Here is a 121,643-nt window from a genome sequence, read left to right as displayed (position 1 = left end):
GTCGCTAGCGGTAGCCAAGACTAGCTAGTTAGTGTTGAAGAATTAACGGAATGTGTTAAACTAGCAAAATACAATCAAATGGTTTTCAGATTGTACCCTTCAAAATAAAATATTCTTGTCACAAAAATGATGGAATGCACGAGAGAGTAATAGTAATGTAAGTCAATTTATCGAAAACTATCTATTAACAATATATAAACTGATTACTAGGATGTAGAGCAATATTGTATTATCTATTATTTTATGCATTATATATGTATACTTCACTTTCTCTGTATATCCTTACATATTTCATATATACATACATTTAATTCTCCATATCTCCAATGTACAATTATTCTGTGCACTAAAACGGTGTAATTATAGTTATACTGTGCAATCATCACATGCAATAATACACATCCTACAATAAAATATCATTATACTTTTGACCAAATACCTTGATATCAATTATAGATAAAAAGCTAGGGCAATAACAATCAATAATCAGTTTTATAAAGCAATACTATTTATATTTTTCCTTCTAGTAAAATGCTAGACACCAGCTGTATACTGCAACACGCGTACGTGTCCTGCACAAACATCCACATCAAGTTAAAGATGTATATAGTGTACATAGTAATGTACATAATTTTCTATTTTATATATATTTTTCTATTATAAAGTTTATTCTATTTATTTATTTATTTATTTGCATTGTGGTTTATGACTGGTTCCTCTTCTACATTTTCTGCTTCTTCACCGCTTTTTTTGATCCTTGAGCTGTTACAACGAGTTAATTTATCCGGTGTGGGGTCAACAAAAGTTACCTTCATTTTTATGCTGGCACAATGTACTATTAATGTGAAGGCAAAAACACCGGTTTCGTTTCGCCAAGTAGTTAGATTGGTTGGCTTGACATGGCCACCGGAGAAAACAATAGAATGGTCGTGGCTAGAAGGGAACCCTTGATTTGCGAAACTCTCGTGACACTTGTAGGCGTTATTTCCTTATTGTGCACCTTGTACAGTCTAATTATGTTTTATAATGTGATAACGCTGTGGTTAAGACCTGGGAAGGTTTAAGGCCCAGGGACCACTCGGTAAGAGTTAGGAAAACATCAGGGTCTTGGTGAAACTGATCACTCTCGCGAGATACTTTGCATATTTGGGGTTACATTCTAGACACGACTCTTGGTAGTTAGCTGTTTGTTTCTAGACGGGACCAAATACTGTTGCACCGGGTGTAACCAACGAGCTAACGTTAGGCTAGTTAGATGTAGCTAGCTAGCTTTAGATTCTTGTCGGCGTACGCAGCTGTAGAATGAACATTATACACACGATTATTGAAGGATACTAACGTAACTCATTGGTATCACTTTATTTTACAATCACACTGCTGTTGTCGTCGACGTCTTCGGTTTTGTGGTTTTCATCATTAGCTGTCCCGTGTTGGTCAGCTAGCTAGTTAGCCTATCCAGCTAGCTAGGTACAGTAGCGTATGGGTGTCAAAGTTAGCCGTGACTTCACCGGGTGTCTGGTTGCCTGATCTCACATTTCGGACACGTCAAGGTAAACATTTAGCTATCAGTGAATTCGGAAGCTAGCTAGTAAGCTAATTATTGTTTAGCGGTGGGTCTTGCTCGCACCGTGTTGTAAATATGCACATGTCAGCTGGTTAACTTCGAGCAAACATGACAATTGGTGTTTCTTTACTTTAGCTGCTGTTTCAGCAATGAGCTGTTATAACCGTTAGTCTTACTAGCATAACTGGAGCTAACGCTGGTTAGCTTCTGCTGTCAAGCTCGTCATTATGTTGGAGCTTTGTCATTTTAATGGTTATCATATGTATATTTCTTTGTTGCAATGGTTGCACAGCTGTTACATTTCTCTCAAAAGATCATTTCGATCAGAGTTTATAAAATCTGGTATCTCTGTCAATTATCTGCACTCGGTTAATAGGTATTTAAGAATACAGCGAATCGCAGTGAGGTGTTTTACATGTCTGCTCCTCTTTTATGCACGTCTAATGCCGTCGTAAAGACGAAATTTGTTAGTTAAATGTGCCGTCAGTGAATGTGTATTGATTCTGTAGTTAACCTTTGACCTGTCATCACACTGAAAGATCAATATTAACCACTAGTAACGTCGAATACAATGTTGATAGAGTTCAGGGCTATGACTAACAAATTAATTTTTATTGTTATTCTGTAAATTATTTTCTTGATCAGTATTTGAGCCATGCAATGTCAGAAAATAGGGAACCATGCCTATGGCCATTTCACAAAGCCCAAGCCCAAGATGTCTTGCCTCATATGATCAACAGTCAGTTTCATATCACAGAAGACTAAGAAAACTAGCTGAAATTCAATATAATATGATCTATATGAGGATATTGTGATCTGATTATTTATTATACGTTTTACTTACACCTGATTTTACTATTGAAACATTAGTTTGATTTTACCAGGTAACCTTTGCCTTATTTATCATTTCTCTTATTTTAAGGAACTAATATTGTACACTGAGTGTGAATGTAAGCACATTTATGCAAGTCTATGTATTGTTTGTAAGATCTATGTTTTTATGTGATGTTGTGTTACGCAGCAGCCAGCAGTCTAAAACAAATTTACCTATGCACATATGAGAAGCTTGAATCAGTGAATTTGTGTAGTTTTTGCTTTAAGATACAATAAATCAGTTACCAAAATATAGTAGCTGCTGATTAATTTTGTGTCACCCTACAAACTGATTAATAATAACCCTTAACCCTATATGAAAGCACAAGCCTTGTTGTGTAAATTCTAAGATCTCTAACTTTCATTTTCCCATTCAGGTTCCTCAAGTCTGTGTCTTGATTTTGGGGGCTGTGATGTCGGAGCCCAAGACCCCCACTCCCACTCCTGCTGGTGACACATACAAAGGATGGGTGTTCAAGTGGACAAATTACATTAAGGGATATCAGCGGAGGTGGTTTGTCCTCAGCAATGGACTCTTGTCATACTACAGGTACACAAGCCTTCTTGTTAAATGCACCAAACTAAGGAAGGATGTAGCCTTGATCATATCAGCAGAGAAACCCCCCAGCACTGATCTTCTGTAACTACTGTTTAATTACAGCAGACGGTCAACCTCACCTTATCAATATATCTGGCCTTTTTTTTAGCTGAATTTCCTTGTTAGTTTGTTTTTTTACTGTCTGACAGAGTAGTTTGCTTTTTAGATACCAGAACTTCTGTCTTACTGCTATATAATCTTTTGGAACTACTTTTCTCCATGAAACTGCTCACAACAAGGTGTGTGTGTTATCTTGAGTAACTGGGTTAAGATTTCTGGAAAACGCCAGTGGTGTTGAGTTCAAATTTTCTTTTTTGGCGCTTTGAGCACCACAAGAAGAGTGCCATGTAGTTTCATTATATTTGAGAGGAAACAGACATTTCTACAACTGATATCTCCAAAACTTTGCAACTCACACCAAAACTATTTAGATGGATAAATAGCACTACAGGCAAGAGGAGAAATTATGTATTTTTGATTGAGGGGTGAACTATCCCTTAAAAGCAAATAGCCACTGTTGTAGCCAAGACAACATGTTTTTCTGTGTAGTTACATTTTTGTGTTAAACGCCTCTGATTAATAGGACCCAGGCAGAAATGGGCCACACGTGTCGAGGCACAATCAACTTGGCCACAGCAACGATCACCGTGGATGACGCCTGTAACTTTGTCATCTCCAATGGCGGGGCACAGACGTACCACCTGAAGGCGAGCTGTGAGGTGGAACGCCAGCGTTGGATTACCGCCCTGGAACTGGCCAAAGCCAAAGCAGCCCGCATGCAGGCTGAGTCAGGTAAAACATACAAACAAGCACAAGCAGAGGAAGAAAATGTCTGTGAATCTTTTCTTCATTAAGCTGTTCTTAAATATGTTTAATCATATAGAGGCAATGGACCTCATGCAAGAACATTTTTGTATTCTTGTCTTAAATTTCTCTTAAGATTTTTTTAGGACGAGGGCCTTGTATGAACACAGCAAGTCGTAACTTCAGAAAACTGTGTAAATTATCCACCTGTGTGTATTTGAGTGCACATGCATGAGAAATTAGCATAGTTAATGCTGAAATAATACTATATATGGCTCTGCTTCCTGCTCCATGTGACAGGAAGTGTTCATTCATGAAAGTGGCATTAAAGAGAAAAAAGAATTTTACGAGTTTGGAGGTTGACGTTCTGTGTTCAGAGATCCATAAAGGAAAATCTGTTATTTTATCAGTGTCAGCAGTGGAATTAAAAGACCTGCTAAAGCAAAGAAACGGGAAAAGCGAGTGCTGCTAATTCCGTGTTACCAGAGGGTCGGACAGTCACTGAAATGAAGAAGAAGCTCTACAACAGGTCTGGACATTGTGGACACATTACTGGAAATTGTGTTCATATCTGAAAGAAAATTAAAAATACGAGAAAATTGGTGAATGGGACAAGTTCACTTAAATCACTTATACGCACCACTGAAGAACAAAGCTGTTTGTACGAGTGGTTCTTGTATGAGGCCCATTGCGAACAAGAGATGTGAATGAAGCTTATGTTTTTCCCCCGTTTCTTTGATTATTAACAGATGACTCAGGGGATGACTTCTCCCCATCATCCCCGCCGGCGGCACCTGGACAAGGTGGCGGCTCGCAGAATTCAGAGGTCCAGTCTGCTCTCAGAACACTAGGCAGCAAAGTGGAGGATCTCAGCACGTGCAACGACCTGATCTCAAAGCACGGCTCTGCCCTGCAGAGGTCAGGCTTTTACAATCTATTGCTCTCTTTCTGCTCCACTCTTAAGTCCTCAGGCCACAGTTGATGACACTCCTTATGTTATGCTGAATGACATTACCTTATCATTATACATTGAAACATTCTCATTTTTCAAGTCTCAGGAAGCATCTTGATTGGTGACTTTCAAGTTATTTAATAAATTGTTCCCATATTTCAAACCAATCAAGCAGTTTCAGTGTAGGGTTTAGTATGAGGTGGGCTTAAAATGCTGCTAATATGATCTTTTTATATGGACTTGACAGGTTTTAATTTAGGTGGAAGTAGTCCAAGGATAAATGCTTATGTTTCTTCTTTACTGACAAATAAAGAATACAACATTCAAATATACACATACTAAAAGTTTGCAGTAAAAAAGATAATAACTCAATTTCAAAATGTTTTTGTTGTCCTTATGATGGAAAATATCATATCAAGATACTGTTGCTGATACTGACATGTTAAGTTTAAGGGGTAGATAAGCCTTTGCCTTTTACACTGTAGATTGACGGTGGTGATATATCTTCCCAACTGTTAATCCAGTTTGTACATTTTAATATTTATTTCAGGTCTTTATCAGAACTGGACAGTTTGCGTCTGACCGGAGAGGCTGGAGATAAGATCCGTCAGGTGACAGAGAGGGCCACGCTGTTCCGCATCACCTCTAACGCCATGATTAACGTACGTGTCTCTCAGTATGCCTATTTCTGCCTTGTTGTTGATGTGCAATGAGAGTGGGCTTTCTGAATCTGCGCTCCATGGATCTTGAGTTTCAATGTTTCTTGTTGACCCCGTTTGTCGTTGTTGCCCCTCAGGCGTGCCGAGACTTTCTCGCGCTGGCTCAGGCTCACAGCAAGCGGTGGCAGAAGGCCCTTCAGGCAGAACGGGACCAGCGGGTGAGGTTGGAGGAGACTTTAGAGCAGCTCGCCAAACAGCACAACCACCTGGAGCGAGCGTTCAGAGGGGCTGCACAGGCTAACGCTACTGCTGACAATAAAAGTAAGACGTGGCCCCTGACCACTTCCCAACTTACAGTTGTCTGTCTCTGTCTTCCTTGTTCCACTTCCTTCTCCTCTTCTTCTCTTGTGCTCAAAAAAATCTGCACTTGTTACTCTACTATGTTAATGTTACTGAGTTTATTTTGTTAACACCTCTCTCTTCAACATAAGGTGATGCGTGCCACTCAAATATACAACGCTGTTAGTGCATGAAATTCCAAATTATCAGAGCTTCTACAGTAGTTTGCTTGAGCCATGAACAGCAGCAAGTTCTGTACTTCGAAAACCACCCAGAAAGGTGTTTGAATAGTTGCTAATCAGCCCAAAATCAGACACAACTGTCATCAGTTATTAAAAAAAAAAAAAAGTGATCACTACTGCTCAGGATGAGTCAGTTAATCTGCTGGTCTTGTGGTTGCCAACCTCTTTTGCCTTGTGACCCTTAAATCAAGGCAGTAATAACTGGTGACCCCTCAAGGGTAATTGCATCTGCCAGTTGTGACCAGCAAGACAAAGAAGACTTTCTCCTTTTTTTTCCCCTTAATTTTTTCTTGTCTTGATGGTGCTGCTCAGCATTATTTCCCAGAGCCCAGAACGACATCTTTAAATTGCTTTTTTGGTCCTAAACCCAGAGGCTCTTCATTTACAGTCACAGATGACAAAGAAAATTGGCAAATTCTCTGATTGAAGAAGCTGGAAAGAGCAAATGTTTGACATTTTTGCTTGAAATGATATGTCAGGAAAGAGGGGAGAGAGAGAGGGGGGATGATATGCAGCAAATGGGCCACAGGTGGGACTTGAACCAGCGGCTGTTGCAGAGGCCCAACAGCCTCTGTACACGGGGAACACGCTCTACCAGCCTCAATGAATCTATAATTGATAAAGAAATAATTTCTAGTTGCAGCAGGTGTTTTCCTTCCTGGTACTGCGTGTCTGTGGCATGTCAGATATGTGTTTATTATTTCATGTCCTATTTAAAAGACAGATCTTTTAAATGCCTGATCAGAAAAAACTGGACTTCAAATTCTTTGAATAAATGTCATTTAATAACTAATCACTGTCAATATGAAGTAAGATGATCACTGGCAGTGAATTTTTGCATCAGTGTGGGGCAAAGAAAAATACTTTTTATCATCTTTCTGCCAACTGAAATGAATTACAGACAGTCTTGTGAAAGTCAGTGAAAAGTGTTTGAAGTTCACTTTGGGAAATTTGTAGGAATCCTGAATTTGTGTCACAGTTGCCCCAGCTGCAAAGAGAATTTCCCAAAAGGATAATTAACTAAAGTAACAGATAAAGAAGATAATTGGTAGTTCCAAGCGATAATTAAAATGATTTCTGTCTGTAGATCTAATGATAAAACACATGTCACGGAAAAGTATAAATAGAAAGTGTTTAATGATAACTGGCACATCTATTTTCATTTTCTTTCTCAGAAGCACTGACCTTAGCTGCTTGTTTGTTTTTGTTAAGGTGCTGCAGGGCCGGGAAAGGGTGAGGCCAGCGATGAGGATGATGACAATGAGTTCTTTGATGCCATGGAAGAGGCGCCTGAGTTTATCACTGTACCCGCAGACCCTCAGTTCCACAAGTCAGTGCACTCTCATTCACCCTTACACAAATATGCACACACACACACACACACACACACACACACACACACAGGCACACACACACACACACACACACAGGCACACACACATTTAATGTTTAGGAAGTCATACAGAGAAAAGCCTTTGAAATTGTTGACTCTCTTAAGTCCTACATTTAATTATTCAAACCACTTTCTTGTATGAGATGCAGATGCACAAGATGTCATGTGGGTGGATACCCCCGTGATTAACTTATTTGTGCAGTCAGTGTTTAATTGAATTAGTTAGTATCAGTCAAACCAGTTCATGCTCCATTTCCTTGTATAATAGACTGGCTGTGTATTTCACAGACACTGACAGAATCTCTTTGTGTTTTTTTCTCTCTTACAGAAGGTCAAGCAGTAATATCAGCGGTTTCAACAGTGAAATGTGTCCAGATGATCAATCGGTAGGTTTCATACTGACTGTTAAAAGAACTGGTTTTTCATTGTCGATTTATCTTGAGACATTTTGACTTTTGGTTTCTTTTTTAATTTTGTTACTATTTTTGGTAGGGGTTCCAGTAAGCACTCTCTCCTGGGATTTAAGATCAGTCAGTAGGTTTTTTCTTTAGTTTGTAGTTAAAATCAAACCAGAAAATGTAAATTAATCAAAATCTACACCCTGCACATTGCATGAACACACAGTTCACACAAGATCAGCACAAAAGTTCAGTGCACAACCAGAATAAATGCATTTCAAGTCTTTTTCAAAACACCCCCAAATCCCACAAAATCAATCCAAAATATTCATATATTCACAACCAAACTCCACAAAGCAAAGAAATATGAAACTCAAAATTCCACTCTTGTCATTATTTTGATTAGGCTTGCCAGCCAGGTCTGTCTCCTGGCATTTAAGATCAGTCAGTCAGTCAGGTTTTGTACTATGTCGTTTTGTGGTTTCTTTGTTTAGGTTTAAAGCAAACTGCACAAAGTATGCCAACATGTCGACTGTTTTCTGGATTAAGGGATTAGTTGTTATCAGTGAGTTGTTGTGAAAAATGCTGATCAGTGGATTTTTCCCACAGCTCAAGATGACATCCTGACTTGTCTTGTTTTGTCCACAACACAAATATACTCAAATTACTGTCATAAAGTACTGAATAAACAGAAAAATATTCATATTTATGAAGCTGAAATCAGAGAATTTTCACTTTTCTTTCATAAAGGATTACTTTAACTGATTAAATTAAAGGCACAGATTAAATGCAGTTTTACTGTAAAGCAGTAGTAGTGGTAGATTTTCGTGCTACAGACATGATAAGTCAGATCAGAAACATGTTATCAGTGACTCAGCAAATCTTGTTTTCCCATGCTGTTTTGTGACCACCTTTTCTGCCTTTTCAGCTCAATGAGGAGCCTCTAGCAATGAACCAGGAGTCTCCCTCTCAGGAGTTAGTGCCCCTGAAGAAGAGGCGGACACGCATTCCAGACAAACCAAACTACTCCCTCAACCTGTGGAGTATCATGAAGAACTGTATTGGCAAAGAGCTGTCCAAGATCCCGATGCCTGTGAGTATATGCTGCAGAGGTTATCATCAACACCCTGTGTGGCTTGACAAGAAGCTTGTCAGGGCCTCAGGCAGTTTCACCTCCTCTTCTGCTGCTCTTTTCATTTCTTTGTGTGGTTACAACAAAAAATGCATTCACTCTTAACAAACTAACCACAATATGCCAAGTTCATTCCAGTGCATCATCACTTGTGCCAGCAGCATGCCTCTGTGACGTTGGTCTAACCGAAACATTGATCATGTTCATATCTGCTGTACCAGGTCAACAACATTCTGTGAGAGTCATCTGAGGTTACAGTGGCTGTATTGACATTATCTACAGATATAGTTTTCATCTTATCAGTGATGAAGTTGTGTTTGTTTATTTGAAAAACTTCAGAGACATACTGTAGATATACATCTGTGATCTTAAATTTAGGTTCTCAAAGGTCAAGACAGATAAATACAATACGGAAAGTTGTTATTATGCATAAAATTGGTGAATCATGATGCTGGATCAAACCAGTGTGTATATATGTATGCTGATTCAATATAGTGAACAGTACAATACTCATTATACAATCACTCACACCATTCTTTATACAAGACTTGCAATATGTAAATGCAAAATTAGGTTTGAGGTTATTTGGATATGTTGATGCCTTTACATGGTATGTCCACCAAAGAACCGTAACAAGTAGATTTTTACACTGTCACTTTCTTTGCGTTACAATAAAGAGATTAAGTTCATAGAAGCACAGAGATAACATCTCAATCAGGACTTAAGAGCAAGAGGAAACAAAATATACATATATAGAAACCTTTATTTATTCAGGGTAGGTTCACTGAGAATGATGCTTTTTTTTTTTTGCAGAAATGCCCTGATCACATTCTCATAGTTACACATCTCACCTACAACCACAGTCTTATCTGCCGTCATTGAGCAGCTCCACTGGAGCATCTCAGCGGTGTTAATGAGGGAGGAGAGCCACCTTTCACTTCCCCCTCACCTAGATTTATCCAGTCAGGGGACTGAACCAGCAACCTTCCGGTCACAAGCTTGCTTCTCTATCCTTTAGGCCACCACTGCCCACATTACATTTACTGGCATTCTAATCAAGTTTCAGCTCGTGTGTTTTTAGCTGCATCATTGAACACAGAGCAATGCAACAATATGGCAAAACCTGACACACTGCATCTCAAAATCACCACAAAACTCACAGTGACGGAACCAGAAAAGAGTGGCAGATACAGAGTGCAGGTGATACCAGAGAGCGGCTGACAGTGCTGTCAGCAGGCAGGCAGCAGAGGTGCTCTATAATCTGAATATATATACAATATAATATAATGTAGTATAATAATGAATGAAGCAAAGTGGAAAATCTCCACGTCTAAGAGGCTAAAAACAGCCTTTTCTACCATTTTTCCATGAAAACTTGCTTCAGCGATTAATCGATTATCAAAATAGTTTCATTCTTTTTTACCATTTGGTATTTTACTTGCACTGGGCAAGCGGGCAGTCCTTTCTGTTGAGCCCTGCACATTCAAGGGTATAAGGACCAAATGAGCTATATGTAGAATTTTTGAATGAAATGGTCTTGTGCCTGGCCTCTTAGGCATTTTTACACGTAAAGTGCTGCTTGACACTTCTGAGCAGTGTCTATATTTAAATGTGTTCTCTTAATGTGATTTTTTTCCCCATCAAATGTTATGGACACTTAAATAATGAGTCCAAACATGAATTCACATCTGAATGATTCTGCTCTGTGCAGGTCAACTTCAACGAGCCCATTTCCATGCTGCAGCGGTTGTCAGAGGACCTTGAGTACCACGAGCTGCTGGACAAGGCCTCCAAGTGCCAGAGCTCACTGGAGCAAATGTGCTATGTGGCCGCCTTCTCCGTGTCCTCTTACTCGACCACCGTCCACCGCACGGGCAAGCCCTTCAACCCTCTGCTGGGAGAGACATACGAGCTGGACCGGCGGAGAGAGAGCGGTTACCGCTCCCTTTGTGAGCAGGTGAGAAGGAAAAGAAAAACAGACAGACAAAGGTTTTCAAAGAAGGAAGTGAAACTGAATGTCAGGAAGGATGACTTGAAAAAAACTATTGACTCAGCAGTTCAAGAGTGTCTTGCTTCCTTTATATATATGTTTGGGATGCACATGTTAAGGGGAACTTGCATTCAGTAGTTTAAAGGAGGTGGTCACACATTGAGTGAAATTGAGTGTGATGATATTGATACATTGATTGATATGAAAGTCATAGTTATTTTGACATAAAAATGCAAAGAAAGTAAGTTTAAAGCACCAACAGGAAAGGATTTGTGGAGGAAATTGCAGGATGTAATGCTTGAAAAAAGATAAACAGAAAGGTTTCTGTTCCTAAAGAACAAGAAAATATATCCAGTCCAATAAATAATCCAATAAATTGTGCTTTCAGGCAGCAAATCCAGCGTGAGCTTTATATATAGACCGGTTTAATTCAGTTGCAGTCAGGCCTTAAATGAGATTGGGCAAGTGGGAGTGTAGATGAGTAATGTAATTGGATTTTGAGATTTATAATGTGGATTTTCCTGCACAGGAGAATAATAACGGGATTTTTTCATACCTGACAGGTCTGTCAATGTGTCTGTGTGTTTATAAGATGACATCTGAGTCATAACTATAAGGGAGGATTGAAATCTGCAAAGCCATACTGCTCAAAGACACATTACATTTACTTTAGATCCCAAACTTAGGGTTTTGCATTTGCACCACTCTTTTGATTCATCCTCCACACAACTGCATGTCCTATCAACAGTGATTTGTCTGCCTGATTATTGACTTTCTCAGGTTTTTTGTCTGTTTTTATGATTGCGAGTCCGCAAGGGGTCTTTTATTTTGAAAACTGACTGGATTTTCTGTTTTTCTGTGTCTGACTTCCTGCCTTTTCAATTTGCTTTGTGGTGATTGGAGCGACATCCATCAGAAATAGACTCTGCATGTATTTGAGTCAGAGAGCAGCCTCTGGGACGTACTATGGTACTGCTGGTGGAATCACAAGCACTGTGTAGTTTGGCAACGATCAGTTCCTGCAGACATGGCACAACAGCCCTAAAACAACACAGCCACGCCTGGTGATGTCAAGCTGTTAGGTTACAAACATAAACCACCATGTTCTGTTCAGATAATGGTGCTAACTGGGCTGTACCAAAGGCTTTGACAACTGTTCGTTGTCGTGATATTTGAATGGAAAAAATAGTATTCAGCTATTGGTATAGATGTATATTTTCTCAGCTCGCCACCTCAATGTCACTTGTGCTGCCGGTGTTTTGACGGTCTGCGTCAAGCTCACACTGAAATTGCTGCTGCCACTTCCTCCAGCAGTAATTCGGTGCTGCGCGCCTGCTTGCTTCTCTCTCCTTCTCTCTCTCTCACTGCCCACTGGTGACATGCTACACCACCCAGACTGTTTCTCCCCCGCTGCCTCCGTCTCTTGGACCATCGCCTCTCTGGCAGAGAGATAGCAGTTTCGGTGCGAGTGTGACACAGACCGACTAAACACTGGCAGCACAGGCGACACCGAGGCAGCCATTGGGTCAGAGAAGAGCAGGAGAAGGCACATGCAGCCTCTCTTGTGTCACACCCCCATTCTTACACAGTGCAGAAAAAAATTTAATAATCACTGCTGAAGCTTTGAAAACACAAACAAAAAAGTAGCATTTGCATTTTGGAACCTAAAACAGCAGACTTAACAGACAACTCAGACCATGGATGATGTGGGCTGACTTGTTTTGATCTGCTCCCGTTTACCTTGTTAAAGTTACTGCATTATGCTGATAATATGAACTTAACACTTCCTGAATCCATTATAAATTCAAAGCCCTCTGGCGTGTCTTTGGACAGTCTAATGTTTGTTGAGAGGTGATGACAAAAACCCACTAAATTAGATTTTTACTGTGATGTAGTTTTATGATACATAGGATATACATTTTAAATTCATGGTTTGTTGTGATCTCTATCGGTTTACAAATGTAGATGTTACGGCAATTCATAATGTGTTTTTATCTGTACACTTCACTTTGTCACAGGTGAGTCACCACCCACCTGCAGCAGCACATCATGTGATCTCTGATCGTGGCTGGACACTGAGACAGGAAATCACTGTTGCCAGCAAGTTTAGGGGAAAATATCTGTCCATCATGCCTTTGGGTAAGAACATACTAAGCATACCTTGTCTGATAATGACGTAGGTTGAGGGTGTGATACAAACAAATGAAGAGGAATACAAAGGAGACATCATTTATAAGTGTCCTAATGAAAGATCAGTGAATAAAGCTTAAGGAATGTGTCAGTCACACCTTGGCTTTATAGAAGATCATTAATGACAAGATTCAGGTGTACAAGCAACAATGGCTGGTTTTGTTAAATGATGCTGATTTATTTCCCTCGCTTCCTCTTTCCTTTCAGGCACAATTCACGCAATCTTTGAAAAGGGCAACAATCACTACACATGGAAGAAAGTTACCACCACAGTACACAACATCATTGTGGGAAAGCTATGGATCGATCAGGTGAGACTGCAGTGACGGTCAAGGATTTGTGGAGGCTTTTGTGGGACTTCATGCTGGAAAAAAAGAATAACAGAAAGGTTTCTTTTCCTTAACAATAAGGAAATAAACCCCTAATAAATGAAATTGTTCCATTACATTTGTACAATCCGAGATATTAAGGGGATGGCTGCCAGTGGTTATGGTATCAGATCATTTCTTCTCATTTCACTTATAGACTTGATAGCAGTCGTGTAGGTGACAAATACAACTCCTTTGAAAATGGGGGCAGACTCACATGTGTATTTATTGTCATATTTCCAAGTCAAATTTTCTCCACGGTGTCAGGGGTTTCCTCAAAACATTTTTTTTTCTTTCTCTTGCAGTCAGGAGAGATAGACGTAGTGAACCACACCACCGGAGACCGCTGCCACTTGAAGTTTGCTCCTTACAGTTACTTTTCCAGAGATGTGGCCAGAAAGGTGAGGAAAATCCAAACGCCTTTGACTTTTCCACATGTACCTGTATGTGTTTAGTGTAGTTTTTATGTGTGATGCAAAAAGAAAAAAAACTCTTGTTGAATAATGAAGATCTACACTGAACTGTTTTGATTTCAACTGCCTTCGTTTTCTCCTCCTCTGACCCTCTCTCCTTCATTCAGGTGACAGGTGTGGTGATGGACAAGGATGGCAAGGCCCACTATGTGCTGTCGGGCACGTGGGATGAGAAGATGGAGTTTTCCCGGGTGATGCAAAGCAGCCGAGGAGGAGAGAACGGCACGGAGGGCAAACAGAAGACCGTATATCAAACTCTCAAAGCCAGAGAGGTGTGGAGGAGGAACCCTCTACCGTAAGTATATTATCTGAATGTTTTAATCTTAACTTTGATGTTGCTCTTTTAGGCAAGGCAAGTTTATCATTCAGACACGGGACCTCTCAGGGTGCTTTACAAGACCATATAAATACATTAAAAAAAACATTAAAATTGCACTTGAGATCATAAAAAACAATACCTAAAAGTAAGCATGTAAATGGTCGAAACACAACAGAAATTGCATTTAAAAAAAAACAAAAGCAAACAAATATGAAGACATTAGCTACAGATTATCTTAACGAGAAGCTAGATATGTACTTCACTGGAAAGCCCTGATTAGAAGAGCTGATAGTTACAGCTGACTTCAGGTATTCAGGAAGTTTGTTCCACAGTTGGGGAGCGTAGGAACTTAAGGCTGCTTCATCTTGCTTGGTATTGATCCTGGGAACACTGAGTTCTGTTTTTTCTCTCTCTGTTTGATTAGCTGTCTTTGCACCTATGATTTATAGTATTTTATTTTTGGTGCACATTCTAACTTTGGTTTTGAAAGGCTATTATTACTATAACAAATACTACTACTGCATGACTAGGTGTGTCCATAGACCTTTACAGTCTATAATTAAAGGTTATTTTTTATTGTCCATCCTTGGCACGAGAGCCAAATCTTCTGACCTTGTTTGACTCTGAGTAATGAATGAAGATCTTCTTTCCTGTTGTGCCACCAAGAACCAGTTTTTTTATTTCTCATTGCAACCATCAACACACACTTTGTCTTGTGACAGACTGAAACACACTCCAGAGACAACAACCATTTGTCACTTAGTGTACAAGATGCTTGAATTTTTATTTATTTTTATCTCTTACCGGGAACTATAAAAGCAGCCTCTTTGCCACATGATACATCTGTAAATCATCTCCATTCAGCCAAATGATGTGTTGGTATCCATGGCAACAAGTGTCATCGGGTCCTTTCACAAGAATCTGTGGAATAAGGTGCTTATTTCCTGTCCTCATTAATCTATGGGCTGTAAGTAAAGCCAGCAAGAAGGTCTAAGAAGGCTAATTGCATGTCAAACACAAAGTGCTCCCAGCTAGACAATGTCATATGTGCTGCAATGACAAATTAGTTTTTTCACACAAATGCCGTCATATACCGCATATCCCAGTGAAATGTCAAGAAGGTATGGAAAAATAGATAGCGTCCAAGCCTAGTACAGATTTAGTTATTTCAGGCACACAATAAAACACTGTTGGAAACCCTCAGTTAAAATTAGTAAATTCAACATGACAGCAAAGTGCAGCAGCTACGCTTCAGATCCCTGTCGCTGCCGATGCCTATCACATGTACTTCAGTGATGACTAAGGCTTAGTGATGACTAAAAACATAAGTTATTTCATGGAGCCATCAGTAACGACAGAATTGTGTGTTGATTATAGGTCTGTTTACTTTTTTGAGGTAGAAAATTAACATTAGCATCACCAAACAAAGCACAGTGTGTTCTATGGTTAGTGATAGTTTTGCGTGTTGTAAACCCAGCAAGTTGTAGCTTTCAGTACTGTTCTTCCTCTTTGCTCCACCACAGCGAGGGGGCAGAGACCATGTATTACTTCACTGCCTTGGCGCTGACCCTCAACGAGCCTGAGGACGGCGTGGCGCCCACAGACAGCCGGCGCCGGCCCGACCAGCGCCTGATGGAGGATGGCCGCTGGGACGAGGCCAACGCCGAGAAGCAGCGGCTGGAGGAGAAGCAGCGCAGCGCTCGGCGGGAGAGAGAAAGGGAAGCTGCCAGCCAACGCACCTCAAGCCAGTCAGAAGAAGGTGAGAATCGAGTGTTTGTGAATGCGTTACATCTTCTTGTGTATTCCTCTCTACCTTTCTTGGGCCAAATCTTGGAATCAAGGGGCAAAAAAAAATCTCAGTGATCCCCCTTTTCTCTTCCAAAAGCTGTCGATGAGGACTCTCTTACTGATCCCTCCTTAAAAAGCAAGTATTCCTCTTTTTTATCTCTTTTACTTCCACTTTTCATTCTTTGATTTTTGATCTAATCTGCTACAACTGTGATTCCAAAATAGTTGGGACAGTGCATGAAACAGAAATAAAAACAGAATGTACTGATTTGCAAATCCTTTTCGACCTATATTAAATCAAGTACAGAACAACGACAAGATACTTAACGTTTAAATTGATGAACTTTCTTGATTTTTGGAAATGTACACTCATTCTGAATTTGATACGTGCAACACACTCCAAAAAAAATGGTGACGGGGCAACAAAAGTGTAGGAAAGTTGTGGAACGGTCAAATAACACCTGCTTTTAACATTCCATGGGTAAACAGGTTAGTTAATTGTAGGTAAATATAATATTTTTTGTATGAAAGGGGCATCCTTGGTAAGGATGGGGTAATGGTCATCTCTTTGTGGAGAGACTTTTTTGGCAACTGCAAGGCATTTAGGGATTTTCACCATCTCTCCATGGGGTAACTGTCACATATGTGAAGAAACCATTAATGCTGAAAAGTACATGCAGGTTTTGGTGCAACATATGCTGCCATCTAGACGTTCAGGGACTTCCATTGAAAGGCTCCCATTTCAGCATGAATATGACACAACAGTGTGGGTTTGTAGTAAAAGAGTTGGGTACTAGACTAACAGTTTAATACGTACGGCGCATTTAATCAAAAAATATAAGAATGGATGCGTGTATATTTACATAAAAAACAGTAAAATTGATCCGTTTGACCATTAAATATCTTGTCTTTGAACTGCATTCAATTGAATACAGGTTGAAAATAATTTGCAAATCATTACATTCTGTTTTTATTGTTTTATTTTGATGTTCCAACATTTTTTGAATCAGGGTTTGTGTCTTGATTGTTGTCTTTCATCTTTTTTGGTAACACAGTTCTTCTCTTTTTCAGGCACACCTCATGAGAACTACCAGGCACTTTGGTTTGAGCGCTGCGAGGACCGGATCACAGGCGAGCCGGTCCATATCTATAAGGGAGGCTACTGGGAAGCAAAGGATCGCGGCAGCTGGGAAGGATGCCCGGACATATTTTGACCTCGGCATTGACTGCAAAGTGCCCTGAAGAGACTGATCCATCGAAGCTGCCTGGTAGACAGCTACCACAAAGGCCGGCTTGTCCCCCCTCCCCACACTTGGACGGCTGCCTCCCTCCAGTGGCTCTCTGTTCTAAGAGATCTCCAGGATGACAGGTACTGCTGTCCGATCCAGAGGGGGAGCAGGGAATTTCCTCTGGCCTCCCTCATCCCATTTTGGTTCCTGTCATCTTGAGTCCCCCTTGTTGCTGTCACACATCTGAGAGGGCTGGAATGAAAATGTTTGCTTTGACTCCGGTCAGGCTGAGCATTAAGGGGGGAGGAAGTGAAATGGGCAGTGCTTCCAAATCTACAGTAGATCATTGTTTTAGTCTCTCTGCTCGCATCTGTTCAGTCTCTCAGATGAAGAGCAGAAGAGGTTTTTGTGCTGATAACACCCTGTGAGATAATGTAGTGTACCTATTGTCATCCACAGCATTGTGTGCTTTGGTAATAACTCTAAAAAAAAGGGGTAAGACCTGGTTAATATATACATTTATATATAAATATGATTTAAAAAATAATTTCATTAAAATGTCGACTGGTGGCCTTCAACACGTTAGCAAGGATTTCTTGTTTATCTCTCTGATTTAGTGTCTTAATGTAATGAAGTGAAGGTTCTAGTGTGCTTGTGTGTATGACTGCATATCTGCTCTTCCATCACCTTAAAACACTGCCACCGTGCAGTATACTGTGTTTAAAAAAAAAAAAAAAAAGAAAGACATGATTGTCCAAAATATTGGTTGAACCTCCACACTGTCATGTTATATAGGTAGAATTTTTTTTTCCTTTACAAAGGCCTGATGGAAATTATGAAGGTGAAAATTTTGAAGACCTAAACACTTTTTTTTTCTCTTCGCCTTAGAAACGAGCAACCTGCTCTCACCTGTATTTACATCGCACCTGAGTGGATATGATGCTGACATTCGTAGCTGGTTTCATGTACACACATTAAAACTTTGAGGAAAGCTGCAAAATGGCAAAACACCTGTTCCAGCACTGCGAAAATCTCAAGTTAGTACAGTTTTATTCAGTCACACTTAATTAAATGATTTTCACAGGACTGGAATCATGTGTAGCTGTTTTGCACATAAAGTGAATGACAGTAGAAGTGGTTTAAAAAAGCGTGGGTGTGATTTTTGTCAACGCAGTATACAGAGCAAAGACAACAAACAAAAGTAAATGCAGTGATGAAAATGAAAATCACACCCTCATGTATCTGCTGAAGAGTTCATACATATGCAAGTACATTTTGACACCAAAAACATGGGATATGTGTGTGTGTGTGTGTGTGTGCGCGTGTGAATTTCATAATTTTGTTTGTAAGTGTACTTAAAAATGAAGAATAAAGAAACAAAGAAGCATTGCAAATAACTATGATTTTATAAATGTATAGAAATTCATATTATAGTATTGATAACTGTAAGGTAGTTTCTTTTTTTTTCTTGTATTTTTGGTTCCTCTCATATTATTGGAAGAGGACCGTCTTCACTTTCAGAAAAAAAAGGGAGTTTCCATACTTACCTGAGGAGACATGACATTGTTCAGTATTTTGTATTAACAAAGAAAAAGAATCTGTAATAAACAAATGCTGTGATGTCAAACAAATAGCTTTTCATCCTGTTCTTTAATTTAATTTGGGTCCAACTCTACCGTTAGTTATTGATTAGGTAACGCGATTAAAGATTTGCCAAATCAGTTCTTTGGGAATTTCTGTCCTTATGTTCAGTAGGAGCTTTGGATGGGATGACAAATGTTGTCAATAAAAAATAAAAACCAATGAAAACAACTTGTCATTAGTTTGTTCCAGTTCATTTTTTAAAAATATTCATAGTTGGTCTTAACTCCATGAATAGTGTATTTGCAAATTGTGTACTGGTGATTTGATTTGGGCGTAAGCTCTTTGTTAAATTGTTAAAGCTACCATAAAAAAAATAATACATTTAGTATAAACTTAAGGGCAACTTTAAAGCAAAACAGGTGCCTGTAGAGAGCCCAAAGGATGCTAAAGGACTGTAACTGATTATTATCTATTCAACCATTCTACTTAATTTTAGTTTATACATTTTATATATTCTGTAGCAAAGAAGAGGAAAATACACTTACTGTTATACAACTTTGCTGTAAAATAATAAGGAGATCTATCTTGTACTTTGTGCTCGGTGCTAATTAGCAAATGTTTACACTAAACTATGATGGCGAACATGTTAAATCTTATACCTGTTGAACATTAACATGTTAGCATGCTGAGATTAACATTTAACTCAAACTTCTGCTGTGTGTAAGCATAGCTGTATGCTTTTGTTCAACTGTCAGATGTCCTGCTCTGCATATCGTGGTTGCAACTCCTCTGAAAGCAAAATTAAGACATTTTCTTAAAGACATTTGTACATGTTAAAAAAATAATAAAGTAGGAAAAGAATTTAATGAACACATATCAATGATAGTAAACATTGTACCTGATAAACATCAAAATGCTAGCATGCTAATATTACCATTTAGCTCAAAGTGCTGTTGTTCATGAGCATTTAAAATCTCTTGCTAAGCATGTATCTCGGTCACAACTCCTTAAAAAATGAATGTAAGTTATCTCCATTAAAACTCTTTTTATATGTTAAAAAAAAGGAATAATAATATTAGTTGATAAACATGTATCATAGCTAATATTTGCCTTTAAAATCCAGTATAGACCTTTTTCACAGCAGCCATATTGATGTCAAATAGAGAAAACACAGGTGTTACTAATGACACCGAGGTGTCATGCAAAAGAGCAGCGCCCTGACTCTTTTGGTAGGAACACAATTTTAATCAATATCATTGCAACACCTGTTGACCCACTACTTCATGTCAAAATGGTTATTGCCATTAAAAGGTCTATTGCTCAGGCTATATAGTTAAAGGCAGCAAACAAACACACATTATAGTAGAAATTTTAAACAACAAAGTAAATGTAAAAATACAATAAAAGATAAAACATGCTAAATATAGAAATTATATATTTAAAAGGCCATTTGTCAATAAAATAAAGAAAATGTACTTGCCAGACAGACACATGGACATTAAGACAAGATTTAACCTGCTATTTTTTTTATCTTTTTCTTTTGCAGTCAACCTCCTTGTATTTACAGGGACGGACTGAATCTGTGTTCTCTTTAAATCAGCTGGTTCTCTTGTTATTTTTCCTGCGAGAAGAGCTGTTTCTTTCACTGTACACACCACAGGCGCCTCTCCTGCTGTGTCATGCCAGCAGATTTATTTTCAGCCAATTTTGTGAAAGGCAGACTGGAACCTACCATCCTATACATGGGGCAGAGAGAGAAACGGGGAGTTGGGGAAAGTTGGGGAGGGGCTTGCAGCTCGGTGGACCTCACAGCTGTCAGGACCAAAAGGGAGCGACCAATACGCCGCGTCACACTCAGGACACACCCTGCCTATGATACAGTGTAGTACAGTGCAGTGCAGTGGACAAGAGGTGGTAGAGAGACGGTGAGAGTTTGCATAACAGGCAGCTACAGCCTGTACAGAGGGAGGGATGGGAATGCTGAATCAGTAAAACTGCATGAAAGCCTGGGAGAGGGTGGAAGAGGGTAAACGGCAGGGGGAGAGGGAAGAGAAAGGTAACGGCTTGGGTAAGATGTACAGTATGATGCTTCGTCATTCATTTCATCTCTTATTTGTGAATGCGGAGCTGACAGTTCGCCCTGTTTTACCTCAAGATATGCTCAGTTGAGAGACTTTATACAGACTTAATCTCAGTGCTGCTTCAGGGCAGAGTACATTTGAAGGGTTTAAAGTCGGAACTGCCCCTTTACAGTTTTCAGCAAGCCAGAAAAAATGAGGTAAGGTTTCACAAATCAGTATCTCTGCTTTGTGTTGCAGTGTTGTCTTCAATGTACCCAGTCACATCAACACTGGGGAAACTGATACCTCCCACTGAGTGAAATACTGAATAAAAAGAGATATAAGTTGTGTATGAACAGAGGAAATGCAACTCAGTCTGTGCATGTGCTGCTCAAATCTGGATGCATAATATACAGTAACATGTGAAGATGATATTTTGGTTGCATACGCTTTCAAATTCTTGCACTTTTTCCCCACTGTGTCTGTGCCTGCTCCCAGTCAGATGGAGGTAGACAAGGTGGTGTGCTTGCCAAGGTTGTCCCGGGTCGCTGTGTGCGGCGGTACCCATGGCAACGAGCTGTCTGGGGTGTACTTGGTGAGAGAGCTTCTGAAGGCGGACAAGAAAGTGATGGAGAAGGAGGAAGAGGAGAAGAAGGGGGAGGTGGAGGAAAAGCCCGTGACAGTGCTGAAGGTGCTGTCAAACCCATGGGCCATGCAGCAGTGTCGCAGATACATCAAGACAGACCTGAACCGCTGCTTCACCCATGCCACCCTCAAGTAAGATGGCACTGAGTAGGCGATGATGCTGATGTTAACAGTTCTTGGGCTGCATTACAGAAACTTCCTATCACAAGTGTCAAGTTAAGATAGGAAGAGTCTAAAATAAGAATTTTCCTAATTTGGTTTTACAAAAGCAAACCCTGACTAACTTGAGGAATCCTCTCATATTTTGCCTCATCAAATCTCAGGTTGCCCAGCAACCAACACTATATTTCTCATCTCGCCGAGCTCAACAACTGTGTAATTGTTGTTTTTTATCATTGAGGAACATTTAAACACAAAACATGGAGCAAAAACAACAAGAGCGTTTTGGTAACATCTGTGGAGAAATCCAAAGATGCTGTTTTTGGTAAATTTACAACAAAGCTAACATGTTGTATGTCTGTTGTATCCAGCATCCATTGTGAAAAAGCACTAAAAGAGCAGCCATATGGATTAATCAAGTTAGCAAACACTACCGTTAGCTACCGTTAGCTACCGCTACAAGTGGATCATTGAAAGTCAGGACAGCTTAACGGTTATCATAAAGTTGGTAGATTTTAAGATTTTAAGATCATTACAGGAAAATTTCCTAAGTGCTAGTCCTACCTTGACCTAAGTTTCCAGGATAGGAAAAATCCTATCACAGAAGCATTTCTTAAACTCATGGCTGTGTCCTATCCTATCTCTCATCCTAACTAACTTTTTTTGTTTTCTCTATTTGTCAGCTAAAAATATGACATCATCGTAGGGTTTGAGTAGCCTTTCAATCATAATATTTTGTGGCCCTGGATGATGCTGAGTTGTAATCAGATTGTTTCTCTGTCTCCCAGCGGTCCCATATCAGATGCGACCCCCTATGAGATTCTCAGATCGCGGGAACTGAACGCCATGCTGGGTCCCAAAGGGAGTCCCGATGCGGTGGATCTTATCTGCGACCTCCACAACACCACGGCCAACATGGGCCTGTGCTTCATTGCGTACTCTGACAGCGACTGGATCTGCCTGCACACATTCAGACACCTGCAGGCAAGCACAAAGTTTCCTACGCGCACTGTAAAAATAGATTAAGTGTTCAACTTACTAATTCATGTCACAGTGGCTGCTGTGAAAACGGTCTGTTCAGGTTGATAATGCAAGAAAACTAAAGTTAAGTCTGACCTGTCACTTTCAGAGGAATATGCCAGATGTACCGATGAGGTACATCCATTTTGACGTCAGCAAAAAAGAATCATATTCTCTGGATTCAGTGGGAAAACATGGCTTTGGTAAGATTTTTTTTTTAGTTACTATTTTAACATCATCTTATCAAAAGCATTTGAATACTTGATATTGTGTAATATTTAAATATTTGTCATCTCAAATATGCTTTCTGCAGCCATGGAGGTCGGCCCCCAACCCCACGGCGTGGTGAGGTCAAACATCTACACAGCAATGAAATTTGGTGTGCAGCACATGCTCGACTGGGTCCGTTTATTCAACTCAGGTGCAATTAAGCGCAGGTTACCAATTGAGTATTTCTGCTTTGCGTCCAAAAACGTCTTGAAAACGTTGCATCTTTTAAGCCCTTTGTCATTTTGTTTTAAGACCTCTTCTGCTTGCTCTGCTTTTGTTTTCAGGTACTATTTTTGAAGGAGGATTTGTGGATGTGTTCACCTTGGTTAAACACATAGACTACCCAAGAGACAGTGAGACTCGCAACATAACAGCAGCCATTCATCCTCAACTCCAGGTACAGACTGAAACGTTTTTGCCTTTTGTTCAACTTAAATACTGCTAAGCTGATTTAAATGCTTCTGAGCTCAGCCATTTAAGATTGAATAAACAAGACTAACTTTTGTGATACAATTAAAGGCAGACGAAAAAGCATTAACCTTTGTTTAAAGGTGCGTTTTCTCTGCAAGGATGAATCATGTGTGTGTGAGCTTGATGTAAAGGATGTACAAGATTAGTGTTCACAACACAGGGTGGGGCCTCTTACTGTAAAATGGCTTCATACCACAATGCAGTCTGAAACTAAATGACGTCCACGGCGTGATTTACACTCTATTTTAAACCTAGCATACTATTATTAACAGCTGAGAGTTTAAAATGTGAGTTGATAGTAAATCTTAACGACACTCCGCTGCGTGACTCATCAAATCTTTTTTCAGCAACACCATTTTACATCTATTATATCTGGACAATAATACAGAGTACACAAGTAATTAGAATTACAATAAATTACATTTAGAATAAAATAAGCCTGTAATTTGGTTAACTGCAGAGAAAACAGTGTTCAGTTTCTACACTTTCAGTTAATTAATTCCAATGTATCTGACTGAGTCTTTCAGTCATTGCACAGCAGGTCAGCTGCATATGCAAAAATGTGAAATTTATTTACAGACTAGCATACTATTAAACATATATGGAGAGTTTCTAATGTTTGCAATAATAAATTAAAATTTACTGGGGTTTAAAGTGGGCTTTCTAGAAAAGTCAATTACATTACATAGTCAAATTAAAGTCTTGCTCTCTTGTCCAAAATTCAAATGACAGTGCAACATGTTACTGGAAGTGTAGGGCAGCCACTTTGCAGAAACTTCGACCACCGTAGCTCAAGAAAATCTGACATGACTCAGGCAGAAATCTTGTAACAGAATGGAATAAGAAAAATAATGTGACGGAGTGAAAACACGATGGGTAGCAAATATGATAATGTCAGTAGTAAACAGGAATAACAACTGCACTGAGTTAGAAGTATTCAATAATAGCTTCTGATAATTGCTTTGACTTCCGTGAACAGCAGCCTTTCCACAATTAACTGGCATTGTGAATTTCATACTGTAGTTCTTACAGGAACTGCTGGCAAACTGGAAAGGCCCTGCTGCACTAAATGGAATGGGACCTTAATTAGTATCACTGGTAAAACCATGTTTGCTGTACTGTGTCTTCATCTTGGTCAAACTTGTCAACAATCCAAGAGGAAATGAGACTCAACTCCAGGCACAGCATGAAATATATTTGCCTTTTGTCCGATTTAAATGCTACTTCAGTTTGGACGAACAAGGCACTGAATCAACAAGACAAATTAGATATATGATGACAAACTACTGAACAATAAAGAGCAGACAATTTTTGTTATATAATCAAAGGCCATTTGTCCAAATAAAAAAATCAGCTTTTGTGTCAAGGTGTTGTGCGCTCTGGAAGGATGAATCATGTCTGTGTGAGTGAGCGCCGTGACATATTAATTGCAGCATATTAAACTACATTCATGTTCACACACACAGGGTGGGGCCGCCTCCTGTAAAATGCCTTCATACCACAATGCAGTTATGAAACCCAGTAAAGACTGTTGATGAACCAGAAACTCCACTGCAAAGACATATGGGAAATAGACTTAAATTAGAATAGAATTACAGTCATCTGAATTAGAAGTGATGAGAGTAAGTTTGTATTAATTACAAAGAAGATACAGTGTTCAGTCTACACTTTTAATTAATTAATTCCAATTAAGTGCTGACATCATCCAGTCATCGCACAGCAGGTCAGCTGAACATACAAAACTGTGAAATGTATTTTATCTGAGACACTGTCTTTTACCTGAGTAAGTCTTGTAAATAGTGTTTACTTGTCTATAGATTTTACCAACAGAAAAATAGGTGCTGTTGCAAGGTAACAGAAATAAAAGTTTCCTAACCTAAAATAAGATAGGCTGAAGAGTAAAACAATAACAAAAGACGTGTTGGTTTTTTTTTCTTTTAGCCAACCATCATAGCTCATGAATATCTGACATGTCTCAGGCAGAAGTGATGAGCAGGGATGAGGTCGTATTCTAGTTATATTTACGCTATGTTTGGTCACATTCGCCAACTTCCCTCCTCACTCTTTGACATATTCAATGTGTGGCAGCAAACACTGTCACTGTTGAATAAATTACGTGTTCCTCTGTTTGAATATTTTGTGTGTGTGTTTATACTCTGTCTAGCATTCTGAGACATCTTAATGCATAAATGTTATATATTACAGCTTTAACTTAAGATTTAAGATAGAAAGTTTCTATAATACAGTATGATAGTACAAATTACCAGCACTCAGTAAAGTATGAAGATGGTGCATTCATGTTACTTTGTGAAAACCTGTATATTTTGTTATAAATAGAAATTTAAAGGATGAATGGAATAAGGAAAATGTTGTGACGGGGTGATCATGCAGCATGTTATATCAACAGTGAACAGGAAGCAACCGCACCGAGTAAAATCCGATAACAGAGCATTGTGAATTCCACCATGCAGTTCCTGTTCTACCACTGATTGAGGTCTGTGGCTATTTTGTGGTTGTTTTTGTTATTTGACTAATCATAACTACGGTCTTCGTAATGCATCATGAGTGCAGCACAAGGACTCCAGGAAGTTACTACGCTTTAGGAGAAATGCAGTATCATGTAACTCCAAACCACAGTATTGTTGTTTTTGATATGAGAACGTATCACATTTCTACAACTTTCTACAACTTTCCTTTCTCTTTTGAATCCCTGAGCAGTTTTTGTGATGACAGCTCCAACAACTACAGTATACAGTTTCTGGACCTATTTATTGCTGCCCAGCTGCTTTAAATCTTCACACATACAGTATGGACATAGACCTTTTCACAGCAGCCGTTTGGATATGAAACAGTAGTGTAAACACAGGTGTTACCAGTGATACTAGTTAAGGTACCTGTCCATTCAGGTCAAACAGAGTCAGGGTGCTGCTACTGTGCATGTTGGCTAAATGGAAAGGTTCAGCCTACACTAAATGGAACGTGACTTTATTTAGCATCATTATTTCAACACATAGACTCATGGTGCAGTCTGAAACGTCTTTGCCTTTTGTCCAACTAAGCTCAGTCATTTAAGTTTGAATAAACAAGGGACCAAACCAAGAATTATAAGACCAATTAACCATATGACTACAAATTACCTAACAATAATGTACAAGACAGTTAACTATAGGCCTTTTCTCTGAAGAAAATCAGCCTTTGTATAAAGGTGCTTTATATTCTGCTGGGATGAATCATATGTTATGTGTGAGTGTGGCAACTTATTCACTGTAGGATATTAAGACATATTAGTGTTCACAGCACAGGGTGGGGCCTCCTCCTGTAAAATGGCTTCATACCAAAGTGCATTCATGACGCCAACTGGCATCCATGGCATGGTTTTCATACTAGACTGAGTTGATAGCGTCTGATAAAACCTCTGCATCCAGAAGCTCCACTGGACGGAAATAGAGAAATTAGAATTATATTAAATTTGAATAGAATTAATTAGAATTACAAAAAATGAGAGAGTAATTTTGTATTAATTACAGAGAAACACACTTTCACTTTCACAATTAGCTACTAGTGTGTTTTAGTCATTGCACAGCAAAAAAAAAAAAAATCAATAAATAAACTCTGCTAACTTTAGGATAACCATTAAGCAGCCCTAACTTTCACTTTTTCACCGGTGGTACTAGCTAATTTACTAACTAGCTAACGGTAGTGTTAGCTAATTTGCTTACTCCACATTGATCCTCTTTTATTGCTTTTACACAACGGATGCCAGAAACAGTGGAGATTTTGTCCATCGTAGCCCATCTTCTTTCTTTTATCTTGCAAGTTAACGTTGCTCTAAAATTCCCAAAACAAACATCTTTGGATTTCTCTACAGATGTTGCTAACCGAAAAAGGTCGGTTGCTGGGTAACAGACATGTTGGATTGATTACATGGGATTTCCTAAACTGAGGTAGGACAGGATGAAGTGAGCTAATGGGGATTATTAAAGCTAGTTAGGATTTGCTTCTGTAATGTCATTTTGGGAAAAATCCTGTTTGATATGGAGAGTGTCTGTATGGCCCAATACGTGATGGTAGGAATCACACTGCAGGTACCGAATGTGTTAACATCGATCGTAAACCGGAATAACATTCTCATAACTCATAACTGAGATGAAAGTATTTGATAACACAACCTTGTCAGTCACCATGACTATCATGAAAAGCATCCTCTCCATAAATACCTGCCATGTGCTAATTAAGGTTCAGTCTGTACTGTTTTTGCAACAGCTCACAATGTGAGTATGCGTGAGTCAACAAGACTCCACCGACGTCAATTCAAATGCAAGAAAAATACAGTAGCATGTGACATGTGACTGTATTATTAGTAGTATTACAGCAGTTTCAGTAACCCCTGCTCCAACAACTACTGCTTTCTCACAGCAGCCATTTTGATATAACAATATATCATCGAGTATCGCAATGAAATAATGTCTGCTGTGATATTTCGTGCTTCATTTAATTTATTATTTTCATTTTATACAAGGACTGATACTGATTGCTGCATTGTTTTTGCAGTTGTACATGATTTAAGTTGAAAAGAAAAACTAATTTTTCATGGATAAAATAAAAGCAACACTTCTGATTTATTATTTGGACATTTTTTCAAGTTGTCGTATTTCTTTGCATCTTAATATTAAATAACGCACCGTGTACTTTTATTGGGGCATTATTGGACCTTAAGTTTTTGTCTGTCCGTCCCCACAGGATCGAGACTTCTGCCTGCTCTACCCAGAAGACCCGCTGTTCCAGACTTTCTCAGGTGAAACACTGCGGTACAAAGGCAAAGAACCTATTTATCCTTTCTTCATCAATGAATGTGCTTATTACGAGAAGGCCATCGCTCTCTCGCTGGCAAGAAAAAGACGTGTGATGGTTCCTGCAGTCCGAGTGCAGACAGCGGAGGAGCAACAAGCCAACGAAGAAGATTTTGGATCAGAAGAGGAAGAGGAGGAAGAGGAGGAGGAGTGAGGATGGACTTTTTAAAATATCTGACATGATGAGACTGATGTGACTACGTAATAAATTTTACAAAAATGTTACTTTTATTGGAATGACGACAGTTGCTTGGAATAAGCATGTGTACACTCGCATACACACGCACACACAATATTTAAGTGTACAGTTATTAACTGTTTAAGCTCACAACTGGAGAATGAACATCACATTCATTGCAGAGTCACAAAAGCACAGTCATACAGTGACATTTGCTGTTATATGCACGCTACAGTGGCTTCAGGGATATAACCATTTCTTGAATTAAAAGGCTGAATATGCAAAATACAATCTGATTTATCATGAGACCTATCACACATAGTGCATCATTTCACAGACATTCTTTAGTTTTATGAAATCGTGTTACTGGTGGTCATTTTTATATTACTGGACACACAGTATAGCATGAGCTTTAGGATAATAATGGTATTTTTTCTTTTTTAAATGTATTTTTGGGACATTTACATCATCAAAAATAGAAATTCACTACTCACCACTACAGCAATATTCAGGATATGTCTGACAATAATTTAAGTGCAAAGGAATACCGTAGCTTATCACAATATGGCCTTTAAATTACATTCATAATGCCTAACAGGGAAACACAGTTTCCCTTAAATCCTGTTGAATTGAAATGGTGATAACAAATTAATACAAAAACAAAGGAGCAAATATAAATTAAATAAATAAAAACAAGCACAACTGAAGTCACAAAAACAATTTATATGAGCATGTAAGGTCAAAAAAACAAAACAAATCACAAAGTGGCAAAAACTACTACTATGTTGAAAAAAGTATGACTTTTTGATCTTTTCTACAAAAAACTAAAAAAAATGAATCAAAACATTAAAAATATGCTTGAAAATAGCAAAGAAAACAATTCATTGGGTAAACAAATAATGAACAGTTTGGCCTTAATAATGGCCATGAATAAATAAACGTCACTTCAAATAAAAAAAGGGTGAACGTAAATGGAACAAAACCTGAAACATATGTACAGTAATAGTCATCGTCACTCTCATTGTATTCACCACATTCCCAGACTATGTTTAGAAGCAGCACAAGTAAAAGACCGATTATATAACAGCAATCCTCCGTCAAAATAAATATATAATGGTTTGCGTACACGGTTATTGTTTTGCTGCAGTCAGTGACAAGGAAACACACTCAGGGTGTGTCGTGGACATCTTCACTTCACTGCCGTCTTTTCACGAGGGCAACAAAGAGCAGATGTCACCACACCCCATTGTGACTCTGGGTGTGATAAGAGGTGCAAAACACTTGAAAATTTCAACCGTCAGATGTGAGTGATAGGTGTGTCCCAGTCTCATGTCACATGCATTCGTACTTCAGTGACAACTCTTGTTTATTTCAATCTGGATAAAATTTGGATCGACTCCACTTGTATCATCGTCAGGTCAAAGCACACAGACAGAAACCTTCTGATCAAATCAATCAAGAAACAAGCTGCAAACAGCGAGAGGACACAAATGAAATATTGGTAATTATATATCGTTGCACACAACCTGCCAGCAATCCCAATTTTCCTGTGTTCCTCCCATAATTTGCATGACCCTTGACTTATTATTTTAAGAATAATTGTCATACAACTATGATTCACAATAAACCGTGCTAAAATTTCCAACGATTAGTATTAATGTTTGAAATTTTAATTATTAGTAAAATCTTGTTTGATTACCGTGTTTGAAATACTCATGTTAAATACTGTCCAGCATCAGCCACAGTTAGGAACGGTCTCCCAGATGCAGGCGTAGCATGCATGGTGGGTTTGTTTTGCATCAATTAAAAACATCAACATCACAAAAGGACGTGACGTCATTTCAAATTGATGAGAGGTTTTCAATATAAAACCTGGTGAAATGATTTCAGTGTGATAACCGTGATGATTTTGGTCACTATAACTGTGATATAAAACTTTTAATACCGTTTCATCTGTGGTCTGATGTCGCAGTCAGTCACTTGTTTTATAGAGCTGAACAGTTAATTGAAATTTTATTGCAATCGCAGTTCAACAAACTGCAAATCGCAGAAGGGTGCAATATTTGTTAAAAGTGAAATGTGTGCCAAAATACCATTTTAAATTGAATATTTTCATGCTGCAGAGATGTCCTAGCCTACACATCATATTCCACAGACTGAAGAAAACATTTTTTTTTGGTATTAAAAAAAAAAATTCACACCATAAATACTGCAATGCAATATGTATTTCTTTATTCAGAAACTGCTCAGCCGTCCTGTTTGAATAATAATTTAATCGGTTGCCATAGTTTTCTCTTCTAAATAAGTTTGACTAACCTGTGCACTTGTTTAAAACTTGTCTGATACATATAACCTACTGACCGCTCGTGTGTCTTGTCCTGTCAAACTTGCTTTGAAGCAAAGCCGCTGTATACCTAAAGGCTAGCAATTAACTTGAGTACCGTAATTGTCCTTTAATTGTAACAGCGTAAACGCACTCTATGTTCAGAACTTGGCACGAATGAATCTGTAATATGAAACTGGGACACAGCTAATGCTTCTCAGCCTGGTGTTAAATTACTCTGAACGAAGCATATGTTGCACTGGACACATCTTTCTGGTTGACCTTTTTCAAACCAATTCCATAACCCCTCGAGAGATAAAAATCAAATCTTTTAATGCAGCAGATAGGGTCATTACTATAGACTACATGCACTTTAATCCATCAGAGGGCAAAATGCACAGATTAACCCACATCCCATTCCTCTGAGATCATAATAAAATGCATCTTGGTGTAAGAGTGGGGTTTGAATTGAAAGAGGGCAGAGATCCACAGCTGGATCTCAGTCTATGCCACCCGGTAGGCGGTCATGCGGTAGTAGTTCTGACTGTGGCTGCGTGCCGCCCACACCAGTAGGGCGGCGGCCATCATGTGGAGCGGAGAGGAAATGAGGGCCAAGTAGAGGGACCAGCCAAGAGAGCCATCCACCTTATCAGGCAGCATCGACACCCTGTGAAGCAGGTCCATCCCTGCCAGGTAGCAGCACACTGTGGCTAAGGTGCAGAGACCTGCAGGGCACAGGATCAGGTGGCATCTTTAGATGACAAATTTCTGTGCATACACACATACACACAGCAGACATTTTGACTTGTTATAGATGCAAAAGCTCAGGTGTTGCGTTGGTGTGATTTCCACCCCTTCTCTCTACACATTTGCTGGCTTGGCTTGACTCTGTTTGACTTGGCACGTCAGCCCAGCAAATCAGGAATCTGTGTCTCCATTAGAGCATGACTAGCCACTTGAAGATGTGTCTTTTCACTAAAGACAAGCTTAGCTTGAGTAAACCAGCTGTAAAACAGCAGATAAACACTACATTTCCTATATGTTCTTCACAATAAAAGTCTCCCGTTATATTGTTATTTGACAGCTTTTTTTTATGAATCAGCAAAATCAGTGAATGTTGGGTTTTCATCAGCTGTAACTTCACACAAATTCTATCTGGCTGACAGTAAACATGAAACAGTAAGTACTGGAAGTGGAGACAGCGATGCTCGGGAGAAATTAAACTTCAAACCAGAGAGATTCACTTAGAAGCTACAAAAAAAGGTGAGAACTGAACTGTGTATTCAGACTTTTAAAAACATCTGCTCTCCTGCACAAACAAGTTGGGTCTCATGACAAAACTCTTGCTTGAGGGGGAGGAGGGGGTGTGACTGTGTTGCGACTTGGCACAGCTAACCAAGTTGCAAGAGGCAATAGAAGTGCAAGTCAGCATAACAGTTCCAGGGAAAACCCCAAATTATACCTCCTTCCTGGATGGTTAAATATTGCATTGCTTTAGTCTACACAGTGCAGTTTCAGGTCATTCATTGCATTAATAGTCATTAAACCTAAATTAATTGGGTTTTTTGGCTTCAGTGGCAGTGCAAAAAGCTGTAAATATGTTATCACCTTATGAAGTTAATATGGTGATCCTGTTGGCAAACAACTGCTTATTCACACATCCAGCAGACAACAAACAAGATTAGCATTCACTGCCTGATAAATCTAACACTAATATTCACTCTCCTTTTAGTTCAATTTTGTTCTGAGACATATCTGATTCCTTAGCTGCTAAATCCTTCACTATGTTCAGCAGCTAGTTGCTAACTCTGTCTGTCTGCTGTTTGGTGCTGGGCAGGTCGTCTGCAGTCATATTTTGAGAGTTTTTGTCATTCCATCCTCAAATTATATGTACTGAAGACTGAGGGAATTTACCTAGAGGTACTGAGTGTATATTTGGAAGTTAAAATTGAAATTATTGACATGTATGATTCCAGTGAGTAATTTCTAGTGAGAAACTTGGAGACTATTTTCACAGAGACGACTGATTGAGAGACTCAGATGTTTTTGCAGAATGTTATTATGCCACAGTGAAGTTCACCTTTGACCTTTAACCTTGCCTGTACAGAGGCATAAAAAGCTGCCTGACATGGCCAGAAACTAGGTTGATGCAGTGAGAGCGATCCAAATCATTGTGTATGTTAATGTATGAATCGATTAGAGTAAAATTAAAATTAAATTCTGAACATGCTTGTTTGGTTCCTACAATTACAACTCCCTGTTTTTAGATGTAGGTCAAGGCAAACTGATTATTAAAGCTTAAAAGCTTGATCATCCACTTTAATGACTCATGTGGTGAAACTTGCCAGGTACCAGAAAGTGGTTCTGTGCAGCTGAACAGGTCTTACCAGCCAGCAGGTGAAGTACTCCTATGCCCAGGGTGGGGGTGAGGCTCCGGCAGAGGCAGGCACAGAACCCCGTCAGGCCTGCCAACACCACCAGACCCAGGGACACCAGTGGCAGCAGAAACTGGCACCTCCACAAGTCTATACATACATGCACACACACACACACACACACACACACACACACACACACAGAAAGGTATAATTGTGTGGGCATCACACTTACTGAGGTCTTTGTTTTCTCACCTTCATATGCATGGCAGAAGAGAGAGCCCTGATTGGAGGCAATGTATTATTAAACAGCACATATTGGTCATGATTAATGCAGAGGCTGAATATGGTGGAAATTTTCCTAAAGCTTAAGGGTAAACACGTTGTGACTGAACTTACAGGTGCGCAGCATGTCCTCTCCACTGTTGTGGTTTCCTGGTTCTTTATACTTGGGAACGAACTGCTGAGGTAGAGTGAAGCTCCGACACTCCAACACCATCTTGACATCTGAAAGAGGTTGTTTACGTGAAGAATCAGTGTCTGAGCAAGCCATAGATTGCCACGGATTTTACCTTTCGCCTATACATCAAAAGGAGAAAGCACACAGGAGTCTAGTATGTCTTACACTGAGAGTGGTACTTGGCCAAGGAGAATGAAGAAATAATCAATACATGCTTTTTCCTGATGTTCCCTTCAATTCTGGAGTTTCAGTCCTCCAGGATAGTCTTTAAACATTCACAGATACGGTCATGATGACCCTATGACTAAATAAGGTCCAACCCAAGACATTAACAGCATATAGTATTCGTCTGCAAATCCAAACACAGGAATTATGAATACACAAGGTCTGACACTACAGCTTAGCACCCTTAGCTCCACAGCTCAGCGTCAGTATTATCCAAACCAGATTACAGTTACGTCTTCTCCCTTCAGAGAGACAAGACAAACACCTCTCCGACCTCAGCCGTCACAGCAACACTATCAAATTGTTCCCTTGTTTGTCTGAAAGGAGAAGACAGCTGCATCTACTGTCTAGAAGAGAGACTGTATGACTGTTAAAATTTAGTGCAGGCCTCTCAGTGACTCAGAGCTTTTGTATGATACCTAAAACTGGAAAATTCCCTAATGCAGATGAATAAAGCCAACTTGTAGAGAGCTGTTATGTTGGGATGTATTTTTTAAGATACACAATTATTTTGTGTGGCTAAGAAAAAACTCAAGACCCATGTGTATTCATACTACTTTTCAGGTCTCGAGCTGAGGAAATACTTATACTTATAGTGATAGATGCAGATCACAATAGCCAAAACACATCAGTGAAATCACAATATCCAAAAGTGCAATATCCAAATTGCAGAAGCAGGACAAAAGTCACATTTTTTTGGAAAAGGAGAAGACAGCATTATAATGGAAGTACTACAGTGCTGCAGAGATGCTCTGGCCTATAAATATCCTCTTCAGATGCTTGTTTGGTACAGACTGCAACAAATGTCGCATCATCACTTCTTGTTTCAGTAAAAAGGAAAAATGTAATGCAAAAATGATCATTCCCACTAATCACTATTTCAGTCAAAATAATCGCAATATGACATGTTTGCATGTAGCAGAGATGAGCCTTGGCTAACAAGAAAACAAAAAATTACTAAACTTTTGTCACTTATATCATCCCACAGGTAAAAAGAACAGACAACAAAAAGGCTATTTATATTATATTTAAGTCATTTTTAGCCAAAAATGCCCAAAATTTCACTGGCATCATGCAAATTTTCTATGAAAGTAAACTCAACATTTTGGGGTATTTGACTGCTAGTCAGAAAAAAAATAATTTGAGTTTGCTAACTTGGGCTTCAGGGAATAATGATGAACATTTCACTATCTTCTGACATTTTATAAACTGAACAATCAATCGACTATTAAAAAAAAATAACTGCCAAATGATAATTAAAGTGAGTGTTGTTTGCAGTACACCTATAATAGAATAATACTACCATGACCAACACTGGCGGACTCAGGCTGTCTGAGAGGCAGGGGTGGGAAACAAAAAAAAACTACAAGAGCACCAGTGTGCAGAAGGTTGCGATGCATTTATGGTGATACAGTTCCAACACATTTCCTGGCATGTAGAGCAGCCTGCATCATGTTTTCACCATTTTAAGGCCCCCCCAGGGGACACTTTGACATGTTTTCCTGCACCTTGTTGGGCCACAGTAGACAGACTTTTGCAGCATTTTTTCCCACCAGTGGAAAACCACTTCAGTTTGATTACTTAACACGCAGAAAAAAATAAAGCGATTTGATAAAACACTGCTTTATGACTTCCCACCTCCACAAAACCATGTGGGAGAAACTATTTGGGTCGGTCCGCAAGTGGCAGGTGAAAGGAACCAGATTAAAATAACCGGTCTTCTCATCATACGCACTGGTGCTGATGTGCTCTGGTTTTTATATGGTGTTAGGGGACGTATGGCTCAAATGTGTCATCAAGTAATGCCCAAAAAATCCTGAACACAGCAATGGTCTGACTCCACAGTTCAATAGTACACAGTTCACAGTCTTTTCACATGTTGTCAAAATTATTCACTAACATAAGTCTCTTAATTTCCTTTAAATGTGTCCAAATAGACATTTTTAAGGCAGCCATTTTGACATGAAACAGTAATAGTACAGGTGTTGCCAACAATGCTAGTTAAGGTTCTGTCTCATTCAGGTCAGAGTGCTGCTCATTGGAGAGGCTCTGCTTCACAAAATGCTACAGGATTTTAATTAGTATCACTGGTGACACCTGTGTTTAGCCTGTCATGTCATGTCAATATGGCTGCTTTGAAAAAGGTCAGCATCCTCAGGGTGGTAAGTGTTGTCTGAGTATCTTCTGGGTTTTTCAACGCCAACTGTGGATTTATTTGTCAGATAACCGGATGCTTTGCTCTGTGACTCAGATGCAGTCATCTCACGGAGAGGCCTTACAGCTCCTACATGAGCCACACCTGATGGCATCTACCTGAGAAAGGTAGGGCTCATAGTCAGACAGCAGCTCTACAGTTAAAAACTTGTGAGACTAATGACTCACCTGTCTGCAGAGGTTACATGCCACTTTGGTGCGTTGGATCAGTTAGGCCTAAATAAACATACCTGGCTCTTTGTACCAGTGACCGTTGGCAGGGACGAGCACACACCGCCACCAGAGGCCCACGGTCCCGTTGAGGCGGAACAGGGTGTCGCTGTAGGTTTTCTCATCAAACTCTCCGTCCATGAACTCCTCATACAGGGAGCGCAGCTCGGACACGTTGGCCTCACCGCGCACGGTGGGGCTGCTGTACTGGTACCAGTGCTGCGTACCGATGGCCACCGACAGATACACGGTGGCCAGTATGCTCAGCACGCAGGCGATGACCAGAGCTGTAGCGTAGCGGTTGTCAACCATTGTTCACCGAGCCAGAGATACGTCAAAAGGGATTAAGTTGATGCCAGTGGTCGAGTCGTCGCGCATCAATTTGGTCACACTGCGATGCTTCCTGTCAGACACCCTCATCCAAGTCACTCTGGCATCGTCACGTCTGCAAAATATACCGTGCGATAGCCAACGACAGCCTTTTATTTTAATGATTGATACTCATCTCCAGTGCTGTCCTAACAGTCAGCGTCGGCAGCCCTGCAGGCCGGCTTGGATGCGCCATCTGTTCCCTTGTCCCACTTCCACAGATGGTGGGTGGCCCCGACGCTGCGGCAGTTATCACACAGCTAGTCCGCGATAAAATCCCCTTCTCCCCACTAACAAAATAAAACAGGGCTGTATTATAAGGTGCGTTATGCCCAAGGGAACCCCAGCCTGCAAATGCAAATTGCATGGGTCTGTTTTGGTCAGCAGGGTGATGCCGGCCGGGTGCACCCAGCTCAGGATGATGTGAGTTGTAAACACACTAATCCATGCGTTTTCCTCTTCCGGTTCCGCTGATCAGCAGATATAAAAATAACCTCTTCTCAGCCAGAACGCTTACCGAGAGAGCAGTGATGGGCAACAAAACAGCAATATGAAAATGGCAAAGTGTTTTCAATAAATAAATAAAATTAGGCTGTTGTAAACCTCAGTTGTAAACACTATCAACAACTAACTGAGCTATCCAATATTTAAAATCTGCAGTTTTAGTTTCAATCCCTGTAATTTGGTGAATATTTTTTACCTTGTATTGTTTTTTTCTCTAAGATATTTAATATATTTCACTTAATTACAGTCAGTCAGTGTATTTGTATCATTATCCAAATCTCCTTTCCTTTTTGTTGCAAATCTAGGGTTGTTCCCCAGTATGCTAACTGTGCAACCAAATTGCTCATAACTGAATGAATACACACTTAGCTTCTTATTTTACAAATATAATGTTATCTTGCAATATTAAAGACATGTTTTGATTTTGAATGAGTTAAATTGAAGCCACAATAAATTAAACCCAACAAGCTGGCTAGAAAGGAATGAATGAATGAATGATTCATTTTTAAAAATGTGAAAATATTTAAAAATTACACAAACACCATGAGAGATCTCACAGAACACAGCTATGCATGATTACATAAATACACTTATAAGAAAGTTGACAGTGCATTGTTTGGACATAATATATAATGTATAGCACAACCCTTCATAAAAAAGTGATGCATTGATTCAGGGTTGGAGTTGGCAGCATTATGAGCTGCATGAGTTCCTTCATATAGATTTCCAAAATTCAGTATCCATTAATAACATCAGACATAAATTATCTATTCAACTAGGAATATTTTGAGAGTGTGAAAAATATGTAGAATCTAATGTATTAGGGCGCAGCTTTCTTCATATATCCTGCAATTCATCACAAATTTTTAAAACTAATTTATTGTTTTCATTATCAATGAGTAGTTTGGTCTATAAGATAGAAAAAAGTAGCCAAGGTGCCTTCATATTCAAGAGGTGGGAACCTGAAACTTCTTTGGTGAAAAATGGTAAAAAACAGCGGTCAGAATTGTTGCAGATTAATTTGATTGTCTAATCAGTTCAGCTCTAGCTCACAGTGTGTTTTTTTCAAAGTAATTGTAATGTGTTGCATTATTTAACTAAATATCGATTAATTAGTTGCAAAGAAATGTCACATTTTAAATCTAACAAATAAAGTTAAATTCATAAGCAACAAAACCACTATTTGTCTAATTCAATACACTAAACAAGCAGAATTTTAGAAGTCTTCCAATAGATGTGAAAGGAACAGCGCTCATCATTGGTTAGCTAATATGTCTACTCAGAATACTAATGCAATCCTTGAATGAATAAATAGAAACAGGAGTTTGAACGATTGGAATGTTATACATCTGGAACGTAATGTACTACCGCGTGTCAAGTTTCCTGTTCTAGCTGAGAAGCCTAACTTGTTTTTCATCAGAAACAATGCCTTCACGAAACAGCTCATCACAGTTAATTAGAAAAGTGAACAACACAAGCGTCAAAGTTAAGAAAAGCTGTGTTAAGTCGAGTTGAACTGTATTTTTTGTATTGCATTTACATAAGTTTAGGTTTAAGACACCAAATTTCGGAGCTCGGTGTAGCGTTGACTCCATGTGAGCCGGTACGCAGCCTCAGGCAACGGCCGTCCTGGCTGTTCTGAGGTCGACGTTTGAATCTAAATGTAACCGTGCTTTGGCGACCTGCCAGAGGAGATGAGGCTTGAAGAATCAGTGACACCTTTTACTGCTTAAAACCCATGTTTATAGATTGGCCTTCAAGTGACGTCTTAATTTATTATTTCTAAGTTAACATTATGTGACGATGCCTTTTTTATCCTTATCTTTTGTTCTTTTTTAATATATTTATATCTATTAATTTAATTAGATTTTTAATCCTCATCTCTTTTATTGCTCTGTCTTCTATTTTCTTTGTTTTTGTCTTTTTTGCTTGGTGCTTATTTTAGCTCAATTTTAGCTTATCTTTGCCTTAGCTTTGTCTGTCAAAGCACTTTATAAACTCAGTTTTTAAAGGTGCTATTCATATGAAGTTATTACTATTATAACATTAGAAACTTTTAGATATATATTGCTGTATAAAAGACTCTATTGGAGCAGTTCATCGGTTTTAGGACCCATATCAAATTTGTGCTCCTGCTTTGCTATCCTTTACCGTGATGAAAGACTCGTATCTGTGGTGTAACACAAATCTGTGACATGACTCCTTTGACTTGAGTTTTGAATTGTTAAAGGATGTCGGTTCCTTTTGTCATCTTGCAAACTTTCCAGGTTATTATTTCTTGGGTGGGTGTAGCTGCTGTTCAAAAATAAGACAAGCCTTTACTGATCTCCAAAAGAGGAAATTTTAAGTGTTACAGTAACAGTCAAGACTGTCATCTCTCTTCCATCTTCTTTTCCTCTTACAAAACAAAACGCTGTTAAGAGAATTTCCCATCTGTGACACAAAAATACATGTCTTGCTAGGACTTACAAGCTAATTAGCTTACTGCTTACGTATTTGTGTCACAAAACCTGATTTCTTTTGGGTAATTTTGTGAAAGACCTTTATTTACCACACTGCAACACTTTATTCTTCTCACTTTACCAATTTAAAAAGGAGATTTATGGGAAAACATTGTTACTTTGATAACTCTTGTCTGGCAACCTGTCTATTAAAATGCATTTTTTTAGACCTGTCAGTCAATGTTGTTTTTTAAAAACAACACATCCCTCAGCCTGTCTCATGGTATCCAAGTAAATAATAATCTCAAAGCCAAAGTAAACTATGCACCACTCCCAGTTTTCTATTTCTGAAGAAACTGACATAACAAAAGGCTGAGACCAGTTCACTGTAAGACACTATTGTGACGTGCAATTATATATCTGTTCACAGGGCAGGGTTTCATCGTCTATAAATATCACCTATCACTGGTAGCTCCTGACATGTAACGTGCCCTGAGGCTCTTTTTCTTTAAAACTGCAAAACATCACACAAGAGACCATTTAAATTCTTCAGAAATGTTGTATTCTGATCATTGTTGACAAAAATTATACAAACGGCAAGAGATCTCACAGAATACAGCTATGCATGGTTACATAAATACACTTTGTATAAATAAGAAAGTTGACAGTGCATTGTTTGGACATAATATATCATGTATATCACAACCCTTCATGAAAATTGATGCATTGATTCAGGGTTGGAGTTGGCAGCATTATGTGCTGCACTTCTTCCTTCATTTAATTTAAGATGCTTATCCCCTTTACAGTATGCTCTCTGTGGAGCTGTTTTATTGCTATGCTGCAAGTGAAAACCTAAATAATTTTACATGCATTTGGAGATTACAGGATTGGTTAGATCATTTTACTAAACAGAATTATATTATAATGATAATTGCGTGTACAAATTCCAAACAACTTACATTTATCTGGAAGAAAACTAAGACATTAATAGTGCAACAGTGCCATAATCTCCGAGGCCTTAATAGGATGTGCTGTTATGCTTCGTATTCTAGTGGTGATTCAGTGGTCCAGGTGTTTAAAGTTGGCTGTGTCCTTCTGTTCCAGGGTCCTGGAAACGTGTTCAGCTCGACAGACTAACCAGTTGTCATTACTGTGTCAGGTCAGTCAGTGCAAAGTTAAATTTGTAAGTATGTCTGAAGCCGTACAGCACTTTATACATTCATGAATCTCGGATTTTTACTGGCAACAAAGCCCTTTTTCATCCCAGCAGTGGCAATAATGTTCTGATGACAGTCTAATGGAAATCAGCGCTGATGTTATTGCTGGCTTGACAGTAGCCATGACAACAGTACCATGCAGGATGCGGTGATGAGACTGATCTGGTTTCTCACTCCGCTTGAAACTATAAATGAGAAAAAAAGAAAAGAAAACCTTCGTTTAACAAATGGTTGTGCACTGTTGTGCAACTCTTGAAAATTTTGATCAAGTAGTGCTCAAAATTGCTTACCAATTCCATTGACGATGATGGAGCTGCCTTCAATGTCGAAGCCTGTGACACTTGAAGCTGCGCCGATCAAAACATTTGCAATCGCAGTGTTATTAGGAACATTTGTGCTATCAAAGATAACGTCCAGAAAGTTGACGACTGATCCATTTCTGTAGAAGAAGAAACAAAACATGTTGTTTGAAAAATAATGTTTAAGCCAGGAGTCTTAAATTGTAACAAGTGAAGTCTTAACAAATTACCTGAATTCCACCACATTCAAGGACCTGAAGGAGGAGAAGTTACCTTGGAAAAATGGTGTAAGCTACAGAACAGAAAAAAAAAGCAACAAAAAAACATTTGAATTAGCACAATAATCTGCGTGTGCATGAGTGTGTCATCAATTGCTTCTCGAAATTCGAATAAGTGACATTTTTATATATTAAATATGTAGATATTCTAGTAAGCATGAAGGTGAGTGTTTCCATATTTTGTTGTTTGGATTTTCTCAATTTTTTCCGTATTTTTTGTTCTGAAGAAAAGAGGAGGATAGATAATGATGGACAGTGGACACCAGTAAAGGGTTTAGAAGAATAGATGGCATCGGTAACACTTTATATAATATAGCTTGTGATTTACAGTGTAATTTTGTTGTATGAATCAGGTATTAACGAGGTACTTAAGACTGGGGAACAAAGGAGTAACAATTTGTCATTTTGTGGGAAAGGAGAAATAAATACTTCAGGTTGTTTTTTTTTATAAATAAACTCTGGTCACTTCCAGGGCACAGGACTGGAAAACAAAAGTTCTGGGAAAATAGTGTTAACAACACTGATATTTTGTGGAACCTATCACAGAAGGTAACTGTTTGGTTTGCCAGTTCTCTACCCCAACAATACACAGTAATTATAATAATACATAAGAGTAAAATCTGTCTCCTCTCCTCTAAAAAAGGAACTGGTAAGTATCTTATTGGTGTCTAATTAATATTACACAATTACAATGAAAATGACATTCCAGTTCTTTGAGTGAGGGCTTGATCTCTCTGAAAAGATAATTCAGAGGATGATTTTATTTGAAGGGTGAGACTTACCTGTCCCTTTATCGTTGAAGCTCGACTTTTAAAAGCTTGAGATGATGAATCCAGCAAGTCAGATGTAAATGTGCTTTGAACAGATCTGAAAGACAGCTTTACTGTTACACCTGCTGCAGTTGTAGGTGCTGCAGTTGTAGGTGCAGCAGTTGCAGGTGCAGCAGTTGCAGGTGCGGCAGTTGCAGGTACGGCAGCTGCAGGAACTGGCCCAGCTGTAAAAGAACATTTTTTTGACAGAATAATTAAATGAGTATTTGTCCCCACACAATGTTAAAATCCTTGTTTGATGTCAAACCGACTTTTGGTGCCGGTTTCACAGACGTATAGGAACTGACAACAGTGAAACATTGTGCTGCGTTTACTCACCTGATACTTGGATTGAAGAGGGACTGAAGCTCACGCTTAAGTTACTGTTGGAACTATTTGCAGCGTCAACCAAGGTTTGAGCAACAGCAGTGTTCTGTGGGAGTTCTGAAGCAGGAGTAGACGCATTGAACACCACTGCAATGTCTGCCTGGGTTCCATTCGCTCGAGCTTGAATAGCTCTGTATCATAAAACCAAAAGGGACAAGTGTTAAATAATGATATGAGATGATTCTATTGCTGGGTGTCATATATATTTTAGACATGAGAATATCAACACTGGAAGATGCCAATTTTAAGACCATAACCCTCCATAAAGAGTTGTACAAACATACAAAGTCATAAGAAAAATGTTTTACCTGAACTCCCTCACCAAGCACTCGCGAAACCGATCACCAAATTTATCTTCGTATATTTTGTTACACTGGAAATAGAAATCAACAAAAGATCTTAAGTAGCCCTTGAGTAGGCAGATGTAAAGATTGACACTAGCATTGAATGGATTGCATCACAGTACAGTAATATCATTTAAACATGTTTAAGTGTGCAGTATCTCTTTAGAGAGAAAAGCACTGACTGCAATTAATATTCAGCTATCATTTAGTAATAATGTTTTGTCTTTTAGCTAAAACATTCTGTCCAATTATTCATGCACAAAACTGATGGTCTATGAAAAGTAATATCAATTTGAAAAATGACTCACCACACTTATAACTCGTTTTGCAAGCTCTTTGAATTTAGGGCTGCTGCGATTCTTGAGGTCTTCTGTAAAAATTTCGTCTGGCAAAGCTGCTGATAAATTATAAGTTGGTGCTGCAGGTGATGGCACTGGAGCAGTTGCAGGTGCTGCAGTTGTAGGAGCAGCAGTTGTAGGTGCAGCAGTTGCAGGAACTGGCCCAGCTGTAAAAGAGCATTTTTTTTTTTTTGACAGAATAATTAAATGAGTATTTGTCCCCACACGACTTTAACATCCTTGTTTGATGTTACACTGACTTTTGGTGCCGGTTTCACAGACGTATAGGAACTGACAACAGTCAAACATTGTGCTGCGTTTTCTCACCTAGTACTTGGATTGAAGAGGGATTGAAGCTCACGCTGAAGTTACTGTTGGAACTATTTGCAGCGTCAACCAAGGTTTGAGCAACAGCAGTGTTCTGTGGGAGTTCTGAAGTAGGAGTAGACTCATTGAACACCACTGCAATGTCTGCCTGAATTCCATTCGCTCGAGCTTGAATAGCTCTGTATCATAAAACCAAAAGGGACAAGTGTTAAATATTGATATGAGATGATTCTGTTGCTGGGTGTCATATATATTTTAGACATGAGAATATCAACACTGGAAGATGCCAATTTTATGACCATAACCCTCCATAGAGAGTTGTACAAACATAGAAAGCCATAAGAAAAATGTTTTACCTGAACCTGCTCACCAAGCACTCGCGAAACCGATCACCAAATTTATCTTTGTATATTTTGTTGCACTGGAAAAAAGAAAGCAAGAAAAGACCTTAAGTAGCCCTTGAGTAGGCAGATGTAGAGATTGACGCTATCATTGAATGGATTGCATCACAGTACAGTAATATTATTTAAACAGGTTTAAGTGTGTAGTATCTCTTTAGAGAGAAAAGCACTGACTGCAATTAATATTCAGCTATCATTTAGTAATAATGTTTTGTCTTTTAGCTAAAACATTCTGTCCAATTATTCATGCACAAAACTGATGGTCTATGAAAAATAATATCAATTTGAAAAATGACTCACCGTCCTTGTAACTCGTCCTGCAAGCTCTTTGAATTTAGGGCTGCTGCGATTCCTGAGGTCTTCTGTAAAACTTTCGTCTGACAAAATTGTTGATAAATTATAAGTTCGTGCTGCATCCAATGGCGTTGGAGCAGGTGTTACCACAGCCAGTGGAGCCGGTGTGGTTGCAACAGTTGTTGTTGTCATGGGAGCAGCAGTTGATGTTGTTGCTGTGGTCGTTGTTGTTGGAGCAAAAGTTGTGGTTGTTGCTGCTGTCGTCATTGTGGTTGGAGTAGTCGTTGTTGTACTTGCTGTTGTTGTTGCCACTACTGTTGTTGTTGGACCTGCAGTTGTGGTTGTTGCTGCTGTCGTCGTTGTAGTCGCAGGAGTTGTTGTAGATACTGCTGTTGTTGTTGGAGCAGCAGTTGTGGTTGTCGCTGCTGTCGTTGTTGTTGGAGCAGCAGTTGTTGTAGTTGCTGCTGTCTTTGTTGTTGTTCGAGCAAGAGTTGTAGTAGTTGTCGTTGTCAGAGCAGCAGTTGTGGTTGTTGCAGCTGTTGTTGTTGTTGGAGCAGGAGATGTAGTAGTTGTCGTTGTCGCAGCAGCAGTTGTGGTTGTTGCTGCTGATGTTGTTGTTGGAGCAGCACTTGTGGTTGTTGCTGCTGTCGTCGTTGTTGTTGGAGCAGGAGTTGTAGTAGTTGTCGTTGTCGCAGCAGCAGTTGTGGTTGTTGCTGCTATCGATGTTGTTGGAGCAGCAGGAGATGTTGTTGCTGCTGTTGTCGTTGTAGTCGCATGAGTTGTTGTAGTTGCTGCTGTTGTTTTTGTTTGAGCAGCAGTTGTGGTTGTTGCTGTTGTTGCAGTTGCTGCTGTCGTCATTGTTGTTGGAGGAGGAGGAGTTGTAGTTGCTGATGTTGTTGTTGTTGGAGCAGGAGTTGTAGTAGTTGCTGCTGTCGTCGTTGTTGGAGCAGCAGTTGTTGTAGTTGCTGCCGTTGTTGTTGTTGGAGCAGGAGTTGTAGTAGTTGCTGCTGTTGTCGTTGTTGGAGCAGCAGTTGTTGTAGTTGCTGCCGTTGTTGTTGTCGGAGCAAGAGTTGTAGTAGTTGCTGCTGTCGTCGTTGTTGTTGGAGCAGGAGTTGTAGTAGTTGCTGCTGTCGTTGTTGTTGTTGGAGCAGGAGTTGTAGCAGTTGCTGCTGTCGTCATTGTTGTTGGAACAGCAGTTGTGGTTGTTGCTACTGTCGTTGTTGTTGGAGCAGCAGTTGTTGTAGTTGCTGCTGTTGTTCTTGGGACAGCAGTTGTGGTTGTTGGTGCTGTTGTTGTTGTCGGAGCAGCAGTTGTAGTAGTTGCTGCTGTCATTGTTGTTGTTGGAGCAGGAGTTGTTGTAGTTGCTGCTGTAGTTGTTGTCACAGCAGGAGTTGTGGTTGTTGCTGCTGTCGTTGTTGTTGGAGCAGCAGTTGTTGTAGTTGCTGCTGTTGTCGTTGTAGTTGGAGGAGTTGTTGTACTTCCTGCTGTTGTTGTTGTTGGTGGAGGAGTTGTGCTTGTTGCTGCTGTCGTGGTTGTTTCAGCAGGAGTTGTTGTAGTCGCGGCTGTCGTTGTTGTTGTTGGAGCAGGAGTTGTTGTAGTTGCTGCTGTCGTTGTTGTTGGAGCAGCAGCAGTTGTTGTAGTTGCTGCTGTTGTCGTTGTAGTTGGAGGAGTTGTTGTACTTCCTGCTGTTGTTGTTGTTGGTGGAGGAGTTGTGCTTGTTGCTGCTGTCGTGGTTGTTTCAGCAGGAATTGTAGTAGTTGCTGCGGTTGTTGTTGTTGGAGCAGCAGTTGTGGTTGTTGCTGCTGTCGTTGTTGTTGGAGCAGCAGTTGTTGTAGTTGCTGCTATCGTCGTTGTTGTTGGAGCAGCAGTTGTGGTTGTTGCTGCTGTCGTTGTTGGAGCAGGAGTTGTAGTAGTTGCTGCGGTGGTTGTTGTTGGAGCAGCAGTTGTGGTTGTTGCTGCTGTCGTTGTTGGAGCAGGAGTTGTAGTAGTTGCTGCGGTGGTTGTTGTTGGAGCAGCTGTTGTGGTTGTTGCTGCTGTTGTTGTTGTTGGAGCAGCAGTTGTTGTAGTTGCTGCTGTTGTCGTTGTTGTTGGAGCAGGAGTTGTAGTAATTGCTGCTGTCATTGTTGTCGGAGCAGCAGTTGTGGTTGTTGATGCTGTCGTTGTTGTTGGAGAAGCAGTTGTTGTAGTTGCTGCTATCGTCGTTGTTGTTGGAGCAGGAGATGTAGTAGTTGCTGCGGTTGTTGTTGTTGGAGCAGCAGTTGTGGTTGTTGCTGCTGTTGTTGTTGTTGGAGCAGCAGTTGTTGTAGTTGCTGCTGTTGTCGTTGTTGTTGGAGCAGGAGTTGTAGTAATTGCTGCTGTCGTTGTCGTCGGAGCAGAAGTTGTGGTTGTTGCTGCTGTCGTTGTTGTTGTTCGAGCAGCAGTTGTGGTTGTTGCTGCTATCGTCGTTGTTGTTGGAGCAGCAGTTGTGGTTGTTGCTGCTGTCGTCGTCGTTGTTGGAGCAGCAGTTGTGGTTGCTGCTGCTGTTGTTGTTGTGGGAGCAGCAATTGTTGTAGTTGCTGCTGTCGTTGTTGTTGTTGGAGCAGCAGTTGTTGTTGTTGCTGCTGTTGTCGTTGTTGTTGGAGCATTAGTTGTAGTAGTTGCTGCTGCTGTTGTTGCAGCAGCAGTTGTGGTTGTTGCTGCTGTCGTTGTTGGAGCAGCAGTTGTTGTAGTTGCTGCTGTTGTTGTTGTTGGAGCAGCAGTTGTGGTTGTTGCTGCTGTGGTTGTTGTTGGAGCAGCAGTTGTGGTTGTTGCTGCTGTTGTTGTTGTTGGAGCAGCAGTTGTGGTTGTTGCTGCTGTCGTTGTTGGAGCAGCAGTTGTTGCTGTCGTCGTTGTAGTTGCAGGAGTTGTTGTCGTTGCTGCTGTTGTTGTTGTTAGAGCAGGAGTTGTGGTTGTTGCTGCTGTCGTTGTTGTTGGAGCAGCAGTTGTTGTAGTTGATGCTGACGTCGTTGTAGTTTCAGGAGTTGTTGTAGTTGCTGCTGTCGTCGTTGTAGTTGCAGGAGTTGTTGTAGTTGCTGCTGTTGTTGTTGTCGGAGCAGCAGTTGTTGTTGTTGCTGCTGTCGTCGTCGTTGGAACAGCCATTTTTGTAGTTGCTGCTATCGTCGTTGTTGTTGCAGCAACAGTTGTTGTCGTTGCTGCTGTCGTTGTTGTTGTTGGAGCAGGACTTGTGCTTGTTGCTGTTGTGGTTGTTGTTGGAGCAGCAGTTGTTGTTGTTGCTGGTGTGGTCGTAGTTGGAGCAGCAGTTGTTGTAGTCGCTGCTATTGTCGTCATAGTTGCAGGAGTTGTTGTAGCTGCTGCTGTTGTTGTTGTTGTTGGAGCAGGAGTTGTTGTAGTTGCTGCTGTCGTCGTTGTAGTTGCTGCTGTTGTTGATGTTGCTGCTGTTGTCGTTGCAGTTGCTGCTGTTGTTGTTGCTGTTGTCGTCGTTGTACTTGCAGGAGTTGTTGTAGTTGCTGCTGTTGTTGTTGTCGGTGCAGCAGTTGTTGTTGTTGCTGCTGTCGTCGTTGTTGGAGCAGCAGTTGTTGTAGTTGCTGCCATCGTCGTTGTTGTTGCAGCAACAGTTGTTGTCGTTGCTGCTTTCGTCGTTGTTGTTGGAGCAGGAGTTGTGGTTGTTGCTGCTGTTGTTGTTGTCAGAGCAGCAGTTGTGGTTGTTGCTGCTGTCGTCGTTGTTGGAGCAGCAGTTGTTGTAGTTGCTGCTGTCGTCGTCGTAGTTGCAGGAGTTGTTGTAGCTGCTGCTGTTGTTGTTGTTGGAGCAGCAGTTGTGGTTGTTGCTGCTGACGTCGTTGTAGTTGCAGGAGTTGTTGTAGTTGCTGCTGACGTTGTTGTCGGAGCAGCAGTTGTGGTTGTTGATGCTGTGGTTGTTGTTGTTGGAGCAGGAGTTGTGGTTGTTGCTGCTGTTGTTGTTGGAGCAGCAGTTGTGGTTGTTGCTGCTGTTGTTGTTGTTGGAGCAGCAGTTGTGGTTGTTGCTGCTGTGGTTGTTGTTGGAGCAACAGTTGTGGTTGTTGCTGCTGTCGTTGTTGTTGGAGCAGCAGTTGTGGTTGTTGCTGCTGTCGTTGTTGTTGGAGCAGCATTTGTTGTAGTTGCTGCTGACGTTGTTGTAGTTGCAGGAGTTGTTGTAGTTGCTGCTGTCGTCGTTGTTGGAGCAGCAGTTGTTGTAGTTGCTGCTATCGTCGTTGTTGTTGCAGCAACAGTTGTAGTCGTTGCTGCTGTCGTCGTTGTTGTTGGAGCAGGAGTCGTGGTTGTTGCTGCTGTGGTTGTTGTTGGAGCAGCAGTTGTTGTAGTTGCTGCTGTGGTTGTTGTTGTTGGAGCAGGAGTTGTGGTTGTTGCTGCTGTTGTTGTTGTTGGAGCAGCAGTTGTGGTTGTTGCTGTGGACGTCGTTGTAGTTGCAGGAGTTGTTGTAGTTGCTGCTGACGTTGTTGTCAGAGCAGCAGTTGTGGTTGTTGATGCTGTGGTTGTTGTTGTTGGAGCAGGAGTTGTGGTTGTTGCTGCTGTTGTTGTTGTTGGAGCAGCAGTTGTGATTGTTGCTGCTGTGGTTGTTGTTGGAGCAGCAGTTGTGGTTGTTGCTGCTGTTGTTGTTGTTGGAGCAGCAGTTGTGGTTGTTGCTGCTGTGGTTGTTGTTGGAGCAGCAGTTGTGGTTGTTGCTGCTGTGGTTGTTGTTGGAGCAGCAGTTGTGGTTGTTGCTGCTGTCGTTGTTGTTGGTGCAGCAGTTGTTGTAGTTGCTGCTGATGTCGTTGTAGTTGCAGGAGTTCTTGTAGTTGCTGCTGTCGTCGTTGTTGGAGCAGCAGTTGTTGTAGTTGCTGCTGTCGTCGTTGTTGTTGCAGCAACAGTTGTAGTCGTTGCTGCTGTGGTTGTTGTTGGAGCAGCAGTTGTGGTTGTTGCTGCTGTGGTTGTTGTTGTTGTAGCAGGAGTTGTGGTTGTTGCTGCTGTTGTTGTTGTTGGAGCAGCAGTTGTGGTTGTTGCTGCTGTGGTTGTTGTTGGAGCAGCAGTTGTGGTTGTTGCTGCTGTTGTTGTTGTTGGAGCAGCAGTTGTGGTTGTTGCTGCTGTGGTTGTTGTTGGAGCAGCAGTTGTGGTTGTTGCTGCTGTGGTTGTTGTTGGAGCAGCAGTTGTGGTTGTTGCTGCTGTCGTTGTTGTTGGTGCAGCAGTTGTTGTAGTTGCTGCTGATGTCGTTGTAGTTGCAGGAGTTGTTGTAGTTGCTGCTGTCGTCGTTGTTGGAGTAGCAGTTGTTGTAGTTGCTGCTATCGTCGTTGTTGTTGCAGCAACAGTTGTAGTCGTTGCTGCTGTCGTCGTTGTTGTTGGAGCAGGAGTTGTGGTTGTTGCTGCTGTGGTTGTTGTTGGAGCAGCAGTTGTTGTAGTTGCTGCTGTGGTTGTTGTTGTTGTAGCAGGAGTTGTGGTTGTTGCTGCTGTTGTTGTTGTTGGAGCAGCAGTTGTGGTTGTTGCTGCGGACGTCGTTGTAGTTGCAGGAGTTGTTGTAGTTGCTGCTGACGTTGTTGTCAGAGCAGCAGTTGTGGTTGTTGATGCTGTGGTTGTTGTTGTTGGAGCAGGAGTTGTGGTTGTTGCTGCTGTTGTTGTTGTTGGAGCAGCAGTTGTGGTTGTTACTGCTGTTGTTGTTGTTGGAGCAGCAGTTGTGGTTGTTGCTGCTGTGGTTGTTGTTGGAGCAGCAGTTGTGGTCGTTGCTGTTGTGGTTGTTGTTGGAGCAGCAGTTGTGGTTGTTGCTGCTGTGGTTGTTGTTGGAGCAACAGTTGTGGTTGTTGCTGCTGTGGTTGTTGTTAGAGCAGCAGTTGTGGTTGTTGCTGCTGTCGTTGTTGTTGGAGCAGCAGTTGTTGTAGTTGCTGCTGACGTCGTTGTAGTTGCAGGAGTTGTTGTAGTTGCTGCTGTCGTCGTTGTTGTTGGAGCAGCAGTTGTTGTAGTTGCTGCTATCGTCGTTGTTGTTGCAGCAACAGTTGTTGTCGTTGCTGCTGTGGTTGTTGTTGGAGCAGCAGTTGTTGTAGTTGCTGCTGTGGTTGTTGTTGTTGGAGCAGGAGTTGTGGTTGTTGCTGTTGTTGTTGTTGTTGGAGCAGTAGTTGTGGGTGTTGCTGCTGTCGTCGTTGTAGTTGCAGGAGTTGTTGTAGTTGCTGCTGACGTTGTTGTCGGAGCAGCAGTTGTGGTTCTTGCTGCTGTTGTTGTTGGAGCAGCAGTTGTGGTTGTTGCTGCTGTTGTTGTTGTTGGAGCAGTAGTTGTGGTTGTTGCTGCTGTTGTCGTTGTTGGAGCAACAGTTGTGGTTGTTGCTGCTGTGGTTGTTGTTGGAGCAGCAGTTGTGGTTGTTGCTGCTGTCGTTGTTGTTGGAGCAGCAGTTGTTGTAGTTGCTGCTGACGTCGTTGTAGTTGCAGGAGTTGTTGTAGTTGCTGCTGACGTCGTTGTCGGAGCGGCAGTTGTGGTTGTTGATGCTGTTGTCGTTGTTGGGGCGGCAGTTGTGGTTGTTGCTGCTGTCGTCGTTGTCGGAGCAGGAGTTGTTGTCGTTGCTGCTGACGTTGTTGTCGCAGCGGCAGTTGTGGTTGTTGCTGCTGTTGTAGTTGTTGGGGTGGCAGTTGTGGTTGTTGCTGCTGTCGTCGTTGTTGGAGCAGGAGTCGTTGTCGTTGCTGCTGTCGTTGTAGTCGCAGGAGTTGTTGTAGGTGCTGCTGTGGTTGTTGTTGGAGCAGCAGTTGTGGTTGTTGCTGCTGTCGTTGTTGTTGGAGCAGCAGTTGTTGTAGTTGCTGCTGACGTCGTTGTAGTTGCAGGAGTTGTTGTAGTTGCTGCTGACGTCGTTGTCGGAGCGGCAGTTGTGGTTGTTGATGCTGTTGTCGTTGTTGGGGTGGCAGTTGTGGTTGTTGCTGCTGTCGTCGTTGTCGGAGCAGGAGTTGTTGTCGTTGCTGCTGACGTTGTTGTCGCAGCGGCAGTTGTGGTTGTTTCTGCTGTTGTCGTTGTTGGGGTGGCAGTTGTGGTTGTTGCTGCTGTCGTCGTTGTTGGAGCAGGAGTCGTTGTCGTTGCTGCTGTCGTTGTAGTCGCAGGAGTTGTTGTAGGTGCTGCTGTGGTTGTTGTCGGAGCAGCAGTTGTGGTTGTTGCTGCTGTCGTTGTTGTTGGAGCAGCAGTTGTTGTTGTTGCTGCTGTTGTTGTTGTCGGTGCAGCAGTTGTTGTTGTTGCTGCTATTGTTGTTGTTGTAGCAGCAGTTGTTGTAGTTGCTGCTATTGTCGTTGTTGTTGGAGCAGGAGTTGTTGTAGTTGCTGCTGTGGTTGTTGTTGTTGGAGCAGCAGTTGTGGTTGTTGCTGCTATTGTTGTTGTTGGAGCAACAGTTGTGGTTGTTGCTGCTGTGGTTGTTGTTAGAGCAGCAGTTGTGGTTGTTGCTGCTGTCGTTGTTGTTGGAGCAGCAGTTGTTGTAGTTGCTGCTGTCGTGGTTGTAGTTGCAGGAGTTGTTGTCGTTGCTGCTGTTGTTGTTGTTGGAGCAGCATTTGTGGTCGTTGCTGCTGTTGTCGTTGTTGGGGTGGCAGTTGTGGTTGTTGCTGCTGTCGTCGTTGTTGGAGCAGGAGTTGTTGTCGTTGCTGCTGACGTTGTTGTTGGAGCGGCAGTTGTGGTTGTTGCTGCTGTTGTCGTTGTTGGGCTGGCAGTTGTGGTTGTTGTTGCTGTCGTCGTTGTAGTCACAGGAGTTGTTGTAGGTGCTGCTGTTGTTGTTGTCGGAGCAGCAGTTGTGGATGTTGCTGCTGTCGTTGTTGTTGTTGGAGCAGGAGTTGTTGTAGTTGCTGCTGTTGTTGTTGTCGGAGCAGCAGTTGTGGTTGTTGCTGTTGTTGTTGTTAGAGCAGTAGTTGTTGTAGTTGCTGCTGTTGTTGTTGTTGGAGCAGGAGTTGTAGTAGTTGCCGCTGCTGTTGTTGTCGGAGCAACAGTTGTAATAGTTGCTGCTGTCGTTGTTGTCGGAGCAACAGTTGTTGTAGTTGCTGCTGACGTTGTTGTCGGAGCAGCAGTTGTGGTTGTTGCTGCTGTTGTTGTTGGAGCAGCAGTTGTGGTTGTTGCTGCTGTTGTTGTTGGAGTAGCAGTTGTGGTTGTTGCTGCTGTTGTTGTTGGAGCAGAAGTTGTGGTTGTTGCTGTTGTCGTCGTTGTTGTTGAGGCAGGATTTGTTGTAGTTGCTGCTGTCATGGTTGTTGTTGCAGGAGTTGTTGTTGTTGCTGCTGTTGTTGTTGTCGGAGCAGGAGTTGTGGTTGTTGCTGCTGTCATTGTTGTTGGAGTAGCAGTTGTAGTAGTTGCTGCTGTCGTTGTTGTTGAAGCAGCAGTTGTCGTTGGTGCTGTCGTTGTTGTTGGAGCAGGAGTTGTTGTAGTTGCTGATGTTGTTGTTGTCGGAGCAGCAGTTGTGGTTGTTGCTGCTGTCGTTGTTGTTGGAGCAGTGGTTGTTGTAGTTGCTGCTGTCGTTGTTGTTGTTGGAGCAGGAGTTGTTGTAGTTGCTGATGTTGTTGTTGTCGGAGCAACAGTTGTAGTTGTTGCTGTTGTCGTTGTTGTTGGAGTAGCAGTTGTTGTCATTGCTGCTGTCGTCGTTGTTGTTGGAGCAGGAGTTGTAGTAGTTGCTGCTGTCATTGTTGTTGGTGCAGGAGTTGTAGTAGTTGCTGCTGTTGTTGTTGTTGGAGCAGCAGTTGTTGTCGTTGTTGGAGCAGGAGTTGTAGTAGTTGCTGCTGTCGTTGTTGTTGTTGGAGCAGGAGTTGTAGTAGTTGCTGCTGTCGTTGTTGTTGGAGCAGGAGTTGTAGTAGTTGCTGCTGCTGTTGTTGTTGGAGCAGCAGTTGTTGTCGTTGCTGCTGTTGTTGTTGGAGCAGGAGATGTAGTAGTTGCTGCTGTTGTTGTTGTCGAAGTAGCTGTTGTGGTTGTCGTTGTTGCTGTTGTTGACACACAAAGCCACACAAAGCTTCTAAGTTGTTTTTCCAAATTCCAGCCCAGCTTTAGGCAACCAGAAATATACACATTTCGCATACTTGACAGTGTTTTACCATATTATTCACTGGTACAGGTATTCTCAAAATGGATTTCATGTACTGCAAAAAAAACTTTAAAAAGTGCAAAAATATCAAGAATGACTAAACCGTATATCTCTCTCTGTCTTTACTGAGTGATCATTATCAAATGGTGATATCAGCATATCATTTGTCGTTATACAAGAAGAAGGATGAGTTGCAGGAGAGAACCATACCTTAATTTCATGTTCCTTTTCACCTTTTCTAGTATTTTGTATCAAGGCACTTTAAAGGCAGTTGATTTATTACCACTCAGCTTACCTATTAGAATGAGGAAGATTGATGTGATCCATCCAACACCCATCTTGTCTTCTTTTGAATCTATCAGATCGAACAATACAGAGACTTAATCAAAGAAGCAGCACACCAAAACCTTTTGCAGTACAGTCATTCATTTCTCTTCAATGCAAGGTGTCAAAACAAATGTTAAACAGACAGGACAATTACAAGTTTCTGGTCTTTGTATTAATGTCAAATTGTGTTTCAAATGAGTTTTTTTTTTGTAGTTAACTTAATTCCCATGTTTACTCATTATTCAGTCCACAAATGATGTGATGTGAATAATGTAAATGTCTTCATAGCTCAAAGTGCAAAAAATAGGTCTAATGGAAACAATAGTGTGAGGTATGTATCACCTTAACGATAACATGTTTCCTAAAGAATATAGATTTCGTTCTGTACTGTGAAACAACTGTGATAAAATGCAACTTTCACTCCTCTGAAAGTCATTTATTGTTCATTATACTGTACAACATTTTGGCATTCTTTCAAACTTTTCAACAGAATCCTTAGAACCTTTATGAGTTTGTAAGCAATTTTACAAATCAAATTTCTGGGAGTGTGGTTGTTATTTATTGTTATTATTTATGGGAAAAGGCCCATTTCCCCTCACAAGACATGATTTCAGTCTCCTAAAGCTAAGGAAAGACAAAATAAAATTGTCAAAATTAACTCTGCTTGACAAATTTCACTTGTTTCCTTAGGCCTGGTTGACAAATATTTTTGCTTCCCAAATCCAATCTTAAAGTTCTAGTGTCTTTAGACTATTTCTCTATTAGATATTATCCAGGTTAAAGCAGATTAAATATACAAGTCTACATGCACTACATCAACAAGCACAGCACTTAACCAGGCAGGCGCACTAAGTTAGGAGACTGCTCTTTAACCACACTTACCACTTTTATGCAACTGTTCATAAACATCAACCAAGCAAAAATGTTTTTCAGCAAAGCTCTGCACCTATATCAGTTCAGGGGTTCTACAAACTGGCTCAGGACAACAAGAAATCCCTACAAGAACCAATAGTGTATCACATTCTGATTATTTTCATCTGAACTGTTATACTTATTTTAATCTGAGAGAACCTACATGAAGCCATGATAATTGAAATTAAATAGCACTTTAAAATGGTTAAAAACTGTTGAAGCAGTATTTCCCAAAATATTGCAAAAAATTGATTAGTACAATAAAAACTCAAACACAGAATTTATACACAAACACACACAGTGTTTAAATATAAAATATGTATATACGTAATATATATATATGTAATATATAATTAAAAATGTACTTACCCAAAATGAAAGATATATGATCTAATTATATAACTATATTAATATATTTTAATGAAGTCCAATTCACAACTGTGATATTGTAAACCTTCTCCCTCATGTGCCAGTCCTCGTCTATTAAGACCTATATATATTTGAATAGAAAAAAGGCTAATGACGTGACTCATACGTGATAACTATTTAAGAAATGTGTTGGTCACAAAATAGAATCACATCAGTGAAGCTGTCTTTTACTTGGCTCAGGATTATGGCATACTCCCCTCTTTTGTCCTATCAGACAAGTCGGTGAATTATACCTATGTGAATGTTGAAAGAAGTTCTGCCGGTTTGACAAGCCAAGACAAACAAACAGAGTTCTAGTGAAGCGGTAATGGAGCAGGAAAAATGCAAAAAAATAAGTCAAAGTAATGATGATTATGGAATTTCATATTCAAACATATTGAATGAATATTGTACATGATATTTGGATTTATTGGACTAAATATGTGGATAGATGATGCAATTAATTGCATTAGATATATTGCTTTGGGAGTACAATCTGAGTATAAGATGTACCCAAAGATATTTTTTTAAGCTATAACGTGGCTTGTTTAACATGCTTTTTGTTATATTTCTGTTTTTTCTTATTCTCTGTTTTCTACGGTAAGATCTATCGGTGCTGTGGATCTGCTTTGTATTGCAGAGAGATTTGAGACACATGACAAGCAGAAGTTGTTCACTTTGAAGCTGCCGATAATGTTCATGCATCACTACTAGTAACCTCATAGTCTGCATCATCTAATGTAAAAAAAAAAAAAAAAAAGAGGAGGGACAAGTGAAACCAGTTAGGGCGGGGCAGGTAATCACAAAGGCAGGAAACACATGAGGGCATGAAGTAAAGTATCTGAAACATGAGACAAAGGTGAGTATCAAAATAAAACAGGAAATACTGATGCCAAAAGCCCCACTTAGACTCTCCTGCCCTGCCCACTTTCCCCAAATGGCCTCAATGAATCTAATTCATTTAGCCACGACATTTTGCAGTTGTAAACTGTGGGGTGACCATTTTTTTTAGTCAAATACATTCAAGATTTAAAAGATTACTAAATTAAAGAACTATTAAAGCACTATGGACATAATACGAGTGCTCTCAATGGTAGCTTCAGCCCTGCTTGGTCATGACTAATAGATAATGGTGGCTAACATTAGCAAACATTGCTGTATAACATTCATTATTGAGTCAGTTCTAATAGCTACCTGTGCTATTGCTATGCTTTAGCACAATGTTACATGCATGTGGTTTACACTGGTGGTATAACATAAAATCTGTGACATGACGGCTTTGACTGGTGTCATCAAATCTTTTTGAGATGTTGTTTTCTTTTGTTGGCAGTTGAGAAATGTGAGAATTCTGGATTGTTTTTTTTTTTTTTCAGGCATCAAAGTTAACTACTTCTTAGGTGGATGGAATCAAGTCTGTATGACCTAAAGATGTCACCATAATTCTTTGTTCTCTCATTTTAAAATGTTTTGGGCATAAGGGAATGTAACATTTGTGTGCCCAGGGATTAAGATAAAAATGGAGATCTTTTGGATGTTTCAGACTCCTCCGATAATACTGAATGAGAAATGAGGAGGTTACCCACATTGTTTTGCCTCCTCCCTCATGGTGTGATTGATAAGTTGTGGGGTGGTGGACTGTATAAAGCTGAGTGAATGTAATGTTGTTTTAAGCTTTTGGTATTTGATTGTGTTCATGCATACATGCTGTACCAAGATCTTCTCAGATATCGAATCGTGTTGTAAAAAGCATATATATTCAAGTAAGGACAACTGAGGCTCATGGAGTTTATTCTTTTATTCATCAAAAGGGAAGATCAACCAAAAGTACAATATTTGTAGACAGATTAAAGACTTTGCCATACATTATCAACAGTCAAGGCAAAATGTGTGTCTTGCTGCAAACAGACAATCAGCAGTTGTGTCACAAGTCCACATTTGATTTTCTGGTAATTTTGTGAAAGTCATCTGCACTATTTTCTTCTGTATTTACCACTGCAACATTCTTTGCTTCTAAGAAGTCTGTTTAAGCAAACTACTAACAGAACATAAGTGTCTTCTTTGTCAACTTGAAAAAAGGAGAACTGTGTGAATATGAGTAAACAGCGCATTTGAAAGATTTATGATAAACATTATTCTTGCAGTGATAGCCTCAAGTCACTGGCCATACTCTAGTGAGTTTGAGGTTATTTAAGAGCGACGCATCTCTCAGACTGTCTGATTGTCATAGCCAAAGTTAACTGTGCATCGCTCAAAGTTCACACAATAAAGGCTGAGACCAGCTCATTGTAAGACACTATTGTGAAATTTAATTCTAGCAAATCACACAGCAGGGTTTGACTATCTGTAAACATCACTGATGCTTTGATTAAAACTTCATTAAATATGCCCTGATGCATTTTCTCTTGACCCATCAAAACTGCAAACCATTACGAGATACCATTCACACTCTTCAGAAATGTTGTATTCTGATCATTGATGACAGAAATTGTACAAACTACGAGAAATTTCACAGAATACAGCTTTGCATGGTTACATAAATACACTTTGAATAAATAAGAAAGCTGACAGTGCAATATTTTGACACATTTATCATGTATACCAGGACCCTCAATAAAACTTGATGCATGGAATAAAAGTAGGGGTGAGCAGTGAACTGCATTTGTTACTGCTTTCAATGATTTCAAGATCAAGAAAATCAATTAAACCAATGGAGAGTTTATTTGCACCCAGGTGAGAATGGTGACATGGCCGCTATTTGGCCATTTATTCCAAGCCCCGTTGTTTAAAGAGTGACAAAGTCCATGTAGGGAGGATGTTATGGTGAACGAATTCAAGGTTTAGGTTAGGTTTAGATAAGAAAAGATCGTGGTGTAAATAGCCATACTGGCTTTTCTATCCTGGGTGCAAATAGCATTATTGTCTGCTTCTTTTCATGCACGTTATAAAATTCCTATCTTTATTTTGAAACTAACTTTACAAAAAGTCCAGTTTGAAATCTAACATTCAGATTTCTCAGTCTATATTTTTCAAAATAAAACTATATTAAGATTTCTCAATCTGCATGTTTCAAAATAAAACTACTACTACTGAATTCAGACAATTGTGAGAGTTGTTTTGCTGTTTTCCCTTCCAGTGTGGCTGATTTTACTTGTTTGCCAAACAAAATTAAACAAGGCAACAATAGTAACTCTCATTAAGGTAAATATTGAAGGAAGATGCATTTGTGCATTACGAGTCAAATTACTTTATGATTCCAAAGCACTTAATACATTGTGTTGTTTTCTTGTCTGGCTAATTATTCTAGTGATTATTCAATGGACAAGGTGCTGTGTCATTCTGTCTGGCCCAGGATCCTGGACATTCCCACAAAGAAATTTGTTCAGTTCGACAGACATACCTAATCCATGTCATTATTGCGCCCAGTCAGTGCAAAGTCAAATTTGATAATGAGTTTATCTGAGGCTGTACAACACTTGGTACAGTCTTGAATCTTAGATTTTTTGATAGAAAAGTTCTTTTCATCCCAGCAATGGCAATCATATTTTGATGCCAGTTCAATGGAAATCAGCGCTGATGTTATTGCTGGCTTGACAGTAGCCATGACAACAGTACCAGACAGGATGCGGTGATGAGACTGATCTGGTTTCTCACTCCACTTGAAACTGGAAATGAGAATAAAAGAAAACATTTGTTTAACGAACAGTTGTGCACTGTTGTGTAAAGTTTGAAATTTTTGATCAAGAAATTGCTTACCAATTCCATTGACAACGATGGAGCTGCCTTCAATGTCGAAGCCTGTGACACTTGAAGCCGCGCCGATCAAAACATTTGCAATCGCAGTGTTATTAGGAACATTTGTGCTATCAAAGATAACGTCCAGAAAGTTGACGACTGATCCATTTCTGTAGAAGAAGAAACAAAACATATTGTCTGAAAAATAATGTTTAAGCCAGGAGTCTTAAATTGTAACAAGTGAAGTCTTAACAAATTACCTGAATCCCACCACATCCAAGGACCTGAAGGAGGAGAAGTTACCTTGGAAAAATGGTGTAAGCTACAGAAACAGAAAACAAATTGTATTTAGACAATTTTTAAGCAACAAAAAAACATTTGAATTAGCACAATAATCTGCGTGTGCATGATTGTGTCATCAACTGCTTCTCGAAATCTGAATAAGTGACATTTTTATATATTAAATATGCAGATAGTGTGAAGGTGAGTGTTTCCATATTTTGTTGTTTGGATTTTCTCAAGTTTTCTGTAGTTTTTGTTCTGAAGAAAAGAGGAGGATAGATAATGATGGACAGTGGACACCAGTAAAGGGTTTAGAAGAATAGATGGCATCAGTAACACTTTATATAATATAGCTTGTGATTTACAGTGTAATTTTGTTGTATGAATCAGGTATTAACGAGGTACTTAAAACTGGGGAACAAAGGAGTAACAATTTGTCATTTTGTGGGAAAGGAGAAATAAATACTTCAGGTTGTTTTTTTTATAAATAAACTCTGGTCACGTCCAGGGCACAGGACTGGAAAACAAAAGTTTTGGGAAAATAGTGTTAACAACACTGATATTTTGTGGAACCTATCACGGAAGGTAACTGTGTGGTTTGCCAGTACTCTACCCCAACAATATACAGTAGTTATAATAATACATAAGAGTAAAATCTGTCTCCTCTCCTCTAAAACAGGAACTGGTAAGTATCTTATTGGTGCCTAATTAATATTACACAATTACAATGAAAATGACATTCCAGTTCTTTGAGTGAGGGCTTGATCTCTCTGAAAAGATAATTCAGAGGATGATTTTATTTGAAGGGTGAGACTTACCTGTCCCTTTATCATTGAAGCTCGACTTTTAAAAGCTTGAGATGATGAATCCAGCAAGTCAGATGTAAATGTGCTTTGAACAGATCTGAAAGACAGCTTTACTGTTACACCTGCTGCAGTTGTAGGTGCTGCAGTTGTAGGTGCAGCAGTTGCAGGTGCAGCAGTTGCAGGTGCTGCAGTTGCAGGTGCAGCAGTTGCAGGAACTGGCCCAGCTGTAAAAGAACATTTTTTGACAGAATAATTAAATGAGTATTTGTCCCCACACGACTTTAACATCCTTGTTTGATGTCAAACTGACTTTTGGTGCCGGTTTCACAGATGTATAGGAACTGACAACAGTGAAACATTGTACTGCGTTTACTCACCTAGTACTTGGACTGAAGAGGGATTGAAGCTCACGCTGAAGTTACTGTTGGAACTATTTGCAGCGTCAACCAAGGTTTGAGCAACAGCAGTGTTCTGTGGGAGTTCTGAAGGAGGAGTAGACTCATTGAACAGAACAGCAATGTCTGCCTGGGTTCCATTCGCTCGAGCTTGAATAGCTCTGTATCATAAAACCGAAAGGGACAAGTGTCAAGTAATGATATGAGATGATTCTGTTGCTGGGTGTCATATATATTTTAGACATGAGAATATCAACACTGGAAGATGCCAATTTTAAGACCATAACCCTCCATAGAGAGTTGTACAAACATACAAAGTCATAAGAAAAATGTTTTACCTGAACCCCCTCACCAAGCACATGAGAAACCGATCACCATATCTCCGTCTGTATATGGTGTTACACTGGAAAAATAAATCAACAAAATACCTTAAGTAGCCCTTGAGTAGGCAGATGTAAAGATTGACACTTTCATTGAATGGATTGCATCACAGTACAGTAATATCATTTAAACATGTTTAAGTGTGCAGTATCTCTTTAGACAGAAAAGCACTGACTACAATTAATATTCAGCTATCATTTAGTAATAATGTTTTGTCTTTTAGCTAAAACATTCTGTCCAATTATTCATGCACAAAACTGATGGTCTATGAAAAATAATATCAATTTGAAAAATGACTCACCGTCCTTGCAACTCGCCCTGCAAGCTCTTTGAATTTAGGGCTGCTGCGATTCCTGAGGTCTTCTGTAAAAATTTCTTCTGGCAAAGCTGCTGATAAATTATAAGTTGGTGTTGCAGCCGATGGCGTTGGAGCAGTTGTTACCACAGCCCCTGGAGCAGGTGTTACTACGGCCACTGTAGGAGGTTTTGTTGCCACAGTCACTGGAGCAGTTGTTGTTGCTGCAGTCCCTGCTGTTGCTGGAGCTGGTGTTGTTGCTGTAGTCCCCGCTGTTGCTGGAACAGGTGTTGTTGCTGCAGTCACTGCTGTTGCTGGAGCTGGTGTTGTTGCTGTAGTCCCCGCTGTTGCTGGAACAGGTGTTGTTGCTGCAGTCACTGCTGTTGCTGGAACAGGTGTTGTTGCTGCAGTCACCGGAGCAGGTGATGTTACCGCAGTCACTGGAGCAGGTGTTGTTGCTGCAGTCACCGCTGTTGCTGTAGCAGGTGTTGTTGCTATAGTCACTGGAGAAGGTGTTGTTGCTACAGTCACTGTAGCAGGTGATGTTACTGCAGTCACTGGAGCAGGTGTTGTTGCTGCAGTCCCTGCTATTGCTGGAGCAGGTGTTGTTGCTGCAGTCACTGCTGTTGCTGGAGCAGGTGTTGTTACTGCAGTCACTGGAGAAGGTGTTGTATCTGCCACAGTGTTTGATGTCACTCCTGTTGTTGTTGTTGCCACAGTATTTGATGTTGCTCCTGGGGTTGTCGTAGCAGCAACAGCTGTTGCCACTGTGGTTGATGTTGCAGCAGGTTTTGTTGTTGCCACAGTGGTTGCTGTTTCTCCCAGTGTAGTTGTTGGTACCACAATTGTTGCTACAGCAGGTGTTGTTGTTGCCACAGTGGTTGATGTTGCTCCTGGTGTTGTTGTTGTAGCAGCGACAGCTGTTGCCACTGTGGTTGATGTTGCAGCAGGTGTTGTTGTTGCCACAGTGCTTGATGTTGCTCCTGGTGTTGTTGTAGCAGCAGCTGTTGTTGTTGCCACAGTGGTTGATGTTGTTCCTAGTGCTGTTGTTGGTATCACAGTTGTTATTGTCGAAGCAGCAACTACTGTTGTGGATGTTGTTGCTGCTGTAGTTGTCATAGTAGGAGTTGTTGTCGCTGCTGTCTTTGTTGTCAAAACAGGAGTTGTTGTTGTCACTGCTGTTGTGGTCATTGTTGCTGCTGTTGTTGTTGTAGTAGGAGTTGTTGTTGTTGCTGCTGTTCTTGTTGTCAAAGCAGGAGTTGTTGCCGCTACTGGCGTAGTTGTTGTTGCTGCTGTTGTTGACATAGCAGGACTTGTTGTTGTTGCTGCTGTTGTCATAGCAGGAGTTGTTGTTGTCGCTGCTGTCATTGTCAAAACAGGAGTTGTTGTCGCTGCTGTTGTGGTTGTTGTTGCTGCTGTTGTTGTTGTAGCAGGAGTTGTTGTTGTCGCTGCTGTCGTTGTCAAAACAGGAGTTGTTGTTGTCGCTGTTGTTGTGGTTGTTGTTGCTGCTGTCGTTGTCGACAAAGCAGGAGTTGTTGTTGTTGCTGCTGTTGTGGTTGTTGCAGCTGTTGTTGTTGTTGTCATGACAGGAGTTGTTGTTGTTCCTGTTGTTGTTGTTGTCAAAATTGGAGTTGTTGTTGCTGCCGTTGTGGTTGTTGTTGCTGCTGTTGTTGTCATAGCAGGAGTTGTTGTTGTCGCTGCTGTTGTGATTGTTGTTGCAGCTGTGGTTGTTGTCATAGCAGGAGTTGTTGTTGTTGCTGCTGTCGTTGTTGTCAAAATAGGAGTTGTTGTTGCTGCTGTTTTGGTTGTTGTTGCTGCTGTTGTTGTCATAGCAGGAGTTGTTGTTGTTGCTGCTGTTGTTGTCAAAACAGGAGTTGTTGTTGTCGCTGCTGTTGTGGTTGTTGTTGCTGCTGTTGTTGTCATAGCAGGAGTTCTTGTTGTCACTGCTGTTGTTGTCAACACAGGAGTTGTTGTCACTGCAGTTATGGTTGTTGTTGCTGCTGTGGCTGTTGTTGCTGCTGTCATTGTCGACAAAGCAGGAGTTGTTGTTGTCACTGCTGTTGTGGATGTTTTTGCAGCTGTTGTTGTCGACAAAGCAGGAGTTGTTATTGTCGCTGCTGTCGTTGTCACAACAGGAGTTGTTGTTGTCGCCTCTGTTGTGGTTGTTGTTGTTGCTGTCGTTGTCGACAAAGCAGGAGTTGTTGTTGCCGCTGTTGTGGTTGTTGTCGCTGCTGTCGTTGTCAAAACAGGAGTTGTTGTGGTTGTTGTTGCTGCTGTCATTATCGTAGCGGGAGTTGTTGTTGTTGCTGCTGTTGTTGTTGTCATAGCAGGAGCTGTTGTCACCACTGGTGTGATTGTTGTTGCTGCTGTCATCGATGTAGCAGGCCTTGTTGTTGTTGCTGCTGTTGTTGTCATAGCAGGAGTTGTTGTCACTGCTGTTGTTGTCAACACAGGAGTTTTTGTTGTTGCTGCTGTTGTGGTTGTTGTTGCTGCTGTTGTGGTTGTTGTTGCTGCTGTCGTTGTCGACAAAGCAGGAGTAGTCATTGTCGCTGCTGTCGTTGTCAAAACAGGAGTTGTTGTTGTCGCTGCTGTTGTGGATGTTGTCGCTGCTGTCGTTGTCAAAACAGGAGTTGTTGCTGTCACTGCTGATGTGGTTGTTGCGGCTGTCGTTGTTGTCATAGGAGTAGCTGTCGTTGTAGCTGGAGTTGTCAAAACAGGAGTTGTCGTTGTCTGTACTGTTGTGGTTGTTGTTGTTGCGGCTGTCGTTGTTGTCATAGGAGGAGTTGTTGTTGTTGCTGCTGTCATTGTTTTCAAAATAGGAGTTGTCGTTGCTGCTGTTGTGGTCAAAATAGGAGTTGTCGTTGCTGCTGTTGTGGTTGTTGTTCCTGCTGTTGTTGTTGTAGCTGGAGTTGTTGTTGTCACTGCTGTTGTTCTCAAAACAGGAGTTGTTGTTGTCGCTGCTGTTGTGGTTGTTGTTGCTGCTGTCGTTGTCGACAAAGCAGGAGTTGTCATTGTCGCTGCTGTTGTGGTTGTTGTTGCGGCTGTTGTTGTCAACAAAGCAGGAGTTGTTGTTGTTGCTGCTGTTGTGGTTGTTGTTGCGGCTGTCGTTGTTGTCATAACAGGAGTTGTTGTTGTCAAAATAGGAGTTATCGTTGCTGCTGTTGTGGTTGTTGTTGCTGTAGTTGTCGTAGCAAGAGTTGTTTTTGTCGCTGCTGTTGTTGTCAAAGCAGGATATGTTGTTGTCGCTGCTGTTGTGGTTGTTGTTGCTGCTGTTGTTGTTGTTGGAGCAGCAGTTGTTGTCGTTGCTGTTGTCGTCGTTGTTGGTGGAGCTGGAGTTGTAGTAGTTGTTGTTGTCGGAGCAGAAGTTTTGGTTGTTGCTGCTGTCGTAGTTGCTGCTGTCATTGTTGTTGTTGGAGCAGGAGTTGTAGTAGTTGCTGCTGTTGTTGTTGTTGTTGTTGGAGCAGAAGTTGCAGTAGTCGTTGTTGTTGGAGCAGAAGTTGTGGTTGTTGCTGCTGTCGTTGTTGTTGTTGGAGCAGCAGTTGTTGTACTTGCTGCTGTCGTCGTTGTTGTTGGAGTAGGAGTTGTAGTAGTTGCTGCTGTTGTTGTTGTTGTTGGAGCAGGAGTTGCAGTAGTAGTTGTTGTCGGAGCAGAAGTTGTAGTAGTTGCTGCTGTTGTTGTTGTTGTTGGAGCAGCAGTTGTAGTACTTGCTGCTGTTGTTGTTGGGCCAGCAGTTGTTGTAGTTGCTGCTGTTGTCGTTGTAGTTTCAGGAGTTGTTGTAGTTGCTGCTGACGTTGTTGTTGGAGCAGAAGTTGTTGTTGTTGCTGCTGTCGTAGTTGCTGCTGTCGTTGTTGTTGTTGGAGCAGGAGTTGTAGTAGTTGCTGCTGCTGTTGTTGTTGTTGTTGGAGCAGAAGTTGCAGTAGTCGTTGTTGTTGGAGCAGAAGTTGTGGTTGTTGCTGCTGTTGTTGTTGTTGTTGGAGCAGCAGTTGTTGTACTTGCTGCTGTCGTCGTTGTTGTTGGAGCAGGAGTTGTAGTAGTTGCTGCTGCTGTTGTTGTTGGAGCAGGAGTTGCAGTAGTAGTTGTTGTCGGAGCAGAAGTTGTAGTAGTTGCTGCAGTTGTTGTTGTTGGAGCAGCAGTTGTAGTACTTGCTGCTGTTGTTGTTGGACCAGCAGTTGTTGTAGTTGCTGATGTTGTCGTTGTAGTTTCAGGAGTTGTTGTAGTTGCTGCTGACGTTGTTGTTGGAGCAGAAGTTGTGGTTGTTGCTGCTGTCGTAGTTGCTGCTGTCGTTGTTGTTGTTGGAGCAGGAGTTGTAGTAGTTGCTGCTGTTGTTGTTGTTGTTGGAGCAGAAGTTGCAGTAGTCGTTGTTGTCGGAGCAGAAGTTGTGGTTGTTGCTGCTGTTGTTGTTGTTGTTGGAGCAGCAGTTGTTGTACTTGCTGCTGTCGTCGTTGTTGTTGGAGCAGGAGTTGTAGTAGTTGCTGCTGTTGTTGTTGTTGGAGCAGGAGTTGCAGTAGTAGTTGTTGTCGGAGCAGAAGTTGTAGTAGTTGCTGCAGTTGTTGTTGTTGGAGCAGCAGTTGTAGTACTTGCTGCTGTTGTTGTTGGACCAGCAGTTGTTGTAGTTGCTGCTGTTGTCGTTGTAGTTTCAGGAGTTGTTGTAGTTGCTGCTGACGTTGTTGTTGGAGCAGAAGTTGTGGTTGTTGCTGCTGTCGTAGTTGCTGCTGTCGTTGTTGTTGTTGGAGCAGGAGTTGTAGTAGTTGCTGCTGTTGTTGTTGTTGTTGGAGCAGAAGTTGCAGTAGTCGTTGTTGTCGGAGCAGAAGTTGTGGTTGTTGCTGCTGTTGTTGTTGTTGTTGGAGCAGCAGTTGTTGTACTTGCTGCTGTCGTCGTTGTTGTTGGAGCAGGAGTTGTAGTAGTTGCTGCTGCTGTTGTTGTTGTTGGAGCAGGAGTTGCAGTAGTTGTTGTTGTCGGAGCAGAAGTTGTGGTTGTTGCTGCTGTCGTTGTTGTTGGAGCAGCTGTTGTTGTCATTGCTGCTGTCATGGTTGTTGTTGCAGGAGTTGTAGTAGTTGCTGCTGTTGTTGTTGTCGGAGCAACAGTTGTGGTTGTTGGTGCTGTCGTTGTTGTTGGAGCAGCAGTTATAGTAGCTGCTGCTGTCATTGTTGTTGAAGCAGCAGTTGTCGTTGCTGCTGTTGTTGTTGGTGGAGCAGGAGTTGTTGTAGTTGCTGATGTTGTTGTTGTCGGAGCAGCAGTTGTGGTTGTTGCTGCTGTCGTTGTTGTTGGAGCAGTAGTTGTTGTAGTTGCTGCTGTCGTTGTTGTTGTTGGAGCAGGAGTTGTTGTAGTCGCTGCTGTCGTCGTTGTAGTCGCAGGAGTTGTTGTAGTTGCTGCAGTTGTCGTTGTCGGAGCAGCAGTTGTGGTTGTTGCTGTTGTTGTTGTTAGAGCAGTAGTTGTTGTAGTTGCTGCTGTTGTTGTTGTTGGAGCAGGAGTTGTAGTAGTTGCCGCTGCTGTTGTTGTCGGAGCAACAGTTGTAATAGTTGCTGCTGTCGTTGTTGTTGGAGCAGGAGTTGTTGTAGTTGCTGCTGTTGTTGTCAGAGCAACAGTTGTCGTTGTTGCTGCTGTCGTTGTTGGAGTAGCAGTTGTTGTCATTGCTGCTGTCGTCGTTGTTGGTGGAGCAGGAGTTGTAGTAGTTGCTGCTGTTGTTGTTGTTGGAGCAGCAGTTGTTGTCGTTGCTGCTGTCGTCGTTGTTGGAGCAGCAGTTGTGGTTGTTGCTGCTGTCATTGTTGTTGGAGCAGCAGTTGTTGTCGTTGCTGCTGTCGTCGTTGTTGGAGCAGGAGTTGTTGTAGTTGCTGCTGTCGTTGTTGTTGGAGCAGCAGTTGTAGTACTTGCTGTTGTTGTTGTTGTCGGAGCAGCAGTTGTTGTAGTTGCTGCTGTCGTCATTGTCGGAGCAGGAGTTGTTGTAGTTGCTGCTGTTGTCGTTGTAGTTTCAGGAGTTGTTGTAGTTGCTGCTGACGTTGTTGTCGGAGCAGCAGTTGTGGTTGTTGGTGCTGTCGTTGTTGTTGGAGCAGCTGTTGTTGTCGTTGCTGCTGTCATGGTTGTTGTTGCAGGAGTCGTTGGAGTTGCTGCTGTTGTTGTTGTCGGAGCAACAGTTGTGGTTGTTGGTGCTGTCGTTGTTGTTGGAGCAGCATTTGTAGTAGCTGCCGCTGTCGTTGTTGTTGAAGCAGCAGTTGTAGTTGCTGCTGTCGTTGTTGTTGGAGCAGGAGTTGTAGTAGTTGCCGCTGTTGTTGTTGTTGGAGCAACAGTTGTAGTAGTTGCTGCTGTCGTTGTTGTTGGAGCAGGAGTTGTTGTAGTTGCTGCTGTTGTTGTTGTCAGAGCAACAGTTGTCGTTGTTGCTGCTGTTGTTGTTGTTGGAGTAGCAGTTGTTGTCATTGCTGCTGTTGTCGTTGTTGGTGGAGCAGGAGTTGTAGTAGTTGCTGCTGTCGTTGTTGTTGGAGCAGGAGTTGTAGTTGTTGCTGCTGTTGTTGTTGTTGGAGCAGCAGTTGTTGTTGTTGCTGCTGTCGTCGTTGTTGGAGCAGGAGTTGTAGTAGTTGCTGCTGTTGTTGTTGTCGAAGTAGCTGTTGTGGTTGTCGTTGCTGCTGTTGTTTAGACACAAAGCCACAGAAAGCTTCTAAGTTGTTTTTCCAAATTCCAGCCCAGCTTTAGGCAACCAGAAATATACACATTTCGCATACTTGACAGTGTTTTACAATATTATTCACTGGTACAGGTATTGTCAGAATGGATTTCATGTACTGCAAAAAAAACTTTAAAAAGTGCAAAAATATCAAGAATGACTAAACCGTTTATCTCTCTCTGTCTTTACTGAGTGATCATTATCAAATGGTGATATCAGCATATCATTTGTCGTTATACAAGAAGAAGGATGAGTTGCAGGAGAGAACCATACCTTAATTTCATGTTCCTTTTCACCTTTTCTAGTATTTTGTATCAAGGCACTTTAAAGGCAGTTGATTTATTACCACTCAGCTTACCTATTAGAATGAGGAAGATTGATGTGATCCATCCAACACCCATCTTGTCTTCTTTTGAATCTATCAGATCGAACAATACAGAGACTTAATCAAAGAAGCAGCACACCAAAACCTTTTGCAGTACAGTCATTCATTTCTCTTCAATGCAAGGTGTCAAAACAAATGTTAAACAGACAGGACAATTACAAGTTTCTGGTCTTTGTATTAATGTCAAATTGTGTTTCAAATTAGTCTTTTTTTTTTTTTTGTAGTTAACTTAATTCCCATGTTTACTCATTATTCAGTCTACAAACAATGTGATGTGAATAATGTTAATGTCTTTATAGCTCAAAGTGCAAAAAATAGGTCTAATGGAAACAATAGTGTGAGGTATGTATCACCTTAACGATAACATGTTTCCTAAAGAATATAGATTTCGTTCTGTACTGTGAAACAACTGTGATAAAATGCAACTTTCACTCCTCTGAAAGTCATTTATTGTTCATTATACTGTACAACATTTTGGCATTCTTTCAAACTTTTCAACAGAATCCTTAAAACCTTTATGAGTTTGTAAGCAATTTTACAAATCAAATTTCTGGGAGTGTGGTTGTTATTTATTGTTATTATTTATGGGAAAAGGCCCATTTCCCCTCACAAGACATGATTTCAGTCTCCTAAAGCTAAGGAAAGACAAAATCAAATAGTCATGTTGTCAAAATTAACAAATTTCACTTGTTTCCTTAGGCCTTATTGAAGAATATGTTTGCTTCCCAAATCCAATCTTAAATTTCTAGTGTCTTTAGACTATTTCTCTATTAGATATTGTCCAGGTTAAAGCAGATTAAATATACAAGTCTACATTCACTACATCAACAAGCACAGCACCTAACCAGGCAGGCGCTAAGTTAGGAGACTGCTCTTTAACCACATTTACCACTTTTATGCAACTGTTCATAAACATCAACCAAGCAAAAATGTTTTTCAGCAAAGCTCTGCACCTATATCAGTTCAGGGGTTCTACAAACTGGCTCAGGACAACAAGAAATCCCTACAAGAACCAATAGTGTATCACATTCTGATTATTTTCATCTGAACTGTTATACTTATTTTAATCTGAGAGAACCTACATGAAGCCATGATAATTGAAATTAAATAGCACTTTAAAATGGTTAAAAACTGTTGAAGCAGTATTTCCGAAAATATTGCAAAAAATTGATTAGTACAATAAAAACTCAAACACAGAATTTATACACAAACACACACAGTGTTTAAATATAAAATATGTCTATACGATATATATATATATGTAATATATAATTAAAAATGTACTTACCCAAAATGAAAGATATATGATCTAGTTATATAACTATATTAATATATTTTAATGAAGTCCAATTCACAACTGTGATATTGTAAACCTTCTCCCTCATGTGCCAGTCCTCGTCTATTAAGACCTATATATATTTGAATAGAAAAAAGGCTAATGACGTGACTCATACGTGATAACTATTTAAGAAATGTGTTGGTCACAAAATAGAATCACATCAATGAAGCTGTCTTTTACTTGACTCAGGATTATGGCATACTCCCTTCTTTTGTCCTATGAGACAAGTCAGTAAATTATACGTATGTGAATGTTGAAAGAAGTTCTGCCAGTTTGACAAGCCAAGACAAACAAACAGAGTTCTAGTGAAGCGGTAATGGAGCAGGGAAAAATGCAAAAAAATAAGTCAAAGCAATGATGATTATGGAATTTCATATTCAAACATATTGAATGAATATTGTACATGATATTTGGATTTATTGGACTAAATATGTGGATAGGTGATGCAATTAAAGTACATAACAATAATGTTCATTGGACACATCAAAAGAAAATCATTTTCATTTACTTCATGGCATCCACATGATCCAGTTGGAAATCACTGTATTTATTAAACTGTGAAAATCTACCTGTATCTTTCTTCCAACTTCAATGTCAGTGGAAAATTAAGACTTTATAAAGTTTATTTTTTTTTTCAGCATATTGATGTAATAAAGACAAAACTGTAGTTTCTGTGCCTTTACAGGGTTTCTATTCCAAATTAAAGGATTTTAAAGACCCTTTTAAGGTATGAAGGTCATTTATTATCATTACACTACACAGGGTTAATAGTAATCTTTTTTTTTTAGACCACTTTGTTAAACAAACCCATATCACAAACTGCTTCATACAAGGAAGAAACTTCATAACAAGCAGATAAAAACCATTTACAAGCATATGAATATAACTAGCAACGAATTAGTAAAACTTGTTTTCCTCACATAAAAAGTTCAACATCTGGCAACACAGATGAATGCCATTTAATACTGCTTGCATGATCATACTGGCCAAAGTATCAAAGTATGATGGAAAACCATTATAGGTTGAAATTACTATGACATTTGTGAGTACTCCCCAGCAGTATGTAAGTACATTTCTAGTTGGTATGAATGATTGAATCAATCTATCATCAACCTAAATAAGCATTGTAAAATAGATAAATGGAGTAAGCTATGAAAAATTATGAATTTATTCAAGTTTATTGAAGTTTTTGCCCAGATTGACGTCCATTGTGAGTCCATTAAGACACTCCTAGTTACTGTAGTTTGTTTCATAATTAACATGCTGTGGCAACGCACCCTGATGTTCTATTTTTGCATTGTCTATCCGGAGACATAGTCTTTGTGACGTCTTTGGCTATGTGGTGTACGTCTGTGTCGTCTCTGTGTTGCACGTATTGTTAGTCATGGCATTACAGGTTTTCATAATTCAGACATGCCAGGAAATCATCATGACTCATAGAGAAAACCACAGAAATAATGCAGTAAACAAGGTTTAATTGCATTAGATATATTGTTTTGGGAGTACAATCTGAGTATAAGATGTACCCAAAGATATTTTTTTAAGCTATAACGTGGCTTGTTTAACATGCTTTTTGTTATATTTCTGTTTTTTCTTATTCTCTGTTTTCTACGGTAAGATCTATCGGTGCTGTGGATCTGCTTTGTATTGCAGAGAGATTTGAGACACATGACAAGCAGAAGTTGTTCACTTTGGTTTCAAGCTGCCGATAATGTTCATGCATCACTACTAGTGACCTCATAGTCTGCATCATCTAATGTAAAAAAAAAAAGAAGGAGGGACAAGTGAAACCAATTAGGGCGGGGCAGGTAATCACAAAGGCAGGAAACACATGGGGGCATGAAGTAAAGTATCTGAAACATGAGACAAAGGTGAGTATCAAAATAAAACAGGAAATACTGACAGAAAACTGGAAACAGAGAAACCATGACCTTAACTGGGACATCAGGATTTATCTATGTGTACGTGTACTGTGCACCGTGATATATCATTCTTTGTTGTAAAATGGATTAGAAATTTATAATCCTGCTAATAATTCCCATTTTTACTAAATGTATCTGTAATCTGATTACATTTTTTTTTATCTGTAACTGTAATGGAATACAGTTGGCTTTTTTTGTACCCAATAACATGACGAACCCATCAGTCCATCAGGCACAGATGAGCATACTGACCTGCTCTATTTAACATTAAGGTCAAAACGCTCTAAAAGCTTAAATAGAAAAGTCAACTGAAGCTTCTGTTGAGCTGCAGGCTTCAGGTTTAAAATTTCAACATCACAGAACCAGCAGTATTTTAGGAAAAGGTCGCTTTTTACATGCATTTATTTATTTCTTTAGTATTTTTATTGTTAATAATAGTTTATTTCTTTAATAAGATATTGTCCACTGAGGAAAGAAATCCTCACCTTTATTCTATATAATGACAAAACGGTACGCAATATTCATGTTTTTGTATTAAAACAGCAGGATCATTTACATCAGTGACGATGTTTTAGACCACAGCAGACAGCAAATTGCACACCGACACACACTGAGGAGATGAAGAGGCCCTGACTGGTCTGCAGCTATGCAGCCCCATACACAACAAACTGCGATGCTTCTGACACCTTTCTATCAGAACTAGCATTAACTTCTTCAGCAATTTGAGCAACAGTAGCTGATCTGTTGGATTGGACCACACATGCCAGCCTTCGCTCTCCACGTGCATCACTGAGCCTTGTGCTATTGCTATGCTTTAGCACAATGTTACATGCATGTGGTTTACACTGGTGGTATAACATAAAATCTGTGACATGACGGCTTTGACTGGTGTCATCAAATCTTTTTGAGATGTTGTTTTCTTTTGTTGGCAGTTGAGAAATGTGAGAATTCTGGATTTTTTTCAGGCATCAAAGTTAACTACTTCTTAGGTGGATGGAATCAAGTCTGTATGACCTAAAGATGTCACCATAATTCTTTGTTCTCTCATTTTAAAATGTTTTGGGCATAAGGGAATGTAACATTTGTGTGCCCAGGGATTAAGATAAAAATGGAGATCTTTTGGATGTTTCAGACTCCTCCGATAATACTGAATGAGAAATGAGGAGGTTACCCACATTGTTTTGCCTCCTCCCTGATGGTGTGATTGATAAGTTGTGGGGTGGTGGACTGTATAAAGCTGAGTGAATGTAATGTTGTTTTAAGCTTTTGGTATTTAACTGTGTTCATGCATACATGCTGTACCAAGATCTTCTCAGATATCGAATCGTGTTGTAAAAAGCATATATATTCAAGTAAGGACAACTGAGGCTCATGGAGTTTATTCTTTTATTCTTCAAAAGGGAAGATCAACCAAAAGTACAATATTTGTAGACAGATTAAAGACTTTGCCATACATTATCAACAGTCAAGGCAAAATGTGTGTCTTGCTGCAAACAGACAATGATAGAAGCAATTGTGTCACAAGTCCACATTTTCTTAACATTAACATTATTCTTGCAGTGATAGCCTCAAGTCACTGGCCATATTCTAGTAAAAGTGAGTTTGAGGTTATTTAAGAACGATGCATCTCTCAGACTGTCTGAATGTCATAGCCAAAGTTAACTGTGCATCACTCAAAGTTCACACAATAAAGGCTGAGACCAGCTCATTGTAAGACACTATTGTGAAATTTAATTCTAGCAAATCACACAGCAGGGTTTGACTATCTGTAAATTTCACTGATGCTTTGATTAAAACTTCATTAAATATGCCCTGATGCATTTTCTCTTGACCCATCAAAACTGCAAACCATTACGAGATACCATTCACACTCTTCAGAAATGTTGTATTCTGATCATTGATGACAGAAATTGTACAAACAAAAGAAATTTCACAGAATACAGCTTTGCATGGTTACATAAATACACTTTGAATAAATAAGAAAGCTGACAGTGCAATATTTTGACACATTTATCATGTATACCAGGACCCTCAATAAAACTTGATGCATGGAATAAAAGTAGGGGTGAGCAGTGAACTGCATTTGTTACTGCCTATGAAAGGCTTTCAATGAGTGACAAAGTCCATGTAGGGAGGATGTTGTGGTGAACGAATTCAAGGTTTAGGTTAAGTTTAGATAAGAAAAGATCGTGGTGTAAATAGCCATACTGGCTTTTCTATCCTGGGTGCAAATAGCATTATTGTCTGCTTCTTTTCATGCACATGTTATAAAATTCCTATCTTTATTTTGAAACTAACTTTACAAAAAGTTTAGTTTGAAATCTAACATTCAGATTTCTCAGTCTATATTTTTCAAAATAAAACTATATTAAGATTTCTCAATCTGCATGTTTCAAAATAAAACTACTACTACTGAATTCAGACAATTGTGAGAGTTGTTTTGCTGTTTTCCCTTCCAGTGTGGCTGATTTTACTTGTTTGGCAAACAAAATTAAACAAGGCAACAATAGTAATTAAGGTAAATTTTGAAGGAAGATGCATTTGTGCGTTACGAGTCAAATTACTTTATGATTCCAAAGCACTTAATACATTGTGTTGTTTTCTTGTCTGGCTAATTATTCTAGTGATTATTCAATGGACAAGGTGCTGTGTCATTCTGTCTGGCCCAGGAACCTGGACATTCCCACAAAGAAATTTGTTCAGTTCAACAGACATACCTAATCCATGTCATTATTGCGCCCAGTCAGTGCAAAGTCAAATTTGATAATGAGTTTATCTGAGGCTGTACAACACTTGGTACAGTCTTGAATCTTAGATTTTTTGATAGAAAAGTTCTTTTCATCCCAGCAATGGCAATCATATTTTGATGCCAGTTCAATGGAAATCAGCGCTGATGTTATTGCTGGCTTGACAGTAGCCATGACAACAGTACCAGGCAGGATGCGGTGATGAGACTGATCTGGTTTCTCACTCCACTTGAAACTGGAAATGAGAAAAAAAGAAAACATTTGTTTAACAAACAGTTGTGCACTGTTGTGTAAAGTTTGAAATTTTTGATCAAGAAATTGCTTACCAATTCCATTGACGACGATGGAGCTGCCTTCAATGTCGAAGCCTGTGACACTTGAAGCCGCGCCGATCAAAACATTTGCAATCGCAGTGTTATTAGGAACATTTGTGCTATCAAAGATAACGTCCAGAAAGTTGACGACTGATCCATTTCTGTAGAAGGAGAAACAAAACATATTGTTTGAAAAATAGTGTTTAAGCCAGGAGTCTTAAATTCTAACAAGTGAAGTCTTAACAAATTACCTGAATTCCACCACATCCAAGAACCTGAAGGAGGAGAAGTTACCTTGGAAAAAAGGTGTAAGCTACAGAAACAGAAAACAAATTGTATTTAGACAAATTTTAAGCAACAAAAAAACATTTGAATTAGCACAATAATCTGCGTGTGCATGATTGTGTCATCAACTGCTTCTCGAAATCTGAATAAGTGACATTTTTATATATTAAATATGCAGATAGTGTGAAGGTGAGTGTTTCCATATTTTGTTGTTTGGATTTTCTCAAGTTTTCTGTATTTTTTGTTCTGAAGAAAAGAGGAGGCTAGATAATGATGGACAGTGGACACCAGTAAAGGGTTTAGAAGAATAGATGGCATCGGTAACACTTTATATAATATAGCTTGTGATTTACAGTTTAATTTTGTTGTATGAATCAGGTATTAACGAGGTACTTAAAACTGGGGAACAAAGGAGTAACAATTTGTCATTTTGTGGGAAAGGAGAAATAAATACTTCAGGTTGTTTTTTTTATAAATAAACTCTGGTCACGTCCAGGGCACAGGACTGGAAAACAAAAGTTTTGGGAAAATAGTGTTAACAACACTGATATTTTGTGGAACCTATCACAGAAGGTAACTGTTTGGTTTGCCAGTTCTCTACCCCAACAATATACAGTAGTTATAATAATACATAAGAGTAAAATCTGTCTCCTCTCCTCTAAAACAGGAACTGGTAAGTATCTTATTGGTGCCTAATTAATATTACACAATTACAATGAAAATGACATTCCAGTTCTTTGAGTGAGGGCTTGATCTCTCTGAAAAGATAATTCAGAGGATGATTTTATTTGAAGGGTGAGACTTACCTGTCCCTTTATCATTGAAGCTCGACTTTTAAAAGCTTGAGATGATGAATCCAGCAAGTCAGATGTAAATGTGCTTTGAACAGATCTGAAAGACAGCTTTACTGTTACACCTGCTGCAGTTGTAGGTGCTGCAGTTGCAGGTGCAGCAGTTGCAGGTGCAGCAGTTGCAGGTGCTGCAGTTGCAGGAACTGGCCCAGCTGTAAAAGAACATTTTTTGACAGAATAATTAAATGAGTATTTGTCCCCACACGACTTTAACATCCTTGTTTGATGTCAAACTGACTTTTGGTGCCGGTTTCACAGATGTATAGGAACTGATAACAGTGAAACATTGTACTGTGTTTACTCACCTAGTACTTGGATTGAAGAGGGATTGAAGCTCACGCTGAAGTTACTGTTGGAACTATTTGCAGCGTCAACCAAGGTTTGAGCAACAGCAGTGTTCTGTGGGAGTTCTGAAGCAGGAGTAGACTCTTTGAACAGAACAGCAATGTCTGCCTGGGTTCCATTCACTCGAGCTTGAATAGGTCTGTATCATAAAACCAAAACGGACAAGTGTTAATTAATGATATGAGATGATTCTGTTGCTGGGTGTCATATATATTTTAGACATGACACTATCAACACTGGAAGATGCCAATTTTAAGACCATAACCCTCCATAGAGAGTTGTACAAACATACAAAGCCATAAGAAAAATGTTTTACCTGAACCCCCTCACCAAGCACATGAGAAACCGATCACCAAATCTCCGTCTGTATATGGTGTTACACTGGAAAAATAAATCAACAAAAGACCTTAAGTAGCCCTTGAGTAGGCAGATGTAAAGATTGACGCTATCATTGAATGAATTGCATCACAGTACAGTAATATCATTTAAACAGGTTTAAGTGTGCAGTATCTCTTTAGAGAGAAAAGCACTGACTGCAATTAATATTCAGCTATCATTTAGTAATAATGTTTTGTCTTTTAGCTAAAACATTCTGTCCAATTATTCATGCACAAAACTGATGGTCTATGAAAAATAATATCAATTTGAAAAATGACTCACCGTCCTTGCAACTCGTCCTGCAAGCTCTTTGAATTTAGGGCTGCTGCGATTCCTGAGGTCTTCTGTAAAAATTTCGTCTGGCAAAGCTGCTGATAAATTATAAGTTGGTGTTGCAGCCGATGGCGTTGGAGCAGTTGCAGGTGCAGCAGTTGCAGAAACTGGCCCAGCTGTAAAGGAACATTTTTTGACAGAATAATTAAATGAGTATTTGTCCCCACACGACTTTAACTTCCTTGTTTGATGTCAAACTGACTTTTGGTGCCGGTTTCACAGATGTATAGGAACTGATAACAGTGAAACATTGTACTGTGTTTACTCACCTAGTACTTGGACTGAAGAGGGACTGAAGCTCACGCTGAAGTTACTGTTGGAACTATTTGCAGCGTCAACCAAGGTTTGAGCAACAGCAGTGTTCTGTGGGAGTTCTGAAGTAGGAGTAGACTCTTTGAACACCACTGCAATGTCTGTCTGGGTTCCATTCACTTGAGCTTGAATAGGTCTGTATCATAAAACCAAAAGGGACAAGTGTTAAGTAATGATATGAGATGATTCTATTGCTGGGTGTCATATATATTTTAGACATGACACTATCAACACTGGAAGATGCCAATTTTAAGACCATAACCCTCCATAGAGAGTTGTACAAACATACAAAGCCATAAGAAAATTGTTTTACCTGAACCCCCTCACCAAGCACATGAGAAACCGATCACCAAATCTCCGTCTGTATATGGTGTTACACTGGAAAAAGAAAGCAACAAAAGACCTTAAGTAGCCCTTGAGTAGGCAGATGTAAAGATTGACGCTATCATTGAATGGATTGCATCACAGTACAGTAATATCATTTAAACATGTTTAAGTGTGTAGTATCTCTTTAGAGAGAAAAGCACTGACTGCAATTAATATTCAGCTATCATTTAGCAATAATGTTTTGTCTTTTAGCTAAAACATTCTGTCCAATTATTCATGCACAAAACTGATGGTCTATGAAAAATAATATCAATTTGAAAAATGACTCACCGTCCTTGTAACTCGTCCTGCAAGCTCTTTGAATTCAGGGCTGCTGCGATTCCTGAGGTCTTCTGTAAAATGTTCTTCTGGCAAAGCTGCTGTTAAATTATAAGTTGGTGCTGCAGCCGATGGCGTTGGAGCAGGTGTTACCACGGCCACTGGAGGAGGTTTTGTTGCCACAGTCACTGGAGCAGGTGTTGTTGCTGCAGTCCCTGCTGTTGCTGGAGCAGGTGTTGTTGCTATAGTCACTGGAGAAGGTGTTGTTGCTACAGTCACTGGAGCAGGTGTTGTTGCTGCAGTCCCTGCTGTTGCTGGAGCAGGTGTTGTTGCTGCAGTCACTCCTGTTGCTGGAGCAGGTGTTGTTGCTATAGTCACTGGAGAAGGTGTTGTTGCTGCCACAGTGTTTGATGTCACTCCTGTTGTTGTTGTTGCCACAGTATTTGATGTTGCTCCTGGGGTTGTTGTAGCAGCAGCAGCAGCTGTTGCCACTGTGGTTGATGTTGCAGCAGGTGTTGTTGTTGCCACAGTGGTTGCTGTTTCTCCTGGTGTTGTTGTTGGTACCACAATTGTTGTTACAGCAGGTGTTGTTGTTGCCACAGTGGTTGATGTTGCTCCTGGTGTTGTTGTCGTAGCACCAGCAGCTGTTGTTGCCACAGTGGTTGATGTTGCTCCTGGTGTTGTTGTTGGTACCACAGTTGTTGTTGCCACAGTGGTTGATGATGCTCCTGGTGTTGTTGTAGCAGCAGGTGTTGTTGTTGCCACAGTGGTTGATGATGCTCCTGGTGTTGTTGTAGCAGCAGCTGTTGTTGTTGCTACAGTGGTTGATGATGCTCCTGGTGTTGTTGTAGCAGCAGGTGTTGTTGTTGCCACAGTGGTTGATGATGCTCCTGGTGTTGTTGTAGCAGCAGCTGTTGTTGTTGCCACAGTGGTTGATGATGCTCCTGGTGTTGTTGTAGCAGCAGCTGTTGTTGTTGCCACAGTGGTTGATGTTGTTACTGATGTTGTTGTTGGTATCACAGTTGTTATTGTTGAAGCAGCAACTACTGTTGTGGATGTTGTTGCTGCTGTAGTTGTTATAGTAGGAGTTGTTGTTGCTGGTGTCGTTGCTGTCAAAACAGGAGTTGTTGTCACTGCTGTTGTGGTCATTGTTGCTGCTGTTGTTATCGTAGCAGGAGTTGTTGTTGTTGCTGCTGTTGTTGTTGTCAAAGCAGGAGTTGTTGTCACTACTGGTGTGGTTGTTGTTGCTGCTGTCATCGATGTAGCAGGACTTGTTGTTGCTGCTGTTGTTGTCATAGCAGGAGTTGTTGTTGTCGCTGCTGTTGTTGTCAAAACAGGAGTTGTTGTCACAGCTGTTGTGGTTGTTGTTGCTGCTGTTGTAGTCATAGCAGGAGTTGTTGTTGTCACTGCTGTCGTTGTCAAAACAGGAGTTGTTGTTGTCGCTGCTGTTGTGGTTGTTGTTGCTGCTGTTGTTGTCATAGCAGGAGTTGTTGTTGTCGCTGCTGTTGTTGTCAAAAGAGGAGTTGTTGTTGTCGCTGCTGTTGTGGTTGTTGTTGCTGCTGTCGTTGTCATAGCAGGAGTTGTTGTTGTTGCTGCTGTTGTTGTCAAAACAGGAGTTGTTGTTGTCATAGCAGGAGTTGTTGTTGTTGCTGCTGTTGTTGTCATAGCAGCAGTTGTTGTTGTCGCTGCTGTTGTTGTCAAAACAGGAGTTGTTGTTGTTGCTGCTGTTGTGGTTGTCATTGCTGCTGTTGTTGTCGTAGCAGGAGTTGTTGTTGTCGCTGTTGTTGTTGTCAAGACAGGAGTTGTTGTTGTCGCTGCTGTTGTGGTTGTTGTGGCTGCTGTTGTTGTTGTCATAGCAGGAGTTGTTGTTGCTGCTGTTGTTGTTGTCAAAATAGGAGTTGTCGTTGCAGCTGTTGTGGTTGTTGTCGCTGCTGTTGTTGTTGTCATAGCAGGAGTTGTTGTTGCTGCTGTTGTTGTTGTCAAAATAGGAGTTGTCGTTGCAGCTGTTGTGGTTGTTGTTGCTGCTGTCGTTGTCGACAATGCAGGAGTTGTTGTCGCTGCTGTTGTGGTTGTTGTCGCTGCTGTTGTTGTTGTCATAGCAGGAGTTGTTGTTGCTGCTGTTGTTGTTGTCAAAATAGGAGTTGTCGTTGCAGCTGTTGTGGTTGTTGTTGCCGCTGTCGTTGTTGTCATAGCAGGAGTTGTTGTTGTTCCTGCTGTCGTTGTTGTCAAAGCAGGAGTTGTTGTTGTCGCTGCTGTTGTGGTTGTTGTTGCTGCTGTCGTTGTCGACAACGCAGGAGTTGTTGTCGCTGCTGTTGTGGTTGTTGTCGCTGCTGTTGTTGTTGTCATAGCAGGAGTTGTTGTTGCTGCTGTTGTTGTTGTCAAAATAGGAGTTGTCGTTGCAGCTGTTGTGGTTGTTGTTGCCGCTGTCGTTGTTGTCATAGCAGGAGTTGTTGTTGTTCCTGCTGTCGTTGTTGTCAAAGCAGGAGTTGTCGTTGTCACTGCTGTTGTGGTTGTTGTTGCTGCTGTTGCTGTTGTAGTAGTTATTTGTGCCACAGTGGTTGTTGTTGCAGCTGCTGTTATTATGGAACAAAAAAGCTGACTCAGTTTAAAATATCAAACTTGATATATTTTTCATGCTTATGCCATGGCCTTGTTAATCATTGTTGTGTCTGATTGCAGATGACACAGAACTTTTGCCATCTTTTGTTACTTTATGTTACTTGGCCACTCACACTTCAACTAATTATTGGTTTAAGGTATGTATCCTTCGCTACACCTATCCTCTTGCTTTGCCTCAAACATCAGGTTTAATACCATTCTGCTTACCTATTAGAATGAGGAAAATTGATATGATCCGTCTGACACCCATCTCGTCTTCCTTTGAATCTATAAAATCAAACAATACAGAAACTTATTTACAGAAGCAACATTTCAAAACCTTTTGCAGTGTACACTTATTAGCTACCAGAATCATTAACTTCTATACAATGTTCAGTGTTGGGCAAATTAATTTTTGTGGTATAACTACATTTTGCAGTAACTTGTTAGTAGTTCGCCAACATTTATATATGTTGTTATTTAAGTAGTTAAATTACCTTTTTGGTCATTTTTGTATAGTTAACTACTGAAACTACAAACAATTTGGGGGCACCATTGAGTCCACCAGTAGACTAAACCAAAACTGCATATATTTAGGATGACAAAGAATAAATACAGTACTGAGAATTACATTGTAAATTATCAAAAAAACAAAGATGCCTTTGTGCCCAGCTGATGTCTCACAAAGCCTCCTAGTGTTAGTAGTTCGAATTTCGAATTTACCCCATTCCTCCCTCCCAAGATAAAAATTATTAACAAAGAATCTTAGCCTTTAAAAGAGCTCCTAAAGTGAAAAAAAGTGAAGAGGACTTTTAAAAGAACTTGAAAGTTTCTTAAGCAGGGGAGAAAAAGGCATGAATGTCTTTAAAAGCACGAGTCATACCAAGCAATGGGGCAACCACACCTTCCCACTATGTATTGAGAATTTACTCTGTCTTCTTCTGCCCTTTCTACCGAGAACTGTGCAATATGTTCAATAATATCAAAACTTATTGAAGTTTTATATGGATGATGCACAAAGACTGAGTAGCCTGTTGACATATGAAACAGTTAGACTGGCTAATTACCTGGAGAAGGCAGCAGTGCCAGTTCTTTTTAATGTGCAGTTTGTTAGCAATTTTTTGAGAGCCTACAGTAATTTTATGCCAGAAGGGTACTATATTAGTGCCATATAATTCCATTACCCAGTGATATGTAGTGTAAAAGATTACAATTCCCCACAGCCAAGTAACCAAGTAAATAACTTATGTTAATGTGTACGTGGCAGATCAGGGCGGGTCATGTCAGCTGCTCACCAAAAAATCTGAACAAAGGATGATGGATAAGAGTGAGGGAGAGAGACAGACTTTCCACAGGTGGAAGTATTGTCATTACTTTGAGTTTGTTTGGCTACTTTATTTCCACCACAGCTGATATTTGGATAACTAGCGTCAAAAGATTTCTGGTTGTAAAAGTTCATTGGATCAGTCATTTTGGAGTGCAAATTTGGTCAATTTTTGAGCGCAACAAGGTCCCCAACAAAGTACAAAAGTAATATAGTAATATAAAAAGAAATGTAACTAATTAACTGTGATACCAAGTAATAACTAAAGGAATATTATTACTTTTAAAAGGTGTCATACGCTAAAAGTAACTTATTACACTTCCTGAGTAACCCAGTGCCCAACACTGGGTGTGGACCAAATGTTTGGCATGACACAGAAATAAAAAACAACTAACTAACTGAGAATACAATGTTTTAAGAATACATAAAACAATATTTACATTTTATGTGCTGTGTATTTCTAGCAAAATGTGTTTTAAATTTTCTTCTTATTAAGTCAGTTTCTTTTCTAATCTAGTCTGACTGAGGATACGGCTCTTTAAGTACTCTAAACACTCACTCAGTACATACAACTCTTCACAAGCATCAACCAGGTTGAAATGTCTTTAGGTGGAGCACTGAACACCCTGAAAAAAGAATGGCTAAATTTGCTATGATAATGGAGATGGGAAAAAAAAAAAATAGTGCTCTTAAGTGATAACAGCTAAAGAGAAACTGTTGAAATATGATTTCACAAAAGAAAACACAAAGAACTTAAAACACTTAAAGTATGATCCCTATTAATATCTGATAATCCAAGGGAATGACATGAATAAATTGTACTTTAATTATAGTAACATAAAAATGTATATACATTTAAGAATGTATTATTACAATAAAACACCAAACACAAACTACATAAATGTAGTAAATGTACAGAAGTGTACATGTATACTTAAAAATGTACTTACCTAAGATGAAAATTTATAAGATGAAAAGGTATAGATCCCCCTCACTATCTGCTTTGCTGTTTTTTTCTTTAATTCAGACCAGTTCACACGTGTGATATTTCAAATCTTTCCCCTTGTGTGACAGTCTAAGTGCATCATGTCTTTTATATAAGTGAACACAATAACTGTTAATTATGTGACTCATAGTTAGACTTTAAAAATGTTGACACCTTAGCAACAAAAAAGCCAAATGAAGAATTACGTACTGTCAGCTGTCAATCTGACAGTTTGTTGGCTCAGTTATATGGCATACTCCCTTCATCATCCTGTGAAACAAGTTGCTGGTACATTCCACCAGTGGGAATGTTTCACCGCTGTGACAGTACGTTATAGCAAACAGTTAATTATAGAGTTTTAATAAAGTGGTGAAGGAACAGGGATGAATACAACTACGGAAAGCAACAGACAATCAAGTAAAAATACGTCACAAGAAAAGCATCTCAGTTCTGTTTCCTCATATTTCTCTGATTTAGTGCAAATCTATGACGTCAACATGATCCAGAATGAAATCCATATGTACAATAAATGCAATCAACCTGTATTTTGCTTTCAACATCAATTTCAGATGAAAATACAGTTGTTGTTTTTTTTAAGTTAACAAGTGTAGCATTTTGTTGTAATAAAGATTTTCTAACTGTTGATGCTTTTACAGGGTCTCTGCGCAGTTCAACCAGTTTAATGTAAGGCTTTTTTAGACCACACTGAATGAAATTTAATATCTGTTTCACAATCATACTTGTCAAAATATAATTTTGTTGTTGTTGAAACCTCATACCAAAATCATTTAAATGCATTTTTTCCTCATTAATCTACACTCAACACCTCAGCGCAAACAGGATCATAGAAATCTGAACAAATTTAGGGTCGCATTTACATTGGTATTCAGATGCTTCCCATTTTTATCTCATGTTTGAGTTGCCTTGATTGGGGTCCAGCCATGGTAAATTAATTTTACTGAGCGTGATCTGGAAAGCCACACTCCTGCCAGAAGGTCTCACATCTGACAGTGCATATCAGAACAAAAAAACAAAACAAAACAACAACAACAACAAAAAACAAGCTAGGATACGACTGTGTTGAGGCACAGAGGTGAGGAACCATTTCTTTTAAAAGAGCTGACTTTGTCTGCAAGTGAGCATAGCCATGTTGAGTTAAAAAAAAACACTAATATCATATTCCTGGAGCCGATAGTGTAGCCCACTGTGTGTCATGAAACTTTGAGTGATCATGGAGAAACATTTTTAAGGTGTAATGGCTCCCCCTGTGGATCAACATGGATATATTTTGGAATACATTTTGCTCCTCTTTATCAAGAGAACAATACTGCATACACCAGGAAGAATTTAAAACAAAATATTTTAATTAAAAAATAATAAAACAAAATAATAATAATAATAATAATAATAATAATAATAATAATAATAATAACAACAATAATACTACTACTAATAATAATAATAATAATAATAAATATAATACATATGCATAAGAAAAAATATTCAAATTTCCCTGCAGTCCTATTTTGAACACATTCTGGTACAATAATGCAACAAAACTTCACCAAAAAGGTCAGTACATTCCTTCTTATATTTGTGGAATTTCTCCATTCATTTTTTTTATTCTTTATTGTATGCCAGATCTATTCAATTACATTTTGAGAAAGACCAGATTTGAAAAAAAGTACAGTACCAAGGGGCTGGACATTTCTGTTAAAATTTAGGAATTTAAAATGTGTGTAAAACAATGCACCTTTTCACTTTTCAAATTAATTTTAATATTTTGTTGTAATCATAAATTAGATGTAGCCTGGCTTTTTTGTTTGTTTGTTTTTTCAGTAAACAATGTTTAATATAACATCTCTTGTATTTTAATATGTGTCTCTGCGCTTAACAACAGACATAACCAATGAATAAGCTAATTAGTCAACTAATAAAATTATGTTCCTCTTATAAAAAGTGTAAAGACCCGTAAACTTAGAAATATCTCAATGTTTTAAGAAACACAATTTAGCATTTTCTTCCTCATATTTATAAATGATAAAAAGGCCAGACTGTTGAAGATCCAGATGTGGCCCACTGACTTCCAATTGAATAGGCCTACTCTATGCTAAGTTACCAGGAGTATTATCTGCAAAAAAAGTGGGCTATTTTTAGTAAAATGTGAAGGAGTTTGGTATGGGGGATATCTGACCTGCTGATCTGGCAACCCACAAGCTGTATCTACCACACACTGCTGATTAGCAAAGGCAGTACCATTAGCAATCAATGAACAGTGGGAAAATTAAAGGTAATATTTATAATTTAAACAACTCAAACGTCACTTAATTATCACTCAAACAATTCAAAGATTGCTGAAATGCAAGAACATTTCTGCTGAAGATAACTAATGACTCTAATTTGATTTTATGTCTACATTTCAGTAATTGTTTTTTTTTTTTTTGTACATTCCTCAAACATGACATTTCAACACCAACAATCTTAACTTACTATTGTAGAAAAAGGTGCAAAAAGTAAAGATGAGCAACGTCATTACAAGACAGAAGAACCAGTGTAACTCCTTTAGCAGCACCTACTGATAACAACACAGATAAGTGGAGTTGTAGGGTCACAGTCAAACTATGAAAAAATAATAGAAGTAGCAATAGAATGAAAGTTTGGTAGATTGTTCGATGATAGTTAAATTGACTGATTTTGCCACGTTTGTCTTTTTATCATTAGACTTATTTCTCACAAAAATAGTACAAAAATAAAAGATAAGCACCCCTTAGTATAAGCAAATACATACAAATGTATCACTGGAAGCAGCCATAGAGGACAAAGACTTGTCCACTTGAGTGCGCTATTAGTTTAAAGCTGGCCTATTCAGTTGGTGTACTGTGGACCAAATTTGATCATGTATGAATTTAAAAACGTTGTGTTTATGAAATCAACAAGCTACTTCTAAGTTTATCTGTGTTTACATTGTTTGATCATCATTTGTTATTGGGATAATGAGCCCTTTCATTGCTTCTTTCAGTGATTAAGCACAAAGATATTTAACTGTTATTATTGTTATAATTGTTAACTTGACGTTTAATGCTCTAATGAAACTGAGCAGAATAACAACCGTGTATTATTTTTCTGTACCCACCTCATTTCTAGCCCATAGCCCTTATTGAAAGATTTTTGCTGAAAGATTAGAAATTTTGTTATTGATGATAAACATTTGTGTCACAAGATATGGTTATATTTTATTTATCTGTTTGTGTAATTTTATCTAAGGTTGTCTGCACCTTTATTTCTTCTTTATTGACCACTAAAACTAGATAATGGAAGTGGCTTTCTTACCAACTTTGTGAATGTGATTGAACAGCAACTGTCTATTATGATGCTTGTTTTTTTGTGAGAGCCATCAGGGAACTCTGACGACACTTAATGGTGGTTTTGATGCTGGTTGTTTGAGGTGATTTAAGAGGAGCACATTCTCAGACTGCCTGAACCTCATAGGCAAAGTTATCTTAATGCCACTCCCAAATATCTCTTGCTATACAAACAAAGGTGAGACTGGTTGATTGACAGGTGCTATTGTGTAATGTAATTATACAAAATTTGGTTTGATTGTCTGTAAGCATCACCTGTACTTAAATTGAAGCTCCTGTCATTAAACGTGCCCTGATACACTTTTTTTTACCTAATAAAATTGCAAAACATCACACAAGACACAATTTAGATTTTTCAAGGATTTTGTATTCTGATCATTGTTGACAGAAACTGTGCAAATGGCAAGAAATCTCACAGAATACAACTATGCATGATTAAATAAATACAGTTTGTATAAATATGAATGCAGACAGTGCAATGTTTTGACATGTGTATATATATCATGTACACCACGACCCTTCATAAAACTTGATGCATTGGTTCAGCGTTGGGTTTGGCAGCAGCTGTTCCTTCATTTAATTTGAGACACTCGTTCCCTTTACAGTATGCTCTCTCTGGAGCTGTTATGTTGCTATGCTGCAAATGAAAACCTAAACATGACCTTTATATGCATTTTTGACATTACATAATTTTAACTCCCTAATAAAACATCATTACATAATAATAACAATAATGATAACCATAATAATAACCATAAACATAATCATCTCCTTTGCTTGTGCAAAATACAAACTTATTAGACATAAAAGACATTAGACTAAAAGACATTAATAGTGCTACAGTGCCATTATCCTCTGACTCCCAGGGCTTGATAGAAGCGTTGCTATATATAAATATTTGGTTTATTATTCTAGTGGTGATTCAGTGGTCCAGGTGTTTAAAGTTGGCTGTGTCCTTCTGTTCCAGGATCCTGTTCACTTCGACAGTCTAGTCTCTGTTATTATTGTGTCCAGTCAGTGCAAAGTTAAATTTAGTAGTAAGCTCATCTGAAGCTGTACCCTTAGGCAATCATGAATCTTGGAATTTTACTGACAACAAAGTCATTTTTCATATTAATGGACATCAGCACTGATGCTACTGCTGGCTTGACAGTAGCCATGACAACAGTACCAGGCAGGATGCAGTGATGAGACTGATCTGGTTTTTCACTCCACTTGAAACTGGAAATGAGAAAAAAAGAAAAGAAACATTCGTTTAACAAACAGTTGCACACTGTTGTGTAATGTTTGAAATTTTGATCAAGAAATTTGCTTACCAATTCCATTGATGATGATGGAGCTGCCTTCAATGTCGAAGCCTGTTACACTTGAAGCCGCGCCGATCAAAACATTCGCAATCGCAGTGTTATTAGGAACATTTGTGCTATCAAAGATAATGTCCAGAAAGTTGACGACTGATCCATTTCTGTAGAAGGAGAAACAAAACATATTGTTTGAAAAATAATGTTTAAGCCAGGAGTCTTAAATTGTAACAAATGAAGTCTTAACAAATTACCTGAATTCCACCACATCCAAGGACCTGAAGGAGGAGAAGTTACCTTGGAAAAAAGGTGTAAGCTACAGAAACAGAAAACAAATTGTATTAAAACAATTTTTCAACATTTGAATTAGATAAAAAAAAATCTGTGTGCATGAATTGTGCATGTATGTTGGTATATCCCCCTTGATATCTATCATCAATTGCTTCTCAAAATTTAAAAAAGAAAAAAAAACAACAACAAACAAAAAAACAGCAGAATTATTTTCTCCTTTTCTCTAAAATGACCCATTGCTACTTCATTGTTCCCCTCTCTTTGTCTGCACCCATATTTAAAGAACAGTAGGAACTGGTAAGTGCATAAATCATATAACAATTACGCTGTAAATCATAGGTTGCATTATAAAATACTACCACAACGGTGCAGATTTTTTGAGTGGCAGCTTGAGCTCTCTGATAATTCAGATTGTGAACCAGCATTTCATTGAAAGGGTGAGACTTACCTGTCCCTTTATCATTGTTGATCGACTTTTAAAAGCTTGAGATGATGAATTCAGCAAGTCAGATGTAAATGTGTTGAGACGAGATCTGAAAGACACCATTACTGTTACACCTGCTGCAGTTGTAGGTGCAGCAGTTGCAGGTGCAGCAGTTGCAGGTGCAGCAGTTGCAGGTGCTGCAGTTGCAGGTGCCGCAGTTGCAGGTGCAGCAGTTGCAGGTGCAGCAGTCATAGGTACAGGAACTGGTCCAGCTGTAAAAACATTTAGTCAGAATAAGTGCATGGTGGTAAATTATATTTTGCATGTATGGTTCTGTGTTTTTAGCACAGAGTCAGTGGTCAAAGTCTTTTTTATGCTTGTAAATATCTCGTTGAGGTCACACATATATGCATAACACACAGGTACCCCACAATTACCCCACAGTTAGGGGCCTCCACATATGTGAAGGTCATAGGTCAAGCAAAGATTATATTATATTAGAGTATATTATATAAGGATCTCACTTGGCTTTGTTCATTGAGAAAGCTTGTGTTCTGTGCTGTGCTTGCTGCATTTTTAAACCAGCCACACTGAAATGTCCACTTCTTGCTCTGGTTATGTTCATATCTTAAGCAATAAATAAGTATTTGTGCCCAAAACAAAAAGATTTTTGTTATTCTGGTTTGATGTCACAGAAGTATGAGGACTGATTACAGTGAAACATTGTGCTGTGTTCACTCACCTGCTACTTGGACTGAAGAGGGAATGAAGTTCACGCTGAAGTTATTGCTGGAATTACTTGCAGCCTTTACTAAGACTTCAGCAACATAATTATTCTGTGGGAGTTCTGAAGTGGGAACAGTCTTATTGAACACAACATCAATTTCCGCTCTGGTTGTATCCACTCGTGAACCTGGAACACGGCTGTGTCATAAGAACAAACAGGAAAAGTGTCACTTAATAATATGAAATGATTCTGCTGCTGGTTGTTGTGTGGAATCTTGTTGTACAAACAAACAAGCTGTTAACTAATGTTTTTACCTGAACTTCTTCACAATGATGACGACAAACCGAGAACCAAATTCTGTGGTGTATATTTTCGTACACTGCAAAAAGAAAGACACATTAAAAGACCTTGACTAACCTTCTTGCAAAATATTCTTAAAATGTAATCCAAGTGTAATTTCATCCCCGGGCCTGAGCCTAAGTTGAAACACTGCATAATTTTGAAAATGTCAAAACAGTTGGCAAGAGGCCAAGATGGGGGCATGGGGTGGCAGAGGAAGTGTGCAGGGTGAGGGGATGGAGAAGGGCTTGCTCAGTGAGGTGGGAGGCCAACCTTTGATTTGGGTAGCCAACCTCTGATCATGCATAACACTGACACAGTTAATGACAAATTATTTAATTTTGAAAAATTACTCACTGTCACTATAACTCGTTGTTTAAGATTTTTGTATGAATTGCTGCTGGAATTATTGAGATCCTCTGTAAAAGGTTCTCCTAGCAACTCGACGACTATGACATAAATAGGCGGTGGAGCCAAAGTGGATGCTGCCGATGTTGGAACAGAAGTTGTTGTTGTTGTCACTGCTGTTGTCGTCATAGCATCAGTTGGTGTGGTTGGTGCTGCAGCTGTCGTTGTTAGAGCAGGAGTTGTTGTCATCCTTGCTGTTGTGGTTGTTGCTGCTGCTGTCATTGTCATAGTAGGAGCTGTTGTTACCGCTGCTGTTGCACTTGTCGTAGCAGGAGATGATGTTGTCACGACTGTTGTTGTTGTTGCTTCTGTCATTGTTGGCATAGCAGGAGCTGTTGTTGGAGCAGCAGTTGTTATTGTCATCGCTGCTGTTGTTGTTGTTGGAGCAACAGCTGTTGTGGCTGGTGTTGTCCTTGTTGTTGGAGCAGCAGTTGGGGTTGTTGTTGCTAGTGTCATAGCAGCAGCTGGTGTTGTAGTTGCTGCTATTGCTGTTGTTGGAGCAGGAGTTGTTGTTCTCACTGCTGTTGTTGTTGTTGTTGTTGTTGTCGTCATAGCATCAGTTGTTGTGGTTGGTGCTGCAGCTGTCATTGTTGTTAGACCAGAAGATGTTGTCATCATTGCTATTGTGGTTGTTGTTGCTGCTGACGTTGTCATACCAAGAGTTGTTATAGCTGGTGTTGTCGCTGTTGCCGGAGCAGCAATTGTTGTTGCTGCTGTTGTTGTTGTTGCAGGAGTTGTTGCTGCTGTCGTTGTTGTAGTTGCAGGAGTTGTAGTAGTTGCTACTGTTGTTGTTTTCGGAACAGCAGTTGTGGTTGTTGCTGCTGTCGTTGTTGTTGGAGCAGGAGTTATAGTAGTTGTTGTTGTCGGAACAGCAGGTGTGGATCTTGCTGCTGTCGTTGTTGTTGGAGCAGCAGTTGTGGTTGTTGCTGCTGTCATCGTTGTAGTCGCAGCGGTTGTTGTAAGTCCTGCTGTTGTTGTTGTTGGAGCAGCAGTTGTGGTTGTTGCTGCTGTCGTTGTTGTCGGACCTGTAGTTGTGGTTGCTGCTGCTGTCGTCGTTGTAGTCACGGGAGTTGTTGTAGGTGCTGCTGTTGTTGTTGTTGTTGTAGCAGCAGTTGTGGTTGTTGGCGCTACTGTCGTCGTTGCTGGTGCTACTGTCGTTGTTGTTGTTGGAGCTGCAGTTGCGGTTGTTGCTGCTGTCGTCGTAGTCGCAGGAGTTGTTGGAGTTCCTGCTGTTGTTGTTGTTGGAGCAGCAGTTGTGGTTGTTGCTGCTGTCGTTGGCGCTACTGTCGTTGCTGTTGTTGGAGCAGCAGTTGTGGTTGTTACCGCTGTCATTTTTGTGGGCGCTACTGTCATTGTTGTTCTTGTTGGAGCAGCAGTCGAGGTTGTTGCTGCTGTTGTTGCTGTAGTTGCAGGAGTTGTTGTTGGTGCTGCTCTTATTGTTGTTGGAGCAGCAGATGGACTTGTTGCTGCTGTTGTTGTTGTTGGCACTACTGTCGTTGTTGTCATTGCAGCAGCAGTTCTGGTTGTGGCTACTGTCGTCGTTGTTGGCGCTACTGTCGTTGTTGTTGTTGCAGTAGCAGTTGTGGTTGTTGCTGCTGTTGTTGTTGTGGGACCAGTAGTTGTGGTTGTTGCTGCTGTCGTCATTGTAGTCGCAGGAGTTGTTGTAAGTCCTGCTGTTGTTGTTGTCGGAGCAACAGTTGTGGGTGTTGCTGCTGTCGTTGTTGTTGGCGCTACTATCGTTGTTGTTGTTGGAGCAGCAGTTGTGGTTGTTGCTGCTGTCGTTGTTGTTGTTGGAGCAGCAGTTGTGGTTGTTGCTGCTGTCGTTGTTGTTGGACCAGCAGTTGTGGTTGTTGCTGCTGTCATCGTTGTAGTCGCAGGAGTTGTTGTAAGTCCTGCTGTTGTTGTTGTCGGAGCAACAGTTGTGGGTGTTGCTGCTGTCATTGTTGTTGGCGCTTCTGTCGTTGTTGTTGTTGGAGCAGCAGTTGTGGTTGTTGCTGCTGTCGTCGTTGCACTCACAGGAGTTCTTGTAGTTGCTGCTGTTGTTGTTGTCGGAGCAGCAGTTGTTGTTGTTGCTGCTGTAGTCGTTGTTGGCGCTACAGTCGTTGTTGTTGTTGCAGCAGCAGTTGTGGTTGTTGCGGGTGTCGTTGTTGTTGGCGCTCCTGTCGTTGTTGTTGTCGGAGCAGCAGTTGTGGTTGTTGCTGCTGTCGTTGTTGTTGGACCAGCAGTTGTGGTTGTTGCTGCTGTCGTCGTTGTAGTCATAGGAGTTCTTGTAGTTGCTGCTGTTGTTTTTGTCGGAGCAGCAGTTGTGGTTGTTGCTGCTGTCGTTGTTGTTGGACCAGCAGTTGTTGTAGTTGCTGCTGTCCTTGTTGTTGGAGCTGCAGTTGTGGTTGTTGCTGCTGTCGTTGTTGTTGCCACTAATGTTGTTGTTGTTGGAGCTGCAGTTGTGGTTGTTGCAGCTGTTGTTGTTGTAGTCGCAGGAGTTGTTGTAGGTGCTGATGTTGTTGTTGTCGGGGCAGCAGTTGTGGTTGTTGCTGCTGTCGTTGTTGTTGGAGCTGCAGTTGTGGTTGTTGCTGCTATCATTGTTATCGCTGCTGTCGTTGTTGTTGGCGCTGCTGTCGTTGTTGTTGTTGGAGCTGTAATTGTGGTTGTTACTGCTGTCGTTGTTGTTGGAGCAGCAGTTGTGGTTGTTGCTGCTATCGTCGTTGTTGGCGCTACTGTCGTTGTTGTTGGAGCAGAAGTTGTTGTAGTTGCTGCTGTCGTTGTTGTTCCTGCTGTCGTTGTTGTTGAAGCTTCTGTCGTTGTTGGAGCAGCAGTTGTTGTAGTTGCTGCTGTCGTTGTTGAGGCTACTGTCGTTGTTGTTGTTGTTGCTGCTGTCGTTGTTGTTCCTGCTGTCGTTGTTGTTGAAGCTTCTGTCGTTGTTGGAGCAGCGGTTGTTGTAGTTGCTGCTGTTGTGGTTGTTGCTGCTGTCGTTGTTGTTATTGGAGCTGCAGTTGTGGTTGTTGCTGCTGTCGTTGTTGTTGGAGCTGCAGTTGTGGTTGTTGCTGCTGTCGTCGTTGTTGGTGCTACTGTCGTCGTTGTTGGAGCAGCAGTTGTTGTAGTTGCTGCTGTTGTTGTTGTTGGAGCTGCAGTTGTGGTTGTTGCAGCTGTCGTCGTTGTTGGCGCTACTGTCGTTGTTGTTGGAGCAGCAGTTGTTGTAGCTGCTGCTGTTGTTGTTGTTGAAGCAGCAGTTGTGGTTGTTACTGCTGTCGTCGTTGTTGGAGCTACAGTTGTGGTTGTTGCTGCTGTCGTTGTTGTTGTTGCTGCTGTCGATGTTGTTGGAGCAGCAGTTGTTGTAGTTGCTGCTGTTGTGGTTGTTGCTGCTGTCGTTGTTTTTATTGGAGCTGCAGTTGTGGTTGTTGCTGCTATCGTTGTTGTTGGAGCTGCAGTTGTGGTTGTTGTTTCTGTCGTCGTTGTTGGTGCTACTGTCGTCGTTGTTGGAGAAGCAGTTGTGGTTGTTGCTGCTGTTGTTGGTGTTGGAGCAGCAGTTGTGGTTGTTGCTGCTGTTGTTGTTGTTGGAGCAACAGTTGTGGTTGTTGCTGCTGTCATCGTTGTTGGAGCAGCAGTTGTGGTTGTTGCTGCTGTCATCGTTGTTGGAGCAGCAGTTGTGGTTGTTGCTGCTGGCGTCGTTGTTGGCGCTACTGTTGTTGTTGTTGGAGCAGCAGTTGTTGTAGTTGCTGCTGTCGTCGTTGTTGGCGCTACTGTCGTCGTTGTTGGAGCAGCAGTTGTTGTAGTTGCTGCTGTCCTTGTTGTTAGAGAAGCAGCTCTGGTTAGTCCTGCTGTCGTCATTGTCGGAGCAGCAGCTGTTGTAGTTGCTACTGTCGTTGTTGTTGGAGCTGCAGGTGTGGTTGTTGTTGCTGTCGTCGTTGTTGGTGCTACTGTCGTCGTTGTTGGAGAAGCAGTTGTGGTTGTTGCTGCTGTCCTTGTTGTTAGAGAAGCAGCTCTGGTTAGTCCTGCTGTCGTCATTGTCGGAGCAGCAGCTGTTGTAGTTGCTACTGTCGTTGTTGTTGGAGCTGCAGTTCTGGTTGTTGCTGTCGTCGTTGTTGGTGCTACTGTCGTCGTTGTTGGAGAAGCAGTTGTTGTAGTTGCTGCTGTTGTTGTTGTTGGAGCAGCAGTTGTGGTTGTTTCTACTGTCGTCGTTGTTGGAGCTGCAGTTGTGGTTGTTGCTGCTGTCGTTGTTGTTGGTGCTACTGTCGTTGTTGTTGGAGCAGCAGTTGTTGTACTTGCTGCTGTTGTTGTTGTTGGCGCTGCTGTCGTTGTTGTTGGAACTGTAGATGTGGTTGTTGCTGCTGTCGTTGTTGTTGGCGCCACTGTCGTTGTTGTTGGAGCAGCAGTTGTTGTAGTTGCTGCTGTCGTTGTTGTTGGCGCTGCTGTTGTTGGTGTTGGAGCTGCAGTTGTGGTTGTTGCTGCTGTCGTTGTTGTTGGCGCTACTGTCATTGTTGTTGGAGCAGCAGTGGTGGTTGTTGCAGCTGTCGTCATTGTAGTCGCAGGAGTTGTTGTAGGTGCTGATGTTGTTGTTGTCGGGGGAGCAGTTGTGGTTGTTGCTGCTGTCGTTGTTGTTGGACCAGCAGTTGTGGTTGTTGCTGCTGTCGTCGTTGTTGGAGCAGCAGTTGTTATAGTTGCTGTTGTTGTTGTTGTCGGAGCAGCAGTTGTGGTTGTGGCTACTTTCGTTGTTGTTGGAGCTGCAGTTGTTGTTGTCGCTGCTGTCGTTGTTGTTATTGGAGCTGCAGTTGTGGTTGTTGCTTCTGTCGTTGTTGTTGGAGCAGCAGTGGTGGTTGTTGCTGCTGTCGTCGTTGTTGGTGCTACTGTCGTTGTTGTTGCTGCTGTCGTTGTTGTTGGAGCAGCAGTTGTTGTAGTTCCTGCTGTCGTTGTTGTTGCTACTGTCGTTGTTGTTGGTGCTACTGTCGTTGTTGTTGAAGCAGCAGTTGTGGTTGTTACTGCTGTCGTCGTTGTTGGCGCTACTGCCGTTGTTGTTGGAGCTGCAGTTGTGGTTGTTGCTGCTGTCGTCGTTGTTGGAGCTGCAGTTGTGGTTGTTGCTGCTGTCGTTGTTGTTGGTCCTACTGTCGTTGTTGTTGGAGCAGCAGTTGTTGTAGTTGCTGCTGTCGTTGTTGTTGGCACTGCTGTCGTTGGTCTTGGAGCTGCAGTTGTTGTTGTTGCTGCTGTCGTTGTTGGCGCTACTGTCGTTGTTGTTGGAACAGGAGTTCTTGTAGGTGCTGATGTTGTTGTTGTCGGGGCAACAGTTGTGGTTGTTGCTGCTGTCGTTGTTGGAGCAGCAGTTGTGGTTGTTGCTGCTTTTGTTGTTGTTGGCGCTACTGTCGTTGTTGTTGGAGCAGCAGTTGTGGTTGTTGCTGCTGTCGTTGTTGTTGGTGCTACTGTCGTTGTTGTTGGAGCAGCAGTTGTTGTAGTTGCTGCTGTCGTTGTTGTTGGCGCTACTGTCGTTGTTGTTGGTGCTGCAGTTGTTGTTGTTGCTGCTGTCGTTGTTGTTGGTGCTACTGTCGTTGTTGTTGGAGCAGCAGTTGTTGTAGTTGCTGCTGTCGTTGTTGGTGCTACTGTCGTTGTTGTTGTTGCTGCTGTCGTTGTTGTTGGAGCAGCAGTTCTTGTAGTTGCTGCTGTTGTGGTTGTTGCTGCTGTCGTTGTTGTTGTTGGAGCTGCAGTTGTGGTTGTTGCTGCTGTCGTCGTTGTAGTCACAGGAGTTGTTGTAGTTGCTGTTGTTGTTGTTGTCGGAGTAGCAGTTGTGGTTGTTGCTGCTGTCGTTGTTGTTTGGGCTACTGTCGTCGGTGTTGGAGCAGCAGTTGTTGTAGTTGCTACTGTCTTTGTTGTTGGCACTGTTGTCGTTGTTGTTGTTGGAGCTGCAGTTGTGGTTGTTACAACTGTCGTTGTTGTTGCTGCTGTCGTTGTTGTTGGTGCCACTGTCGTCGTTGTTGGAGCAGCAGTTGTTGTAGTTGCTGCTGTCGTTGTTGTTGGCGCTGCTGTCGTTGTTGTTGTTGGAGCTGCAGTTGTGGTTGGTGCTGTTGTCGTTGTTGTTGGCGATACGGTCGTTGTTGTTGGAGCAGCAGTTGTTGTAGTTCCTGCTGTTGTTGTTGTCGGAGCAGCAGTTGTGGTTGATGCTGCTGTCGTTGTTGTTGCCGCTATTGTTGTTGTTGTTGGAGCTGCAGTTGTGGTTGTTGCTGCTGTCGTTGTTGTTCCTGCTGTCGTTGTTGTTGGTGCTACTGTCGTTGTTGTTGGAGCAGCAGTTGTTGTAGTTGCTGCTGTTGTTGTTGTCGGAGCAGCAGTTGTGGTTGACGCTGCTGTCGTTGTTGTTGGTGCTACTGTCGTTGTTGGCGCTACTGTTGTTGTTGTTGGAGCTGCAGTTGTGGTTGTTGCTGCTGTTGTTGTTGTTGGTGCTACTGTCGTTGTTGTTGGAGCAGCAGTTGTTGTAGTTGCTGCTGTTGTGGTTGTTGCTGCTGTCGTTGTTGTTGTTGGAGCTGCAGTTGTGGTTGTTGCTGCTGTCGTCGTTGTAGTCGCAGGAGTTGTTGTAGTTGCTGTTGTTGTTGTTGTCGGAGTAGCAGTTGTGGTTGTTGCTGCTGTCATTGTTGTTGGGGCTACTGTCGTCGGTGTTGGAGCAGCAGTTGTTGTAGTTGCTACTGTCGTTGTTGTTGGCACTGTTGTCGTTGTTGTTGGAGCTGCAGTTGTGGTTGTTGCTACTGTCGTTGTTGTTGGAGCAGCAGTTGTTGTAGTTGCTGCTGTCGTTGTTGTTGGAGCTGCAGTTGTGGTTGTTGCTGCTGTCGTTGTTGTTGGTGCTACTGTCGTTGTTGTTGGAGCAGCAGTTGTTGTAGTTGCTGCTGTTGTGGTTGTTGCTGCTGTCGTTGTTGTTGTTGGAGCTGCAGTTGTGGTTGTTGCTGCTGTCGTCGTTGTAGTCGCAGGACTTGTTGGCGCTACTGTCGTTGTTGTTGGAGCAGCAGTTGTGGTTGTTGCTGCTGTCGTTGTTGTTGCTGCTTTCGTTGTTGTTGGTGCCACTGTCGTCGTTGTTGGAGCAGCAGTTGTTGTAGTTGCTGCTGTCGTTGTTGTTGGCGCTGCCGTCGTTGTTGTTGTTGGAGCTGCAGTTGTGGTTGGTGCTGTTGTCGTTGTTGTTGGAGCCGCAGTTGTGGTTGTTGCTGCTGTCGTCGTTGTTGGCGCTACGGTCGTTGTTGTTGGAGCAGCAGTTGTTGTAGTTGCTGCTGTTGTTGTTGTCGGAGCAGCAGTTGTGGTTGATGCTGCTGTCGTTGTTGTTGGCGCAACTGTCGTTGTTGTTGGAGCTGCAGTTGTGGTTGTTGCTGCTGTCGTTGTTGTTCCTGCTGTCGTTGTTGTTGGTGCTACTGTCGTTGTTGTTGGAGCAGCAGTTGTTGTACTTGCTGCTGTCGTTGTTGTTGGAGCTGTAGTTGTGGTTGTTGCTGCTGTCGTTGTTGTTGGAGCAGCAGGTGTGGTTGATGCTGCTGTAGTTGTTGTTGGCGCTACTGTCGTTGTTGTTGGAGCTGCATTTGTGGTTGTTGCTGCTGTCGTTGTTGTTGGCGCTACTGTCGTTGTTGTTGGAGCAGCAGTTGTTGTAGTTGCTGCTGTCGTTGTTGTTGTTGTAGCTGCAGTTGTGGTTGTTGCTGCTGTCGTTGTTGTTGGCGCTACTGTTGTTGTTGGAGCTGCAGTTGTGGTTGTTGCTGCTGTCGTTGTTGTTGGTCCTACTGTCGTTGTTGTTGGAGCAGCAGTTGTTGTAGTTGCTGCTGTTGTGGTTGTTGCTACTGTCGTTGTTGTTGGAACTGCAGTTGTGGTTGTTGCTGCTGTCGTTGTTGTTGGCACTACTGTCGTTGTTGTTGGAGCAGCAGTTGTGGTTGTTGCTGCTGTTGTTGTTGTAGTCGCAGGAGTTGTTGTAGGTACTGACGTTGTTGTTGTCGGGGCAGCAGTTGTGGTTGTTGCTGCTGTCGTTGTTGTTGGAGCAGCAGTTGTGGTTGTTGCTGCTGTCGTCGTTGTTGGTGCTACTGTCGTTGTTGTTGGAGCAGCAGTTGTTGTAGTTGCTGCTGTTGTTGTTGTCGGAGCAGCAGTTGTGGTTGATGCTGCTGTCGTTGTTGTTGGCGCTACTGTCATTGTTGTTGGAGCTGCAGTTGTGGTTGTTGCTGCTGTCGTTGTTGTAGTCGCAGGAGTTGTTGTAGGTGCTGACGTTGTTGTTGTCGGGGCAGCAGTTGTGGTTGTTGCTGCTGTCGTTGTTGTTGGAGCAGCAGTTGTGGTTGTTGCTGCTGTCGTCGTTGTTGGCGCTACTGTCGTTGTTGTTGGAGCACCAGTTGTTGTAGTTGCTGCTGTTGTTGTTGTCGGAGCAGCAGTTGTGGTTGATGCTGCTGTTGTTGTTGTTCCTGCTGTCGTTGTTGTTGGTGCTACTGTCGTTGTTGTTGGCGTTACTGATGTTGTTGTTGGAGCTGCAGTTGTGGTTGTTGCTGCTGTTGTTGTTGTTGGTGCTACTGTCGTTGTTGTTGGAGCAGCAGTTGTTGTAGTTGCTGCTGTTGTGGTTGTTGCTGCTGTCGTTGTTGTTGTTGGAGCTGCAGTTGTGGTTGTTGCTGCTGTCGTCGTTGTAGTCGCAGGACTTGTTGGCGCTACTGTCGTTGTTGTTGGAGCAGCAGTTGTTGTAGTTGCTGCTGTTGTTGTTGTCGGAGCAGCAGTTGTGGTTGATGCTGCTGTCGTTGTTGTTCCTGCTGTCGTTGTTGTTGGCGCTACTGTCGTTGTTGTTGGAGCAGCAGTTGTTGTAGTTGCTACTGTCGTTGTTGTTGGCGCTGCTGTCGTTGTTGTTGGAGCTGCAGTTGTGGTTGTTGCTACTGTCGTTGTTGTTGGAGCAGCAGTTGTTGTAGTTGCTGCTGTCGTTGTTGTTGGAGCTGCAGTTGTGGTTGTTGCTGCTGTCGTTGTTGTTGGTGCTACTGTCGTTGTTGTTGGAGCAGCAGTTGTTGTAGTTGCTCCTGCTGTTGTGGTTGTTGCTGCTGTCGTTGTTGTAGTTGCTGCTGTCGTTGTTGTTGGCGCTACTGTTGTTGTTGTTGGAGCAGCAGTTGTTGTAGTTGCTGCTGTCGTCGTTGTTGGCGCTACTGTCGTCGTTGTTGGAGCAGCAGTTGTTGTAGTTGCTGCTGTCCTTGTTGTTGGCGCTGCCGTCGTTGTTGTTGTTGGAGCTGCAGTTGTGGTTGGTGCTGTTGTCGTTGTTGTTGGAGCAGCAGTTGTGGTTGTTGCTGCTGTCGTCGTTGTTGGCGCTACGGTCGTTGTTGTTGGAGCAGCAGTTGTTGTAGTTGCTGCTGTCGTTGTTGTTGGCGCAACTGTCGTTGTTGTTGGAGCTGCAGTTGTGGTTGTTGCTGCTGTCGTTGTTGTTCCTCCTGTCGTTGTTGTTGGTGCTACTGTCGTTGTTGTTGGAGCAGCAGTTGTTGTACTTGCTGCTGTCGTTGTTGTTGGAGCTGTAGTTGTGGTTGTTGCTGCTGTCGTTGTTGTTGGAGCAGCAGGTGTGGTTGATGCTGCTGTAGTTGTTGTTGGCGCTACTGTCGTTGTTGTTGGAGCTGCAGTTGTGGTTGTTGCTGCTGTCGTTGTTGTTGGTGCTACTGTCGTTGTTGTAGGAGCAGCAGTTGTTGTAGTTGCTGCTGTCGTTGTTGTTGTTGTAGCTGCAGTTGTGGTTGTTGCTGCTGTCGTTGTTGTTGGCGCTACTGTTGTTGTTGGAGCTGCAGTTGTGGTTGTTGCTGCTGTCGTTGTTGTTGGTCCTACTGTCGTTGTTGTTGGAGCAGCAGTTGTTGTAGTTGCTGCTGTTGTGGTTGTTGCTACTGTCGTTGTTGTTGGAACTGCAGTTGTGGTTGTTCCTGCTGTCGTTGTTGTTGGCACTACTGTCGTTGTTGTTGGAGCAGCAGTTGTGGTTGTTGCTGCTGTCTTTGTTGTAGTCGCAGGAGTTGTTGTAGGTACTGACGTTGTTGTTGTCGGGGCAGCAGTTGTGGTTGTTGCTGCTGTCGTTGTTGTTGGAGCAGCAGTTGTGGTTGTTGCTGCTGTCGTCGTTGTTGGTGCTACTGTCGTTGTTGTTGGAGCAGCAGTGGTTGTAGTTGCTGCTGTTCTTCTTGTCGGAGCAGCAGTTGTGGTTGATGCTGCTGTCGTTGTTGTTGGCGCTACTGTCGTTGTTGTTGGAGCTGCAGTTGTGGTTGTTGCTGCTGTCGTTGTTGTAGTCACAGGAGTTGTTGTAGGTGCTGACGTTGTTGTTGTCGGGGCAGCAGTTGTGGTTGTTGCTGCTGTCGTTGTTGTTGGAGCAGCAGTTGTGGTTGTTGCTTCTGTCGTCGTTGTTGGCGCTACTGTCGTTGTTGTTGGAGCAGCAGTTGTTGTAGTTGCTGCTGTTGTTGTTGTCGGAGCAGCAGTTGTGGTTGATGCTGCTGTCGTTGTTGTTCCTGCTGTCGTTGTTGTTGGTGCTACTGTCGTTGTTGTTGGCGCTACTGTTGTTGTTGTTGGAGCTGCAGTTGTGGTTGTTGCTGCTGTTGTTGTTGTTGGTGCTACTGTCGTTGTTGTTGGAGCAGCAGTTGTTGTAGTTGCTGCTGTTGTGGTTGTTGCTGCTGTCGTTGTTGTTGTTGGAGCTGCAGTTGTGGTTGTTGCTGCTGTCGTCGTTGTAGTCGCAGGAGTTGTTGTAGTTGCTGTTGTTGTTGTTGTCGGAGTAGCAGTTGTGGTTGTTGCAGCTGTCGTTGTTGTTGGGGCTACTGTCGTCGGTGTTGGAGCAGCAGTTGTTGTAGTTCCTACTGTCGTTGTTGTTGGCACTGTTGTCGTTGTTGTTGTTGGAGTTGCAGTTGTGGTTGTTGCAACTGTCATTGTTGTTGCTGCTGTCGTTGTTGTTGGTGCCACTGTCGTCGTTGTTGGAGCAGCAGTTGATGCAGTTGCTTCTGTCGTTGTTGTTGGCACTGCTGTCGTTGTTGTTGTTGGAGCTGCAGTTGTGGTTGTTGCTGTTGTCGTTGTTGTTGGAGCAGCAGTTTTGGTTGTTGCTGCTGTCCTCGTTGTTGGCGCTACGGTCGTTGTTGTTGGAGCAGCAGTTGTTGTAGTTGCTGCTGTTGTTGTTGTTGGAGCAGCAGTTGTGGTTGATGCTGCTGTCGTCGTTGTTGGCGCTACTGTCGTTGTTGTTGCAGCTGCAGTTGTGGTTGTTGCTGCTGTCGTTGTTGTTCCTGCTGTCGTTGTTGTTGGTGCTACTGTCGTTGTTGTTGGAGCAGCAGTTGTTGTACTTGCTGCTGTCGTTGTTGTTGGAGCTGCAGTTGTGGTTGTTGCTGCTGTCGTTGTTGTTGGAGCAGCAGTTGTGGTTGTTGCTGCTGTAGTTGTTGTTGGCGCTACTGTCGTTGTTGTTGGAGCTGCAGTTGTGGTTGTTGCTGCTGTAGTTGTTGTTGGCGCTACTGTCGTTGTTGTTGGAGCAGCAGTTGTTGTAGTTGCTGCTGTCGTTGTTGTTGGAGCAGCAGTTGTGGTTGTTGCTGCTGTCGTTGTTGTTGGCGCTACTGTTGTTGTTGTTGGAGCTGCAGTTGTGGTTGTTGCTGCTGTCGTTGTTGTTGGTCCTACTGTCGTTGTTGTTGGAGCAGCAGTTGTTGTAGTTGCTGCTGTTGTGGTTGTTGCTACTGTCGTTGTTGTTGTTGGAGCTGCAGTTGTGGTTGTTGCTGCTGTCGTTGTTGTTGGCACTACTGTCGTTGTTGTTGGAGCAGCAGTTGTGGTTGTTGCTGCTGTCGTTGTTATAGTCGCAGGAGTTGTTGTACGTGCTGACGTTGTTGTTGTCCGGGCAGCAGTTGTGGTTGTTGCTGCTGTCGTTGTTGTTGGTGCTGCTGTCGTTGTTGTTGGCGCTACTGTTGTTGTTGTTGGAGCAGCAGTTGTTGTAGTTGCTGCTATTGTGGTTGTTGCTACTGTCGTTGTTGTTGTTGGAGCTGCAGTTGTGGTTTTTGCTGCTGTCGTTGTTGTTGGCACTACTGTTGTTGTTGTTGGAGCAGCAGTTGTGGTTGTTGCTGCTGTCGTTGTTGTAGTCGCAGGAGTTGTTGTAGGAGCTGACGTTGTTGTTGTCGGGGCAGCAGTTGTGGTTGTTGCTGCTGTCGTTGTTGTTGGAGCAGCAGTTGTGGTTGTTCCTGCTGTCGTCGTTGTTGGCGCTACTGTCGTTGTTGTTGGAGCAGCAGTTGTTGTAGTTGCTGCTGTTGTTGTTGTCGGAGCAGCAGTTGTGGTTGATGCTGCTGTCGTTGTTGTTCCTGCTGTCGTTGTTGTTGGACCAGCAGTTGTTGTAGTTGCTGCTGTCGTTGTTGTTGGCGCTGCTGTCGTCGTTGTTGGAGCTGCAGCTGTGGTTGTTGCTACTGTGGTTGTTGTTGGAGCAGCAGTTGTTGTAGTTGCTGCTGTCGTTGTTGTTGGAGCTTCAGTTGTGGTTGTTGCTGCTGTCGTTGTTGTTGGCGCTACTGTTGTTGTTGTTGCAGCTGCAGTTGTGGTTGTTGCTGCTGTCGTTGTTGTTGGTGCTACTGTCGTTGTTGTTGGAGCAGCAGTTGTTGTAGTTGCTGCAGTTGTGGTTGTTGCTGCTGTCGTTGTTGTTGGTGCTGCTGTCGTTGTTGTTGGCGCTACTGTTGTTGTTGTTGGAGCAGCAGTTGTTGTAGTTGCTGCTATTGTGGTTGTTGCTACTGTCGTTGTTGTTGTTGGAGCTGCAGTTGTGGTTTTTGCTGCTGTCGTTGTTGTTGGCACTACTGTTGTTGTTGTTGGAGCAGCAGTTGTGGTTGTTGCTGCTGTCGTTGTTGTAGTCGCAGGAGTTGTTGTAGGAGCTGACGTTGTTGTTGTCGGGGCAGCAGTTGTGGTTGTTGCTGCTGTCGTTGTTGTTGGAGCAGCAGTTGTGGTTGTTGCTGCTGTCGTCGTTGTTGGCGCTACTGTCGTTGTTGTTGGAGCAGCAGTTGTTGTAGTTGCTGCTGTCGTTGTTGTTGGCGCTGCTGTCGTTGTTGTTGGAGCAGCAGTTGTGGTTGTTGCTGCTGTAGTTGTTGTTGGCGCTACTGTCGTTGTTGTTGGAGCTGCAGTTGTGGTTGTTGCTGATGTCGTTGTTGTTGGTGTTACTGTCGTTGTTGTTGGAGCTGCAGTTGTGGTTGTTGCTGCTGTCGTTGTTGTTGGAGCAGCAGTTGTGGTTGTTGCTGCTGTAGTTGTTGTTGGCGCTACTGTCGTTGTTGTTGGAGCTGCAGTTGTGGTTGTTGCTGCTGTCGTTGTTGTTGGCGCTACTGTCGTTGTTGTTGGAGCAGCAGTTGTCGTAGTTGCTGCTGTCGTTGTTGTTGGCGCTGCTGTCGTTGTTGTTGGAGCTGCAGTTGTGGTTGTTGCTGCTGTCGTTGTTGTTGGAGCAGCAGTTGTGGTTGTTGCTGCTGTCGTTGTTGTTGGCGCTACTGTCGTTGTTGTTGGAACAGCAGTTGTTGCAGTTGCTGCTGCCGTTGTTGTTGGAGCAGCAGTTGTGGTTGTTGCTGCTGTCGTTGTTGTTGGCGCTACCGTTGTTGTTGTTGCAGCTGCAGTTGTGGTTGTTGCTGCTGTCGTTGTTGTTGGTGCTACTGTCGTTGTTCTTGGAGCAGCAGTTGTTGTAGTTGCTGCAGTTGTGGTTGTTGCTGCTGTCGTTGTTGTTGGTGCTACTGTCGTTGTTGTTGGAGCAGCAGTTGTTGTAGTTGCTGCTGTTGTTGTTGTTGGACCAGCAGTCGTTGTTGCTGCTGCCGTTGTTGTTGGCGCTACTGTCGTTGTTGTTGGAGCTGCAGTTGTGGTTGTTGCTGCTGTCGTTGTTGTTGGTGCTACTGTCGTTGTTTTTGGAGCAGCAGTTGTTGTAGTTGCTGCTGTTGTGGTTGTTGCTACTGTCGTTGTTGTTGGTGCTACTGTCGTTGTTGTTGGAGCAGCAGTTGTTGTAGTTGCTGCTGTCGTTGTTGTTGGAGCAGCAGTTGTTGTTGTTGCTGCTGTCGTTGTTGTTGGCGCTGCCGTCGTTGTTGTTGTTGGAGCTGCAGTTGTGGTTGGTGCTGTTGTCGTTGTTGTTGGAGCTGCAGTTGTGGTTGTTGCTGCTGTCGTTGTTGTTGGTGGTACTGTCGTTGTTGTTGGAGCAGCAGTTGTTGTAGTTGCTGCTGTCGTTGTTGTTGGCGCTGCTGTCGTTGTTGTTGGAGCAGCAGTTGTGGTTGTTGCTGCTGTAGTTGTTGTTGGCGCTACTGTTGTTGTTGTTGGAGCTGCAGTTGTGGTTGTTGCTGCTGTCGTTGTTGTTGGCGCTACTGTCGTTGTTGTTGAAGCAGCAGTTGTTGTAGTTGCTGCTGTTGTGGTTGTTGCTGCTGTCGTTGTTGTTGGAGCAGCAGTTGTGGTTGTTGCTGCTGTCGTTGTTGTTGGCGCTACTGTCGTTGTTGTTGGAGCTACAGTTGTGGTTGTTGCTGATGTCGTTGTTGTTGGTGCTACTGTCGTTGTTGTTGGAGCTGCAGTTGTGGTTGTTGCTGCTGTCGTTGTTGTTGGAGCAGCAGTTGTGGTTGTTGCTGCTGTAGTTGTTGTTGGCGCTACTGTCGTTGTTGTTGGAGCAGCAGTTGTGGTTGTTGCTGCTGTAGTTGTTGTTGGCGCTACTGTCGTTGTTGTTGGAGCTGCAGTTGTGGTTGTTGCTGCTGTCGTTGTTGTTGGCGCTACTGTCGTTGTTGTTGGAGCAGCAGTTGTCGTAGTTGCTGCTGTCGTTGTTGTTGGCGCTGCTGTCGTTGTTGTTGGAGCTGCAGTTGTGGTTGTTGCTGCTGTCGTTGTTGTTGGTGCTACTGTCGTTGTTGTTGGAGCAGTAGTTGTTGTGGTTGCTGCTGTTGTGGTTGTTGTTGTTGTAGCTGCAGTTGTGGTTGTTGCTGCTGTCGTTGTTGTTGGAGCAGCAGTTGTGGTTGTTGCTGCTGTCGTTGTTGTTGGCGCTACTGTCGTTGTTGTTGGAGCTGCAGTTGTGGTTGTTGCTGCTGTCGTTGTTGTTGGTGCTACTGTCGTTGTTGTTGGAGCAGCAGTTGTTGTAGTTGCTGCTGTCGTTGTTGTTGGAGCAGCAGTTGTTGTTGTTGCTGCTGTCGTTGTTGTTGGCGCTGCCGTCGTTGTTGTTGTTGGAGGTGCAGTTGTGGTTGGTGCTGTTGTCGTTGTTGTTGGAGCTGCAGTTGTGGTTGTTGCTGCTGTCGTTGTTGTTGGCGCTACTGTCGTTGTTGTTGGAGCAGCAGTTGTTGTAGTTGCTGCTGTCGTTGTTGTTGGCGCTGCTGTCGTTGTTGTTGGAGCAGCAGTTGTGGCTGTTGCTGCTGTAGTTGTTGTTGGCGCTACTGTTGTTGTTGTTGGAGCTGCAGTTGTGGTTGTTGCTGCTGTCGTTGTTGTTGGCGCTACTGTCGTTGTTGTTGGAGCAGCAGTTGTTGTAGTTGCTGCTGTTGTGGTTGTTGCTGCTGTCGTTGTTGTTGGAGCAGCAGTTGTGGTTGTTGCTGCTGTCGTTGTTGTTGGCGCTACTGTCGTTGTTGTTGGAGCAGCAGTTGTTGTAGTTGCTGCTGTTGTGGTTGTGGCTGCTGTCGTCGTTGTTGGAGCAGCAGTTGTGGTTGTTGCTGCTGTCGTTGTTGTTGGCGCTACCGTTGTTGTTGTTGCAGCTGCAGTTGTGGTTGTTGCTGCTGTCGTTGTTGTTGGTGCTACTGTCGTTGTTCTTGGAGCAGCAGTTGTTGTAGTTGCTGCAGTTGTGGTTGTTGCTGCTGTCGTTGTTGTTGGTGCTACTGTCGTTGTTGTTGGAGCAGCAGTTGTTGTAGTTGCTGCTGTCGTTATTGTTGGACCAGCAGTCGTTGTTGCTGCTGCCGTTGTTGTTGGCGCTACTGTCGTTGTTGTTGGAGCTGCAGTTGTGGTTGTTGCTGCTGTCGTTGTTGTTGGTGCTACTGTCGTTGTTTTTGGAGCAGCAGTTGTTGTAGTTGCTGCTGTTGTGGTTGTTGCTACTGTCGTTGTTGTTGGTGCTACTGTCGTTGTTGTTGGAGCAGCAGTTGTTGTAGTTGCTGCTGTCGTTGTTGTTGGAGCAGCAGTTGTTGTTGTTGCTGCTGTCGTTGTTGTTGGCGCTGCCGTCGTTGTTGTTGTTGGAGCTGCAGTTGTGGTTGGTGCTGTTGTCGTTGTTGTTGGAGCTGCAGTTGTGGTTGTTGCTGCTGTCGTTGTTGTTGGCGCTACTGTCGTTGTTGTTGGAGCAGCAGTTGTTGTAGTTGCTGCTGTCGTTGTTGTTGGCGCTGCTGTCGTTGTTGTTGGAGCAGCAGTTGTGGTTGTTGCTGCTGTAGTTGTTGTTGGCGCTACTGTTGTTGTTGTTGGAGCTGCAGTTGTGGTTCTTGCTGCTGTCGTTGTTGTTGGCGCTACTGTCGTTGTTGTTGAAGCAGCAGTTGTTCTAGTTGCTGCTGTTGTGGTTGTTGCTGCTGTCGTTGTTGTTGGAGCAGCAGTTGTGGTTGTTGCTGCTGTCGTTGTTGTTGGCGCTACTGTCGTTGTTGTTGGAGCTACAGTTGTGGTTGTTGCTGATGTCGTTGTTGTTGGTGCTACTGTCGTTGTTGTTGGAGCTGCAGTTGTGGTTGTTGCTGCTGTCGTTGTTGTTGGAGCAGCAGTTGTGGTTGTTGCTGCTGTAGTTGTTGTTGGCGCTACTGTCGTTGTTGTTGGAGCAGCAGTTGTGGTTGTTGCTGCTGTAGTTGTTGTTGGCGCTACTGTCGTTGTTGTTGGAGCTGCAGTTGTGGTTGTTGCTGCTGTCGTTGTTTTTCCTGTTGTCGTTGTTGTTGGTGCTACTGTCGTTGTTGTTGGAGCAGCAGTTGTTGTGGTTGCTGCTGTTGTGGTTGTTCTTGCTGTCGTTGTTGTTGTTGTAGCTGCAGTTGTGGTTGTTGCTGCTGTCGTTGTTGTTGGAGCAGCAGTTGTGGTTGTTGCTGCTGTCGTTGTTGTTGGCGCTACTGTCGTTGTTGTTGGAGCTGCAGTTGTGGTTGTTGCTGCTGTCGTTGTTGTTGGTGCTACTGTCGTTGTTGTTGGAGCAGCAGTTGTTGTAGTTGCTGCTGTCGTTGTTGTTGGAGCAGCAGTTGTGGTTGTTGCTGCTGTCGTTGTTGTTGGCGCTACTGTTGTTGTTGTTGCAGCTGCAGTTGTGGTTGTTGCTGCTGTCGTTGTTGTTGGTGCTACTGTCGTTGTTGTTGGAGCAGCAGTTGTTGTAGTTGCTGCTGTTGTGGTTGTTGCTACTGTCGTTGTTGTTGGTGCTACTGTCGTTGTTGTTGGAGCAGCAGTTGTTGTAGTTGCTGCTGTCGTTGTTGTTGGAACAGCAGTTGTTGTTGTTGCTGCTGTCGTTGTTGTTGGCGCTACTGTTGTTGTTGTTGCAGCTGCAGTTGTGGTTGTTGCTGCAGTTGTGGTTGTTGCTGCTGTCGTTGTTGTTGGAGCAGCAGTTGTGGTTGTTGCTGATGTCGTTGTTGTTGGCGCTACTGTCGTTGTTGTTGGAGCAGCAGTTGTTGTAGTTGCTGCTGTCGTTGTTGTTGGAGCAGCAGTTGTGGTTGTTGCTGCTGTCGTTGTTGTTGGCGCTACTGTTGTTGTTGTTGCAGCTGCAGTTGTGGTTGTTGCTGCTGTCGTTGTTGTTGGTGCTACTGTCGTTGTTGTTGGAGCAGCAGTTGTTGTAGTTGCTGCAGTTGTGGTTGTTGCTGCTACTGTCGTTGTTGTTGGAGCAGCAGTTGTTGTAGTTGCTGCTGTCGTTGTTGGTGGAGCAGCAGTCGTTGTTGCTGCTGTCGTTGTTGTTGGCGCTACTGTCGTTGTTGTTGGAGCTGCACTTGTGGTTGTTGCTGCTGTCGTTGTTGTTGGTGCTACTGTCGTTGTTGTTGGAGCAGCAGTTGTTGTAGTTGCTGCTGTCGTTGTTGTTGGAGCCGCAGTTGTGGTTATTGCTGCTGTGGTTGTTGTTGGCGCTACTGTTGTTGTTGTTGCAGCTGCAGTTGTGGTTGTTGCTGCTGTCGTTGTTGTTGGTGCTACTGTCGTTGTTGTTGGAGCAGCAGTTGTTGTAGCTGCTGCTGTTGTGGTTGTTGCTGCTGTCGTTGTTGTTGGAGCAGCAGTTGTGGTTGTTGCTGTTGTCGTTGTTGTTGGCGCTACTGTCGTTGTTGTTGGAGCAGCAGTTGTCGTAGTTGCTGCTGTCGTTGTTGTTGACGCTGCTGTCGTTGTTGTTGGAGCTGCAGTTGTGGTTGTTGCTGCTGTCGTTGTTGTTGCTGCTGTCGTTGTTGTTGGTGCTACTGTCGTTGTTGTTGGAGCAGCAGTTGTTGTGGTTGCTGCTGTTGTGGTTGTTGTTGCTGTCGTTGTTGTTGTTGGAGCTGCAGTTGTGGTTGTTGCTGCTGTCGTTGTTGTTGGAGCAGCAGTTGTGGTTGTTGCTGCTGTCGTTGTTGTTGGCGCTACTGTCGTTGTTGTTGGAGCTGCAGTTGTGGTTGTTGCTACTGTCGTTGTTGTTGGTGCTCCTGTCGTTGTTGTTGGAGCAGCAGTTGTTGTAGTTGCTGCTGTTGTGGTTGTTGCTGCTGTCGTTGTTGTTGACGCTACTGTCGTTGTTGTTGGAGCAGCAGTTGTTGTAGTTGCTGCTGTTGTGGTTGTTGCTGCTGTCGTTGTTGTTGGAGCAGCAGTTGTGGTTGTTGCTGCTGTCGTTGTTGTTGGCGCTACTGTCGTTGTTGTTGGAGCTACAGTTGTGGTTGTTGCTGATGTCGTTGTTGTTGGTGCTACTGTCGTTGTTGTTGGAGCTGCAGTTGTGGTTGTTGCTGCTGTCGTTGTTGTTGGAGCAGCAGTTGTGGTTGTTGCTGCTGTAGTTGTTGTTGGCGCTACTGTCGTTGTTGTTGGAGCTGCAGTTGTGGTTGTTGCTGCTGTAGTTGTTGTTGGCGCTACTGTCGTTGTTGTTGGAGCTGCAGTTGTGGTTGTTGCTGCTGTCGTTGTTGTTGGCGCTACTGTCGTTGTTGTTGGAGCAGCAGTTGTCGTAGTTGCTGCTGTCGTTGTTGTTGGCGCTGCTGTCGTTGTTGTTGGAGCTGCAGTTGTGGTTGTTGCTGCTGTCGTTGTTGTTGGCGCTACTGTCGTTGTTGTTGGAGCTGCAGTTGTGGTTGTTGCTGCTGTCGTTGTTGTTGGAGCAGCAGTTGTGGTTGTTGCTGCTGTAGTTGTTGTTGGCGCTACTGTCGTTGTTGTTGGAGCTGCAGTTGTGGTTGTTGCTGCTGTAGTTGTTGTTGGCGCTACTGTCGTTGTTGTTGGAGCTGCAGTTGTGGTTGTTGCTGCTGTCGTTGTTGTTGGCGCTACTGTCGTTGTTGTTGGAGCAGCAGTTGTTGTAGTTGCTGCTGTTGTGGTTGTTGCTGCTGTCGTTGTTGTTGGAGCAGCAGTTGTGGTTGTTGCTGCTGTCGTTGTTGTTGGCGCTACTGTCGTTGTTGTTGGAGCTACAGTTGTGGTTGTTGCTGATGTCGTTGTTGTTGGTGCTACTGTCGTTGTTGTTGGAGCTGCAGTTGTGGTTGTTGCTGCTGTCGTTGTTGTTGGAGCAGCAGTTGTGGTTGTTGCTGCTGTAGTTGTTGTTGGCGCTACTGTTGTTGTTGTTGGAGCTGCAGTTGTGGTTGTTGCTGCTGTCGTTGTTGTTGGCGCTACTGTCGTTGTTGTTGAAGCAGCAGTTGTTGTAGTTGCTGCTGTTGTGGTTGTTGCTGCTGTCGTTGTTGTTGGAGCCGTAGTTGTTGTAGTTGCTGCTGTTGTGGTTGTTGCTGCTGTCGTTGTTGTTGGAGCAGCAGTTGTGGTTGTTGCTGCTGTCGTTGTTGTTGGCGCTACTGTCGTTGTTGTTGGAGCTGCAGTTGTGGTTGTTGCTGCTGTCGTTGTTGTTGGCGCTACTGTCGTTGTTGTTGGAGCAGCAGTTGTTGTAGTTGCTGCTGTTGTGGTTGTTGCTGCTGTCGTTGTTGTTGGCGCTACTGTCGTTGTTGTTGGAGCTACAGTTGTGGTTGTTGCTGCTGTCGTTGTTGTTGGTGCTACTGTCGTTGTTGTTGGAGCTGCAGTTGTGGTTGTTGCTGCTGTCGTTGTTGTTGGAGCAGCAGTTGTGGTTGTTGCTGCTGTAGTTGTTGTTGGCGCTATTGTCGTTGTTGTTGGAGCAGCAGTTGTGGTTGTTGCTGCTGTCGTTGTTGTTGGCGCTACTGTCGTTGTTGTTGGAGCAGCAGTTGTCGTAGTTGCTGCTGTCGTTGTTGTTGGCGCTGCTGTCGTTGTTGTTGGAGCTGCAGTTGTGGTTGTTGCTGCTGTCGTTGTTTTTGCTGCTGTCGTTGTTGTTGGCGCTACTGTCGTTGTTGTTGGAGCTACAGTTGTGGTTGTTGCTGCTGTCGTTGTTGTTGGTGCTACTGTCGTTGTTGTTGGAGCTGCAGTTGTGGTTGTTGCTGCTGTCGTTGTTGTTGGAGCAGCAGTTGTGGTTGTTGCTGCTGTAGTTGTTGTTGGCGCTACTGTCGTTGTTGTTGGAGCTGCAGTTGTGGTTGTTGCTGCTGTAGTTGTTGTTGGCGCTACTGTCGTTGTTGTTGGAGCTGCAGTTGTGGTTGTTGCTGCTGTCGTTGTTGTTGGCGCTACTGTCGTTGTTGTTGGAGCAGCAGTTGTTGTAGTTGCTGCTGTTGTGGTTGTTGCTGCTGTCGTTGTTGTTGGAGCAGCAGTTGTGGTTGTTGCTGCTGTCGTTGTTGTTGACGCTACTGTCGTTGTTGTTGGAGCTACAGTTGTGGTTGTTGCTGATGTCGTTGTTGTTGGTGCTACTGTCGTTGTTGTTGGAGCAGCAGTTGTTGTAGTTGCTGCTGTTGTGGTTGTTGCTGCTGTCGTTGTTGTTGGAGCAGCAGTTGTGGTTGTTGCTGCTGTCGTTGTTGTTGGCGCTACTGTCGTTGTTGTTGGAGCTACAGTTGTGGTTGTTGCTGATGTCGTTGTTGTTGGTGCTACTGTCGTTGTTGTTGGAGCTGCAGTTGTGGTTGTTGCTGCTGTCGTTGTTGTTGGAGCAGCAGTTGTGGTTGTTGCTGCTGTAGTTGTTGTTGGCGCTACTGTCGTTGTTGTTGGAGCTGCAGTTGTGGTTGTTGCTGCTGTAGTTGTTGTTGGCGCTACTGTCGTTGTTGTTGGAGCTGCAGTTGTGGTTGTTGCTGCTGTCGTTGTTGTTGGCGCTACTGTCGTTGTTGTTGGAGCAGCAGTTGTCGTAGTTGCTGCTGTCGTTGTTGTTGGCGCTGCTGTCGTTGTTGTTGGAGCTGCAGTTGTGGTTGTTGCTGCTGTCGTTGTTGTTGGTGCTACTGTCGTTGTTGTTGGAGCAGTAGTTGTTGTGGTTGCTGCTGTTGTGGTTGTTGTTGCTGTCGTTGTTGTTGTTGTAGCTGCAGTTGTGGTTGTTGCTGCTGTCGTTGTTGTTGGTGCTACTGTCGTTGTTGTTGGAGCAGCAGTTGTTGTAGTTGCTGCTGTCGTTGTTGTTGGAGCAGCAGTTGTGGTTGTTGCTGCTGTCGTTGTTGTTGGCGCTACTGTTGTTGTTGTTGCAGCTGCAGTTGTGGTTGTTGCTGCTGTCGTTGTTGTTGGTGCTACTGTCGTTGTTGTTGGAGCAGCAGTTGTTGTAGTTGCTGCTGTTGTGGTTGTTGCTGCTGTCGTTGTTGTTGGAGCAGCAGTTGTGGTTGTTGCTGCTGTCGTTGTTGTTGGCGCTACTGTCGTTGTTGTTGGAGCTGCAGTTGTGGTTGTTGCTGCTGTCGTTGTTGTTGGCGCTACTGTCGTTGTTGTTGGAGCTGCAGTTGTGGTTGTTGCTGCTGTCGTTGTTGTTGGTGCTACTGTCGTTGTTGTTGGAGCAGCAGTTGTTGTAGTTGCTGCTGTTGTGGTTGTTGCTGCTGTCGTTGTTGTTGGCGCTACTGTCGTTGTTGTTGGAGCTACAGTTGTGGTTGTTGCTGATGTCGTTGTTGTTGGTGCTACTGTCGTTGTTGTTGGAGCTGCAGTTGTGGTTGTTGCTGCTGTCGTTGTTGTTGGAGCAGCAGTTGTGGTTGTTGCTGCTGTAGTTGTTGTTGGTGCTACTGTCGTTGTTGTTGGAGCTGCAGTTGTGGTTGTTGCTGCTGTAGTTGTTGTTGGCGCTACTGTCGTTGTTGTTGGAGCTGCAGTTGTGGTTGTTGCTGCTGTCGTTGTTGTTGGCGCTACTGTCGTTGTTGTTGGAGCAGCAGTTGTCGTAGTTGCTGCTGTCGTTGTTGTTGGCGCTGCTGTCGTTGTTGTTGGAGCTGCAGTTGTGGTTGTTGCTGCTGTCGTTGTTGTTGGTGCTACTGTCGTTGTTGTTGGAGCAGTAGTTGTTGTGGTTGCTGCTGTTGTGGTTGTTGTTGCTGTCGTTGTTGTTGTTGTAGCTGCAGTTGTGGTTGTTGCTGCTGTCGTTGTTGTTGGTGCTACTGTCGTTGTTGTTGGAGCAGCAGTTGTTGTAGTTGCTGCTGTCGTTGTTGTTGGAGCAGCAGTTGTGGTTGTTGCTGCTGTCGTTGTTGTTGGCGCTACTGTTGTTGTTGTTGCAGCTGCAGTTGTGGTTGTTGCTGCTGTCGTTGTTGTTGGTGCTACTGTCGTTGTTGTTGGAGCAGCAGTTGTTGTAGTTGCTGCAGTTGTGGTTGTTGCTGCTACTGTCGTTGTTGTTGGAGCAGCAGTTGTTGTAGTTGCTGCTGTCGTTGTTGGTGGAGCAGCAGTCGTTGTTGCTGCTGTCGTTGTTGTTGGCGCTACTGTCGTTGTTGTTGGAGCAGTAGTTGTTGTGGTTGCTGCTGTTGTGGTTGTTGTTGCTGTCGTTGTTGTTGTTGTAGCTGCAGTTGTGGTTGTTGCTGCTGTCGTTGTTGTTGGAGCAGCAGTTGTGGTTTTTGCTGCTGTCGTTGTCGTTGGCGCTACTGTCGTTGTTGTTGGAGCTGCAGTTGTGGTTGTTGCTGCTGTCGTTGTTGTTGGTGCTACTGTCGTTGTTGTTGGAGCAGCAGTTGTTGTAGTTGCTGCTGTTGTGGTTGTTGCTGCTGTCGTTGTTGTTGGAGCCGCAGTTGTTGTAGTTGCTGCTGTTGTGGTTGTTGCTGCTGTCGTTGTTGTTGGAGCAGCAGTTGTGGTTGTTGCTGCTGTCGTTGTTGTTGGCGCTACTGTCGTTGTTGTTGGAGCTGCAGTTGTGGTTGTTGCTGCTGTCGTTGTTGTTGGCGCTACTGTCGTTGTTGTTGGAGCAGCAGTTGTTGTAGTTGCTGCTGTTGTGGTTGTTGCTGCTGTCGTTGTTGTTGGCGCTACTGTCGTTGTTGTTGGAGCTACAGTTGTGGTTGTTGCTGCTGTCGTTGTTGTTGGTGCTACTGTCGTTGTTGTTGGAGCTGCAGTTGTGGTTGTTGCTGCTGTCGTTGTTGTTGGAGCAGCAGTTGTGGTTGTTGCTGCTGTAGTTGTTGTTGGCGCTACTGTCGTTGTTGTTGGAGCAGCAGTTGTGGTTGTTGCTGCTGTCGTTGTTGTTGGCGCTACTGTCGTTGTTGTTGGAGAAGCAGTTGTCGTAGTTGCTGCTGTCGTTGTTGTTGGCGCTGCTGTCGTTGTTGTTGGAGCTGCAGTTGTGGTTGTTGCTGCTGTCGTTGTTTTTGCTTCTGTCGTTGTTGTTGGCGCTACTGTCGTTGTTGTTGGAGCTACAGTTGTGGTTGTTGCTGCTGTCGTTGTTGTTGGTGCTACTGTCGTTGTTGTTGGAGCTGCAGTTGTGGTTGTTGCTGCTGTCGTTGTTGTTGGAGCAGCAGTTGTGGTTGTTGCTGCTGTAGTTGTTGTTGGCGCTACTGTCGTTGTTGTTGGAGCTGCAGTTGTGGTTGTTGCTGCTGTAGTTGTTGTTGGCGCTACTGTCGTTGTTGTTGGAGCTGCAGTTGTGGTTGTTGCTGCTGTCGTTGTTGTTGGCGCTACTGTCGTTGTTGTTGGAGCAGCAGTTGTTGTAGTTGCTGCTGTTGTGGTTGTTGCTGCTGTCGTTGTTGTTGGAGCAGCAGTTGTGGTTGTTGCTGCTGTCGTTGTTGTTGGCGCTACTGTCGTTGTTGTTGGAGCTACAGTTGTGGTTGTTGCTGATGTCGTTGTTGTTGGTGCTACTGTCGTTGTTGTTGGAGCAGCAGTTGTTGTAGTTGCTGCTGTTGTGGTTGTTGCTGCTGTCGTTGTTGTTGGAGCAGCAGTTGTGGTTGTTGCTGCTGTCGTTGTTGTTGGCGCTACTGTCGTTGTTGTTGGAGCTACAGTTGTGGTTGTTGCTGATGTCGTTGTTGTTGGTGCTACTGTCGTTGTTGTTGGAGCTGCAGTTGTGGTTGTTGCTGCTGTCGTTGTTGTTGGAGCAGCAGTTGTGGTTGTTGCTGCTGTAGTTGTTGTTGGCGCTACTGTCGTTGTTGTTGGAGCTGCAGTTGTGGTTGTTGCTGCTGTAGTTGTTGTTGGCGCTACTGTCGTTGTTGTTGGAGCTGCAGTTGTGGTTGTTGCTGCTGTCGTTGTTGTTGGCGCTACTGTCGTTGTTGTTGGAGCAGCAGTTGTCGTAGTTGCTGCTGTCGTTGTTGTTGGCGCTGCTGTCGTTGTTGTTGGAGCTGCAGTTGTGGTTGTTGCTGCTGTCGTTGTTGTTGGTGCTACTGTCGTTGTTGTTGGAACAGTAGTTGTTGTGGTTGCTGCTGTTGTGGTTGTTGTTGCTGTCGTTGTTGTTGTTGTAGCTGCAGTTGTGGTTGTTGCTGCTGTCGTTGTTGTTGGAGCAGCAGTTGTGGTTGTTGCTGCTGTCGTTGTTGTTGGCGCTACTGTCGTTGTTGTTGGAGCTGCAGTTGTGGTTGTTGCTGCTGTCGTTGTTGTTGGTGCTACTGTCGTTGTTGTTGGAGCAGCAGTTGTTGTAGTTGCTGCTGTTGTGGTTGTTGCTGCTGTCGTTGTTGTTGGAGCAGCAGTTGTGGTTGTTGCTGCTGTCGTTGTTGTTGGCGCTACTGTCGTTGTTGTTGGAGCTGCAGTTGTGGTTGTTGCTGCTGTCGTTGTTGTTGGCGCTACTGTCGTTGTTGTTGGAGCTGCAGTTGTGGTTGTTGCTGCTGTCGTTGTTGTTGGTGCTACTGTCGTTGTTGTTGGAGCAGCAGTTGTTGTAGTTGCTGCTGTTGTGGTTGTTGCTGCTGTCGTTGTTGTTGGCGCTACTGTCGTTGTTGTTGGAGCTACAGTTGTGGTTGTTGCTGCTGTCGTTGTTGTTGGTGCTACTGTCGTTGTTGTTGGAGCTGCAGTTGTGGTTGTTGCTGCTGTCGTTGTTGTTGGAGCAGCAGTTGTGGTTGTTGCTGCTGTAGTTGTTGTTGGCGCTACTGTCGTTGTTGTTGGAGCAGCAGTTGTGGTTGTTGCTGCTGTCGTTGTTGTTGGCGCTACTGTCGTTGTTGTTGGAGCTGCAGTTGTGGTTGTTGCTGCTGTCGTTGTTGTTGGCGCTACTGTCGTTGTTGTTGGAGCAGCAGTTGTCGTAGTTGCTGCTGTCGTTGTTGTTGGCGCTGCTGTCGTTGTTGTTGGAGCTGCAGTTGTGGTTGTTGCTGCTGTCGTTGTTTTTGCTGCTGTCGTTGTTGTTGGCGCTACTGTCGTTGTTGTTGGAGCTACAGTTGTGGTTGTTGCTGCTGTCGTTGTTGTTGGTGCTACTGTCGTTGTTGTTGGAGCTGCAGTTGTGGTTGTTGCTGCTGTCGTTGTTGTTGGAGCAGCAGTTGTGGTTGTTGCTGCTGTAGTTGTTGTTGGCGCTACTGTCGTTGTTGTTGGAGCTGCAGTTGTGGTTGTTGCTGCTGTAGTTGTTGTTGGCGCTACTGTCGTTGTTGTTGGAGCTGCAGTTGTGGTTGTTGCTGCTGTCGTTGTTGTTGGCGCTACTGTCGTTGTTGTTGGAGCAGCAGTTGTTGTAGTTGCTGCTGTTGTGGTTGTTGCTGCTGTCGTTGTTGTTGGAGCAGCAGTTGTGGTTGTTGCTGCTGTCGTTGTTGTTGGCGCTACTGTCGTTGTTGTTGGAGCTACAGTTGTGGTTGTTGCTGATGTCGTTGTTGTTGGTGCTACTGTCGTTGTTGTTGGAGCTGCAGTTGTGGTTGTTGCTGCTGTCGTTGTTGTTGGAGCAGCAGTTGTGGTTGTTGCTGCTGTAGTTGTTGTTGGCGCTACTGTCGTTGTTGTTGGAGCTGCAGTTGTGGTTGTTGCTGCTGTAGTTGTTGTTGGCGCTACTGTCGTTGTTGTTGGAGCTGCAGTTGTGGTTGTTGCTGCTGTCGTTGTTGTTGGCGCTACTGTCGTTGTTGTTGGAGCAGCAGTTGTCGTAGTTGCTGCTGTCGTTGTTGTTGGCGCTGCTGTCGTTGTTGTTGGAGCTGCAGTTGTGGTTGTTGCTGCTGTCGTTGTTGTTGGTGCTACTGTCGTTGTTGTTGGAGCAGTAGTTGTTGTGGTTGCTGCTGTTGTGGTTGTTGTTGCTGTCGTTGTTGTTGTTGTAGCTATAGTTGTGGTTGTTGCTGCTGTCGTTGTTGTTGGAGCAGCAGTTGTGGTTGTTGCTGCTGTCGTTGTTGTTGGCGCTACTGTCGTTGTTGTTGGAGCTGCAATTGTGGTTGTTGCTGCTGTCGTTGTTGTTGGTGCTACTGTCGTTGTTGTTGGAGCAGCAGTTGTTGTAGTTGCTGCTGTTGTGGTTGTTGCTGCTGTCGTTGTTGTTGGAGCAGCAGTTGTGGTTGTTGCTGCTGTCGTTGTTGTTGGCGCCACTGTCGTTGTTGTTGGAGCTGCAGTTGTGGTTGTTGCTGCTGTCGTTGTTGTTGGTGCTACTGTCGTTGTTGTTGGAGCAGCAGTTGTTGTAGTTGCTGCTGTTGTGGTTGTTGCTGCTGTCGTTGTTGTTGGCGCTACTGTCGTTGTTGTTGGAGCTACAGTTGTGGTTGTTGCTGCTGTCGTTGTTGTTGGTGCTACTGTCGTTGTTGTTGGAGCTGCAGTTGTGGTTGTTGCTGCTGTCGTTGTTGTTGGTGCTACTGTCGTTGTTGTTGGAGCAGCAGTTGTTGTAGTTGCTGCTGTCGTTGTTGTTGGAGCTGCAGTTGTGGTTGTTGCTGCTGTCGTTGTTTTTGCTGCTGTCGTTGTTGTTGGTGCTACTGTCGTTGTTGTTGGAGCAGCAGTTGTTGTGGTTGCTGCTGTTGTGGTTGTTCTTGCTGTCGTTGTTGTTGTTGTAGCTGCAGTTGTGGTTGTTGCTGCTGTCGTTGTTGTTGGAGCAGCAGTTGTGGTTGTTGCTGCTGTCGTTGTTGTTGGCGCTACTGTCGTTGTTGTTGGAGCTGCAGTTGTGGTTGTTGCTGCTGTCGTTGTTGTTGGTGCTACTGTCGTTGTTGTTGGAGCAGCAGTTGTTGTAGTTGCTGCTGTCGTTGTTGTTGGAGCAGCAGTTGTGGTTGTTGCTGCTGTCGTTGTTGTTGGCGCTACTGTTGTTGTTGTTGCAGCTGCAGTTGTGGTTGTTGCTGCTGTCGTTGTTGTTGGTGCTACTGTCGTTGTTGTTGGAGCAGCAGTTGTTGTAGTTGCTGCTGTCGTTGTTGTTGGAGCAGCAGTTGTGGTTGTTGCTGCTGTCGTTGTTGTTGGCGCTACTGTTGTTGTTGTTGCAGCTGCAGTTGTGGTTGTTGCTGCTGTCGTTGTTGTTGGTGCTACTGTCGTTGTTGTTGGAGCAGCAGTTGTTGTAGTTGCTGCAGTTGTGGTTGTTGCTGCTACTGTCGTTGTTGTTGGAGCAGCAGTTGTTGTAGTTGCTGCTGTCGTTGTTGGTGGAGCAGCAGTCGTTGTTGCTGCTGTCGTTGTTGTTGGCGCTACTGTCGTTGTTGTTGGAGCTGCACTTGTGGTTGTTGCTGCTGTCGTTGTTGTTGGTGCTACTGTCGTTGTTGTTGGAGCAGCAGTTGTTGTAGTTGCTGCTGTCGTTGTTGTTGGAGCAGCAGTTGTGGTTATTGCTGCTGTCGTTGTTGTTGGCGCTACTGTTGTTGTTGTTGCAGCTGCAGTTGTGGTTGTTGCTGCTGTCGTTGTTGTTGGTGCTACTGTCGTTGTTGTTGGAGCAGCAGTTGTTGTAGCTGCTGCTGTTGTGGTTGTTGCTGCTGTCGTTGTTGTTGGAGCAGCAGTTGTGGTTGTTGCTGTTGTCGTTGTTGTTGGCGCTACTGTCGTTGTTGTTGGAGCAGCAGTTGTCGTAGTTGCTGCTGTCGTTGTTGTTGGAGCTGCTGTCGTTGTTGTTGGAGCTGCAGTTGTGGTTGTTGCTGCTGTCGTTGTTGTTGCTGCTGTCGTTGTTGTTGTTGCTGCTGTCGTTGTTGTTGGAGCAGCAGTTGTTGTGGTTGCTGCTGTTGTGGTTGTTGTTGCTGTCGTTGTTGTTGTTGTAGCTGCAGTTGTGGTTGTTGCTGCTGTCGTTGTTGTTGGAGCAGCAGTTGTGGTTGTTGCTGCTGTCGTTGTTGTTGGCGCTATTGTCGTTGTTGTTGGAGCTGCAGTTGTGGTTGTTGCTGCTGTCGTTGTTGTTGGTGCTACTGTCGTTGTTGTTGGAGCAGCAGTTGTTGTAGTTGCTGCTGTCGTTGTTGTTGCAGCAGCAGTTGTGGTTGTTGGTGCTGTCGTTGTTGTTGGCGCTACTGTTGTTGTTGTTGGAGCAGCAGTTGTTGTAGTTGCTGCTGTTGTGGTTGTTGCTACAGTCGTTGTTGTTGTTGGAGCTGCAGTTGTGGTTGTTGGTGCTGTCGTTGTTGTTGGCACTACTGTTGTTGTTGTTGGAGCAGCAGTTGTGGTTGTAGCTGCTGTCGTTGTTGTAGTCGCAGGAGTTGTTGTAGGTGCTGACGTTGTTGTTGTCGGGGCAGCAGTTGTGGTTGTTGTTGCTGTCGTTGTTGTTGGAGCAGCAGTTGTGGTTATTGCTGCTGTCGTTGTTGTTGGCGCTACTGTTGTTGTTGTTGCAGCTGCAGTTGTGGTTGTTGCTGCTGTCGTTGTTGTTGGTGCAACTGTCGTTGTTGTTGGAGCAGCAGTTGTTGTAGCTGCTGCTGTTGTGGTTGTTGCTGCTGTCGTTGTTGTTGGAGCAGCAGTTGTGGTTGTTGCTGTTGTCGTTGTTGTTGGCGCTACTGTCGTTGTTGTTGGAGCAGCAGTTGTCGTAGTTGCTGCTGTCGTTGTTGTTGGCGCTGCTGTCGTTGTTGTTGGAGCTGCAGTTGTGGTTGTTGCTGCTGTCGTTGTTGTTGCTGCTGTCGTTGTTGTTGGTGCTACTGTCGTTGTTGTTGGAGCAGCAGTTGTTGTGGTTGCTGCTGTTGTGGTTGTTGTTGCTGTCGTTGTTGTTGTTGTAGCTGCAGTTGTGGTTGTTGCTGCTGTCGTTGTTGTTGGAGCAGCAGTTGTGGTTGTTGCTGCTGTCGTTGTTGTTGGCGCTACTGTCGTTGTTGTTGGAGCTGCAGTTGTGGTTGTTGCTGCTGTCGTTGTTGTTGGTGCTACTGTCGTTGTTGTTGGAGCAGCAGTTGTTGTAGTTGCTGCTGTCGTTGTTGTTGCAGCAGCAGTTGTGGTTGTTGGTGCTGTCGTTGTTGTTGGTGCTACTGTCGTTGTTGTTGGAGCAGCAGTTGTTGTAGTTGCTGCTGTCGTTGTTGTTGGAGCAGCAGTTGTGGTTGTTGCTGCTGTCGTTGTTGTTGGCGCTACTGTTGTTGTTGTTGGAGCTGCAGTTGTGGTTGTTGCTGCTGTCGTTGTTGTTGGTGCTACTGTCGTTGTTGTTGGAGCAGCAGTTGTTGTAGTTGCTGCAGTTGTGGTTGTTGCTACTGTCGTTGTTGTTGTTGGAGCTGCAGTTGTGGTTTTTGCTGCTGTCGTTGTTGTTGGCACTACTGTCGTTGTTGTTGGAGCAGCAGTTGTGGTTGTTGCTGCTGTCGTTGTTGTAGTCGCAGGAGTTGTTGTAGGTGCTGACGTTGTTGTTGTCGGGGCAGCAGTTGTGGTTGTTGCTGCTGTCGTCGTTGTTGGAGCAGCAGTTGTTGTACTTGCTGTTGTTGTTGTCGGAGCAGCAGGTGTGGTTGTTGCTACTGTCGTTGTTGTTGGAGCTGCAGTTGTGGTTGTTGCTGCTGTCGTTGTTGTTGGCGCTACTGTTGTTGTTGTTGGAGCTGCAGTTGTGGTTGTTGCTGCTGTCGTTGTTGTTGCTGCTGTCGTTGTTGTTGGTGCTACTGTCGTTGTTGTTGGAGCAGCAGTTGTTGTAGTTGCTGCAGTTGTGGTTTTTGCTGCTGTCGTTGTTGTTGTTGGAGCTGCAGTTGTGGTTGTTGCTGCTGTCGTTGTTGTTGGACCAGCAGTTGTGGTTGTTGCTGCTGTCGTTGTTGTTGGCGCTACTGTCGTTGTTGTTGGAGCTGCAGTTGTGGTTGTTGCTGCTGTCGTTGTTGTTGCTGCTGCAGTTGTGGTTGTTGCTGCTGTCGTTGTTGTTGGCGCTAGTCTTGTTGTTGTTGGAGCTGCAGTTGTGGTTGTTGCTGCTGTCGTTGTTGTTGGTGCTACTGTCGTTGTTGGAGCAGCAGTTGTTGTAGTTGCTGCTGTTGTGGTTGTTGCTGCTTTTGTTGGAGCAGCAGTTGTGGTTGTTGCTGCTGTCGTTGTTGTTGGCGCCACTGTCGTTGTTGTTGGAGCTGCAGTTGTGGTTGTTGCTGCTGTCGTTGTTGTTGGTGCTACTGTTGTTGTAGTTGGAGCATCAGTTGTTGTAGTTGCTGCTGTCATTGTTGTTGGCGCTACTGTCATTGTTGTTGGTGCTGCAGTTGTGGTTGTTGCTGCTGTCGTTGTTGTTGGCGCTACTGTCGTTGTTGTTGGAGCAGCAGTTGTGGTTATTGCTGCTGTCGTCGTTGTAGTCGCAGGAGTTGTTGTAGGTGCTGATGTTGTTGTTGTTGGCGCAGCAGTTGTTGTAGTTGCTGTTGTCGTTGTTGTTTGAGTAGGAGGTGTTGTTGTCGTAGGAATAGTTGCTGTTGTTGCTGTCGTTTTCGTTACAGCAGTCGTTATTTTTGATATTTTTGTTGATATTGTTGTTTGCAGAGTATGTGTTGTTGTCGTCATTGTGTAAGCCGCTGTTGTTGTCATAGCTAAAAAATTTTGTTCAGAATTAGAATTGTTGGCTAAAATACCATCATATATCAATCCAACATTTAATTCGTACTTTTCATTTTCCTTCAATCAAAGGTGAGCATTTTCTCCTTTGTATAGCCAGTACAATGTTTTTTTGCTCCAGTCTGTCAATAAGGATTAATGCAAACATAGCTGTCTTCCTATTCTTCTTGACAGCCATAATGAAATGAAGTACCCAGCTAGTCAAAGGAGAAAAAGTGCACAACACTTCTGAACTGATATTATCAAGTGAGAAAATGATACACAATAATTTACAGAGTTGTAAATCTATAACCCTAATTCCCCCCAAAATTCAAACATTTTGTAAAGTGTAAATAAAAACAGAATGCAATGATTTGCTAATAATTATCACTTGCATTCAATTAAATATAGTACAAAGACAAGATATTTGATGTTCAAAGTGATAAACTGTTTTTTGCTAATGTACGCTCATTCTGAATTTTATGCTGACAACATGTTTTTCAAAAAAGGTGGGACAGGAGAAAAGTTGTGGAATGCTCAAACAACACCTGTTTGGAACACTGCACAGATAAAAAGGTTAAGTGGTAGTAATGTATGTTATAGTACTATGATTGGATATGAAAGGGGCCTCCTTGAAAGGCATAGTCATTCACAAGCATAGAAGGCGATATTCAACACTTTATGAAAAAATGCATTGGCAAACAGTCCAGCAGTTTAATAACAGTGTTTCTTAACAGAAAACTGCAAAGAATTTAGTGATTTCATGATCTATAATTTATAATATCATTAAAAGATTCAGACAATTTGCAGAAACATCTGCCTGTGACCCTTGATCCCTCAGGCAGCACTGCATTAAAAACCCACATAATTGTATAAAGGTTCCTATACTTTTTCTTTGATCCCCCCGCAGCTTGTGTCTAAGGAAAGCTGAACCATGGCATTAATTGCACCTCATTTGACATTGTTTTGTTCACAAACTTAAAATGAAACTTAAAGAGAAAAAAAAAATCACCCTGCTTACCTATAAGCATGAGGAAAATTGATATGATCCTTCGCACACCCATCTTATCTTCCTTTGAATCTAAAAAATCAAAAGATATGGAGACTTAGTCACAGAAGCAGTTTTTCAAACCCTTTTGTACAGCAGTTACTTGCTGCCAGAAACATTTCTTTCTGTACATTGTTAATATTTGAATCCCTGTGAGAATACAATATATGCTTTGGATGTTTTTTAAACTGTTTTAGTGCCTTTAATTCAGTCCAGTTAAAATATGTGAGGCTAAAAACCTTTCACCTTGTGTGACAGTTCATATCTATTAAGGTCTTTATAAAGTGCCTTCCATAAGTATTCACCCCACTTAGTCTTTTCTACATTTTATCATGTTACAACCACAAATTAAAATGGATTCTATAATGGACTAACACAAAATAGTCCATAATTTTGAAGTGTGTAGGAGGGGATGGAGGCTGTAAATGTCTTATGGAGCACCAGAGGCCGGTCACCCACTTTTGAAGTAGCTGGACATGCCTTGGCAATTCTGTATTTTTCACCAAAAAAACATGTTCCCAATCTATTATTAAAAAAAAATTCAACTGTA

General features: G+C 42.2%; 8 protein-coding genes across 9 annotated transcripts; 2 read left to right on the top strand and 6 right to left on the bottom strand.

Annotated features, from left to right (window-relative positions):
* The first annotated feature begins 1,197 nt into the window (after positions 1-1,197).
* LOC146305625 (oxysterol-binding protein 1-like) lies at positions 1,198-18,054 on the top strand. 2 transcript variants are annotated; one of them, XM_084711962.1, is made up of 17 exons: positions 1,198-1,550; positions 2,815-2,987; positions 3,619-3,827; positions 4,589-4,757; positions 5,342-5,453; positions 5,588-5,771; positions 7,244-7,361; positions 7,753-7,810; positions 8,751-8,915; positions 10,666-10,911; positions 12,963-13,083; positions 13,342-13,445; positions 13,808-13,903; positions 14,083-14,270; positions 15,818-16,053; positions 16,180-16,218; positions 17,154-18,054. In XM_084711962.1, exons 2-17 carry the CDS (start codon positions 2,851-2,853, stop codon positions 17,294-17,296), a joined length of 2,325 nt encoding a protein of 774 aa, XP_084568088.1. In that variant the 5' UTR covers positions 1,198-1,550; positions 2,815-2,850; the 3' UTR covers positions 17,297-18,054. The 2 variants fall into 2 exon arrangements, with proteins under 2 accessions (XP_084568088.1, XP_084568089.1); XM_084711963.1 differs by lacking the exon at positions 16,180-16,218.
* Positions 18,055-20,749: 2,695 nt separating this feature from the next.
* On the top strand, positions 20,750-28,601 carry LOC146305624 (N-acyl-aromatic-L-amino acid amidohydrolase (carboxylate-forming) B-like). Its single transcript, XM_084712364.1, has 7 exons — positions 20,750-21,173; positions 21,454-21,732; positions 22,548-22,743; positions 22,889-22,982; positions 23,093-23,200; positions 23,334-23,446; positions 28,261-28,601. The coding sequence occupies exons 1-7, from the start codon at positions 21,169-21,171 to the stop codon at positions 28,522-28,524; spliced, it is 1,059 nt and encodes a 352-aa protein (XP_084568490.1). The 5' UTR covers positions 20,750-21,168; the 3' UTR covers positions 28,525-28,601.
* Positions 28,602-30,732: 2,131 nt separating this feature from the next.
* Positions 30,733-37,152, bottom strand: LOC146305623 (claudin domain-containing protein 1-like). Its single transcript, XM_084712363.1, has 4 exons — positions 36,376-37,152; positions 33,646-33,753; positions 33,259-33,396; positions 30,733-31,596 (listed from the first exon to the last, which is right to left on the bottom strand). Exons 1-4 carry the CDS (start codon positions 36,665-36,667, stop codon positions 31,376-31,378), a joined length of 759 nt encoding a protein of 252 aa, XP_084568489.1. The 5' UTR covers positions 36,668-37,152; the 3' UTR covers positions 30,733-31,375.
* A 3,056-nt stretch (positions 37,153-40,208) lies between these two features.
* LOC146305622 (uncharacterized) lies at positions 40,209-58,419 on the bottom strand. Its single transcript, XM_084713123.1, is given in 16 exon segments — positions 40,209-41,071; positions 41,177-41,325; positions 41,416-41,477; positions 42,246-42,457; positions 42,612-42,790; positions 42,968-43,032; positions 44,370-44,446; positions 45,687-46,761; positions 47,086-47,695; positions 47,828-48,024; positions 48,247-48,499; positions 48,638-49,167; positions 49,717-50,350; positions 50,973-51,049; positions 51,133-51,436; positions 58,406-58,419. Coding segments are annotated over 16 exon segments (4,524 nt in total). The 3' UTR covers positions 40,209-40,985.
* LOC146305621 (uncharacterized) lies at positions 58,213-60,584 on the bottom strand. The gene is made up of 6 exons (XM_084713122.1): positions 60,562-60,584; positions 60,206-60,384; positions 59,841-60,052; positions 59,001-59,062; positions 58,762-58,910; positions 58,213-58,670 (listed from the first exon to the last, which is right to left on the bottom strand). The coding sequence occupies exons 1-6, from the start codon at positions 60,582-60,584 to the stop codon at positions 58,585-58,587; spliced, it is 711 nt and encodes a 236-aa protein (XP_084569248.1). The 3' UTR covers positions 58,213-58,584.
* Positions 60,585-74,613: 14,029 nt separating this feature from the next.
* LOC146305620 (uncharacterized) lies at positions 74,614-80,736 on the bottom strand. The gene is made up of 11 exons (XM_084713121.1): positions 80,732-80,736; positions 80,237-80,296; positions 79,339-79,980; positions 77,684-78,519; positions 77,423-77,634; positions 77,079-77,143; positions 76,723-76,901; positions 76,403-76,569; positions 76,059-76,123; positions 75,703-75,881; positions 74,614-75,549 (listed from the first exon to the last, which is right to left on the bottom strand). The coding sequence occupies exons 1-11, from the start codon at positions 80,734-80,736 to the stop codon at positions 75,257-75,259; spliced, it is 2,703 nt and encodes a 900-aa protein (XP_084569247.1). The 3' UTR covers positions 74,614-75,256.
* Positions 80,737-86,755: 6,019 nt separating this feature from the next.
* On the bottom strand, positions 86,756-89,911 carry LOC146305619 (uncharacterized). The gene is made up of 7 exons (XM_084712481.1): positions 89,119-89,911; positions 88,737-88,801; positions 88,438-88,619; positions 87,720-87,967; positions 87,235-87,296; positions 86,996-87,144; positions 86,756-86,900 (listed from the first exon to the last, which is right to left on the bottom strand). Exons 1-7 carry the CDS (start codon positions 89,821-89,823, stop codon positions 86,815-86,817), a joined length of 1,497 nt encoding a protein of 498 aa, XP_084568607.1. The 5' UTR covers positions 89,824-89,911; the 3' UTR covers positions 86,756-86,814.
* A 607-nt stretch (positions 89,912-90,518) lies between these two features.
* Positions 90,519-119,685, bottom strand: LOC146305618 (uncharacterized). Its single transcript, XM_084713120.1, has 8 exons — positions 118,974-119,685; positions 117,160-117,929; positions 106,588-107,163; positions 104,233-105,687; positions 101,668-102,633; positions 93,064-93,226; positions 91,510-92,078; positions 90,519-90,569 (listed from the first exon to the last, which is right to left on the bottom strand). Exons 1-8 carry the CDS (start codon positions 119,683-119,685, stop codon positions 90,519-90,521), a joined length of 5,262 nt encoding a protein of 1,753 aa, XP_084569246.1.
* Positions 119,686-121,643: the final 1,958 nt, after the last annotated feature.

This window comes from Lutjanus erythropterus, chromosome 23, assembly GCF_056507025.1.
Source record: "Lutjanus erythropterus isolate fLutEry1 chromosome 23, fLutEry1.hap2, whole genome shotgun sequence".
NCBI lineage: Eukaryota > Metazoa > Chordata > Actinopteri > Lutjaniformes > Lutjanidae > Lutjanus > Lutjanus erythropterus.
This window is presented reverse-complemented; position numbering and strand designations above follow the sequence as displayed.

Coding starts and splice junctions, on each gene's coding strand:
- LOC146305619 (XM_084712481.1), bottom strand. CDS start 89,823: ATGACAACGTCAGCAGCAACAACAACCACAATAGCAATGATGACAACA. Junction 87,145..87,234: donor TTGGATGTGGTGGAATTCAG/GTAATTTGTTAA, acceptor CTCCTTCTACAG/AAATGGATCAGTCGTCAACT. Junction 86,901..86,995: donor CATCATCATCAATGGAATTG/GTAAGCAAATTT, acceptor TCTCATTTCCAG/TTTCAAGTGGAGTGAAAAAC.
- LOC146305625 (XM_084711962.1), top strand. CDS start 2,851: ATGTCGGAGCCCAAGACCCCCACTCCCACTCCTGCTGGTGACACATAC. Junction 4,758..5,341: donor CACGGCTCTGCCCTGCAGAG/GTCAGGCTTTTA, acceptor TATTTATTTCAG/GTCTTTATCAGAACTGGACA. Junction 5,772..7,243: donor CGCTACTGCTGACAATAAAA/GTAAGACGTGGC, acceptor GTTTTTGTTAAG/GTGCTGCAGGGCCGGGAAAG.
- LOC146305618 (XM_084713120.1), bottom strand. CDS start 119,685: ATGACAGCAGCAACTACAACAACTGATGCTCCAACTACAACAACAGTA. Junction 105,688..106,587: donor CTGCTCCAACAACAACGACA/GTAGCGCCAACA, acceptor GCAGCTCCAACA/ACAACGACAGTAGCACCAAC. Junction 93,227..101,667: donor CTGCTCCAACAACAACGACA/GTAGCACCAACA, acceptor AGCAACAACCAG/AACTGCAGCTCCAACAACAA.
- LOC146305623 (XM_084712363.1), bottom strand. CDS start 36,667: ATGGTTGACAACCGCTACGCTACAGCTCTGGTCATCGCCTGCGTGCTG. Junction 33,754..36,375: donor TCACTGGTACAAAGAGCCAG/GTATGTTTATTT, acceptor AACCTCTTTCAG/ATGTCAAGATGGTGTTGGAG. Junction 31,597..33,258: donor AGTACTTCACCTGCTGGCTG/GTAAGACCTGTT, acceptor TGTGCCCTGCAG/GTCTCTGCACCTTAGCCACA.
- LOC146305621 (XM_084713122.1), bottom strand. CDS start 60,584: ATGTGCTTGGTGAGGGGGTTCAG. Junction 60,385..60,561: donor TGCTTGGTGAGGGGGTTCAG/GTAAAACATTTT, acceptor TTTATGATACAG/AGCTATTCAAGCTCGAGCGA. Junction 60,053..60,205: donor CTCTTCAGTCCAAGTACTAG/GTGAGTAAACGC, acceptor GTTCTTTTACAG/CTGGGCCAGTTCCTGCAACT.
- LOC146305620 (XM_084713121.1), bottom strand. Junction 77,635..77,683: donor CAACACCTGCTCCAGTGACT/GTAGCAACAACA, acceptor CACCTGCTCCAG/CAACAGCAGGGACTGCAGCA. Junction 76,124..76,402: donor CAGGACGAGTTGCAAGGACG/GTGAGTCATTTT, acceptor TTATTTTTCCAG/TGTAACACCATATACAGACG.
- LOC146305624 (XM_084712364.1), top strand. Junction 22,744..22,888: donor ACACATTCAGACACCTGCAG/GCAAGCACAAAG, acceptor TGTCACTTTCAG/AGGAATATGCCAGATGTACC. Junction 23,447..28,260: donor CCATTCATCCTCAACTCCAG/GTACAGACTGAA, acceptor CCGTCCCCACAG/GATCGAGACTTCTGCCTGCT.